Raw genomic sequence first — 144,179 nt, forward strand, 5'->3', positions numbered from 1 at the left:
CAGTGATAACCTGACATGCTTACAGCCTATAAAACCAGCATGCGATGAGTCAACCATGTGTCCAAGCCTGACACAAAACCACCACGTTTTTCAATAAAAGCCACTACGCTTACATGCCACCGTTCAGTGCCAAATCCAGGTGCGCACTGGATGAATGGCGCATTACTGCCTTTAAGAAACACATGAAGAGGGCGGAGCCGGGGAAAACCCCTCTGCAACAGGACATGAACAACAAACACTTCCCTAATTCGACAACAAAATGCCCTTTAAACCAGCCGAAGACGTGCAAAGCGCATTCGAAACGCGTTCATTTGCATCCCATTGTCAAGGGAAGGTGTTTGGGCGCTTACCTGCCGTCGCGGTCGGTGCTTCGGAGAATCTCTCCAGCAGCGTTGCGGGCTTGATAAACATTTACACCCCGCGTATTAGGATTCTGGAGACGTTCGCTGTCGGCGAGATACAAAACACGGGCCGGCTCGGTACAGACAGACCGACCGAGGCCAGGCAAAATCAGCGTAAAACACACACAAACATGCTCACAAGTTTAAACAACCCATAAAATGTTTTTGGAAACACTGTGTTCCAAAACAACAGCTCTTGGAGGTGCGTTTACGCACCGCATGCGTTCGCTACGCACTGGACCATGCGTCTAAACGTTTATTAAGTCGCGTGTATTTCTTAACTTTCGGTACTTACAGGTGCAGTCTGAACTGTTGTCAAGGGTTTCAACGGTCAGAGGTCTGTTTTTCCCCTCTCTCGCTCTATCTTCCCTCACTTTCTATTGCAGGAAACCGACAGGCCCACTGACGTCAACGGGGGTCCCGTCTCCGCCTCCTAACCGATGCAAACGCGCTCAGGGAGTGTCCTGACGGCCGATGGAGCACATTAAAAAAACGCGTTAAGCACCATCTGAGTGACTAATATTATAATCTTTCCTCATAAACATAGCACAAAAGCGAAATTAATGCGCTTTACCGAGGCGTATTTGCAAAAGCGCATTTTAAGAGTCATTTGTAAAGCGTCGCTTCTCGCGGGACCCCTCAGATAGGCCCCATGTGCGCATAGTTCAGGACTGACGGTGTTCCCGGAGGTTCCTTGTTTGTTAGGTCACGTTGTGCCCCTCAACCAGCGCTGGGCTTTCCCGCACAGATCCAGGCAAACAATGGAGAATGCAGCACAGAGTTTTATTGCAGTGTAATTATACGCAAAATCATATCGAAAATGTAAACGCTTCAACTGTAATGTTTCACAGTCATGTAAAACCGATAGCACTGAGTGTGCTCGTTTTATGACTGATGTTTCAAAGAAAAATATGGACTTATGTTACAGCCAGTGATAAGTTTTTGGATTTATGTGCATTTAAAATGAATAAAATAGAGTTATCCACTTTTAGGTTTTCTATAATTCCTTTAATAGTTCGTTGCAGTATGCGAAGGTACCGAGAAAGGAGGAGCTTAGGAGGAAATCAACTTTATTTTGACTGTTTAAACAGACAACCAGTGTAAGAGTTTTGGAAAACCATGGAGTTATGTAATGTTTAATGCATTTCAAAGAATGAATTATATTTTCTTTCAGCTTTTTTTATATTAATGTGGTACATTTAATGATAAGTTAAAAACAAGTTAGGTAATAAGTAATCTAAAAGTAATCTACAAAGCAGTCAGAATACATTACATAAACCTAGATTACGTAACTACAATTTTCGCCATGTGATCTGTAATTAGTAACAAACTACATATTGTAATCTACCCAGCAGTTTATACAACCGCCAATGACAAATCAGGACATTCAAGGTGATAAAAGGAAACGTCTTATAAAACTATCAATGTAATGTTATAGGAAGGATGGTTTATGCTTTCAAAAAAGAAAATCAACAAAGATTTTGTTGAATATATAAGATAGCTCTTTTCACAATACAGATCATTGCAGAGCAGCTTTACAGAATGCACGATGACCTACAGTGGTGACATCTAAACATAAGAATCGTATTTCAAAGAAAAAAAAAACTGAATTTCAGAAGACAGACCCAAATACAAGAAGTAATGTTTGCTTTGTCATTTATATTTGCAGTTAAGTCTGTCATGGCCATCTGATTGTCGGCGATGACCCTTAAGAGTGACAATCACAGCCCATGGCAAACCAACTAATCAATACATTTCCAAAACTGAACACATTCAAATACCAATCAGAATTGAATTAAAACCAGACTTTATCACAGTTATGGTGGTTAAAACTAAAACTGATTTACTGATGGATGTTTTGCTTGTTCTTACAATAATGATTCACTGATCATTATCAAATAATGATCATTATTTTCTTTGAATATGAAAACAATTGCCTCATGTTGCAGTAAGCAATGTGCATGAATGTTGACCTCAAGAGTCAGATGTGTGTGCAGAACCACAGGACACCACATATCCACCAGAAAACCATACTAAGCCACCCTGAGACATCACCAGATAGCACAAATAATGCTGCTCGGCTATTTTTAACCCACATCCAAAGCATCTCACAATATGTCCACGGGTGTTTGTGTTCAAAAATGACACATCGCTTAATGAGAAAGGTCAGAGTATTTCAGCCCTGTGAATATAAATAGCTCTTTAATGAAGGTGGAAGAGGTGACTTCTGTTCTATCCTTCCTCCAGCAACAAGCCCACAGGGACTCGTACATACGTGTGTTGGTGACGAAGAATAGGGGGCGAAAAGCGTCACGCTAGATATATGTGTTCTCCCCCTCTCTGCCTCTCTCTCTGTGTTCTATATTTAAATGCCCAAACAAGCACACACATACAGTGGGATCACTGGCACACTAAAAATCTGGGATTTTTCATCTAAGCCTGGGAATAAACAGAAAGTTAGGATTCTGCACTATTTCTAGTTCACTAATCTGGACTGCATTTCATTTCCCTTACATCATAGACCTATTGAAACCAATGGAGCTACAATCAAGCTAAGCTTACAATGCTGTTGGAACCCACAGCCCAGATTTGTAACACCGATCAAGTGACTCCAGATTTTCCAACTTCCATTTAAGTTCAAGATGTTGATCTTGGAGATCTTGATCATTCACTTTTTTTTAAAATATTTTACAATTAGTTCACATCTGTTAATGCAACAACTGACAATAACAATAAGCAATGCATTTGTTAAAGTATTTATTAATCTTTGTTAATAATAGTTCATTTTTGGTTCATGTTAACTCAGGTCCATTAAATATGGTTAAATAGGGTAAATAGTTGTTAAAATAATTTCACTGTTAGTTCTTAATATAATAGCAATATCTCAAGTCATTCTGAGTTGCATTTATTTTGATTTTGGAGAGTTTAGTTAGCAGTTTTGTTCATGTCAGGCTCCATTTCTGTTGTCATACAAGTCTAATATTCAAACATTTTAAAAATTATATTTATATATATATTTTCATAAAATTTTTCACTTAAATTTCCAACATTTGTAATTAAAAGCTGTATTAAATCAGAAATACAAACTGCATTTTCTGGATGTTTTTAATTACAGTTGGTGCATAAAACAAACCCCCCACAAACTGTTGTCCTAGAGCAGGAGCACGTCATATCACACGTAGTCTTGAGGTCCCTGTGCAGAGCACCCGTCTGAGTTTGAGGGGGTGATGATGTTCCATTCAGAGATGCCTCGGTGACAACCAGCCACCCGCACACTCTCCATATTCTGACACGGTGACTCACTCGCTTTCAGCCGCCACCGATTACAAAATGGCATCCTGCATTTTATGCCTCTGCTCTTCTTTCTTAAGTTTGTTTGAAAATGTTTAAAAAACTTTTGATAAATTATTCAAGCGATATTAGTTAGCTAAGCTGGTTAGTACTTGTTTCAGTCTATAGCTTTTGCATGAATCCTTAAAGGGTTAATTTACCCAAAAATTTAAATTAGGCTGCGTTTTACTCACCCCCAAGGCATCCTAGGTGTATATGACTTTCTTCTTTCAGATGAATCCAGTTGGAGTTATATTAAAAATTGCCTTTGATCTTTCAAGCTCTATCATTGCAGTCAGCGGGTGTTGCATTGCTTCAGTCCAAAAGAAGTTAAATAAAAAGCACCCTTCCATAAAAAAAAGTGTCTCACACAGCTCCGGGGGGTGAACAAAGGCCTTCTGTAGTGACTTGATGTTTTTTTGTAAGAAAAATATCCATATTCAAAACGTAATAATCACTTTAATCTAGCTTGCGCCAACAGTTGTACACAGAAGCAGTGCCAGGAGCATGACGTATGGAGGTCAGTGTTGTGCATGTGCCAGTGAGTCTCATGAAAACCAATGTTGTTTACAGAATCAAAAGAAGCAAAGATTCCTTACTTTAGCAAAGGAAAACCAGTCTCCTCTTGGCTTATATCGAAATCCTCTGACATTCTTCTTTACAAATCCTCGTTTTGTACTTCTAATTAGTGCCCATTGTTTTGTTTTGATCTCTCCCTGCATTTCCGAGTGCGTCACTTCTGAGCGGCGCATGCACAAAGCTGACCTCAAACGTAATTCCCCCGGAACTGTTTCCGTTTACAACAGTGAGCGCAAGCTAGATTCAAGTGATTATTATGTTTTGAATATGGATATTTTTCTTACAAAAATGCATCGATTCGCTACAGGAGGCCTTTGTTCACCCCCCGGAACTGTGTGAGACACTTTTTTTAATGGAAGGGCGCTTTTTATTTCAGGTCTTTTGGACTGAAGCAATGCAACACCCGCTGACTGCAATGATAGAGCTTGAAAGATCAAATAAATTTTTTAATATAACTCCAACTAGATTTGTCTATAAGAAGAAAGTCATATACACCAAGGATGCCACGGGGGTGAGTAAAACGCAGCCTAATTTTCATTTTTGGGTGAACTAACCCTTTAAAGCAAACATGACATTCCTATTTATAATGTTTTCATTTCATTTTTAATAGACACTCCTGCTTTTATTGTGAATGACTCATCAGTGCACATTATTCCTGAGAAAAGTGTTTGTTTTAATAATATTTGATCAAAATGCAATGAAATCACTTCTCTCTGAATAAATTCCCTCTGAATAAACTTAAATTTTCATGTAAAACTAATAAATATTAACCACTACCAAACTAGCTAAAGAGATAGTTCACTTAAAAGTAAAAAAAATGTCATTATTTACTCATCTTCATGACGTTCTAAACCTGTATGAATTTCTTTCCAGGAAAAAAAAAAAAGTGTTTTAAAGAATATTGGTAATTAAATGGTTTTGGTTCCCATTGACTTCCATTCTATTTTTCTCTGAAGTTAATGGGACCTGAAACCATCTGTTTAACAATACCACTTTCTTTTTTCATAATTGAAACTGTTTGGTTACCAACATATCTCTTTTATACCCATATGACTTTCTTTCCTCTGTGGAGCCCAAAAATATATATTTTGAAGAATTCTGGTAACCAAATGGTTTTGGTTCCCATTGACTTCCATTGTATATTTTGTCCATACTATGAAAGTCAAAGGGATCATTTGATTACCAACATTCTTCAAAATATATATTTTTTTTTTATACCCATATGACTTCCTTTCCTCTGTGGAACCCAAAAATATATATTTAGAAGAATGCTGGTAACCAAATGGGTTTGACCTCCTGTCACATCAACATATGGATTTCTGTAATTGTATGTAATTCTAGCTATAGTTTGTCAACATTCAATGAATGAGGCATGTTGCATCATCCCTTGAGCGATGCGAGAGACTTGTGCGCTGCCGCTTTCATGACATGCAGTCTGATCCTAAGTGCATTCTGGAGTCTGAACAGACGTCCTTTGGGGGCAATCGTGTTTCAGCCACGCCACATCAAAAATAATAAGCTATTTGCATACCCTAGCTAGCACTTCATCCAGTGCAGATAGAAATCAGTGTCATCTTACACTCCGTTGAAGCCTTCGAATGCTAACTGAACATATTATTGTATGTCAGCTTTGGACCTCCTTTACATTCACTCTCTAATTAGAGGCTATTTCAAGACAAACAAATTAGCTATTAGCATAAAAAGCTAGCAGGGCTACATTTTGTAACACTGTTATGTGTAGTTCATACATGTTAAGCCATCTATTAACTACAAGGTGCTGAAACTGATATAATTCCCATTAACAATTCCCAAATCACTGTAATATGTATTTATGCATGCAAAACTCCTTTCTACTGCCTTTTTTGTACTTAAAAAAAAAAAGTTAAAGGACCCTAAATTGAAAAAAATCTGGTGCACAAAGTAACTAATTTGTACTGGAAACCAGGACAAGCCCTTCTAAACATAACAGAAACACATCTAAATCTCCAAAATACCAGAACATTGAACAATAACAAGCCTTCTTGTTTCTAAACTGTCTTCAAAAAACACATAAAATAACACTTTATTTCAACATTTAGGCTACTCTCCCAATCCACTCCCATGCTGGGAAATAGAAATGCTTTGCCCAGTTTCAGCTTATGGTCAGAAAAGTATTAATTCAAGAATTGTTGCGCATAAGCTACTAAATTAAACAAGCAGAAGACATTTTGAAGAATTTTGGTAACTTAACAGTTCCAGGTCCCATTGACTTCCATTGTAATTTTTTTGTCCAAACAATGGAAACCATAACTGTTTGGTAGCCAACATTCTTCAAAATATCTTCTCTTCTCCCTATTGAAAAAACTGCACGTGCTGGTTAGGTATGTTTTGAAGCATGGCTGCTGATTTGAGCTGGTTTAAGCTGGTCAAGTGCTGGTCATGTGCTGGTCCTAAGCTGGTCCTGAGCAGGAGCTAGTTGCTTAGGACCAGCACATGACCAGCACTTGACCAGCTTAAACCAGCAGCCATGCTTTAAAACATACTTAACCAGCATATGTTTTTTTTTTTTTTCAACAGGGCCATTCCTCAGAAGGAAGAAAGTAAAAATATATTAAAAAATATCAAACAAAATCAATGTACTGTAGTTCATGGTGATTTTCCATTTTAAGTAATCTATCCCTTTAACCAGGGTTTACAATGACCTTAACCTAATAGGCCTAATAGTTATCACACAATACCAGTAAACAGAAGCAAGTCTGCTCTTCCACACTGGAAGCAAAGGGAATTTTTAGCTATTATTATCTTGGAGGGAGTTCAGAGCAGGACGACATCTGCCCGTCTCACTGTTAGGAACAATGAGCCACTTGTACAGCGGCCAGACCTGAGTTCATCTTCCTCAAATCACATGGATCATCCATCCATCCATCCATCTATCTATCTATCTATCTATCTATCTATCTATCTATCTATCTATCTATCTATCTATCTATCTATCTATCTATCTATCTATCTATCTATCTATCTATCTATCTATCTATCTATCATCACACTTTCACTTTATTTTACTGATTTTTTTTTTACATATTTAGCATATTTTCTTTTGATCTTTTTATACTTTCTTTTAAATCTTCCTTTTGAAATCTTCCTTCTTTTAAACTTTTCCTACTACTTTTCTCAGTGCCACTCTTTTCATTCCTTCAGATTTTCTTTCAATTATTTTCACATTTTTCTTTTGCCTTGCTTTCTCATATTCTTTCCTTCTTAAACTGCCAAAAATATATTTAAAAAGTAGCAAGAAACAGTTGCCGAAAAACCTCAAGAAAAAAAAAGATATATATATATTTTTATAAAAGGCTGAAAATGCTTTTTCCTATCCAATCAATGTCAATTATATCTGAATCATTTATCATTCTGTTATCAGCATTGAAACCATGTCAGTTTTCATATGCAGACTATTTTTAAAACTCTATTTTGAAATGGTCAATCAGCGCTGATAACGCAATCTGTAGTCAAGTGTTTAACTGTCCGCCGGGCTCTGCAGAACAGCTTTATGTAATGTGGATATGATGTGATGTGCTGTAATGGTTTTAAGTGGTGGAGGGCGGGGGAAGCGCAGTCTCTCATCATTGCACTCACTTCTTTGTTTATACACCACCATATGATGTTACATAACCGAGGCTGTTGCCAAGGCAACTGCCTGACTCCCATGCCCCGCCCCTCCTTCTCCTGCTTCAAATGTCCCTCTGCCCCACGCCACGTTCAAACAAAAGGGTTGACACTCAGTTGACCTGCATCTAAGAGATCTGAGCTCAATTTCAGGCTCTGGATATTGGTGATCCGTACTTCTAGAATGTGTTTTTCTTACATGATGGTAGAGTGATTGAACACTGTGATATTGTACACTGTAAAAAAAATAAAAAATTAAAATTCAAAGTTCTCAATGATTATTGGAGTACATTTTACAAAACAACACTATTTAATTTTTTTTACATTTTTTTAAATGATTTTAAATCAGTGTGTTACTTGCCCTTTCTTTGAAACTTTTTGATTAAATTTACTAGCAATTTTTTAAGTGACAATAGTTTGTACACCATTTCTTTCAGTGTAAGATTATATTCATGTTACCATGGTATTTACGTCAATGTACTTCAAAGAAAACCATGCTATTTATTGATTTTTTTCTTAATATTATTTATATTATTAAGAATTTATCATTTAATTCATATTTATTTATTCAATATGCACTACTTGATTATTATTTTATTTTATTTTAATTAAATGCATTTGTCAAAAGGTGCTGCTGTTTGTTATGCTGTTGCACATTTAAAAACTGCTGATTTCTGTATTACTGTAATATGGTACTGTTTAAAAACATGATAATACTATGGTAGACTGTCCGAAATAAATTAATAAAATACTGTGATACTTTATTTGTAAGGAATGTCAATTCAAAAACAAATCATAAATTGGCTTCTTTTCTCTTAACATTCTTTCTCAAGTTATTTATAGCAAAGGAAAGGTCAAAAAATGAATAAAAGCCCTCTATTGGCAAGCAAGACCACAATATTGCCATTATTTTCCTGCTGTTAAAATCTGCTTACATTTCAGTGCCGTGAAATCTATTCATGCAAACATGCCTGTGGGATCAACAAACAACACTTCCGTATTTTGGAAAACCTCGGAGTATCCCAAACTGTCCTAATGAGAAAAGCATGGTCGTTCTCGGTACACACACACACACGACACGAGTGATATCAATAGCAATACTGTGAATCTCTTAAAGCTTGTGGCTGTGTGATCCTCGTTTTATTACTGCACCAAGGTCATTTACTTTCCGGTTCCCTTCACTTTTCTGTCTTGTCCTCTCTGGGGTCCTTCCTCATCTGTCTTCGCTCTGTGATCTGACCTAAAGCAACAGTGCTAAGTGCTTTTTCAGACAGCAGTATTTCCTCCATACTTCATTCATCTGGCATTCGACCTCGGTTCCCAGCCATCTGCTAGACTGTTGCATTACGTGTTATTATTTCACTCTGGACATCAGTGCAGGTGTTCCTAATGCATGCTGCTTCCCGTATGGACTCAATCTATTAAGTTCCATTTAATCTGCCTCTCTTGATTTATTTCTTTCCCTTTTTTAAATGGTCTTGACTCCTCTCGCTTAACCTTTATGGATATCGTTCTGTGGTTTTTCATGTCTTTTGAGCGAACTTGTTTTATAGTGTGTTTGCAGAGGAAGCCCACAGGTGGCTCTGCCGATATGATTCAGGCAATGACTCATGGCCCACTGGTATGAGATGTTTGCAGTTCATAAATGTTCAGGTTGGAGATATATAAAATATAGGCCTAAATATATTTCCTGTATGTTTGTGATGAGAGAGTATTTAAAATGTACTCACATTTGGCTTTAAAATAAAGGCCTTAAAAACGCTAGTATTTTGACAAATATGTTTGAAATCATAAAATGATGTAAAAGATATTTTGTCTTCATAAAAGAGCTCAAATACTACCAGTGCCCCTCTGTCACAGAACTTATCAACTAGCAGTTTTGTCACTGCTTCCAATATGAAATGGGTAAAATATTTCAGTACAAGCATTTCAGTCAAATGCAATTTGTGCAATATATCAAACCTTTAACCAGCAAGGAAAAATCAACCCACAGAAACAGTTTAAAAGTAGCTCAATTCCACGGTGAAACCACGGATTTGGCAACCCAGAGTGACTTCATGATCTCCAAATCAGATGAATGTGACTGTGGCCACATTTTATTATGGTAGCTCATTTATATCATATCACGTTTATATTTTTCTATTTAGCAGACACCTTTACACAAAGAGACTTTGAGGAATATTCTAGTTCTTTCATCTATTGTGGAACTTTGGAAATTAAAGCTACAGTGTACGGTGCTAAAGGATAACACTTGATCGAGTTTAAAATGAACAAAACATACCCTCTATACTAAACCTAAAAGATAGATGGTCTATATGTAAATGCTTAACATATTGAGGGGAAAAAATAAACTTAGGCCAAGGAACAATGTCCAAAAATCTTCATTAATTCATATTCTGCCCATGAAGGCCTAATCATTATTTCTGTAAAGGTAATAAAAGTTGTTATAGAGTTGAAAGTGGAAGTGGAGTGGAAGAACAATTTAATATGATTTAAAGTTTAAACACAAAATGGACTTAATCTGCTGTCACTGTTAAAGTACTTAGGATCTGCGTTCCTATGGATACTAATGGAAATGTTGATCCAGAATGGCAGACTGAAAAATCTTTAGCCTAAATGTCCTGGCAAAAAAGAAATCTCACCAAACCAATCAGAGGACAAAAAAATTGATATTCTTTTCCATCTGTATGTGACTAGAATGTCATTAGAAGAAAGCTTATTTAAGATCAAAAAGTATTGAGAATGTGAACCAACCAACACTGAACCAACCTAGAGATGACCTCTACAGCCCTGAATTTCAGCAGAGACCAGGACAACTAGATGAGCCCCAGAGACTGTTGAAGTGAAGACCTTGTCTCCTAGACAGCCACCGGGACAAGACCACAGGAACCACTTGAGTCCTTGCTGCAGCCTGGAATTGACCTGCTGGTTTTGTCTGGCCAGACTGCCCCCCTGACTGAACCAGGTTTCTCCAAAGGTTTTTTCTCCATTCTGTCACCGATAGAGTTTTGGTTTCTTGACGCTGTCGCCTCTGACTTGCTTAGTTGGGGACACTTAATATCCAGCGATATCGTCGACTTGATTGCACAGATACTATTTAAACTGAACTGAGCTGGATTATGACATCACTGAATTCAATGATGAACTGCCTTTAACTGAAAATTTAGTGTTTACTATTATCATTTAGCATTATTGACACACTATTTTCCTATTTAATTAGTTAAAGTTGCTTTGACACAACTTGTATTGTTAAAAGTGCTATATAAATAAAGGTGACTTGACTTGACAATGAAGAATTAAAGTGTTTCTTTATGGTTCCAAATAAGGGCCATGACTTTTTCATATGTCCATTTTAAACAATGTTGTCCTTAAATACAGAACGCTGTCAAATTTTCCAGAAGAACCAGCAGGAAGATTGTTGGTCGGGGTTATGTCTCAGCGGAACGTGCTAAATAAAGACCTGTACAGATAACTCAGAGTGAGGAAAATATCAGCCTGAGCTTTTCCAGTCACTCCCAAATGAATACTGTATAAATCAAATCACTCCACATTTCAGTTTGATTCAGGTTTGTGGCTTGCAAAATTCCAGCCACAATCAAATGAATTGTTCCAAAACAAGTGTAACTCTGTGGACAGCATCTGTGGCCTAAGTTTGTAAAAACATGCAAAAGCATGTTTACAGTAATGCGCTTAAAAGAGAATTTGCTGAAAATGTACACACCCCCGAGTCATCCAAGACATAGATAAGATTGTTTTGTCATCAGAACAGGTTTGGAGAAATTTAGCATTGCATCACTTGCTCACCAATGGATCCTCTGCAGTGAATGGGTGCCATCAAAATAAGAGTCCAAATAGCTGATAAAAACATCGCAAAAATCAAGTCTGAATCTATTATTAAGACATTGGACTAATGCATATATGAGTGTTAAGCTCATATATTTGCTAAAATGATGTTAAATGTGTTACACTATGTCAATTTGAACATTTATTCCAGTGAAATGTCTTGCCCTAAGGTAAACTTCTACTACAATTACATTACTGTAAATGAGATTGTTGTTTTGCAAACTAAAGAAGGAGTTGACATGATTGTCTGTGGTAACTGGCAGCTTGCCTCTGATGCTGATGATAAAACCCACAGCATGTCTTTAAACGTAATCCAAGTCTTTCTTAAGCAAAACATCCTTAATATTGCTTCAATTCAGAGCAACCCATGAAGCAATCAGTTTAGCTATTATAAATGTAATTCTCTTAAATTATCCGAACAGATCTGGATTCATGCTGAAACCCTGGTAACCGAACATTACCCATCGTCGTCTTTAGTGGGTGAATCCTGTTGCTTGGGGAAGACTTCTGCTGGATCATACATCAGCTGATTTATGGTCCACACACCATGTCTAATAATCCTCCTCTAGCTCCTCAGCTCAAGGGACCAGAGCACTGCCAAATACCTCCAGAAAGGGCATCATCTCTGGGTAACTGTCTGTGAAACGCCCCCACTGGAAGCACAACACCAATCGATAAGGGTGCTTGACCGCTGAGCAGGAAAGTTCTGGAATCTCAAAAGCTAATGGGAGAGAGAAGAAAGGCAATTACATATCACTCACATTACATGAATATTCATGCTTTTCAGATTTATCCCTAACCTGCACTCATCTGCCCAGAAATTTGGGATTTAAAGCACTGGATTCTTTACATCATTTCCAAAAATCCTGAAAGCATCACTGTTAGTATTCATTTTAGTGAAATTTGGGTCAGTATTGTTTAAAATATTTGTGTAAAGCGTTATGTTCATATATTATTTGTATCTTAACTGCGTACCATAAATCAAAGTCAAAAAGTAGAATATTACATCTTGTAAACTGATATCTTGATTTTTTGATAAAACATTCACCTTGGCATGATAAGAAAAAGAAACCAAAGTCATCAGATAGTTATAAAACTGAAACTCCAAAACAGAAAACATCTCAGACCGTCATAAAATTGAAACTATGATTATTTGGTTTTGATCTAAAGTGAACTAGTTCACTTCAGATCAGAACCAAATAGGCTAATCATAGTTTCGATTTTGTTTTTTCATAGTTTCATAGTTTCATCTCCATCATATGGGTTGGTGACTGTCATAAAATTTAAAATATGATTATTTGGTCATTTAGTTTTGATCCGCAGTGAACAAGTTCATTTTTCTGTGGAACAGAAACATTTTCAAAAGGACCACGACTCTTCAAAAATAACACATTATATCATAAAATTATATTTTAAAAGCAGTCCATATGAATTGTTTGCTTCTTTTTAAGTCATGTGAATGTTTTGTGTGAAAAACAAACCCAAATATAACTGACTGCTCACTCATCTTCTTTTTTCGCTCTGAGATTCAACTTTTGTTGTTCAGAAAAGTTGTGAAGATTGCCTTTGTTCAATAAAAATAACAGCATTTATGTTGGAAACAAAATGAGAGCGAGTGAATTATGAGTATGACAGAACTGTCTTGACTCACTTCTCTACTAACGTTTCTTTATCTCCAGTCTGTGCTCTGGCGCCTCCTGTAGGCTGTAGGCAGAAAACGTTTGTGTTTATCCCACAAACTGAAGGGTCTGCTTGTGTAATATGAGATTACTGCCCTGTTTTAGATACTTGCATCATGTAGCTACATTAATGGTCTCTAAGGTCTATCTTTAAAGCAAAACAGTACAATAGTGAATAGCTTGAGCTATTCTTGCTTTTAATCCAAAGCACAAGGACAATTCCTATAATTACTCATTCCTTACCTTTTAATATTTCAATTAAATATTTATGTCAGCTTTATTCAACTGTTTAATTATTATTTTTATTAAATGAACCTGCAATAAAAATGTATCACAATTGCAAATTTGTATCTTGTCAATGAATTATTGGCTACCATTGAAATGTATTACAATTTAATAAAAATTTTGGCCACCATTTGATGCTCAGTGTAAAATGTGCATCTTGAAGTAAAGCCAGTCGAGAACCACTGATTTAATGCCGTGCAAAATCTGTTGTAGCTGAAATAAATACATTTTGGAAAGTTTGTTTGCAGACAGTGTCACCGAACTTGATTCTCTTTTGTTGATAACTGATGAGACGCAAGATTCATTCTTTATTGAGAACCTGTATATCAGACAAAACCTGGCAAAGAAATGAGATGAAAGTGCAGAGAAGAGAAGGTGTAATAACGGTTTTCAAAGTTTTTCGCTTGATTTAATTCAGTGTTGATGAATTAAACATGGCGTTGGCTGCCGCCCACTCCTGGAGTTAGGTAATACCAGTGGCGCGTAGAGAACATATGCTCCTGAGAGCGTGTGTATGTGTGTATTTTTACTCAGACTAGGGAGGGTATGCAGTGATGACTCACTCCCTTTCACAATTGTCTTCTTCTATGCTCTTTTTTTTTCTTACAGCTCAACTACACAGTAAAAGATAGATATAAAGACTTTTTTTTTTTTTTTTTTTATATATATATATATATATAGATAGATAGATAGATAGATAGATAGATAGATAGATATATTTTTTTTTTTGCCGAAGTTGTAATTAAAACAAAGATTATTGGAATACATTTTACAGGAAAATCTACTTTTACATTTTCTACTTGAAAATTTAATGCTCAAATCAATGTGTTCTTGACATTTCTTTGTAATTATTTGTGAAATTTATTTGCAATTTCTGGGTGACAATTGGAAATCCTACACCAAATTTTGTCCAGTGTACAGTTAGTTTAAGAAAATCTAGAGCAAGTTAGTTTGATTTTGGCTGAGCCACTTGCCTTATGTAATCTCAGTTATCCTGACCATTTGTCTTTAAGAAAACACTGCTAATCATGGCTTTCCAAGGGCTTGGCGTGGAAAAGGTCAGTGGAACTGCTCGGAATGTCTTGGATAAAAACAGCACCGAGCGAAGGGTGGCAGGGAGACGCCAAATCTGCAGAGAAACATTGCTGACGGCTCATTAGCACTGCCTGAATGCCTCTTCAAAATGTCAGGCCCAGGTCAGACCGGAAGGTGAGATCCACGAGCTGATGTCTGGGGAGGTCTGATAGAGTTGAAGCCATTGTGAAGGATTGGGGACCTGCACCTTGCACACCACTGTTGAGGCTGACACACACTTGGCATTTCACATGCTCACAGAGAACTAGAAAGTTTGCATAACTGATGGAGAAAATCTGGGAAAATTCAGGGCTGATTGCTGTTTTAAGAACTGATGAGGATGTGGAGATCACAACCAGTCTTTTAAGACAGAATATACACACACACATAGAAGGGTTTTAGTATTGATGTCAGAATATAAAAATATAACACCATCAGAAATTTAAAAAGTCTAGCAGAAAACTGAAACTTATCTTATTTCAGCGAGCTGCCAAGAAAAAAAAAATCTCATTATTGTTCAGTTTAAATATTGTTAAAATAACTAAAATAAAAACTGAAATATATATTTTTTAAAAAACAATGTAAATATTTAAATAAGTAAATAAGAAAAAATGACAAAACACAATACAAAACACTTAAAACTTAAAACTAAATTAATTAAAAAAGGACTATTTAAAAAAATTAAAATAAAACACATTAGTAAACTTTAGCTAAAAATAAAAATAAACATGGAAAATATAAAAATAAAAAACATCTGCTTGACCCCAGCTGCAAAGCATGTTTGGTAGCCAGCAATATCACACTGTAATATTTTCTTAAAGTTAAAATACATTAGGATTTTCCATTTGACAGTATCTGATTAAATGCATGAGCTGGAGACATGGCACACTGGTAAGCATGCAAGCAGTTTCAAGGCTGGCTTGCATCAAACATTTATGCATTTAGCAAAAGCTTTTATCCAAAGTAACAACACTGCACTGAAGGCACACTTCAGCTTATCAGTTCATGCATTCCCTGGGAACCAAACCTATGACCTTGGCATTTCTACACCGTGATCTACTGTATTAGCTACACAAATCCAGAATGGAAACATATCCCAAGTAATTTTATGCAGTTTTGTCAAATAATAAATTTCATAGGGCAGTCAGCAATTTTATGCTACCTTGTAAGACATCTAGTTCTGGCCAAATTTACAAGTATCCCAGAAGTCATTGCAATCAGTCAATCAAAATTTGGCTTACCTTACGAAAAAGAAGTTTATTCAAGTGTGCTATTAGTATACTTCTTTTAAACAAAAAATAGGAAAGTATGCTTTTAGTTTAGTTTTTATGTACTTCTCATAAATGGGCTTTATGTACTTCTCAGAAATATACTAAAATGACATTTAAGTATACTTGACTTATACTTACAAAAAGTCTAAATATACTTGAACTTTACTTAAGTATACTTAATAAAATAAACTTGAAGTATACTACTTTTTGGTAAGGGTTGCCCTACTAGTAGGCCTATACCCTATTTGTGTCTAAATGGTTATCCAACATTTTCCTTTTTTATTAAACAACACAGTCTCAATAACTGTGAGGGATCCAAACAAAAGGAGTCTGGTAATGATGTCTTCCTTCAGATCACCTAATGCTTGGCAGTAAACACGTGTGCCTGCATAGAAAGTGAGAGCCACAGACGCCACCTTGTGGTTATTGTTGGACAATTAAGACAGGTTTATTACAGTTAAATAAAAAAATAAATAAAAAAAAAACCTTAATTGAATTAAAATAAATATTAACAGAAATAAAATGAGAAATATAGAAAAACTTTATTTTAGTTAGCTGCCATTTTCATTTTCATTAACATTAACGATACATTAAAAATACCTAAACCTAAAGAAAAATTAATTAAAATTGCATAGAGATTGCATAAAAAGATGTCAAAACACAAAATGACCAAAACTTAAACTAAAATGAAAACAAAAACACATTTTAAAAAAATAAATAAATAAAAAGGGAGCACATTAAAAATAAATAAATAAAAATATTAGTTAAAAAATTAAATTAATAAAAATTACATAGACAAATAAAAAAAGTGTCAGAAACACAAAATGAGTAAAACTTTAACTAAAATAAAAATAAAAATGGAACATTTAAAAAATTAAATAAAAACTGTAATAATATCAGTAGTATTAAAATAACACTGAGCCACACTTTGTGATTAATGTTTGAACTTTGTGTAGTCACATCCATAAATAAAAAACAGCATCTTTTTTGAAAAGAGACTGATTATGCAACTGACATATCTGAGTCTAATAAAATTCTTAATGTCCTTGGATTTTCTGGAACAAAGAACAAATATGCAGGTAAAAGACAAAGGGAGTGATTTTTTTTTTAGTCAGTGACACGTGTCCGCGGCTCTCCTCTTAGGGGTCGGTGGCTGGCGCCGGGACAGCAGGTGACAGCTGGCCTGTCATCGCACGCGACCACCCGCTGTTGTCCCGACAAAGCCCTCCACCATTCACTCCCCCGAGGAGTGGAACAAAGGACAGACACCTTGTTCGGCGCCTGCCGAGGGGCGAGGATACGCCATTGTTTGCGTTTGGCTGCAAAGAGCACGCTATAAAACAATGGAGCTGAAGACCAAGTCCATTTTCTAGGCCCTGCTAAAAATAGTGTGATTCACTGACCATCATAAATCCCCAGAGCATTTCTGGGATCGGGAGGGTCAGAGCTCTGGAGGTCTGCGGACGCTTGCTTTCCAGCCCTGCTGGAGCGCATCATGGAGCTCAAAGCTTCCAGGGAGGGATTCATCATTGAAGATCCCTTTATGGGGTCAGGTTTGCTTGCAGACATTGTTTCCTCATTTTCCCCCCTCCAAGTTCAAGAATGCAGGGAGTTCTATAGTCTGGTTCTATAGTCTGGATGTGTTCTAGATACGAGAGCATGTCTTACCAATAAAACAGGCCAATCTGAGTGCTCATACATCAGATTTACAGAGTAGAACAACAATATTTGGAAGTCAGAAATTAAATCCATGGCTTAATTTACAATCACATAAATTAGTTTCTAGTTTAGGATTTCAGATATGAAAGCATTTGAAGAACTTCAGAAACAGTTAATAGTGGCAGTCAAATTATTAAAGACAAATTGTTTTCTAATAAATTAGTTAAAAATGATGAAACTGACCTTGAAATTAAGAATAAATACAAATGTTGTATCATCAGATTTATTTTATTGTGGTATTTAACTCAACACAATTAAACAATTTTTTAAATAAAAAAAATAATTTCTCTAAATGTACTACAAATAAAAATAATTTTAATTTTAAATAGCAATAAATAAAACAACCAAACAAATAATAACCAAATAATAAATAAATGGATGGATGGACAGATGGATGGATGAACAAAAAAAGAAATAAACTAATTAATAGACAAAGGTGTCCAGGTCTGGAAAGCAAGCATTTTTTTTTTTTACATTCTTAAAAAAAAAAAAAAAAAAAAATATATATATATATATATATATATATATATATATATATATATATATATATATATATATATATATATATATATATATATATATATTTGTATTTATTTATTTTTTTATTTTTTTTAAATGGATACACTGTAAAATATATGTAAGTCATGGCAACTTTTGTTCTTACATTAACTCATCAAAATAAGTAAATCAATTAAATCATTTTTTTGTACGTTTCTTTTTTTAGTTTAATGTCATTTAAGTGGAAATGACTTGGTACAATGGTACAACCAATGATTATACTTAAAAATTTAAGTTGGCAAACTGAACTTCAGGTTTTAAGTTATTTATTTATTTTTTTACACATTGTACACATACATAACAATTTGCCTTTTGTGCGGTGCACATATCATGAACTGTCTTGGATCTGACCAATGCCTGTGTGGTATATAAATAGAGAATTAATTATTTCAGAAACAATTACTGGCCATCCTTCAAAGTGTTTGAGTAATGTTCCTAAAAATATCTAGTGGGTTTTAATCTGAACAAATGCTTTTTTTGGAGACAGTGGACTTTATCTTACTTAGTCAACTGTCTCCAAAAAAACTCAGCTTTATATTTATTACACTGAAAGAATTTAAAATAAGTTGCTTGTTTATTATCTATTTCCATAGCTGGAATATGTAGTTGTTTTCTTTTTAAAGTGAAATGCTATCACTTGCAAACAAAAAGGCTGAACTGGTTTAAACTGGATAAAGTGAAATGTCCTCTGTGCCCTATCACTACACTGTATGTGTGACGAACCAGAACACACTGCTTCAGCAGTAAGAAGCAGTCCAGAGAAAGTCACTTCTTGTTTTTGTTTTGATATGAAATCATTCACTGTACTGTTGCCCCTTGATAATGAATCTGTTTTTCTGACCCAATGTTCAATTCTTTAAATTCCAGAAGGGTTGAAGGAAACGTCTTTTCTTAAGTGGATCACATTAAAGCAGTTTCCTGCTGTGTTCCCAACATTTCCAGGTCAAACACATTCACAATAAAAACGGGCCGCTGGTTCGGCCGAGGAGACGGGAATTTGACACAAACCAAAGGGACAAAACAGGATATTGATGACAAGGTGCTTTCCTATGTCACTGAATGATAATATCTGTGACAAATTAACTTACAATCAACTTCATTTCACCACAATAACACACTGAAGCACACAAACACATTCAGAAGAAAGAGACATCGCAAAAGTGCTCTCAATTGTTTCTCTTAGACATAAATTTGACTTGCAGAGGTTCACTTAAAACAGTGTTATTTTATTACTATTTACTATAGTACTTCATAATGTTTTTATTTTTAATATTTCTATTTAGCTTTAATTTCATATTTATTGCAGGTTTAGTTTTACTTAATACAACCTAAACTTATTTCGGTTAGTTGCCAAGGCATTTCTAATTTTTGTAAGTTTTTTTGTTTTTGTTTAATATTTATATTTAATTTTATTGCAACTTTATTGTGTCCCGGTAGTGTTTCAGCTTTGCTCAGCAAGTCTGGCAATCAAATCAGATAACTCAATATGTACTTATATTTCTCACAAGATTCTCACAAACTAAATGACACAATCTATGCACAATGCACATTAAAGCTATATATTCAACAATTTGTGACCATGGATAACAAAACCAGTCATAAGGGTCAGTTTTTTTGTTTGTTTTTTTTGTTTTTGAAACTGAGATTTATACCTCTTCTGAAATCTGAATAAATAAGCTTTTCACTTATGTGTGGTTTGTTAGGATATGACAATATTTGGCTGAGATACAACTATTTGAAAATCTGGAATCTGAGGGTGCAAAAAAAGTCAAAATATTGTGAAAATCGCCTTTAAAATTGTCCAAATTAAGTCCTTAGCAATGCATATTAGAAATCAAAAATTAAATTTTGATATATTTTGCTGTAGGAAATTCACAAAATATCTTCATGGAACATGATCTTTATATAATATCCTAATGATATTTTGGCATAAAAGAAAATCGATCATTTTGATCCATACAATGAATTATTGGCAATTGCTACAAATATACCCATGTGACATATGACTGATTTTGTGGTCCAGGGTCACATTTGTGACATTTTTTTTTAAAGATGTGACAATATATATATTTACTGTATATATAAAAGTGATGGATTTTCTTGCTACAAACAACAGCTTCTCACTTCACAAGTGGTTAGTTGATGGACTGGAGTGAGGTGAATAAATTGTGGATTATTGTGATGTTTTTATCATCTGTTTGGACTCTCATTCTGATGGCACTCATTCACTCCAGAGGATCCATTGGTGAGCAAGTGATGTAATGCTAAATTTGTCCAGATCTGTTCTGATTAAGATGAAACACTTCCTGTGCACATGGTAGAAATACTGTACCAACCCCCACTGAACTCAACTAGAAATGTTAAAACACACTTTACACAGGGCCAACTGAAGTACAGCACAATGCACACAATATCCTGGAAAAAAATAACACAATAACAAAACCGAGCGATAATCAGCAGGGAACTTTGACTCCCGGACCGGCTGATTAAATTCCTCTGCTGTGACTGTATTGTACCATCTTGTTGAACTTCCGCAGCTGTGCTGTTAAAGTAATGAGCATTGTGCTCACTTAAAAAGCTCTTCGGAGGTTTAAGCATCCAAATGGGGTTGAGGCATCAACACAGGATACTTTGCCTTTGGCCAATTCTAGTGGATATTCATTTTTGGGGCTTTGATGTGATTGTGCAGACAAAATAGGGAGTGATGTGGCTGACAGACGACACAATTGTTTTGGCATTAGGCTGACGTTTTGTTCCATATTTGAGTTTTGGAGATTGTTTTGGGAATGGTTATGATTGTTCAGAGCCATCGTTCAGTCCAAAACACAGTGAACTGACTACGTAGCATCTTATGACATTTGTTTCATCACACAACTTTACCAAAAGTTTACTGCAGAACTGTTTTAGGTTTTTGATTATTCTTATTGCATTCAAACATTAACATTGCAGGCTAACATGTAAAAAATAGAAACGATATACAGGATATACTGTATATTTGGGTCAAAGATGAAAAGGGCTTTTCAAGCTTCAAAAAATACAGCTTTAAATTTTGATTCCTATTTTTAGAATGGGTCCTGTTGTTTTAAAAGTCAACATCATCAACAATGACAATCATTTTACCATGATTTGCAGAAGACATCCACTTAAATGTTATTCAATGTAACAAAAGTTTGTATCAAAAAACCTAGTCAGACATTTCAAATATTATAATGTATATTAGTATGATAACTTTTTCTTTCTATTTTTAAACATTAAAGTAAACACTTAACTTACATTTAATATGCTTTCTGTCCATACAAAACCACTTTTGTAAATTGAATTTGATGAGGACACTAAAGCTGGAGGACTTGTCTGTTGCTCATATATATTTATGTTTCATATTATATATTTATATTTACATATAACAAGGACAGTGGTGGACATGGAAGATGGCAGACAAAGAGAAGGAAATGCTAATAAATATACTAAAATTAATTTCAATGAGAGATTTTGATAAAGTGAAGTAGTTTAGTCCGACCATATTACTCAGTATTGGTGCATTTCTTTCTTTATATTTTTTATATGCTTACTGTAATATTGCATCTTTGGCTTTGAATTCAGTGGCACAAAGTCACTTTGGATGTGTCTTGCAAACGTAAAAGTCTAATTGCAAACTCATTAAACTCATCAGTCTCTTGTGTACTATTTGTATGGCACTGATTTGCTTTCCATTGCTGCCTTAAAAGGTAGTTGCTTATTTGGAAACTAAAGGAGCTCGTTGATTTTGGAACAGAGCCTGAGTCGGGCCGTGTGGCACAACCGCACTTCCTATACTCTCTGGCAGCCCCCATACATCCGTCTCGTGTCTGTTTTAAAGGATTTCTAACATATTTAGTGCTCAGATTAAAACAGTGGCTCTGAAAATAGTACCATGGCGCCCTCGGAGTGTCTACATGAGGGTGTTAAGGGTGCACTGCTTCTGCACGTCCACGACAGCACCTTATTCTTGGTACACAGCGGAAACATGGCTGCGAGAGATGAAACGCCTCTGTAGAGGCTAAATAACCCATGAAGCAATGAACCAGCTTCTTGTCACATTATATTTCTGCAACCAGTGACTTATAAAAAGTAAACAAGTCAGTCTGACCTCTATTGTGATTTCTGGGTGGTTATACAATTCATGACATTGTACCATTCACCCTGCATTCAGCAAAAAGGAGCCAAAAAGATAAAATGTCAGCCAAGACTATATTAAAACCAGACTATGTCCAGACATTGAGTCAAGGGTTGATGACAGTCAGTAGCATTTATTCATAAGAAAATGCCAAATGCCCCCCCCCTCCTAATTTTATTCTTTCAACAATAAAATAAACATTAAAAATGACTACATTACATTTTTTATGTAAAATAAAAAATGACAAAATATTTATTAAAAATTATACACACTTCCATGAAAAGGTTTGGGGTCAGTAAGATTTGATTTTTGAAAGAAATGAATGCTTTTATTCAGCAAGGATACAGTAAACTGATGAAAAGTGACAGTAAAGACTATAATACATTAATACTGTTTTATAATTTAATTTTCTAATCATAGTATCCTGAAAAAAAAAAAAAACTGTTTTCGACATTGATGATAATCAGAAGTGTTTCCTTAGAATGATTTCTGAAGGATCATGTGACACTGAAGATTAACGAAGCTGAAAATTTGGCTTTTTCATTACATGAATAAATTATACTTTAACATATATGCAAATAGAAAATAGTTATTTTAAGCTGTAATATTTCACAAAATTACTGTGTTTATGGCATCTTTATTAAATAAATGCAGCCTTGGTAAGCTAAAATTTTTAAAAATATTAAAAAGTTTTACTGACCCCAAATGTGTATTATAGTGTATAAACGTCACGTATATATTTATACAAAACATTTTATATAATATAGAGAGAAAGGGAGAGAGAGTTGAAAAAGTTCATCACGGTAAGTGAGGACCACAAGGCAACTTTTACTGTAAAACATTTTTATTTCAACTGACCGCAGAGTGTTTTACAGAGGAGCATTTGTACATAAATAGAGGTGCTGGAAAGCACAGCTGTTTGCTCATACAAAATTAAAAAAGAACATATCATACACTATCTACACACGCCACTTCTTGCGGAGCGGCATTTAAACAAGGATTGTCAGAAATCCATTTGCACACTTTAAAGTCCGAGAGGAGTTGCATTTTTTGCATGCAATCACTGAGGTACAGACACGTGACAGGCAAACGTCTGACTGTGTTGAATGTTGTAGGTTAACAGATGAAACAGTTTCTGTCAGGGATGTGTCGTATCATGTCCCTCTCTGTATTGCAATATTCTCCATCTCAAGTTTTCCCAAGGCCTGAAGTATTACCAGCCGTTCACGGCACATCTTCAACTCAACATAAGACTTTTTCAGACATATGTCTTATTGATACCAACTGACCAATCAGCAGCTCTGAATATGATTGAGTCATAAACACGCCCACTTTATAGTCCAGCTGCTAAACCCTCAAAACTGTGCAAACAATAAAAAGCAAAACTTTCTATTACTTCAACAAAAATAAAGTGAGATAAAGAGAAATTAGCAGCTATAAAAGTATTTCAAAACAATTCTGCTCAGTCAAACTTTATCAAAACATCTGAATCAATCAAACCTCTAGGAAAGGGAAAACACTCCATCACAAAGAGTTACACAACTACACACACGGACTGCACACTAAACACATCTACAGCTTCACTCATAAACAGACACCTAAAGCTTGTGTTTCAGACGTCATGCTAATCATGTAAAACACGCAAAATATATGTTAAAATATGCCATTACGTTAGCCAATTATCTTTCATTTTCCCTACAATTTAAAGCAACTGTATGTAAGTTTTTTTAAAAACATTCTGATGGTACACTGACTTATTATAAGGTGAATGGCTTCTGTTTCTTTCCCGCGCTCCCCTCAAACGACTGCTTTATGGCAGTAACAAATGCACATGAACAGCTTTCCGCTGTAATTACTACAGTGATTTACACTTATTTAACTGTAGGGTGCTCCAAAGCAGGGGCGTCGGACTGGGGGTAAAACCAGTACTGATTACCAGGGCCCCAAAGGAAGAGAGGGCCCTTGAAAATTCTGGAATATATTTTATTTTACCTGGATATTTTCATGGGTACTGGCATGGGGGCCCATCAGGACTGCCTATGCATAGGGCCCGGGATCTTGTGCAACGCCCCTGCTCCAAAGTCACAAAAATGCATAAAACTAAATACAGTCGCTTTAACATTTTTCATTCTCTGCAAACATGGAATGAATAAATCCTAAATATACAGAGTTAAAATTAATTCAGTTGATATACTCAAATTCAAAACATTTTGTCAAAACAATATAAAACGTGTATGGCTGCGTTCAGAATGGAATACTATGCCTTTTATATACTATGCATTACGTGCTCAATGTAGACAGTATTTATTTTTGTTTTTGAGAACAATTTGAAATTGTATGCACGTAACAATTTTCAGATGTAGACACATGACATCAAGTTGCAAGTTTTTGATTTTTTATGCAATTTTGTGCTTATCATGAAGGTTACTGCAAAAATGATTTTCTTAAATCAAGATACATCAACTTGAGAATCAAAATTAAAAACAAAAATCCTGGAATAATAATAATAATCAATAAATAAAATAATAAAATAAGTACTTTTATGCTTAAAATAACAAATATCTGTCAATGGACTAAGAAAAATAAACTTGACTTATTTTCCCTTTGAATTTGAAAGTTTTTATTTTATTATTTATATTTATTTGTCTTGTTTTAAGCTTAATCTCACTTAATTTTGATACATTTTAATTTAACCTCTTAACTGTCACCCCCATTTTTGAACATTGACGTTAAAGTGCACTATCCAAACATAAATTCATGAACGAATAAATTTTTTATTTGATTTTGAAGTACCATTTCCATTGTAAGGCAATGTCTGATTTTAAAATGCTGAGGGGATGGGTGACAGTTAAGAAAACAAGTAAAAAATGCTTAAAAATAATCTGTTTTTGAAGTTTACACAAAAGTAGTATAAATAGCATGGTAATATGTCATTCTGAACAGTTTAGTACTGAATTGTTCAGTAAAGATTTTCCAAATGAATAAATTACAAAGCAAATACATGATATCAGTAATCAACAAAAAGTGATTCTTTTTCGACTGGCATTATGCATCATCAACACATTAAGACCTGCATAATTCTACAGATACAATCAGTTTCCTTTGACAGAAGGAGATTTCACACTCGTTGACAGTACACTGACGCCCTCTACAGTGCTGGTCTGGTACTGAAAGTGAACTTTTAGTTGCATAAGATCAGAAATAAGTAAGCCATTACATCCAACACCCTCATCAATAACGTCTGAAAGTCTTTCACAGTATCAATAAATGGAAAATCAGCCTTTTCAGCAGTAGCCTTGTTCAGACTTCATGAATCAGTGCTGAGAAATCTGACAAGCAAAAAACACATAGTATAAAAAAGTCATAAAAATCATATGCAATTAAAAAAGTCCTAAAGCTAAAGAGATAAGGAATACTTTGGCTTAAATAAACATTATGTCAATGACAACAGAACAATAAAGCAAAAGGAATCAATTCCCATGATCCTGTGTTTCAGTGGCTTCAGACGTCACTTGTTTCATTAAACCAACAATTATATTCTTCACTTTGACACAACAGCCGTACATGAATGAACTGTTGATAGACAAACAAGTATTAGGAATATGCTCTTTTGTAATACAGTAATAAACAGGTGGAATTTGGCATCAGTGTTAAAGAGATTGGATGGCTATTAAAAGGCGAAACACTGAAACGCCCGTTTGAGTTTTAGAAATGGCTCACATGCTCTGAAAAAAGTAAATAATACTTTAAAATAATAATTAAATCAGATGCATACCAAATGCAACTGAGTTTGTTTTGTTTGAAAAGTGAAGCCTATATATAATGCATTTTAAAGGTATTAGATTTTTTTAAAATATATATAATGCCTTAAAAATGCAGCTGGAATTGATTCCTAAATAATTTTAATACATTACAATGCTCCTATTTATGGTTATAGTTTTAAACATAAAGCAGCAACGTCATGTAATGCATTAAATTAAATTTTCAGTGGAAAACTGAATTAGCATTTAAAAGTTTATTATGAAGCTTTTTAACAAAAATTCAGTGCTACGGATATTTTTGCACCCATTTTTCCATACACTAGATTAAAAAAGATTCAAGTACACAATTTAATACTAGTTTGTTCAAATCCCTAACCATATTGATTTATACCAACAATAACAGTGATTCTTGCCTTGGTAACTGAGTATTCTGCATATTTATGAATACCTTCATGATGCATTATATATATAAAGCTTCACAGAAAGTGCCACCAAATAAAAGTATTTCAAAAATAAAAACAATTTAATTGTTTGCAAAAATTTACATTTGAATTTAAATCGAATTTTCAGCAAGTTGAATGGTCTTGAACTATTATGTTATTATTAGCATTAAAATTCATGGTGTTTATAAGAAGGAAATGGAAAAAGAAGGAAAGTTTTGCCAGTAATAAAGCTAGAGGCAGCAGTGAGGTATCGTAAACCACACCGCTGTCATCACATTCCATACTGTTCACCGTTCAAAACCTTTTCCAGTTTAAGGAATTGTTCCCCCCCCAAAATTAAAATGTACACACCTTCAGTCCATCCAAGATGTAGATGAGTTTGGTTCTTTATCATAAAAGATCTAGCCAGCCTCTCAAACTGGTTAGGACGAGTCCAGGACAAAATTGTCTCTCTTGTCTTTTAAGGCCTGAGGTTTAAGTCCCCATATTTGAGCAGGGAGAGTATTGCCACAGTAATGCTGGATAAAAAATGGATTATACATGAAGACGTTAAATACTGTGTACAAGGACAAGTTTTGAATGTTTCCATGATATAATCGCAGTTGGAGGTTTACATCACATGTTGACACAGACGTTGTAGGCCATAGTGACTTTTTGAATACTTGTCATCTTTGATTTAAAACTGACATTTGATTAAATACCACAGTTAAAATTCATATTAGTGTTCCATTATGTGTTACCATATTATAAGGCGTTTTTCCATTATGGATACATTTATATTGGTTAAAAGAGACCAGATTACACCTAAACCTCCTTGAATTAATGTCCATATTGCATCCCAGCATACCTTCTACAGATCTTACACCGTTTAGACAGTTTTCAAAATGCAAAAAGTGCAAAGTGGAAGAAGAAAACTGCTGGACCAGAGGGAAAATCTATAATAATACAAACAGGAATGTTTGGGGCCGTTCAGCAGAGCAGAATTAAAAAATGTTTGAGGACAGAGAGACATAGTGACAGTCAAATTATTGGAGGATGTTTTCCAATGCATCCATCTTGGCGTTACAGCCCAGCTACGGCTCCAAATCCACCCAAAGCTGAAGCGATCCATGTGCAAAAACAAAACAAATGTTTAACAAAGACAAACAGACATCCGAAGATTCATCTCAGTCCACCATCGTGGCAGTTGGCACATTGATTGAGTCATTGGCCTTTAATGCTGTTTTTGCTTCTTGAAATGGTAAAATCTCCATTCCAGAGGGTTTCATATAGTGGTCCATTGGTCATTAGTGACTCCTAAAGCTCATCGTTTTGTAGCGCAGGCCAAACCTCTGTGGTTTAACCCCACTCACCTCGACCCCGGCTCTTCTGCTGGCCGATTGGCTGTTTGGTGTGTCAGTCAATGATGCTTTCAGTCCGTTTAAAGAGTGGCTAAGATCCGTGAGAATGAGATGATGACAGTGAAAGCGGTCTGGCCCACCCCAAACACCAGAGCTTCAAGAGGAGCCATGTCCTTCCCTGCCAATCGGTACACACCTGCCACTGCTGCACCTGAGACAGGGGACATCAACATTCACATATGACTAGATAGCAAAGACTGTAGACAAACACTGATGTTGGCTTGAGAAACCCCAGTCTGAAATGTTAAACTTAAAGATAGACAGATAGGCAGTTAGATACATAGATAGTGTATCATGTTTATTTGTTCTGAGGATTTAAAAAGGAACATCTCAGGCAAAGTTAATAATTAAATGACACATAACCTCCAAGAGACCTTCGGGTCTACTGAGCCACGAAAAAGCAATATGTAAATGATAAAACCTTCCTCTGGGAAATCACATCTGAAACTGAAACAGAGATGTTTTTGTGACTGTGGCAAAGTCAACATCAGTTTTGCACCCTTAAGAGTTTAAAAGTTCAATTAAGACACCAAATATTTTCCACTAAATTTCTGCTTAAAATTTTTTTTAAAAAGGAAAATATCATGTAATATGCTTGTAAATATTAACTCTCAATCGAATTCAAAATTCAGCCTAGCAAAGAACAGCAGCAGAAACCAAACTAATTAGATTAGTCATAATTTAGCTTCTCATGATATTTTTTTTACCTTCTCTCTGACACTTACAATTACGCAGGCAAGTTGCTGAATACTGGAAAAAGGAGTTGATACATAAATGTGGGCAGTCATATAATATACAATAAAAGACTTACGCTAAAGATCTCTAGACTGGATAGCACTTTAGCCTGGCAAAGTCATTTATGTTCTCCGAGCAGACGTCTGACTGTTATTAAATGTTTAAGTGACATGATTCAGTGTGTTTGTCTAAAAGCCTGTGTGTAGGTTAATGTATATGTAACCTGCTGTGTGACAGGTGTGTGTGTGTGATGCGGCTCTCAGTTAATGTCTCTCTCTCTCTCTCTATCTATCTTTCTCTCTCTCTCTGCAAAATCCATATTCATAATAAAGCAGGCCACTGGGAATGGGCACTACAGTGTATGGCTATATATAAATGGAGTCAAACTCCATTTGTGTCTGACTTGAGAAAAGCTAACAGCTAGTTCACTGACACCCTGCCCATTGTCCTAAAAACATCTTTAACATATTGCATTATAAAGATGCACCAAAATTTTGGCAGTCAAAAAAAAAAAAAAATATCATTAAAAAATAAGTTTTCAGCTGGACAAAATAGTTCTGAATAACTGACTGAAACATTAACATTAAATTGAAATTAAAATCTAAAAAATCTTTTTTGACACATGGCAGTCGCTGTAGGTCCCTCAGCTTAATTGGAAAGTGAACCAATCACCTCTCCTTCTTTACTACTAATTACAGCACAAAATAAACATGAATGAACATCAGAATGTATGTTGAAGAAAATATTACAACATACTGAACTGATTCATGTATCATGTAATCGCTCAATCAGTGCTTCAACCGCAGAAATATGTCAATCACACATTATGTTTACCTCAGGAAAGCCAATAAATGTCCATAACCTCAACAGTCACACAAACACTATAATACATATTATATTTTTATTGCACCTATGGTCTTCATTACATAATGCATATTTGAATTAATCTGTCACGGAAGCAAGTTTTTTAAACGGTCATCATTTAAATGTTAATAATATATCATTAAAAAGTTGCATCCTATGTGCAATTTAAAATTTTATATACAAATCAGTTTTATTTGAGTGTTGATTATTATATAAACTTTATTTCCAGTTTTCGGCTGAATTAAAACTTTAATTTAGCTGTCAGTGATGCATTAAATAAATCAGTTTGGTGCATCACTAATTAAAAAGCATTTTATTAATCACATAAATAATTATTTACAAGATTTTTACTAAAAATCACTAAGGAATCCTTAGTAACTGTCTAGAAATCTCCCAGAACTCACTAGCATCATGCACAAGCAAACTCAACAACTCAGTTTTACTTCAGAAAATGTAAAATTGTAGTTGGATAAATATTTCCTAGCCACATTTTTCCAGCAGGAAAACTGTTTTTTTTTTTTTTTTTTTTTTAATTAAAAAAAAAAATGAAGAAATTTAACAAACAAGCTTTTAAAAACTATGCATTATTGATTCATGCACAAAACAACCAGTGACATTCAATATTATCGATGTCATATTGGGTTTAAGAACATGCACACTTATTTCTAAAGCTGCATAGACCACAAAAGCTGATAAGAAAAGCAGAAGTGAGCGAGTACTGACTAGTGATGACCCCGCCGGTGAGAGAGGCCAGGAATCCCACGCTGATGAGCACCACTGTGATGAGCCGTCCTCTCTTATGACGCTGCAGAGTCACACACATCAGCAGACCCACGGCACCGTGAACGAACAGAGACGAGAATAGACACCACAGGAAGACCCAGTACCACATTTCTGCAGACAAAACACACAGACACAGAAAGAGACAGAGAGAACAAACCGGTTAGAAAGTTAGCTGGTTTCTAAAAATGCAAATGAGAAGCATTTCTTTTAGAAAGCTTATGCATGAATATGTCAGCTGCATGTTTCATTCAGCAAGTGGCAGCCAGTTATGTCAGTTTTTTCAGAGCATTTTACTCTAATATTGTATAAAAAAGTTAATACTGATGATTCACACTGGAAATAGACGGTAAAGCACAGTAAACATACAGCACACTGCAATATATAGTATGGTAGAGTATAATTCTGAACCAAATCATGCATAGTTAGTATTTTCTGTGTCACTGTCACATCAACTAATAACAAAATACAAGACACATTCTGGTTCTTGTTTTTTCTTATTTCTTAAAAAAAAAAAAAAAAGGTTCTGCTTTCATGAGTGAAAAGGAACTGTTTTTTGAGGAACCGCTGTTAAAGGAACACTAATGGCTCATTTCCACCGAGCGGTAAGGGTCAGTACAGTACAGTACAGTATGGTTCGAATTGGGACCTGACACCCTGATCCAGCTTGCGTTTCCACCGCCAACAGTTCCCTTAGGCGTGGTGTATGCCGGAAAGTAGCGATCGACGATAAAGTGCAACAATCAGCACAACTCTGCCTCTTTTTGTTAAATGTCAGTTTTAATAAAAAATATAATAGCCATTATAAAAGTATAAGTACAAAGTATAAGAGGCTTATATAAAAGGGAATAAAGACAAAAGCAAACATTTCAGTCAAATGTATGCTACAGAGTCAGTGCTATACTACAGTGAAGTTCAACATACTGTATAAGTTAAACATAACTTTGATCATGTGATACTGAAGACTAGAATAATGGCTGGTGAAATTCAGCTTTGTCATCATAGGAATTAAAATATATTACATATACATACATATATGAACAGAAAATAGTTATTTTAAATTGTAATATTTCACAATAGTACTGTTTTTACTGTATTTATAATCAAATAATGAAGCCTTGGTGAGCATAAGAGACTTTCAAAAACATTAAAACATTTTACCGACCCCTATGTTTTGAACATTAGCAATGAAGGAATGAAAATTCAAGGCAAATCTCATCTGTGAACAATGTTTTATTGTGTGTCATTTTCAGTCAAGCTGTAATTTAGTCCAACTATGCAAAAAGCATGAAAATATATGTCATTGTGTATGTCTTGGAGACACAGAAAGCTGGAAATTAAATTAGCCTTGGCAAGACAAAAGTATCAGTCAATCCAAAAATGTATAAAATATAATTTCCGCCTCATAATTCTAAACAATTTCACATGTGGTGCACATGATATATGTTGGCTAAAAATGACAAAAATGACAGAATTCTGTATGGATCTCTTGGAACAAATAAAATAAAATAAATGAAAACTGTATTAAAGTCAACATATGCCTGTATTTGTAGAAGTACTTCTGAGTCTCAAGTCAGAACACATCGGAACAGAGCAGAACACCACGTACTTAAACCAGTGAAGCTCAATAAATACTCTCTCACTGCCTCCAACCTCACTTTCTCATAAACTGTCCATTCTACTTTCATTTACTCTCTCTTTCACACTCCATATACCTCTCTCCATCTACCATGAGCTTGGAGACTGTTATTATTTAAGTGTCTTGTCCACACAGCTCTGAGGGGAGTAAATGGGTAGTTTGGCTCCGCTGATAAGAAAGAGTCGGCTCTGGAGCCTTCCAGAAGATTCCAGGACATGGATGAGCATCGTAGCTCAACAACAAAACTGATTATCAAACTGCTGTTGTCATGAACTCTGGGTAATGCAGCTCCACATAAATGAGAAATGCTTGAGAAAACCACACGCTCAGGCAGAAATACTGCTGACAGCCGTAATTTAACATGTCAAAGCGAACGTGTCAAATAACAAACTGCATATTTGCACATGCAACGCTATACAGTGCTGATTATAGCTTTTGTTTACCCTGAAGCATGAAGAGATGTTATGTCATTAGATTACTGTATTTTACATCATATATATATATATGTATATGTAAGTATATATATATATATATATATATATATATATATATATATATATATATATATATATATATATATATATATATATATATATATATATATATATATGTAAGTCGCTTTGGATAAAAGCGTCTGCTAAATGATTAAATGTGTAAATGTGTAACTTTACTGTACATATACATTATCTAGGACATACATAACCATTGAAACATTTAGCACCAAATTTGACTGTTTTTACAGTAATTTTGATCAAATAAAAGCAACCTCAGTCACCTATGTATCACCTATGTCTGAGTAATCCAGACTAAACAAACACGATATATTGATTAAGCTATAAACTTCCAATCACATGATAAGTGAGACGTAACATCCAGACTGAGAGGTCTGTAAACCGTACATGCAGGCACACGCACACGCACACACACACACACAGACGCAAACACACACACACACACACACACACACACACACACACACACGCACGCACACACACACACATCACTATAAACAGAACAACAATAGCAACACAGAGAGTTGTCCATCAAACTGTGTTATCAGTAAACTTAGGCAGACGGACACAAAGCCTCAGAGCCATGCTGTGCCAGGAATGAGGTGGCACTGCCTACTGCTTCTGCCAAACAAAAAGCACAGATAACACACAAATACTGGACAACAGACACTTCAGCACTGAGATGCAGGAAGACAGACATTTTAGAACAAATTGACTACAAGAGATACTGAGAAGACTTTAGCACAGAGGAGTAAAACAAAAGCACAGAGATCCAGGAACATACTGTTGACAATGATGTTGATGGAAAGCATTCCTTCAATGTACTAATGACCCACATTACCAGGTACAGAGACACTTAGTCAATATTTCAACACTCACAGACTCACATTTTACTCACTAAAGGATAAAGGGTAAGGATATTGGGGCTAAAGGCACACCTTTACTACTCACATGGTGTATGACTGCAAAAATCTGGGTGTTTTTTAACATTGATTTTTAACATTGATTGAGCAATCACTTTGTTTAAAAATTGTGTAAATGACAGTCTTTGGAAAAATGCACCCAGTACTGATACAAATGCTATAGTAATAACACAGTCGCAGCTCTTGCATAATATAGTAGAGCTAAAGTAATATGTTTTGCATAATGTTTAAGTTAATACTTGTGCAAAACAATCACTTCAGCAAGGTTTCTACTATTTTCTTTTTATTTTCTGAGACAGACTAAATTCAGAAGAACTGGCATTGTCTCCAAGATGCTTCAAGAAACCCACCTCCTTGTTTGGAAATATAAACTGATATTTCCTGCTGACACACAACAACAAAAGATAGAAATGACTGACTTAAAACCATTTTTAGCTGGTGAAAATACTAGTATTCTAATCATATTTTATATAATATTCTAATAATGTAATATATATATATATATATATATATATATATATATATATATATATATATATATATATATGACATATTATTTGACATAAATAAAATTTGTCATTATTTTGTGGATTCTCATTCACTACAAAATTCTACACATTTTAAAAAACAATAAATATTAGAACTGATAAGTGCAGAATTAACTTCAAGGATCAGCCAAAGTTTTTCACAGTTATACAATGACATAGACCATCAGGATATATTTGCAAGGTCATATTGTTGCAAAGGAAAAAGATGGGTTTAATGTAAAGCTTTCAGCATTTGAAAGGCCTCTTTATACACCCTGGGCGCTGGTCGTGTCAACAAAGCAGTTTCCGAAGTGACAAAAAAATCTCTTTTGTCAGGCTGTCAACGGTCACAGTGAGAAACAATGTTTTCCAGCATCAGCATATAATGATGTACAGCACATACAAACAGCCAAACCTCTTATTCCAGTTAAGCAAACAAACATATAAACATCACAAAGCACTGTCTAACTCTGTCTTACCATGATTAACAGGACTGAATTTAAAAAATGAGATGCTAATTGAGATAATGATCACCAAATGAGAAGTAGCAACATCACAGATCTTTACCAATAATATACTGTAGTTAAAACTTTTTTTTTCATGACAGTTTAAACTTTCTAATGTACTTCTGTACAGGAAACTCATCCACTGATTATTGAGACATCCTATATTATTATTAGCAGTGTCTAGCAGATGACAAAACACCAATAAACCCACAGACTTACACAAGAGAAGAACTTGACAAAGAACCCATTTAAACACCCACAACCCTTTGTAATAGCAAGTCTTTCAAAGGAAAGCACAACTCAGATTTACATCAGAAATATATATTCTTGTAATATACACTACCATAAAATAAACACTTTTATTCATCAAGATTGCATTAAATGTATGAAAATGTGACAGTAAATGCATATCAAAATGTGACAGTAAATGCATTTATAATTTTACAAAATATTTATTTTTCGTATAAATACTGTTCTTCAGAACTTTCTATAATTCTGAAAAAGAGTACCATGGTCTCCACAAAAAATATGAAGCAGCATAACTGTTCTCAACACTGATAATAATAATAACAAAAAAAGTTTTTGTGGAGTGAATCACCATATTGGAATGATTTCTGAAGGATTATGTGACACTGAAGACAGGAGAAATGATGCTGAAAATTCAGCAAAAATAAATCACATTTTAACATATATTAAAACAGAAAAGTTATTTTAAATATTTCACAATATTACTGTTTTTACTGTATCAAATAAATGTAACAAACTTTTTTTTTACAGTATTTATTTAGTTTGAATACAACAACATCTTATTTGCTGCCTTATGATGTTTAGGCTTCATTAATTGTCGACCAGTTTGTAATGTTGTAAAGTCAAATTAATCTCCCATTTTTGACCCAGACAAACTAAAGTTTCTAAGAGTGCACTGTTCACCCGAAGGCACAAACAACTGCTAAGTAGGCAGAAGTCTGTCTCCTCCCTAAACAGCAGAAGGAAACAAAATGACTAAATAGGCTTGTTGCACTGACCAAAACAGGAAACGCCATTAACTTTCCTCCCAAGTGGGAGTTTGTCATAATCTCATGCATTCTCTGTGCTTCTGCACCTGTGCTGTTCCTTCACATCATCACAAAGAGAGATGTCTAATGCATCAGAGCCATCTGAACACAGCTGTGTCATTGTCTGTTCTGATGTGGGATGAAGCCACAGCTGATGTGCAACCTCATTCTATCATGTTCTTAAGCCAAAATTAATATTCTGCCATTGTTTACTCACCCTTTATGTCTTTCGAAACCCATATGCAGCTGCACAAATAGATGTGTGGTACTTTTTTGGTGCTTGACTGTCGTGGTCACTCTGAACTGGTTTTATTTAGAGAAGAGTTACAAAGAACTTCTTCAAAATTTATTTTTTGATGACACACACATAGCAAATACAAACAGCATATTGCTTTGGAATGATATGAGGGTAAGTAGTAATGACAGAGTGGTTCGGTGGGGAGGGGTGAATTTCTTCAACAGTCCTCACCTGCTACCTGTCCCGCAGTTCTCGCACAAGTTACATCATGTGTTGCGTCATGCCCAGATGTCCACGCGATTGCAGAAATTATAATCTGTCCGGATCTCGGAAGTGAAAGGGCGCGTCATGTGCCTCACACACCGTAAAACCGGCCTACACTTGTTAAATGCTTCATGCTGACTTCCACTCACTTGTGGTGTGGCTTTTATGCTATATCACATTGTTCACTGCAGTGTTTAGCCAGTATTTCAGTGGTTCTAAACTGGTTTTGACCCACCCAGATTTTAAATCATGTGACCCAACACAATACCAACATTTTTGTAAATACTATACTATACAAAACTACATCAAATATGTCATACTAAACATAATATTGCATATATTGAATTGTATGTGTTTGTGTGTGTGTATATATACACACACACATGGTACAGTACAGTGGATACAGTATATACTGAATATATAATTATTAGTATAACAAAAAGACGTACTTAATTCAATAATCTTTTTGTTTTATGTTGAACAGATTATTTTACAGAAATACATTTTTAAAAAGAGAGACAGATTTTATATATATATATATATATATATATATATATATATATATATATATATATATATATATATATATATATATATATATATATATATACATATATATGCATATATACATTATACTATGTCATATACGTAGAGAGAGAGCTTTTATATATATACTGTATGTGTGTGTGTATTATGTTACAGAGAGAGAGAGAGAGAGCAAGAGAGAGAGAGAGAGAGAGAGTATCCGATAAAAACAAATGTTTAAATCATTTAATAACATCCGTTTCATATATGCACCATTGATTGCAACACATTAAAAGAAAAGAAAATATTATTGCTGTAGTTGTTCATACAATTATGGGTGTAGCTACCTTATCTAGACCCTTAAAAAGGAAATGAACTAGTTTGGGCGCTAAACTGCCCTATATGGGGCAGTTTTTCCATAGCAGGTTACACCCTTGACACTGAATAGATGTTTTTACACACTACTGGTGTTGACTAACACAGCCTGCTCAAACTCAAATATGACTGTATGTGACCAGTACTGTGTAAAGATCAGAGCAAGCACACAATCTACAAGGCAAAAGACTGTATAATGCTGCACAAAAAAGCCCACGAGCACGGTATCATGTGGAGACCAATATGGTGACGGTAATTACTAACGATTACTCCACTACACAAGCAGAGAGCCACCAGAAACAATGCAATGACTCAAGATTAACTAAAGATTAATGAGAGGTACGATGCTTTTCAAAGGTTCGCATCAGACTGGCTGCAGGAATTAGAGCACTACGGTCTAGACAAGCACAGCTTTTACTTCAAAGTACACAAAAACCGACAGTTCACAGTCAGGTGGATGAGAAACTAAACTAAAAACATCAATACTATAGTATTCATTGAAATATACTTAACCTTTGGAGTACTATAAATATCACAGTATATGAGAATGATACACGATATGCATATCTTGATTCTGAATTATATTAATGTTATTTACAAAAACTGCCACCCTTATACAAGGTCCTTATTGCAGTACCATAGTATTACCATGTTTTCTGAATATATTCCAAGGTAAAATCCTGTTTTGTCCACATTTACTATGGTAATACTATGTAATTTACATTACTGTGATGCAATCGATGAATATAAAAATCATTCATTACTATAATAGGGTATATATCAAAGTGCCATGGTGCCACTTAAGAGATGTAGTTCGCTGGCAAAACACACTTAAAATAGCCTATAACATAACAGATATTAAGTAATGCATGCAATACTATAACTTAATACCAAATTATTACTATATTAATGTATGTTGTTTACAAAAACTGCCACCCTTACAAAAAGTACTCTGGCATGTTGCCATGTTTTATGAACATGTTTCAAAGTAAAATCATATTTTTCCCATGGTAATACTATATATTTTACAATACTATGATGTTAGTAGCACAACAGATGAATATGGTAGGGTAAGCTATATCAAAGTACCATGGTATTGCTATAATTTAAGGAACTGGCAATACACACTCAATATATAATATAATAAGTATTAAGTAATGCATGCAATAGTAAACACTCTGCATTTTTAATTTGCCATGTAAGCACATATAGTGTGATGTGAAGTGTGACCTTGTTCAGACGGGATGCTCGTGCGTCTGCCGGTGGAGAGGCGTGTGCGCGCGGCTGGATGAGACACATGAACCCGTTTCGCCGGGTCTTTCTCCTCGTGTGACGTACCTGTGAAGTGCTGTAGGGTCGGTACCGTGCCCTGGACCCACAGGCTGAGCACTTGCTGCACCGATAGATTAATGGAATAATCCTTATTCATGTTCGCGCTGGGCGGCTGGAGCGCGGCCCTCTTGCTTAGATATCTGACCGAGGATGGGGGACACATGGAGCCTCCTCACCGGTGCCGCTGCTCGCTGGAGGAGGATGGCGGAGCGGCGGTCCGTCTGATCAGCTGCAGCTCAGGGGCCATGATGGGTACGGCTGACACACATATACAAATACACACACTCTCTCTATCGCTCTCTCACTCACACACACACATACACGCACACACACACGCCAGCGCTTCTGCATGGCTCTTAAAGGCGCAGCGCACTTAAAGGGAGATGAACGTCACATTCACATTACGACCAAATACAGCAGTTTATGAATGAATACCATATATTGAATTTATTCTGTATTAAATTTAGAATTAGACAGAGAGAGTACAATTCTAAATTCAATTTATGCATGCTATAGGTTGTTAAACCAGATGCTATGAAAATATTAATTTATATTTGAATGTCAATGTATAATGTATATTATAATGTATAAATGTATATTTAAATGTCAATTACTTATTTAATATTAAATAAATACCACTACTAATGATAACTGTATTTTTAATTATGTGATATTAATTAAATTAAAAATATTAATAAATATATTGTTATTAATAGTATTAATAATAATGCTTTGATTGTGCACAGTTTAAGTTAAACCAGATTCTATACAAAATAATATGAATTTGTATATTTAAATAGCAATTCAATATTTATTATTATTATTAATTGTGGTTACTTATGTCATGTTGAATAATTTCATAATGTTAAAAATAAAACAATCATTTACGGTTATTAATATTGTTGATAATAATGTTTTTATTATGCATAGTTTAAATTTAACCAGAATATATATAAACTTTGAATTTGTATATTTAAATAGCAATTAAATAGTTCATACTAAATAATAATTAAACAATTGTAGAAATTTATGCGATATTAAATAATTTAATAATATGAATAATAAAACAATACACTTTTATTGTTATTAATATTATTGATAATAATTATGTTTAGATTATGCATGGTTTAAATTAATTCAGATTCTATATAAAATAATATGAATTCATATATTTAAATATCAATTAAATATTTAATATTAAATCATAATGATGATGATGATGATCTTAATAACATACCACATATCATTTAATCACAGAATGTCATTTAAATTGATCATCATAATTAAGTGGATTTTTTACAGTCACTGTTGAAACTGCACTAGAATATTTTCTGCTAGTCTCATCTCCTCTCGATGTTGCCCTGCTGAATGAGATAAAGTGTTGCTGCTCTGGAAAATTCCTGTGAAACAAAACAGATCCATTTTAGGACAGGGATCTGACAGGGTTTAAATTTAAATGTTGTCTAGGAATCGTAGACATTAAGTAATATTAATGTCTGAGCAGTTCCTAAAGAAACTGAAGAAACTTTCCTAAGCTCCTGCACTTTGTGGAAGAGATCATAAGCTTAAATATGTTCACATACATAATATTACATGAGCCAAAGCACTGAATGGAGCCAAAATGTGCGAACTATCAGAAAAGATGCAACCTCACATTAAATGTCTGTTAATTCATCTGTAATATTGGACATAAAAGTCAAAAGAGCCACCCTTTGATTTTTTTTCGGACAATGAAGCAGGTCCCCAGAACAGGTTTACTGGACTCTGTAAAAATCTGAGCATGAACTAATGGGATTTTCAATGGGACAGTGACATAAGCAGAGCAGCTTCTGTTCCTCAAACACACACCCGGATAATTTTTCCACTATTTATCAGCCTGACATTTAAGCCTACGCTTGTTGTATTACCTTACAAACCCAAACCTCTCAGCCTCTGCTTTCTCATTGTAAACGCTCAAACAATATCAAATAATGGCAGTACAGCAGGTCACGTGAGGACGCTACACCAAAGGACTGGATGAAATAGTCTGAAGGCAAACACCTGACTGACACTGGACCTTTTGTGAAGAAATCCCAGCTCCTCTAAAGGGCCAAAGGGTGTGTTTTTCTAAAGGCAGAGGAAATCATTCAGCTCCAAGAGCACTGTGGGACTGCATGTACACAAACTTAAAAGCGACAGAAATTAATTCAGGCATCACCGAGTAACGTGTATCAGTCACCCAGTTTTGTGCAAATAAAGATAATAAAGTAATACCATTCATTACTTGCATAATGTATTCATCATTTATCTTTAATTGCACAGTCAGTAATTTGGTCTTGGTCAGGTTAGGGGTACAAATTACCATAACAAACAACTATGTGATTTGCATATCACAAACACACCTCTCCCGTGTGGTTCCTTCAGCCTTGAATTTAATGAGGTATGCTGAAAGGCAAAATAAATAAACAACCATCATACATCACTGTGATATTCCATGTGTCTTTTCTGACACAATAAAAATTGCTCGTGGAAAATTCCACGTAGTAAATTAAGTTGTTCTTTTTCACTGTATCCAGCAGATGGCGCTGTGAACTTGCATTGTACTGATTGACCAGTTGTTTTCCAGTGGATAATCTGAGTACATTTACTAGACTTGAAGCATCGTAGGTCATACGATGGAATACACATACGCGCACACACACACACACACACACACACACACACACACACACACACACACACACACATATATATATATATATATATATATATATATATATATATATATAAAAATGTAATGTATATTCATAGAGTTATTCAAATGTAATGTTTCTATCAATCTATATGTATGTATATATATATATATATATATATATATATATATATATATATATATATATATATATATATATATAGATAGATAGATAGATATATAGATATAGATATATATTTATGTGGTGTTGCAACTGTTTTTTGTGCAGTATGTGAAATGTGAATATGCAAGCTCTCAGTCTGACTGTAAAAGCTCTCACCCTTTCATCAGAATGGCCTCAGGTGTGTAAATGTGAATGATTCTCGCAGGTGTTGCGTCTAAATCTTTATATGTGCATCGGTTGATGTTAGTGTGTAACTGAATCTAAGGGAGTGACATAGCTGGAAGCGTGCACTATCTATCTATTCATACTTTTTTTCTGGATCCTCACATTGTCTGTTTCTTGATCTCTTCAGGTGACTCACATTGTGTGCAGCTCATCTGAATATTACAGCTGTCAGAGTGACCCGATTCACTAGAACAATCAAGTCCCAGTCTGAGTCACAACCACAGACCTCAATGAAAAAATGCAACATGACACCCGGCCTATTCATCACCCTAAATTTCCCCTTTCATTGTACCTTTTTTCTCTCTCTCTTTTTTTTTTTTTTTTTTGTTTGGCTGGTGGTTCATTGTCATATACATTGGTTCAAAGGGCTTCAGAAAACTTCCAATTTAAAGTTGTAATTTAATTTTAAGTTAAGTAATTTTTTTAAAGGGGTCATATGACATTACTAAAAAGAACATTATTAAGTCTATTTGGTATAATGCAATGTATTTATGTGGTTTAAGGTAAAAAAAAAAATATATATTATTTTCTACATACTGTACATTATTGTTTCTCCTCTATGCCCCGCCTTTCTGAAACACATAAATTTTTACAAAGATCATCGTTCTGAAAAGCGAGGTGTGCGCTTATTGGCCAGCTATCCAGTGCGTTGTTATTGGCCAAATGCCTCAAGCATGTGATGGAAATGTTACGCCCCACTGTGATGCCGTGTGTCCCGGTGTGATGAGACAAAACCGAGCGACAACCTCGCGCTCTCTCGTGAAGCCAATAAGGAAGTGACCAAAACTGTAATTCATCGACTGGCCGCTTAAGGCTGGCTGCAAAAGGGAGTCAGTCCCATAGACTCCCCATGTTAAAATGCCCAACTTTACAGCAGAAAAAACGTTTACAGCCTGGTGAAAAAAATGATTTTAGTCTATATAGCTAATTTTGCCCTTCATGACAACTGTGAGGGGGGTGAATTTTTTTATAACTCATCCGTTTAAATTATATTAAGCCTTAAAGTTCTGCATAATTAAGGGCGTGGCCACGTGAGTGACAGGTGGATTGCCGCTACTGACAATGCCGTCAATAAGTGGGCGTGGCTTCAGCAACCAGCTCCCGCCTTTTTGCCCATTTTCGATTATCCGGGAGAGTTGCGCGGTGACGCGCTGCCAAGATGGCGACGGCCCGCTCTGCACACTTTGAGCTTCAAAACTGCTCTTGAGGAGTCTATGGGTGACGTCACGGACACTACGTCCATGTTTTTATACAGTCTATGGACAAAACCAATAAAACCCACTACAAACGAGGCATTTGTTGCATCCAGTGTGGACATAATTACTGATTATAATGACTTATACTGTCTTTTTACGCGTTGCATTGCGTTGCGTTGCGTTGTGTTGCGTTGCGTATTGTGCATCACACATCGCGCTGCGTAAACATAAAACCATGTCTGCATTTGTGATCGGAGAAATGACAAACAACAAGCTCTAACAGTTACTCTACACTGCTCAAAACTCGCATTTGAATCATCAGTGGCAAATTCTATAAATATGAAAACGTACTTACAGGGTGTGAGTCAGAGGTGCCAGACTTTCCTTGCAAAGTTGGAATTGCCCCAGCATTGTAGGCTACTCTCCCAGGAAACAGTCCTTGCAAAATGCGCTGCACACATCTGAATATTTGGGTTGAACTGTTCCGGAACAGTGTTGAAATACAACTTAACCACTGATTTCTAGTTGTGTCCTCTTTTGGAAGACAAAACAAAGTAGTTTTGCTTTCACAACGAAACACACAGCGACTCCATAACATGGCAGCGGCTGCAACAGAGAGAATAAAAGTTACGCCTTCTTTCTTTGCGTGAACATCTGGGCGGTGTTATGCAAATCTTCCCACATAGTGATGTAGACATGTGGGGGCGTGTTAGAACGAGTCGTTTTAGGAGGGCATGGATCGCATCATATGACCCCTTTAATTAGATTTGAAAATAATATTTAAATGATATTTTAAAGCATACATAAATTGAATTAATTAAGAATGCTAAAAACATACAAAATCAAGTTTGTTTGTTTATTTTTATTTATTTATAAACAGTTCCTGTAATTTCTGGAATCACAAAGTAAATTGTATATATATATATATATATATATATATATATATATATATATATATATATATATATATATATATATATATATATATATATATATATACATATATATATACATACATACACACACAAATTAATGATATATTGAAAACAAACAGCTTAGTAGTATATTTGCACTCTGATTCTAAAAATGAAGACAAAAATATCTAATTGCTGTAGCTTACTATTGTGTAAATTTGAAAAAAATAATAATATTTGATAATTATAATAAATGAGCCACATACTTCACTCTACTAAACTACTCTACTATTATATATGTGCAGTGCATTAGTTATTAAGTTGCAGCCTTTAATATTTGGACTAAGCTAAATTGTGATTATTGTGTTGCCCCATTTATTTATTTATTTTTATTTTACATTCAATATAATTAATTAAATTAATTCAATATAATCAGTTTTTCATTAGCTTACAGGGAAATACTGTAGACTATAGGAGGCCTTTGAGTCAAAAATGTTAAGGCCTTTGAGCCTTATTCTTCAAAAACTCACCTGTTTCCATCAGGGAAACATCAAAGCAATCACTCTCTCTGCCAAAGACAGAAGGGAAGGATTCAAAAGTTCATTCAGAAAAGTTCAAACAGAAAACGTCTGGCTTTGTTATTCACTGATAGGCGGCATTCACGCGAGTCTCTCCTGAGGTTGTTTAACAAATAACAGGCTGAAAACGCTACTGATGTGGGACTTTAAAGCTTTAACCTTGTTTGACCTGTTAGCTTATCAGTTGTAAGATCATTCCAGATGAAATTGGTTGTAGTACAGACACCTGTGGGAGACTTGCCCATACCTGCCTGAGACTAAAACACAGCCCTAAGGCTACGGAAACCAAACCCTCCGACTTTCAGCCTGATTTTTCACAGATTACTCTTTTACACTTAAACCTGCTCTGATCTTAATGAAGGGAATTTCTCTTCTGATGTTGCAAGACATATCAAATCACACACTTAATAGAAAGCATCCTTTATATAACTTTTTCCAAGGAACTTGTTGTACATTCACTTTTGGTTTCAAAATAAGCAAGAACCGCTTATCGCTTGCGGTCTGTTATTCCTTCAGAAAGATGCTTACAATTAAAATCATGTACCATTCAAAAGATTTTTGAATGGTAGATTTTTTGGTAGAATTCAGTTAAAACATTGTGTGTGTGTGTGTGTGTGTGTGTGTGTGTGTGTGTGTGTGTGTGTGTGTGTGTGTGTGTGTGTGTGTGTGTGTGTGTGTGTGTGTGTGTTTGTATTTGTATTTTTTAAGAAAGAAGAAATCAATGCTTTAAAAAAAACATACTGACCCCAAACTGCCTTAATTATAGTTCACTGTTATGGAATCTCATAATTACACACCTCATAAAGAGAACTGAATGACTACAGTGTCTTTGTTAGCCTGTGTTTCTTCGACAATGATCTGTCCATTTGACAAAGTGTCCATGACATCAAACAGACCCTCCTGTCAATCAAAATCAGTCTCCATAGGAAGTGGTGGTCTAGAATTCACTCCAGGCAACCTAGAGTTAAAAAAAGACATTTTTTCCTGGTTCCGAGAATATCGCATTAATTAGAATGATACATAGCGTTTGAGCAAGGCCTATCATATTCTTGTCACAACGTGAAGGTGTAAGTCCTCCTGGCTTTTAAGAACGGCCCCTAAGGGGGTGGATTTTCGAATGCAGAATTCCCCTCATTCAATCAGACATGACTAAGATCCACTCGCGATAGATGTCATCATCGAGGGACGACGCAGACATCCAGTTTTAAATTTAAAATCACAATTATGTCTGATCTTATATGTTATGACAACTTATCCAGAATTACTAGCAGGAGGGAAGGAAATGATCTGCACATATGACGTTAATCTCAAAGATCTATACTAAACATTAAAGCTCTATCTGAGGCGCCTCTGTCTTTGATGCATTTACCAACACAATTTAATGATTAAATTCAGACATCTCCTATAATCTCAGCTAAAACACGCATCTAAAACTTTTACTAGTTTTAAGATGGTTGTTAGGGTGTTGTGTGTGGTTGTTTGAGAATTACTAGCTTGTTGCTAGGGTGTTTTGGGTTGTTACCAGGCTGTTAGTGGTTGCTAAATGTTCTGAGTGTTTGTTATTGCATGAGTATACAATTAGTATTGTACTTCGATTGGTTAAGGCATTGCTAGGTGGTTGCTAAAATGTTTTGAGTTGTTACTACTGTAGGTGGTAAGTGGTTGCTAGACATTCAGAGTATTTGTTTAGTATGTTGCTATGCAATTACTATTGTGCTCAGATTGGTTAAGGCATTGCTAGGTGGTTGCTAGGGTGTTTTGGGTTGTTACTAGACTGTTGGTTGTTGCTAAACATTCTGAGTGTTTGTTATTGCATTGCTATGCAATTAGTATTGTACTCTGATTGGTTAAGGGATTGTTAGGCGGTTGCTATAGTGTTTTGGGTTGTGACTAGGTTGTTGGTGGTTGCTAGATGTTCTGAGTGATTTTATTGTGTTGCTATGCAATTAATATTGTGCTTAGATTGGTTAAGGCATTGCTAGGTGGTTGCTAAGGTGTTTTGGGTTGTTACTAGGCTATTTGTGGTTGCCAGACGTTCTCAGTGTTTGTTACAAGCTGCTGGTATTACTAGGAATTACTAGGTAGTTGCTAAGGTGTTGTGTGTGGCTACTTGGGAATTACTAGCTGGTTGCTAGGGTGTTTTGGGTTGTTTCTAGGCTGTTTGTGATTGCTAGAAATTCTGAGTGTTTGTTAATGCGTCGCTATGCAATTAGTGTTGTGTTCTGATTGGTTGTTAGGGCATTGCTTGCTGGTTGCTAGGGTGTTTTGGGTTGTTACTAGATTGTTGATGGTTGCTAGACGTTCTGAGTGTCCATTAATGTGTTGCTATGCAACCAGTATTGTGCTCCAATTGGTTAAGTCATTGCTAGATGGTTGCTAGATGTTCTGAGTGTTTGTTAGTGTGTTGCTATGCAAGCAGTATTGTGCTCTGATTGGTTAAGGCATTGCTAGCTGGTTGCTAGGGTTGTTACTAAGCTGTTTGAGTGGTTTTTAATACACTGCTATGTTGATGCTGAGGTGTTTTGAGTGGTTATTAAGACATTCCCATGAAGTCGCTAAGGTGTTTTAAATGTTTTTTAGCATGTCACTATAAGATGGCTATGTCATTCTGTGTTTCATAAGGTGTTTACAATAGTATTTAGCATATTACTATGCAGTTGTTAGGGTATTTTTAAGTTGCTTATAAAAGTAACACATTATTTTTGTCTGAGGCATAAAATGTTTATGATGATTTACACATCAGAGTTTAATACTTAGGGTAAGGTGTTTGTTTAAATCGCTAACAGTGAGTCTGAGCAGTAACAGTGATGCTTGATTTACCAAACACAGACCGTGTCCTTCAGAAGGAGGTTCTCCAGTTAGCAGCTGTGATGATCATACAGAAACACAAACACGGCTGACTGAAATATCATCAGCTCAGGTTCCTCTCATCTCAGCTCAGATAAAGAGTGAAGAATTACAAAGGCAGGTTTCAAAGACATTCATGCAAACAGAGTTCATCTGATTCTGTCAACTGGAGGGTGAAATTGGGGTGTGTTCATTTCATATAGTATAACAGAACCTGTTCGTCCTCAGAATAAGGACAGATGTCCTGCCAGAATCACACATCGGCAGGTCATTTAACATGTTTGTTTCAAGGGTTTCACGTGTTCTGGCTTCATGAGATCTGAACATGGTTTTGCTGAAATTTAGTAAACCACAGATGATTTGAGCCACAAAAGAGGCTGTGAAACTTTCCACAAGAGCAACATGCAAAGTCCCACATCACACTGGAGGAATTTTTAGTCATGTTTCATTTAATGATCTTCGTCATAATCAACATATCACACTGAGATCTCTGAACTATGATTTCAGTTATCTTGGAATATTTAAGAACAGTTTGAGATAATGTCGAGAACTCTTCTGAAACAGAAGTGAGATTACTGGCGTCTGTTTCTCAGGAGAAACATCTAAAGGAGACACCAAACATCTCCAGTTACTCTCATTGCAGCTCATTGTTGTCTAGGAGAAACAACTGAGACATTAAAGAGATATTAAACATCTCACTTGTTTATATTAAACATTGCATTTATGTTTCTTTTCAGGTGCCCCTGAAAATAAAATAATAAAAAAGAAAATAAATAAATAGGACATAAAGAAGTGCCTAAATAAATAAAAAGCACATAAATAAATACATTTATTAATTAATACATAAATAAATAAATAGCAAATACAATGCAAACAAAAAACAAACAAATAAATAGCAAAAAAATACAAAATAAATAAAAAGTACAACAATTTAACAAATAAATAACAAATAAACAAATAGCAAACAATTACAAAAATAAATAAATAGTACAAATTAAAAGCGCATAATCTAAAAAGCAAATAAATACATAAGTAAATTACAAACAAATAAATAAACAAATAAATTACAAACAAACAAATAGATTGCAAAGCAAATTAATAAATAAATAAGCACAAATTATTAAGCAAATAAATAACTTAATAATTTCCTCTTTGAGGTATCACATGGTGTCAGTGGTCATCCACAATGCAGAAGGGCTTTTACATGCTGTTTGTTTGTGGTAGTTACTTGCCGGGTTGAATACACAAGTTCATCGGTACTATCTAGTGGCTCAAGCGCTGTAATGATGTCATGAATGTTGTGTGTTTGATCCCAGATCACACTTCTCTTGTGATCTTAAACAAAACCCTTAACTTAACAAGAAGTTCCAGTGTAGTGTGCGTTCCTCACATGGGTAAGGATAAATAAATAAACCACAAAGAAATGACTCTCATACTGAGATCACATTTAGGTTCATGACAGAATGATCTGCTCATGATGATTCACTCACTACCATGCTATTCTCACACATACTGATTTTTTGGCTTTTATTTTGCTTTGTATTGCATCATTGCCTAAGTTAATGGAACTGATGCAACTTCTAGGGAAATTATTACGAAAACGGAAATAACAATTTTAGAGCAATCACTCTACAACTATAATTATTTATTATAGCCTAATGTTGTACTGTGTTTATTCTTAATCTCAGACACTACAATGCATAAATAATGGCAAGAGGTCACTTGGTGTTTTGCAAGCTGCAACATTTAGCACGTCTGAGGAAGAGCTAATCAATGGGTTAATCATTGAAGACACTGAATCTATGGAAGATACTGAGATGAAACTATTAGCAAATAAACAACGATCTCTCAGTACATCAGTCACAAATGATTTTAAAGCACCTACTGATTATGCTGCATTAGAAATTGCTGCAAACCCAGCAATGTCAATAATCGCAAGGACACAGAGGGAAAAGGTGCTAGAGTTTGCAAAAGTGATGCTCTGTCATGTGATCAAAAGTTGCTAAATTTTCATTGACCAATGATTTTGTTTGTGCCCTCTTTATGTTTTATTGCTATATTGAATTCCCCCCAAAAGCCAGAGATAAAAAGTAAAGTCAAGTAAAGTAAAGTAGAATAAAATAATGGAACGACCATCCCAAAAGTTCTAATAAAATAGTTAGAATATTAGAATAGTTACTTTCAAAAGTTGTGGTCAGCAAGATTTTTTTTTTTTTTTTTTTTTTTTTTAGTTTTTTGGTTTATTCAAACCAAGGCTGTGTTTATTTGATAAAAGAAACAGTAACTACAGAATTATTATAAAATATTATTACAATTTAAAATGGCTGTTTTCAAATGTATTATATTTTAAAATGTAATTTATTCCAGTGATGCAACGCTGAATTTTCAGCATCTTTACTCCAGTCTTCAGTGTCACATGATCATTTATCATACTGTATACTCTTTTTTCAGTATTGTTTCATTAATAGAATGAACAGAAATGAATAACATAACTATTTAGTCATATATATATATACATATACTGACCCCAAACCTTTATCTTTAACCTTAAATTTGTATTAAAATAAAAATACTATGTGTACATGAACCTCACATGTTTGTTCATTGAATAATACATCGCAAATCACCATTTCAGTCAAGCGGTTCGTCTCAGACAGTGTAAAAAGGTGTAACACACCTCTGCCAGGACACAAACAAGGTCAGTCGGGATTGTGCTGTCTGGATTTCCTTATCAGCCTGTGTCTCTCACCCCTGCTGTGCTTATGGCTTGATGACTTCCTCGCAACTCTCTCCATCAGACAATGGCCAGTCTAGTGCTTCTATCTGAGATTCTTATCAGCACACGGGACAAACCCGACCATTTCCTGTAAATAAACCCTGGCAGAAGAGACGATCCCTCAGTCTGCACCCAGTGCAGTCTACCTGTTTGAACCAAAGTGTTTATCTTGTTTTCTAGATCACTATATATTTGAATTTCAGCAGCATGATGTCACGTTGAGTAAACACGTCTGCTCATGCTCGTGTGCGGGTTTCCCTCGGCAAACAAACATACTATGACAGCACACTTCAGCTCAATGAACATATTGAGACTTCTCATAGACATAACTAACTCTAACCTGTCTTAAATAACTAAACTGTTTTTCTATGATGGCTGATATGGGCGTTTATTTGATGAGAATAAATACATTTTCAGTCTGTTCCTCATATAAAACTATCATATGGCTTCAGATGACTTGAAATATTGTATGGACTACTTTCATGGTTTCTATATTTCTATAATAAGCCTAAATTACATAGAAAATAGGCATGTTTATGCTAAAGAAAAAAACGATTTAATTGAATTGCTCATACTGCTGGGCTATTCCAGCTCATTTTGAGGTTGCTTAAACTAGATTGCAAGACTTTGAAGTTCTGCTACACTGTTTAGTAAATTTGCCTTGGAAGTTTATGTGAATTATTCATTTATAAAGAACACAGCCATTTCGTTTACTGCATCTATGAAATGCAACTCTGTTTTATAGATATTACTGTAAGCCGTGATACACCCCCAGCCTGCCTGCTGACTCTTTGAAACAGTCATTATTGGATATAAAGCTCAATCTGCATTGAGCTTGTATCGTTTTCATCTGTTTGTTTATTAGCTCAGCAAACTAAAGACACTCCTCAGCACCTGGATACCGTACACAATGCTTCTATTCATGCACAATGAATACAGGGATGCCCCCCTCTTCACGTCCAATACAATGGTTAGAAGAAAAGCACTCATTTTTCGAGATAGTTTTGCTATATGGTTAGGTTACTGAGGAGTTTGGAGTACTTATTGTGTTGCTATACTTTTCATTAATTAATACTAAGGTATTCTGGGTGGCCACATTCTGTAATGCAGTTGAGATTTGATGCACAAACAATTAATAATAAACACAAATATATATATATATATATATATATATATATATATATATATATATATATATATATATATATATATATATATATATATATAATAAATGTGCATTTTTTTTAATGTGATGTTTCTGTTTTAATGTGATGATTTTTTTTTCTTGGGGTCAGTAATATTTCATTAAAAAATAAGAATTAATACATGTCATTCATGAATGAAGCATTAAATCGATCAAAAGTGACAGCAAAATAATCTATAATGTTACAAAAGATTTCTATTTCAAATAAATGAACTTTATTTATCAAAGAAGAATCTGTACGTTTCAATGTTTCCACAAAAATATGAAGCAGTGCATCTACTTTTTAACATCAACAATAATATGATATGAAATATCACTTCAGCAGTAAATCAGCATATTAGAATGATTTCTGAAGGATCATGTGACACTAGACACTTCAAGACAATTCAGCTTTGATTTTTAAATAAAACCAAATGGAAATCAGTTCTTTTAAATTGTAAGAATATTATAAAATATTAATGTTTTTACTGTATTTTTATAGAATAAATGCAGCTTTGGTGATCATCAGAGAATTTTTAAGAACAAAAAAATTAATCATTCCAAATGTTTGACCATTATGTGTTATAATTAATTCTATACATATTTACATTTACATTTATACATTTAGCAGACGCTTTTATCCAAAGCAACTTACAATGCATTCAGGCTAACATTTTTTACCTAACATATATATATATATATATATATATATATATATATATATATATATACATAGTTCTTAATTTTCTGAACCGCAAAACGAACGGTCTCATTGCTGTGAGTGTGTGCATGTGTGTGTTTGTACCAGTTTCTCATTTGGCTATTCAACGTCTTGTCTACGGCTAATGTAACAATCCATCTGTGCCACATGCTAAATGTTCCGGTAAACACAATTATTCCACGCCTGAGAAAAACAAGGCTCAGTCTGGGCACTCAAGCTGACGTCACCGGCCAGAAAAGGCGCTCCAGTATCTGCATGGCTGCAAATTACAGGCTGCAGCAACCAACACTCAAGCTGGCAGGGCCTAAAGCCTCCTAAATGAAGCTCTTTTGTGGCAGGGTTTGGCATGACGGATGAGGGCAAGATTCCTCTTTTCCCTTTGTGCTCCAGAAGTGTGAGCCAGGAATAAAACCTTTTGCGAGGCGTCCAACATAAAGGTGCACAGAAGCATGCTATATTAGTGCACGACAGTCATGCTGGAGTCTCAGCAGGCAGCTCAAACAATCCGTATCTGATGTCATCATTAAAATATGAATGATTTTCTCTAATGAGACGTGTCCAAACGTAGACTGTGCTGCTGTTTTATTTTATTTGAAGACTGGGAATAGTTTTCTGTTAATCTACTGTGCATAGCACTTTTCACAAAGTATTCTTTCAAATGAACCAAACTTGATATGATGGTCATCTTGAAGTCTTAAAGGCACAGTAGCATATGGACGCTTACTAAAAAGGTAATTGCGATTTTTACCCTCAGATTTGACATTTATTTCAGAATTCTGTGTTTACATCTTGCAATTCTTTTTTCTGTTTCTGTCAGGGAAAAAAGGAAAGGGCAATTACAGCTTTATGCAATTTCACAATTCATACTTATTTTAGATTTATGAGTTTATTTCTCACAATTTTGACTTTTCCTAAGAATTGCAAGTTATAAACTCACAATTGCAAATTTACATATCATAATTCTGACTTTTTTTTCTCTCAGAATTCTGAATTCACATCTGAATTCACAATTCTGTTTCTGCCACAGAATAAAATAAAATAAAATGTAATTGCTAATTTATCTCTCAATTATGACTCTTTTTTTTACCTCAGAATTGCAGGTTTATCTCACAATTCAGATTTTTTTCCCCTCAGAATTCTGAGTTCTCATTTTGTGATTCTGTTTTTCTGTTTCTGCCACAAAATAAAAAATGTAAAAAGATAATTGCGTAATTTATCTCACAATTCAGATTTTTTTCCCTCAGAATTCTGAGTTCTCATTTCGTGATTCTGTTTTTATGTTTCTGCCACAAAATAAAACAAGTAAAAAATTAATTGTGTAATTCACTTTTTTACCTCACAATTGCAGGTTTATATGTCACAATTACATATTTTTTTCTGAATTGTGACTTTAAATTTTTTCCCCCTCAGAATTCACATCTTGCAATTTTGATTTTTATTCAGAATTCTGAGTTTACATTGTTCAATTATTTTCTGCAGAACAGCAAGTTATATACTCGTAATTGCAAATTTTATCTCACTATTCTGTTTTTTTCTGAATTCAATCTCAGAAAATAAAAGTCTGAATTGTAAACTGCCAATAACGAAAAGAAAAAAGAATTGCCAGATTAAACATTGCAGTTACCTTTTTTATTTTTTGGCGGAAAGAAGCTTCCATAGAAGCAAAAACAGGCTGTTTAATTTCTGAATGTCAAAAAGGGGGGAAATGATTCTGTTCAATGGGCCTGCAGTGGCAAACTCCCTTCTGAAATGTTATTCTCCTCACCTGCTGTCTTTGTCCTCTCACCCTGGGCTCTCTTTGCATTCAGAACAAGGTCCGATGTGCTGCTTAAAATAACCTCACAGTCTCACATCTTCAGCAGGAGGGCATCCCAGGGGTCTGGAGTCATGGTTCTGTCGAATGTTCTCTCCCTTTCTCTCTTTGCCTCTGTTTGTCCTTGTGGTGTTCGATTGCATCCTGAAGAATAAGGATAAAAAGCACAGGGCAGAGTTGCAGAGATTACTGGATCAACTGATACTTCACATGATCTATAAATAAATAATCAACATTTATTCATTTAGCAGACACTTTTTATTTAATGTGAATATGTGTAAAGTGATTTCAGGCAAAGTTTTAAGCATATACTGTGGCTCCAAAACAGTATTTGGACACATATGTCATGCTTAGAAATATTCCACATTTTTACAACCACAAAGTGTCACAAATCTTTGTAAGTTTTTAAGTAACTTGGTTTTAAATTTCGTGACTACTATTCAAAAGTTAGGTGTAAATATATATATATATATATATATATAATATATTATATATATATATATATATATATATATATATATATATATATATATATATATATATATATAATATATTAAGAATTTAATAGTTCTATTTAGCAAGGATGCATTAAATTGATCAAAAGCCACAGTTAATATTATACTTCAAATAAATGCTGTTCTTTCTATTCATCCAAAAAAAAAGTGGGGGAAAAAAAGCTATACAGTTTAAGCAGAACTACAACAAAACAATTATTTTAATAATATTTCACAATATTACTGTTTTTATTGTATTTTTAATCAAATAAATGCAGCCTTGGAGAGCATAAGAGACTTATAAAAAAGCACACTTGCTGACCACAAATTTTGAATAAAAGTGTAACAATGATATTCATGCATTTTTATTTGTGTACAAATGTTTTCAAAGTACAAAATCCTTTCCAAATTCCAATCCTACAGTTTTTGTACTTAGAAACATTGCACATTGCGAAGATCGTCTAAGATGGATGTTCATACCAGGTGTAAAAGGGGATTAATCAGCAAAGCCTCAAATGTACAGTCCTGGAACACTGAAACAGAACTGCACTGTGTGTGTGTTGGAAAAAGTCATGGTGTACGCTTTGGAACAGTAGCTCTCATTCTGGGCTGATTGATTTTACAGGAGTCCTCAGCTCACAGCTCCAAACTGCTGCTCCGCATATAAAGAAAGATCCACTGCTAGATTTAAAGCAATAGCTCACCAAAAATTAACTTCTGTCACTGTCACCATTTAATCACCATCATATATTTTGCATGAAGTCCAAGCTGATCTTTGCTACAGAATGAAAGTGAATGGGTGCTATCAATCTGCAAAAAAAAAAAAAAAAAAAAAAAAAACCACACACACAATAAAATTACTCCACACAGTCCATATAGAGCAAAAGGTTAGAGGTCAGAAAGATTACTATTATTGAAAGAAATTATCTTTTATTTAGAAAGAATGCATTAATTTGATCAGAAGTGACAGTGAAAACATTTATAAAGTTCACAGTTTCCACAAAAAAATAAGTAAAATATTAAGCAGCACAACTATTTTGAACATTGCTAATAATATAAGAAATGTTTCTTGGGCAGCAAATCAGCATATTAGACTGATTACTGAAGGGCCATGTGACACTGAAAGCTGGAGTAATGCATTGCATCACAGGAATAAATTGCATAAACATGCAATAAAACATGCCATCATGGACGTCAAAGATGGCACTTGCATTCAAGTGTGCATAAGACTTAAAGGGGAGGATTTTTAGAGACTTATGGAAAAACGCATTTTCATACTTTTAAGATGCTTCAGCATCGACTTCCAAGTAAGTAACAAAGCTGTCAGATATCAATCACACACACTAAACTCTTAAACTCTTGGGCATGTGTGTTGGATGGTGTGGCTGTTCCTCACTGGCATCTAAAACAAGTCGAGCAGCCCAATGACTCAGCCAGTGAAATATGAAGGCTTTCAGCAGCCCGCCACAGAGGATCACTTACACTCAACTATGTCTCATTTTTGGGAGTTCAGTATGTATTTAGTCATCCTGTAAAAAAGGGAGCTGAGCAGCGGTGAATGTGATTAAAAGAGAGTTTTTGCCATGTCAATTTGGCTAGGTCAAAGAACGCAACATCGTAAGGTCATTCATCACCTACAGAAAAACAATTCTAGACACATTTCGCCAATCCACCGGAGAGGAACTCAAAGTACTATTTGTGGCCTTTTACAAGCCATCTTTGGATTTAGCTGTTCCGGAACAATCCGTGCGGTGAGGAAGAGGAGGGCCAACAAGCCCTTCTCAAAGCAGAATCATCTGGACTTGGACTGTTTGGGTCTAACCAAACTCTTTCAAGTGGGGTTCTCTGGTCGCTCCACACCACTGCCAGAGGACCAAATGTGCTCCTTTCAAACGGCTGGAGAAAGTAAACACATCAGAACCAAATCAAAACCCATGGTAGACAAGAATTTGCTTTAGTTGTTTAGAAGGCGTCTGCAGTTTGATGAGCTATTGTTTCACAGCTTGACAGATGAACCTCACCTGACAGAGACGGATGAGGTGGTTGTTTTATTGGTTTAGCAGCAGGGGCAAAAGCAGAGACTTGAATGAAAAAGATCATTTAAAAACAGAATAAGGAGTGAATAATGTGCTGACAAGTCCTTGGTTGATTGTTAATTACAGATGCTCATTGAGAGCATTGATTACACCACACAATAATGAGACTTACAAAGATGCTCACATACACAGACGCACACATCCACCACACCAGATGTTCACGTCAAATGTACAAGAAACTGTATTTTTCTTAGGATGTGAAACATCCTAACAACAGTCCCAATATATGAACAATGGACATAAATTAAATAATAAAAATAATAAGCAAATTGTTCCGCATATAGCAACTTACATGACAAACATGCACATTTTTATTAATAATACTATTATTATATTTTATAACTTATTTAATGAATATATATAAGTGCTGTCAAATTATTAACTGCATCCAAAATAAGTTTTTGTTTACATAATGTGTGTGTGTGTTTATATGTGTATATTTATTATGTACATATAAATACACACACATACAGATTTACATGTATATATTATATTCATATAATTTATATCATATATAAATATATTTAATGTATAAATGTAACATATTTTTCTTAAATGTATACATGCATATGTGTGTGTATTTTTATATACATAATATATATACACAGTACACACATATTATGCAAACAAAAACTTTTATTTTGGATTCGATTAATTGTGATTAATCATTTGACAACAACAATTAATCATTTTTTTAATATATATATATATATATATATTAAAAAACATGCATCCACAATTCAGTATCCAATATTAGCCAAAAACACTTTTATATCGAATTTTTATTTTGTTAAAGATAATTGGAGTATGTTTTACAAGAACACACTATTTCAGTTTTGTACCTCAAAATTTAGTGTTATGTTTATTTTTAATCAACTGTGAAATTAACCAATTTTTGAGTGAAATTCATTTCTATAACAATTTCTTTTCAGAGGGTACTAATTAAAAAAATTATAAATTTTTACTAATTAAAAAACACCAATATCAGCTGATAAACAATAATTTGGTGCTTTCCTTTTTAAAAATAATTTAAATTATTTTAAATAATGTTTAACAAAAACATTTTTTATATTTAATTACTGTATTGTTATTTATTGTAATACTTTAAACAAACAAACATTATTTTATAAGTAAAATAAAAATATTGACCGTATATTGAAGATTGAAATATTAAAGATCACTAATATCAGCCAATAACCAATAAGATCCCATTACAGTGCATTCTTAATAAGTTCCAAATAGAAATATATTATTTAAATATCAAATATTATTTTTGTTACTGTACTATTATTGTAATAATAATAATAATGATAAATTAATTAAATAATAATAATCATCATTGTTATTATTATTATTATTATGAAGAAGAAGAAGATCTTGATAAAAAGATAATTGAAATGAAAGAAATAATAATCCAAAACATATGAGACCTAGACAAACTACAAGCACATATACAGCACGCAAACACACACACACACACACACACACACACACACACACACACACACACACACACTCAATAATGAGCGGATTAGACAGGATCAGGTGGTCTTTGTAATAAGTGTGAGATTAATTAGCATTTGTTCAGCAGCTATAGTAATTGGTGATTCTTTTCTCATTATTTGAGCTTAAACTCATTCCAAAAACAAACAAAACTAAATATTTGTAAAGCTATATTTCCACATTAATACTACGGCATCTTCTCCAGGTCATTTTGCTCAAGGGAACTGTGGAAAATCTTTCACAAAAGCAGCAGCTCCAGTGAGTCTAAGCTAGTGCTGGTTTTGCTTACAGGTCATAAGCTGCAAATGTAGAGAAACAGAAATTCAAATTCCTGAAACACATCAGACAGTACTCCAACCCAGGAAACATCCAGTGACAGTAGTTTAGTTTATCTGTCTGGGATTGTACACATTACTTATTGTAAAGGCCATATGCTCACATGCATATACTGACAAATACACACAAATGCATGTGCAGTATATACTATATCCTGCTAGTCATCCAAAGTTATATCATTGTTACTTTACTGCGGAGGAGAACCGGTGGTCATATTTCACAAGACATCAGCAGCGTTTGGGAGTTGCTGATTGGAAATAAACTGCAGTAAAAGAAAATGGAAAATAGTAGGACATTTGTGGCAGTTAATTTAACTTTTCCATTCCTCACCATCTCTGATGAATGAAGATCTGGCACTTGCATTTTTGGTAGCACCTGCAACGACATCATCATTCAGAACTTCACGGCGCAATAAATCATTTTGACACAAACCAGCAGGACTTTCCCTGAACGTCTCAAGATCACACAAACCTTTCCAATAAGATGTGGTGTCACTCATCCTGTCTCTCAATTCCTTCAGGGTGATCTAGAAGTAAATCCAGGCCTCTTGTGCATGTGTTTGTTGAGTACAGGGCAAGGTGGAGCCCGGCATTCTGCACTGCAGTGTGAGTTTCACAGAACGGCATAACATACGGATCTAAACTCACTTTCCAAAACTCAAACCTGCCCTTGAGCTCATTGGAAAGCTCACAGAGAGGCTCCTCACGCACACTAGAGCAACAAAGGTGTCTTGTGTCACCTGTTTCCACAGTCCCAGAGGCCTTATGAACCCTCGCGAATCTAGGATAGAGCCCACATTGTAGAATATTCTGGTTAAGAACAACCCACTGAAACAAGTCCCTCTGTACCTCTGCAAGATGACACACTACACAAAACGTGACAAACGCATTCACACGCTGACCACATTATCACACCGAATGTGTTTGCACAAGTACTCACAGTTGAGATGTTGTTATACTTTCACATTTTCTATCCCACATCGGTTAAAGATCTGGCTGTGTAGGTGAAAGGTTAAAGCTTTAACCAAGATTCAATCTTGAAAATCAGCCATGATGCTTAACAAGGTGCATGCAGTCAACAGGGAGTTAAAATGGACCCAGTTTTCCGTTTTACAGTTTTCAGATGTGATAGGCTACATCAATTTAATATTTAAATCATTTAATATTTAATTTAATTCAATATTGAATTTTATTTAATATTTCATTTGATATAATAGTTTAAAAATATTTTAAATATTATTAAAAATTTAAATAAATTACATTTATTTAAATTTAAACGTAATTAAATTAAAAAATATATATTATTTTTAAATAATTGTAAAATTAAATTTTAAATGATTTTAAAATGAAATGAAATTAAACTAACTTTAAATTAAATTAAATTAAATTAAGTAAAAAAATAATTAATACATAATTGCCATTATGTATATTTTTTTCTTTGTTAACTTGTTAAAATAATTACACAGTATAAATGCAACAAATTGATATTCTTATCATTTCACCTCACAATTATCTCCTCTTTCAGAGGTCAGAGAAATTCTTCCATTCTACACATTAAACTAGGTAAAGCTGAGCACTTTTCATTATGGAACACGGTGTGTAAAAATAGTATAAGCACTGTGGTAGTATATCACTCAGAATTTATCAGTGGTAATCTTCTTGTGCATTAGATAGCGAAGACTAAGGCCACTGATCCAGAAAAGAAAGAAAAAAAGTTTTCCTTCCACATCCTGATAGATTAGATTACAAAAACAGTATTATCTGATGGTCAGGACTCTATTGTCAGATGATTTACAGTGTAACTGCACATAAATTATATTTTCTATAAATCATGATTTCACAGGAAGCCACACCAAAAGGACGCAGAGGTCACGAGTGCCACCACACAGCTGATGGGGAAAATACTTCATTACATCAGCAACAGAAGTGAAAGAGCTAAAATTACAGCTGTGATTACACACGGCCAGTGAAGTCACTCAAATCACGTGGAATGGGAATTTGATGAGGGAAATGAAAGAGATCTGATTTAACAAGACTGATTTGTGTAATGCAGATGGATTGCGGTTAAAGTCTGGTCATGTTTTTTAGCTCAAGTTGTTAGATATAATTGGTTTTATATTATCAGATTTTTGTGGTGTTATTTTTTAGATCTTAAAATGTTTCCCTCATCTGGAACATGAAGATAAACTATATTTTCTGGCCTACATATACCAAAAAAAAATCCAATATAAAATTTTTTTGGGACTCAGGGCCAGCTACACCTGGTGCTTCTATCATCTCAGCTGATCTGACAATGTTATATATGTCTTTGGGCTGGCTGGTCTTTGTGTGCATTAGAGTGTGAGTACGTGATCAAGTTTTCATTTGATCTAATGGCATGAGCAGATATCCTGGGCCTGTATAGACATTATTACACATGATGACCAAAATGCATTCGCACTCATGCTGCTCGGGCCTCACATGCCATATTTACTACAGTAAGCAATCTTTTCTTTACAGTTGGAATTCACATCTTGCATTGACCAAACTATGAAAACTTGTTAGTGGATAACAATAATATAGAATGAAACCACTATTTATGAAAAGTATTTCTGAAAAATAAAATGTGACATTAAAAGAGTAGTTCACCCAAAAATAAAAAGGCATTGAAAATGTCCAAGATGTAGATGAGTTTGTTTCTTCATCTGATCAGTTTTGGAGACATTTATCATTCCATCACTTGCTCACCAGTGGATCCTCTGCAGTGAATGGGTGCCGTCAGAATGAGAGTCCAAATTCATACTTATGATTCATAACTAACTCCAGACCACCAATTAATGTTTTGTTAACTGAAAAGCTGCATATTTTTAAGAAACTAACCCATCAAGATGCTTTAAACCATTGCTTCCGGCTAAAATATGAATCCTCTATCCATAATAGCTTTCTCCAGTGCAAAGTCATCTTGTCTGAATCGGTAGAGAAATATGCACAGCTCAAACATTGTTCTAAACAAATATATCAGTGGATTTTTATGTGGGATGACAACTGGGGATGGACTTTTCTCACTTGAGGAAGCATTATAATGAATTATGGTCAAATAGATTTTTGCTTTACAGGATGAGCTGGAGTCATGTTTGTGGATTATTGTGATGTTTTTAATCAGCTGTTTGGACTCTCATTCTGATGGCACCCATTCACTGCAGAGGATTGTGAGCAAGTGACATAATGCTTAATGTCTCTGAAACTCTTCAGATGAAGAAACAAACTCATCTAGATCTTAGAAGATCTTAGATCTTACTCATCTAGATCTTAAAAGTAAATATAAAAAAGTACCATGGCACTGCCACATGCTGACACATATTCAATTTGTTATCATTTCAAAGATAATTAAAATAGAAAAGTTTAGAAAAGTAGAAAAGTGCCATCAAAGTGCCTTTTTTTCAATAGATTCGAACACTCTTTGTTTTTTATGCCTGTAACTGGGATTTCTTGAACTAATCAGTGTTATATGTTTGTAGACAAAACTTCATTGTGTCAGATGGCATGAGTTCTCCTGGTGTATGGAAGACTGAAAAAAAGCACCTGGCATGGGCCACATTGTACGCTTGATTATCGGCAGGAAGTCTTGAAGTAAAGCACAATAGGGTGTTTTTGTTTCTCTTTCAACTTTCCTCCCTCCTTTTCCTCCTCCTCCTTTTTTCTATCCAAACAAAGCTGAACATGGCTGTTTAAAAGTATTCAGTGATTCACCACCTGTGTGAATGTGTAGATGCAGGTCACATATTTAAAGGGCTTTAAAAACAACAAAAAAGTGGAGTTTTTCTGCTGGCAAGACGTCAGCGGCTGTCAGTTTCCAGAAGAGAGGCATATTTTTGGTTTGGAGTTAAACAAAGCGGAGTACACAGTGTCACTCTGCCACACGGATGTGAAATTCCAGCTGTCTGTCAAACTTTAGCTGCAGTTTCTGCAAGTAACTTCGCATCTCAATGTTCTACACAGTCAGAAAATTAAAAATAAATTAAATGGAAAGAGTTGAGCAGAAATTGGTGGATTCACATGCCATTGTGCATTGTATGATATAACATTCGCCTTGAATGCAAAAAAAACATCCAACCTGACTGTTTAGACTTTTTTTTTTTTAAATAAACCCAAAGCTGAAAACAAAACAATATCTGTTTTCAGATATTATGCAATAAATGCTAGCTAAAAAGTCATTCTATTCTTCTGTGTTTACGATTAACAAAAGGCAGGAGTCAGAAAATACAACTCAGCTCAGATAAAGGATAGGCTACACCTGTGGTGTCATGTTGCGTTTAGGTCATTTCAAGGATTAAATTCAGCAGTTTTCAGTTTTCCATTCACTAATCTTTAACTGAACGATTAGTTTACTCAGTTTGCAAGTTTTCACCTAGCAACCACCCACAACACCCTAGAAACAACCAAGCAACTCCTAGCAACCACCTAGAGCACCATGCAAAAAGTTTGAGGTTGGTAATGTTTCTGAAAGAAGTCTCTGTATTTATTTGATCAAATATTGTATTATATATTTTAAAATATGATTTATTCCTGTGATGCAAGGCTGAATTTTCAGCATCATTACTCCAGTCTTCAGTGTCACATGATCCTTCAGAAATCATTCTAATATGCTAATTTGCTGTTCAAGAAACATATCTTATTATTGTCAATGTTGAAAACAATTTATTTTATAAAAGGCCACTTTTGATCAATTTAATGCATCCTCACTCTTTTTTTCTGATCCAAAATCTAACCTCACATGATAAAAATCAATCCTCTTGCAGACTATTGATTTTCAAGGTCAGATTACAACCACTTTCCATATTTTTTTGGAAGCCAGATCATCTTACATCATTCCACATGATTATACTATACATGTTTTACCAAGCAACTTAAATGTGTTGACAAAATAACTCTTGATAAGGCAGACAGAACATTAGATAAAAGTTTTTGTACCCAGTTTTTAACAACACTCATCTCAACTGGTTGAATAAAGCAATAACAAGATCATAGATCTGATTCCCAGACAACATGCCATTTTTAAACAGATATGTCTAGCTTTTATTAAGAAAAAAACAGATTACATTATGTGGTACTTGTGATGTTTTGTCCGTGATCCAGTCCCTTATACGAGGCACGCAATGCACGTTTTCCCTGGAAGTTAAAACTCATTGTGAAATTCCTGAGGAGTTCTGTATTTTCCCCACAACACAAAATATGTCTGACAAACAGCCATCAACTATATATGGATTATTCCCATGGTTTGGGGAGAGTAAAATATTCCCAATTCAAGGTCCTGAGGTTTGGCAATGTGACGTGTCCTGTTGAACTAAACTAAGCGGGACAAAGTGTGGAAACACACTGTTCATAAAATAGGAAATCATTTGTGACGTCTGATAGGTGGCGATTGGTCTTGAGCAAATCTCGGCTGTTTTCTTAGAGAAAAGGGATTCAATTCAAAGCGAGTTTGTCTGCCAGACGGAACAAGCTGAAAGACCGGAGAGTGTCCGTCACCAGGGAAACCGCAGAACTGATCGAACTCACAGCGAGGGGCGAAGTCAACATGGCCAGTCTGACCCAGATTTCACGTTCCTCACAGACAGTTCCTTGGTTTCTTACTTTTTTTGATCTGTTCGATGAGGGGTGCAGATCCAGACATTAAGGCAGCTTTACACATATGTTTTGTCTATGCTTAATCCTCTATAGGCCTGGAGGAATATCTCAAAAGCAGTCTATTGGGTTATAAACACACACACACACACACACACACACACAGAAAATAGTCTGAAATGATCTCTGCATGCTGCTTCCTATGTAATAGAGGAAGCAAAGCAACTTCTTTTGTTCCTGTTGTTTCCTCATGTGTCTGTCAATTTAAATTCATAACATAATGGAGTTGAGAACTAAACAACAGCCTCTACATTCTATTAATCAACAAATATGGCCATACAAAAGATTGGAGTTGTAAATATATTTTGAATGTTTTTGTAATAAGTTTCTTATGTTCATCATGGCTGCATTTATTTGATCAAAAATACAGTAAAAATATTTGTATTGTGAGATATTATTCAAATTAATAATAACTGTTTTCTATGTTAATACATTTTAAAATGTAATTTACTCCTGTGATGCAAGGCTGAATTTTCAGCATCATTATTCCAGTCTTCAGTGCCACATGATCCTTCAGAAATCATTCTAATATGCTGATTTACTCAGACCTTTAGGCATGTTTTTCAGGATTATTAGAGAAAGAGTAGCATTTATTTAAAACAATTTACTGTCACTTTTGATCAATTTAATCCATCCTTGCATAATAAAAGTATAGTATAAAAAGTTAATTAGAGTTAGTTAAACCTAACCAGTCTTTTTAATAATCTGTTCCTTTGAGAGTTTTATTAACCATATAGCTAATGCAAAATTCATTACAGGATGGAATTGAGCCAGTCAAGATCATTTAGAAATTGAAATCAGAATGTCAAGATTAACTATATTTTTCCTGGCTGCTAGTTTATTAATAAAAGACATTTGGCTCTATATCTAAGGACAATATTGTAGCACTTTGTTTTGGGACTGACTTCATCTGATGCGTAAACACCTGCACAATGAATCACCGCTGTCCCACTGTTATAAATATTAGTGATTACATCACTGGTCCTGAAACAGTTCTGAAAGAGATTTCATAGTGACTGGGCCATACTTATGCTACAGGAAAGTGAATGAAGAAAATACAAGATCCACCGTGAGTGTTCAATTTGTGTATGCCTGCTACATCAAAATAGCAATTGTCTTTGTCAATAGTGTTAGCAGATTTGGCAGAGGAACGAGAATAGCTACTTTCACTGGTGGTGAGAATCTTGTCATGTCTGTGCATTAATGGATGCATTGCTGGGTTTGTGTGTGTGATAATCAGCATGTCCTGCATAACAAAGGAATTAGTTCTGCTCTGTCTTTCTAAATCTTAGCTGTTAGTGTGTTACATGGGGAATTCAGTGTGATTCAGACATTTTCTCCCATTATATATTTCAAAAGGCAGACTTGCTTTGTTCAAAGACTCCAGGTGCAGATATATCCATCTGTGAGTGACCTAATTCTGGGCATCACAAGAGGCCGCAATCATAAAAGCACATACAAGCAAAACTGCACAAACCCAGTATAAACACAATACGGCATACAACTAATCTTTTTTTGTGTGTGTTTTTATGCTAATGTACTTTTATGATTACTGTCTTTTTTGAGTGCTCAGGTTTCTTATATAATACATGGACATTTAAGCAGGTTTTATAAATTACATGATTTTATTTCTATTTACAATTTACATAAATGTAATAAACGTTATTTTATAAATATTCACATACTTACAATACATGTATATAAGTAAATTAAAAAAAATTTATTAATTAAAAATTAAATAAAAAATAAATTGTCTAATACAGGTTTCTAGTTGCTCAACTGTCTTAGGTCTACTTTGTCGCATCTTCCTCTTTATGATGCGCCAAATGTTTTCTATGGGTGAAAGATCTGGACTGCAGGCTGGCCATTTCAGTACCCGGATCCTTCTTCTACGCAGCCATGATGTTGTAATTGATGCAGTATGTGGTCTGGCATTGTCATGTTGCAAAATGCAAGATCTTCCCTGAAAGAGACAATGTCTGGATGGGAGCATATGTTGTTCTAGAACTTGGATATAACTTTCAGCATTGATGGTGCCTTTCCAGATGTGTAAGCTGCCCATGCCACACGCACTCATGCAACCCCATACCATCAGAGATGCAGGCTTCTGAACTGAGCGCTGATAACAACTTGGGTTGTCCTTGTCCTCTTTAGTCCGGATGACATGGCGTCCCAGTTTTCCAAAAAGAACTTCAAATTTTGATTTGTCTGACCACAGAACAGTTTTCCACTTTGCCACAGTCTATTTTAAACGCCTGCGCTTCTGGATCATGTTTAGATATGGCTTCTTTTTTGCCCTATAGAGTTTTAGCCGGCAACGGCAAATGGCACGGTGGATTGTGTTCACTGACAATGTTTTCTGGAAGTATTCCTGAGCCCATGTTGTGATTTCCATTACAGCAGCATTCCTGTATGTGATGCAGTGCCATCTAAGGGCCCGAAGATCACGGGCATCCAGTATGGTTTTCCTTCCTTGACCCTTACGCACAGAGATTGTTCCAGATTCTCTGAATCTTTGATTGATATTATACACTGTAGATGATGATAACTTCAAACTCTTTGCAATTTTTTTCTGAGAAACTCCTTTCTGATATTGCTCCACTATTTTTCGGCGCAGCATTGGGGGAATTGGTGATCCTCTGCCCATCTTGACTTCTGAGAGACTCTTTTTATACCCAATCATGTTGCCAATTGACCTAATAAGTTGCAAATTGGTCCTCCAGCTGTTCCTTATATGTACATTTAACTTTTCCGGCCTCTTATTGCTACCTGTCCCAACTTTTTTGGAATGTGTAGCTCTCATGAAATCTAAAATGAGCCAATATTAGGCATGACATTTCAAAATGTCTCACTTTCAACATTTGATATGTTATCTATATTCTACTGTGAATAAAATATAAGTTTATGAGATTTTTAAATTATTCCATTCCTTTTTTACTCACAAGTTTATATTATATTGTATTATTTCATATGTGTACATTTCTATTTACATATTAATATATACTACATATATTTATATTTATTCATTATATGTAAATTGTAAAATAGCAAATTCTATATATTTATATCTAGTTTCTAAAACATTTATTAAAACTTTAAAAAATATATTAAAAATGTAATACTATATAAAATAAACGGTATATTAAAAATAGTACTAGTAATAATTTTTTTTATTCGAAAAATTACAGTATTTGTCCAGCAATACTAATTTATTTTACAATCATGTGTTCTTTGTAACTGTAAATATTTTGTCATGACTGTAACTACTGTTTCTCCCAAGCTGAGGTTAGAGTGAGTACAGCAGAGACTTAACTGACACCCCTGACCTGTTTAGATGACCACTTAATCTGTCTAGACACTCTCCAGCGTTACATAAATATATTTCATTCTCAGACAGCTCTATTTTTCTGTTCTTCCTTGCAAACGATGTCCAGACTACAACAGACAACACAGCAGCAAACACTATAAACAAACAGAGCAGGAATTCACGATGAGCCGAAGCACTACATTACGTCCAATCCAACTTTACCCTGGAGACCAAATATGGATGAGCGTCTGTATCTCCCCCTTGGCAGACATGAATGAACAATGAAATGCGGTTTTATAAATCCACAGTGTTCCTCTGAGAATTTCCATCTGCTGCAGGCGAGCAACATACAGACACAAGCTTCTATTGCTGTGAGATGTGCTATTTCAGTTTGAGGGTTATAGTGGAATACACAAATGGCATAATATATCTACATACTGACCGGGAAACTGGGTGTCCTTGCAGGCAGGTGAAGGGGGCACTGGAGCACAGAAGCTCAAACAAGCCGCAAGCAGAGAGCATTCTGGGAGTTTGTATTTGGGTAGTGGGGTAAATGTGGCTCAGATCCCACTGCAGATTTGCAAGCGTCTGTTCTGCTTTTGTCTGAGCTGTGCTGATGGAAAACTCCTCAGTAAACTAATAAGAAATAATAGCTGTGAAGTCATTTTGTAGAAGCAAAAATGTGTTTTATTTCCTTAATTTGACATTTTGCTTCGATTGAGTTGATTTAAATATTCATAAAATTCAATTATGAAGTTAAAGTTTAAAAAATGCCATCTGCGTATTTCATTTGATATAAAAGGTAATGAAAACAAAAGAAATGTAGTACATTTCATCACTGACGTCAACAGATCAATTGAATAGCAACATCATGTCTTAACTACAGTGCAACAGCTTTCCAATGTCAATTAATATGTCTGTCCTCACTGACTATTGTCTCGTGTAGGCAGACTTTTAACGGCTTAAGTTCTAGCCTTCAGTGAAACTTAAACTGTCAAGCAACACCTACGTAAGAGACTGTCTGACCAACATGTAAAAACAAGAATTTAACTGCTTTTTTATTTATCTGACAGAATACAACACTATAAAAGATCTACAGTACTTGCTACTAAGTGTCTCCAACAAAATTGAGTATACTTCAAAGTCAAAGACTTCCTGCCACAGTCCCACTAACCTGGAAATCCGGCCATGTAAAGTATAGCTGCATAAGAAATAATGGAATTCAACTTCAGATGCCTTTGTACTGTTTTTATGCTCCCTAAACTTGAATTGTACATATGCATTGCAAGAATTGCATGGGTACGTCACCATACTAGTAAGATAGCTGTGAATCCTTGAGCAACTGAGCATCACACTAGTAATATAGTGAAATATTTTTATGAATTAAAAGAACTGTTTTCTATTTGAATATATGTTATAATGTAATTTATTCCTGTGATATTAAAGCTGAGTTTAAAGGCATCATTACAGTCTTCATTCATTCAGAAATCATGTTTTTAATTATTATCAGTTATTACTGGAACTCATTTATTAATAATGATTTTAATTATTTTCAGTGTGGTACACAGTTTTTTATTTTTTTGTGGAAATCATGTTACAGTACAGCATAAAAATAATTTATTTCCATAAAAATAAGCAGCAAAAACTGCTTTCTACATTATTAATAATAAGAATTTTTTCTTGAGCAGCAAGAACTATAAACATAACAGAAGGATCTGAAGAATCATGTGATTGAAGACCAAAGTAATGGCTACTTCCTTCAAATTGTAATAATATTTCAAAATATTACTTTTTTTCTGTATTTTTTGATCAAATAAATGCCACCTTGGCAAGCATAAGTGACTTCTTTCGATAACATTAAAAAATCCAAATTATTCCAAACATTAGAAGTGTATTTGAAGTGGGTGGAGCTATGCATACTACAATAGAAACCAAACAATAGTCAAAAAGTCACTTTATCGTGGATTGGATATGGCGTACATGCAGACAGTAGGAGCACAGTACTTACAGTACTATCTATTGTCACTGCAGCCATATTGTTAAAACAGACATAAAAATAAAATTATCTGGCTTTGGCACAGTGTTCTAGAATGTGGTGATAATGGCACAAGCATTAATGAAAAAGGAACAGATGGGGAATTATTCCACTGCCAAACCAAAATCATGCACACATACTATGAATATGTTTCCCTACTGTCCACATACATTCAATAAAACACAGGATTTGGATGACAAAGGCAGATCTGAATTCCAGAGATGATGATTTTTTCATCTGCGGAAAGGTTTTGTATAGTTCTCCTCTCCTATTGGAAACGCTAAGACAGCTGAGTTATGTTTCAGACTGAATCTTGTCTGGGGATTTGTTTTTGTACTTATTTTTAAATGTGGATTTCTATGAATGAATGCTTGTTGAGACAGTCCCATGCTGCCATGAGTGAGAAATAATGGATGATTGTACCGTTCCACTGATGAACAGGGTCGAAGGAGAGCGTTTGAGAGGTTTTTATAAGTATGGAGCGCAGGTCAGGGTTGATTTGTTTGCTCAGATGGTTTCAGATGGCAGTCTGGAGAGGGAAAACTGATCAGCAGGTGTGATAGATCAGGTGGTCATATTTAACTATACCTGTACTTCAGTTAAAAACTAAAGTCACTATGACTTGTTAATCATATAATTTTTTTTACAGTGTCCATTAAAGATACTTTACTGAATAATGAATAATGGAACATAACAGAAACTGAATATTTTCCAAATAATGTTTTTCACATTTATAATATACATTTTCACAGTATAAATTGGGTATAATAGCTATATACAATAATAGCTGCCTTTTAAATTTTAAGATGGGGTCCCTCACATGAGGATGATCCTGTTTGGGAGTCTGTGGCATCTAAAAGACTGAACACCCTAGCTCTAAATAACTCAAGTGCTACATTTCAGTTTTTTTGAAGTCATATTTTGGTAAAAAGCTCATTTCAAACATTTGCACAGCAAACATATTGTCACAAGAACATACATTTGTAAGGTGGTTAATCCAACTATTTGTTTTGGGAAATAGTTTTTCCGTACAACATGTGCTTTGAAAAGGAGACAAAATAGATTTAGTGTTATCATTTTATGGCCTTCAGATTTACAAAACAGAAAGACAGACAGCATGTACTGTCTGTTTCTCAAGCCAGAGTTCGGACTGAGAGCAACTGGAGAGAAAAAGACATAGATTCCAGTGTAGCCCTGATCTGTGTGTGTGTGTGTGTGTGTGTGTGTGTGTGTGTGTACTGGGAGGTCACTAGTGAGTGGAAATGTTGAGGTCACCTATTTGTTTCCAGAGTGTTGATACAGCATTGTGTGTGTGTGTGTTTCCAGGCAGCAGGAGTGTCATTACAGTGTCCCACCCAACAACTGAAATATTCTGAACTCAGACGAGAGGTCTTCAACTTATCTGAGCATGTACAATGACGTTCACCTCCCTGATACGCAACTAAAATGTGTCTCTCCCTCAAATCAACGAAAAAACTCCAGGCCTTTTGACCTGGGCCAGTAGTCTTTGCTGCTTGAGCGACGAACTGTTTCTAATTTAGAGAACTGGCTCATCTAGTTCACTAAAAAGAACATGTTTAATAGAATGTGTTTGCAAACTGGATACTGTTTGCCTGAGGCTATGGATTACAGGAAATAATGTAGTAAATAATGTTCAGTTTCTTGCACAGACTGATCGTTTCACTTCATAAGACCTCAGTATATGGTCAGGAGCCCCAGGTATTAATTTGGTATTCCCTGATATACTTCTTTTTTTTTTGACTCTCAAAGTGATGGTAGCCACTGAATTGCATTTTATTAATCACTAAGAACCACGGTTTCAGCGAATAATCTTCTTTGATGTTCAGCTGAAATGTAACCTACATCTTGGACGGCCTAAGGGTGGGTAAACTGACAGCAGCTTTTTATCTTTGGGTGATCTATCTCATTAAAACTTGCATACTTGCCATTCAAAACTGATTTTCAAAGCTGTCATGAGCTCTTTTTGCTCATTTTTAAACATCAACTCCGGCCCTTCAGAGTGTTTCATGGGACACATTGTGTTGCTGTTTTCGATGGGACTTTACTTTGTGTTGAGGCCATATTGAATATCCACTACCCCAGAAAGGGGTAATAACTTCAACCATGTACACAGCTGGTGCCAAAGAGCCAAAAGTAGGTCAATGAACAAGCCACAGCACAACCCACCACAGCATTATGTTTGTCTTCAAATAATAAGGGGGCCTAATGAAAGAAAAGACATTTTCAGTGGTAAGGAACTGTTTTGTGATAGTGTATACGGCACAAATTCAGTATCATTAGAAGTATGTAATTACATGTAGGGTTTGGTTCAGGACTTTCAGTGTCCTGTAAATTCAGTGTATACAATATGCATGTTGTTCATCCTAACACACACTGAAATATCCACAATGCATTGCTGTCTTTCTTTAAAATGCCACAAAGTACACCATACCCAAAGTACACCACAACCAGAACCTCTCCATGAATAACCAGACCAAAACCACACTTCTCCATCTCAGGCCTAACATCTCTGTACTAGACATTTCCCTCAGAAATCCTCAGCTCTGTCCACAAGTTCTGCTCACAAATGGGAAAAGCAGACTAGATGCAGAGCAAAACTGAAAATCTGTGTTTGGCTTCTACTAAAGGGGTCAAATCATGAGGAATCATATGTTCTTTGATGTTTTGAGATAAAATAGCTGCACTTTGTACACTTTCCCAACTTCCTCATAGGCACTAGGAATCTATTTTAAAACGAGCTGCAAAAATGACTCATTAAAAACTTCCGCAAACTTCTGACATAAACAACTGACTGTTCATGTTTACACGTTAACCGTGACACCAGCTGATGTTCAGAAACTCAACCAAGCAGTGAATTAAGAAAGAACCAGGATAGATATATTATTCATAAAGACCAAAAAACCCTGACAATTATGGTTAAATAAGTAAAAGTTGGACAAACCTTGAGTGGGTGATGCCTGCCTCTCTGAATAGACTTCTGAAGGATCCCAACATTGGAAATTCATAAATAAAATAAAATAAAATAAAATAGATTTACTGCAGGGAGAAAAAACAAACAAACCATAAACAAGACATTTTAAAATAAATACCAGAATGACATCTACATCTGTATCCAGGTGGAATCTGAAGACTCTTTTCAATGTTTTCTGCAGAAAATGGGAAATCTGCAGAATTCTACATTATTTAAATGGCAAAATGTGTTGAAAATACTTTGAAATCATAATAAATTACCAAAATTATTAAGAGATAAACATGTGAAATAAAACATTATAAAAGACAAAAATGAAATTCTATGAAAATTTTTCTGGTTCTGTGGGCACAAATTCAGTATGTGCCTCTCCATATTCAACTTTTTCTTAACAAAAGCTACAGTATCTGAATGCAAAATTCATTTTTGATTTGTTGATGCATCAGTCTGACAGTTTTCAGGGCACTGAACAAACGTGGTGTTTTTGCTATGGGGAGAGGAACAAAGTGACAAGTACTAGCAAGGCTTTTAAAAAAGAACCAAATAGAAAGAGATCAAATCGGCTCAGTGCTCATTGTAGAAGAGGTGTAGTGATGAAAGAAAGCCTGAAGAACAGAGTGCAAAAGAAGATGGGGAAGAGCTGTGTGTGTGCAACCACTATTCCAGACATGTAGGGTGTCTCGCACTGGAAATGGAACTGTCAACACCCCACCACACATCATCACTCACATCACACACACACACACACACACACACACACACACACACACACACACACACACACACACACACACACACACACACACACACACACACACAGTGTTGTCCTCGTTGCATTACAATTAAACTTCTAGAGAAAAAAATAGGGACAGAGAGGGGGATGTGCGGCATTGTGTCCAACCGAATCTAATTTTGCTCTCCAAACATTTATTGTTCTGTTTTTGATTTTATCCATTGGGGATTGATTGGATCATAAAAACTGGGCAGGTGTAGAAGGGCTGAAAGTGACATAAGCTGAAAATTCAAGTTGTTACATTAATAAAAGAAAATAAACAAGGTCAATTTTCATTTCATGTCGACTTCAAAGGTTCTGTCTGGTACAGCATTTGATCCAGTTGTAGCTCTCAGAGGAAGACAGGGGTAGAAATTATTTCTTATGAATTAAGAGGTATAGAAAATGGGGTCAAACCAACCCAGCAGTCACAAACAACAACAGGCATTCACTGTGTTGTGAGAAATGTTTGTCTTGACACAAAATGCACAGGAAGTGGGTGATATACAGGTAGATGTCAAAGCCCATCAATGACCATTTTCATCCTTTCGACTATAACTATTCAGAATCACGCAGACTTTCACATGACAAAAACCATCATTCAAAAGAGAGAAGGAGATTTATGTTAAGGTTTTGAAGACTACTTCTGGGCAAGTCCATCACCTTTAATAACAAAATAACACTACATAAAGAGATAACACTACATAAAGAGAAACTAATTGATTTGTTTTCACACCAGACCTTTTAACTAGATTATCCAGCTGTTCTAAACAGGTATGTTCTACATGTTAAACACATAAACATTAAATTTAGTACCTGGTTAGGTGGCTACATGTAATATTGACAATTTTTATAATGCATTTATCACACTCAACTATCTGCACAAAAATTATTATTGTTTTTGACCAAAAAAAAAATGTAATTAAATAAAAACAAATTATAATTAATTAAATTATATTTTTTTAATTAAAAAACAAACAAATTAACTGTATATAATATAGGCACTTTTTATAATGCATTTATCACACTCAAGGAACTGCACAGAATGTTGTTACCAAAATAAAAAAAAATAATAATAAAAAATTTAATTAAATATTAAATATAATAAAATATTAATTATTAAATATACAGACAGACCGACCTCAGGGGGAAAGAAACAAACATTATTATTGGTACCATTATGATTCATTTATCACACTCAAGGAACTGCATAAAAAGCTTAAAGAAGATTAAAATGGGTGAAATGGTGTAATTGTTTGCTGTATTTAAAAAACATTTTCTTTCCTTTATGCATTCATATAAAATATAACCTAAAGTCTGTACAGTTATAATAGCTGTCAATTCTGTGTATAATAAATACATAAATAGTTTGATCAGAAATCTAATCGCATAAGAGAAGCAAATGACCTATTCATCCGTAAAATCCAAGGAAACAAGTGACGTTTTACGCACTGCAGGGTGTCCCATACATGTCCATATTATCTAAAGGTATGATCTTCAAAGACGACATGCTGATTTTTTAGTGGGTCTAAAAAGGGTTTTACCCTGTTTTTTTATGCAGAAGTGATAACTCTTAAGAAAAGCACCTCCATCTCTGAACAGCAAAGGTTTCGTAGCTCTTTATTTCATTCCCTTGGCCTTCACATGCCCTGGATTCTGACACAATGCTCCACAGCTACAGGGTCACCAAAGGTCAGTGTGATTATAAAGGACCTGGAGAGACATACAGAGAGAGAATGAGAGGGGCTGTCAAGACTTTGCTGATGCCACAGGAAGCTCTGCTGATTACTGGTGTTGATGGATTAAATGGGCGGAACCTTCAAAGTATCCTGAAGGACCTGGGATACTAACACAATACCTTCAGGTTCAATCTCAAGTAGAAAAGTTACTGAGAACCAAGTTAAATCATCATTGTGCCCTTGAACAAAGCAGTTAGCCTAGATTTACCCCTGATGAAAATGTCCCCAATTAAAATTCCAATTAAAACATGACAAACTAAATCATAACAATAAATAGAGTTTTTATCACCTTTAGATCAAATAAAATAAAATAAAATAAAGTATGTGCATACATGCTTTTGTTGACTATCATATTTGATATATCAGGCTTTTATGGCTCATATTCCTCAAAATCCTGATCAATCATACAGTATGTGATACCTACATTTTAACATGATTTTTCTAAAAAAAAAAAGAAAAAAAAAAAAGTCAGATTGTTAAACTAACAATCTGACGAAAGAAGGCATGGAGTAGATTGAGTACAACAGGTTTTTGAGTAAAGTTTTGATCATATAGAGGCCTTAGAAATTTGTGTATCAAAATGATACAGTAGATTTTATCAAAGAGAAACCAATGAGATACTGAAGAGCTCTCTTTTGTGGCTCTTCTTTCCTAAAGCTATAGTTCACCAGCTGGTCTGCATGAAATACTTCTACATTTCGTCCAAACTTCCTATCTAAAATATTAACACACACACACAAACACACACACACACACACACACACACACACACACACACACACACACACACACACACACACACACACACACACACACACACACGCACACACAACACAGAAGGCCATGCTTTTACATTAAAGTGCACCAAGTTGTTTTGTGATTGTTTTCTCAGATCACGAGAATCAGCCCAAAAACTCCCTTAACACAAATTTCTCTCTCGGTTCATCTCACAAGACCAAGTGCAGTTCACTGACAGACTCCTCATGGTAGAGGATACATTTGTTACTCACATGGTGGTGCCTCTAGAGTCAAACAGAATGATCCCATTATACCAAACCATGTGTATTGTGAGTTTTTATTGTCGAGCCCAGCTGTTAATCACAAAAATAGTTCAAGCATCACCCGCCATTAGTACAGAACAACCACAAATCTCTCGCCCTTTGAAACCAATATTATGGCAATAGCTGTTATAGAACATCGTGCAGCTCAGAGTTTGCAAAAACATATAACTTTCTTTTCCTGTTATTTCATATCTTGACTGAAACTGCAAACTAATGACTTTTGTTATACAACCCTAGAAAAAGAGTGTTGATCTCATCTGGTACATTTTCTAACAACCAAGGGAGAAGTTAAAGTTCCCATCAAAAGAAGAATTAAAGTTCCCATCAAAACATGCAAATTACAGTTTTAACAGCGACGTGTCACAATTAAGGTTTTATATTTACTAACATTGTTTATATAAGACAAAAATGTGTGGCATTTGCCTAAATGCAACTTCCACTATAACACAATGTGTTCCAAGGCTTTCTATAAACTTTACAAAATAATTGTAATTTTAATAATAAAAGACTGTTAAAATGGTTAACTGTGAGTTGAAAAACTGTAATGTGACATTTCATGCAGTTTTACAGTGAAATACTATGTACAGTTTCTAATGCGATGGTCAATGTATGGTCAAGTGGTATTATTTGGTATATTAACACAACTTCAGTTAATAAAATATATATTTTTTTACTGTTACTTTAACTTAAATACTTGACAAAAACTTAAATTTTTTCTACCATATTTTTATGGTAAAGCTCTGGCAACCTTTTTTTTAACCCTAAATTTCACTTCGATATTTAATACAGTGTATTATTTTCAAACTGTTATTAACTAAAGTTTATAGTTATATAGTTATATATATAGTTAATTATAAATAGTTATATAAGTTGAATACTTTGGATATAGTTATAATGTAGTTACAGTGCTTACATATAACACTAATTAACCAAATGATTCCTAAAATAATTAAAGAAAAAATCTCTGTGGCGTTCTAGCTCAGCCTTGTTATAGTGAGAAAAATGAGGAAGTCATTTAAAGGATGTTTGTGAAGGAAACAGGTGCACAAAAACACTGCATGTCTCAGAAAGCTCCTTCTAACCCAGCTGCCACTAATGTATGACAAATGATTGTTTTGAGATGTATGATTGCAGATAATATGATTGTGGTCCTGGAACAAAGAGCGGGGCTCTGAGTCTGCAGGAACTACTCATGAGACCTGTAGAAATGGGAGAGGCAGGCAAACAGGAGGGCTGTGCTTGGAATAGCATGCTACTATTCTGGCAGAATATACATGTAGTATGTATGCATATGCTAATGTTCGGCGTGCATGGAATACCCAGATAATCAACTACATTTGTCAAAATGTGCAATAACTATTGTATATTTCCATAATGTAATAATCTACCAGCAGGGGCTAACAAGGCTATGCTTACCAACTAAACATTACTGGGTGACCTATATTACTAGGGTGACCATACGTCCTTTTTTCCCTGGACATGTACTAGTCGCGCTTTGGCTTCGTTTTCCTGTGTTGACATGCTTTCTAAGATCTCACCTTCTCACACGTCACAGCTGATCAATTTTGCACAATGCCTGAATGCTTCAAACTACTTTTCAGCTTTACTTCAGGAAGTAAGAAAACAATAGGAAAATTAAGCCAAATTCCAGACATTTTAGGCAACTAAGAAATCCTGGCCAAGACAAGTCCAGGAAGAAAAGATGTATAGTCACCCTATACTGCTACGCTTACCAAATATCTACAGTACACTCAAAATGCAATGCAAAATTCTCTAAATGCAATGCAGCTTAAACTGAAAATAATGCTAGCTGCTATTTTAATATCTCATGTTCAACTCATGTTCAAACTAAATTAGATTGTTTTCCATGCAAAACTACTTTTTTATTTCCAAACTGGATGCAACTTGCCCAAATGAACATGCAACATGAGGCCATATGACAGTACCTGATGTGTTCACAAGCTTTCAGTAAATTAACTGAAATTGAAAGTGGAATAAAAGAGAAATTGGTTGTGCATTTGTAGTAAAGCTTCAGTGAAGTATTCAACGTTCTGCATAAACTGACAGGCCCTTATGTTCTGCATGTTTTTTAAGCCAGTAATCATAACTGCACTGCTTCAAAGCATGTGCATGCATACACTGCAAGCTCAAACTCACATAAACAGGCAGTCACACCCCGGCCTACTGCTAGATCAGGCCATCCAGGGCGTTTCCTCTCCTTTGCTATCATCTTTTCTTTACTGTCAAGAGCTCTCTTAAACACACTGACACTCAGCCTACTGGTGAGTACATTACTTCTTTTATACCTGTTTTGTGTATAAGGTTGTGTGAGGTCTGTAGTGAATCTTTCTGGAAGCAGAGCATCTTTCATACATTTGATTTCAGATGCACATAAACCAAAAACAGCACATTTCATTTAAGGAATCTGAACTCAGACATCTCCTAGTTGTTTTAATTATTACAGATAGCAAACTTTGTTTTAAATTTAAGATTGATATGAAACATGTACAGTGAGACCTTAAATATATTTACATCTTATATTAGATGTTTGAAATATATACTGGTGACTTATCTTCTGACAAATGAGCAAGCAAACAAGCTACACTGTTCATGGCTTATGATCAACCTCAATGCGAATTTCACAACAGGAAACCACAATATGAATGTAGTTCATAGTTTTTTTTTTTGTCTCTTAAATGACATGACAAATTAAAAAGCAGCAAAAACAAAACGTTCTTTAGTGAGTATTTAAACAATCCAGGAAATAAAAGGTTAACTGGAACCATGTTAGTATTTAGGATTGTGTTTAAATTCAAGAATGACTGGAAGAAATAAACCAAAATCCTTCTCGCATCGGTCCCAGCCACATCCACATTTAAATCATCATCTTGGAGCTTATGTAAGACTAGTCTCATTATTCTAGTGCCTGTGGTCATGGTTGGTACAGTCACCACTCATGTAATGCCTGCCTACAGTGATGCAGAAAAAGGGATGACTTAAAGTTTGACAAATAGACCAATTAAAGCTGTTTGACATCAAGGGCTAAAAGATCTTGATCAAAATCCCCAGGCAATAAACTTGTATCCATGACTTCAGATCAAGCATTTTTTTTTTTTTTATGAATACCATCTATAATCCAAATCAAATCAATCAACAGTACTCCTACAGTCATGAAAACCTGGAAATAATAGGAAATGAAACGTTTAAAAAAGTTTATGATTAAAAAATGCATACATTTATATAAAAAAGAACTAAAAATAAAAAATAATCGACCATATAGCCTGCTTTTCTTGGTATCTTGTTCATCTCTGATATAGGCCTATTTCATGAATCTATTTTTAACAATCTTCAATTGTATATAAAACGTAAATCATGTATATAAAACGTATGGATACCTTGATTCTAGGGGTCTGGAGTAAAGTCATTTACCAGGTGGTGTACAGAAGAGTTTATCAAAGTTGTTTACAAACTGAAAAACAAAAGCCAATATGCGTTTCGGTCAAAGTGTACGCGTGTCTAGTTATCATTTAATATACCCCTTCCTTAATATCTAGGACAGTGAGCTCATACTATAATCTGTGATTAACTGCGCTGTGTTATTTCCTAGGAAATGTCGAAGCCGCCTTTTATGGCTTATAAAAAGTTTTCACTCTTTGAATTCCGCAGCGTCTGGTCCGCTGACTGCGGTGACATCACAATCCACGAGTGGAGCGTCCTCGCAACCGCTGACCAATGAGTGCGCGCTATGCAAATGAGCTCGCGCAGGTTAGCAGAGTAGTGCGCGCTCCTCCCGCTCGCGCTCAGATTAATTTACAGACCCTCAAGCCCGTAGCGCATTTACCGTTATCACTCCGTTCCTGCGATACACAGTGAAAATGGGCCAGATAGGCGTCTAGTCTCGTTTAAACGCTCAAAGAAGAGTTTCTTCTGACCTTGAACACGGATTTTGTTTCTTACTGGAGTTACTAAAGAGCGGAGGACGCGTAAAAATGAAGTACAAAGTAAGTGACTCTCCATTCATGCGCGCTATTTCCGTAAACTACGTTTGAACTCATCTGTTTACTAGAGTAAACCGTGTAGAATTTACATGTTCATCAAACTTAGAAGGGATTTCTATGACTTTTTTAAATGAAAGTGCAGCTGTTCTTTAACTGTGATAGATAGATAGATAGATAGATAGATAGATAGATAGATAGATAGATAGATAGATAGATAGATAGACAGACAGACAATATAGAAAGAGGTATAAATTATACATTGTGCATTATACTACCTTTATTTATATGTGCCATTGTTGTGTGAATGTTTATTATACAGGGGCAAATTATGTAAATTCAATGGAGGATGTGCTGAAGCATCCTTCCCTTTTAGAACCAATGCTATTTCTCTAGTTAAGTACTCCTTAACTTGACAACCAGCTCTGAACAGCAGTAATTTGTGTGCGTAACCAACCATTAATTTATTGCATGGCTGGTATGATCCAAAAGCGAAGTGCAAATCACATCATTTATTACAACCATGACACAAAAGCTCTCTTTGAGCTCTATTGTAGCAAGACTTGTAATAAATGATGTGATTTACACTCTGCATTTTCAACTCACGTTACTCAGAGCCACTTGAGGATATATGGGGCCATTCATTAGCCCAGGCTCCAGCCCCTTTTCCAATTTGAGCCTCACTGCGATTGTGCAATGTGTTGTTTTAAAGCAAACAGCATGCATTTTGTTCAGAGTAACAGGGCTGCTGTTATACTGAGTGTTTCTGGTGGGGACAGAAAATAAAACCACTCCAGGATTTTATGTGCATGTCCATGTTTGATTTGTGCATAGATTGCCCTTTACACTGGGACTGTTTTCTGAGAGTGGTTTCATAGACATCATTCAAAAATGATGAATAGACTCATTAATGAACTCTATATCTTTATACCTGTGCTTATTTGATTGTTCTTAACATCCAGTACTAAAAGAATCGTTCAACTAGAAATTAAGCTTTTGCTACTAAAATTTGATTTGATAGTTCTTTGTGTGACATACAGGCTGAATATATGACTTTAAAACACTTGGAATATAGTGCACAAGTTTTATCACTTTAATGATACTTTTATGGTGCTTGTTTAATAATTTTATAGCTAGACAGCCTCAGACCCCATTCACTTTCATTATATATAAAAATGACTTTTTAAGCAAAATGACCTTTTGCATAACAGACATCGACTTTAGCTCCGTCATCCTTTCGAAAGTTTTCCCAGCTGATTTTGGGGCACTCAAAAGTATGCCTAAACTTTGGCCAAATCTGTACTTCCAATCCAAGTGCACATTGCATTGGGGCAGATTTTCATTCAGGAGAAACTTGGCCCTTGTGTGTGATTCCCTCCCCATTTGCATAGTCTTTGAGGCTTTCGGCCCTTTGGGAAGATTTGCTTCCTACTTTGGTAGGAGGATCGAGCGGCTCTTCCTGAATGGAATGCTTTTGTCTGCTTCACACTATCTGGGGAATGTGGAGTTCTTGGCAAGACACGGACTGTAAGCACATATCAGACTGTTTGGATTCCTCTACAGTATGGCAATGAGCCTCTATTGCGATCTCTCTCAAATATGCTAAACAAAGCTGCATTTATTTGATTTATTTTCAAGAATAATTTAATAATGTGAAATATAAATAAAAAAGAAATCATTAAAAAAATTTCAGAAGCCATAGTCTTAGGTGTCACATGATGCTTTAGGAATCATTCAATGGTTATTTGGTGCTCATGAAACACGTCAGTGTTAAAAACAGTTATACTGCTTAATTTTGTGGATATTTGCAGATTCTTTTTTTGAAAATTCAAAAAAACTATTTATTTTGAAAAAAAAATATATTTTGTACACATTTTTTAGAGTGTAACATTATAAATGCCTAAAATTTAATTTTAAAGAAAATATTCTTATTGACTAATCTATATAAAACGTTTTTTTTTTATTCATTATTATAATATATTTTACCTTTTTAATGTATATAAATAAAAAATAAGCACATAAATGCATTATTAATAAATAAAAAATATTTATTAAAAATGCATGCTAATATAAAGTCATTTTAGAAAAATATTATGCATTTATTCCCTTTGATTTTGGAGTGAAATGTGACCTTTATTTTTCTTGCCAGTTTTTGTGAGTTTCACCCCATAACTTCAGAGGAAGTTACATCAAAACAGATCCAATTTCCTTTTATCTCCGGTTGACACAGAGAGCTCCTTTGTTTTGCTGGCATTTCTGAAACTTTTAAAGCATCTTTGCCTCAGAGACTGGTTTACTTTGTGGAGGACTTTTACCTCAGGGATTTAGAGGGTCAGGGCCGCAGGGGCGAACTGGTCACGCTGTTGTTGTTTCTGACGCAGAACAACTGATGTACATCACCCTGAGTGACACACAGGCTGTTTTCGGTTCACGGTCTGATAACTAATCTGCCAAACCCAACAGAGTGGACAGACAGCTGACGGAATAACTAAGGCCATACTTCCTCAGTTTAACCTGTTTTCGTCCACAAGCGCTCTTAAAAGGTTTCTCAACTGGTTCTTTTGGGGTATCAAGGAAGTCCCTCACACAGTCCATGAGGTGAAGTACTGTTGTTAGTTAAACATGAAGTTCTCACCAGAGCCAGTTTTCCACCTTTGGAGCAATGAAGACACTAAACAGACCTCATCTTTCAGTCACGTGGTCCACATCTTGACGTCAAGCATCACAAATGTCAGTGAGAACACAGGCCTATGTTTTCCAGCAGGTGCGCAGGTGTGAGAAGATACATAAGACACAAATTATCCTCAAACAAGCAGACCTGTATGGCCTCTTATTAGATTTCAGAGCTCAGCCTGTTTTAACAGACACGGGTATCTGAGAACAGTTTGAGACTGTTACGCCATAGATTTTCCTTCAGGAGCACATCGAAATGAGAGCCGACCCCTCCTTCTAAACACCCAGCCACACTCAAACGTCTGTACCCTGCTTTCCTGCTTTCTTTTCACTCTTATGTAACTGTGGCACAAATAGCCTGACAGGCACAAAGAACTGATTAGGTGAAGTAAACGTTCTGGGACTTTTTTTATTTTTTTCTCTTTCTCTCTAGGCTGTAATCCAAGTCGAGGATTTTGTTTGGAAATGTACATTGTTCTCAATGTGTCTGAGGGGAAAAAATAGGGGGTTGCCCCACTGAAATGAAAAGAAATGGGAAATACAAGACAGAGAAAGGGTAAACGGTGATTTTGTGTGTTAGAAAGAGAAAATTGTAGTTACCATTAATCATTCCTATAGGACAGCAAAATCAAAGATCTCTCTCCATCCTAGATTAAATGGAGACCACAAGAATTTTTTTTTTTTAAATTACCTTAGCAATCATACATGGTAACTTAATTTCCAATATGGAATAAAAAAAAAAAAATAAAAAAAGGTAATTGCAACTATTTATCTCTCAATGTTTTTAATTTTTCTCTCACAATTGAAAGCTTATATCTCACAAATGAGAATATTTTGTTCTACACTTACAATTTTAAGTTAAAATGACATCATTCAGATTTTTTTTATGATTCTGTACATATTAGAATTTATACCTTGCAATTCTGAGTTTATATCTCAAAATTCTGACATTTTTCCTCACAATTGTGAGTTAATATATCATAATTCTGTTTTTTTTTTCAATATGTTTATATCTCACTTTTTTTTTCTCAAAATTTGCAAGAAAACAATCAGAATTGTGAGATATAAACTTGCAATTGTGAGTGAACTTGCAATTTATTTATTTATTTTTTATTCCAATGGCGGAAATAAGCTTTCATATGTATCACATCTAGTGTTTCGGAAACATTTGCCAAAATATCAAAAGTGAGAGTTCTTTTATATGAACTCGATATGAAACATTTCTCATCAGATTTGTCCTAATTATACAGAAGACATAATTATATAGATAACCTAATTATCTTAACCATGCAATCCATATTAATTTTATAGCCTACCTCTTTAATCTTACTATCAACAAAAATCTCATTTGCATTATTTCTCTAAAATTTTAGCCAACGATGAGACGATAATGTAGCTGAGAACTCAAACTAAATGAAGAGCAATAACGTTTATCTTTAGGTGTGTGGGAAGTTATTAAATGTAAAGGAACTCACTGAAAGGTCTTTCAATTTAAAATCACTTCTCCTTTCCATCTATTGGAGAACATTGGAGTATGAAGACTTTTGTGTGAGTGAATGTGCGTGTGTTTATATATTCATGTGTTAGGTCTGTGTGTGTGTGTAGGCCACATCGGGGTGGTATTGTGGATAAAGAACACTTCTCAGCAGGCATTCCACATTCCCCAGGGTAAGAACAAGGGCTATTCAGAGAGCAGGTCTCAACCAGCGCTCCACAGCACAGCTCTGCCCTGTTTGAAAGGCACGGAATAAAGAAAAGAGATGATTCTGAAGGAGCCAAGAACCCTCCTGCATATACAGACATGGGGGGTTGCAAAGATGCATCAAATAAGAAACTGTGAACCTTTCAGAACCGTAACCATCATAGATGTTAAAGAGCACACATCCCCCAATATTCAGATTAGTGCTTGACCCATATGGGAGATTCAAAAGTTTATTCATCAAGCCTGGATTTTGTGGTTATATTGACACACAAATCTTCAGAATTCAGATCATTATTCTTCCAAAATTGCAGACAAACTAAGAAAACCAAGAGTTTGTTTGCCTCTAATGAAAGGTAAACTAGATTAGATTGATCTGTTTGAAATACGAAGGAGGATAGTTTGCCTTTTGTGGTGATTTAGAGCGATTATCTACAGTCAAAAGGTGGGATGACAAACTGTCAGATAAGAGGAACTTTGACAGCTGCAAACGAGGGAAGCAAATAAGGTTGACGTGATAGTGTGGGACTGTTTCCCTTGAACTTTGTGACTTCTCTTTACTTGTAGTCATCACTATTTAAAGACTGACCTTATTCTTTTGGAAAATATTTGAACGGATTTGTCATTCATTGTTAATTTTCAGTGTTCAATTTAGTTAGTTTTTTATTTGCCAAAATATATTTATGTATTTTTATTTATTAAATTTTTTATTATTTATTTATTTGTATTTAAAAATGGCTGGAAAATAAGAAAAAATATATATTTTTAGTCTTTTTATATATTTTCATAAGATCTTTTGTCATCTTTTGTCCTCGTCTATATATATATATATATATATATATATATATATATATATATATATATATATACAAATAAAAATAAACAAACACACAACTAAAAAATACTACATTTCTCTTTTAAAACACTTTTAAGATGTCAATTTTTTTAGCTTTGTGGGTTCACTGAATAAATAACAGGTGCTGTTTTCTAGTGTTAGTCTTGTGACACACAGCAGTTTCTGAGGACATATGTTTTTCTGCTTCATTTAGACATGTCAGAGCGAAACAGGCTTGCCCTATTGACCCAAAATCCTTTGAAAGTAATTTACAGCAAGCTCATGCACTGCTTATCTGTGCCAGACCACTACAGACTTTCACGAGAAGTGTGAAATTGAGATGACATTTCCCGCTCTTGTCCCTGCTGTGACATCATAAATCTATCCCGCATCCAAGTCGCTAGCTGGTTTGGGGGGGATTATGTCTTATACTATCTCCCACAGAATAAATGAACCCCATTACCTCTCTGTTCATTTACACCGCCTCCTTCAGTATTTGGAGGCCTGCTGGTGTAAAATATACGCTGTTCTTGCACATTAAGCAAACACTGCTTACAAATGCAGCATCATGCAATTTTTACTGCCAGCAGCTACCTAATGATTAAGTAACATTTCAACCAGTGTCATTGAGATACTGGGATAGTTTTTATTAATTTGTTACGTTAGTTTTCATTTTTACATGTTCACTTTCATTTTTTTTTATTTAAAGTTTTAGTGATATTGGTGTGTTTTTGTCTTTTTTGAGATAGTACTATAGTTTTTATTAATAGATGGTGAAATTACTTTATATAAATTTTTTTATTTTAGTAAATTTTTTGTAATTTTGTTGCATGTAATATTTTCTTTAATGTCAATGTAGTTTTGAATAATTTATTTTAGTACACTAAGTTAAACTAAATGAAAATGAGAAATGTTTTGTTGGGAATAATCTGAAATAAAATTAAATACTGTAATCCTGTTATCAACGAGGTCAAGTCAAGAGCTATAGCAGTGTATTTCTCTTATATAGCTATCTGCTGTATGTTTTAAAACTTTTTTTAAAATGTTTTATATTTATTTACGTTTTCACATTATTTATTCATTTATTTATATATTAATTTTAATTGATTTTTTTTTTTTTTTTTTTTTGAGATGCCAAGCTGAAGACAAGCTTCAAGCTGAAGGTAGAAAACTTTCTAGTTACAACAAGGCTTGTAATGATAGAATAAAACAGCCAAATAACTTAAGACTGCCTGTGGTTTCTTTAATTATAAGTGTAAATGTCATTACGTAAAAGCGTAAATGTCATTACGCCCCACCTACAACAATCTGGGTTTTGTTTTCAGTAATGATGCTGAAAGGTTGCCAGTTTTTGGCCACCACCACAAGTCTTATTTTGTCCATGTCTACAGCATTTGAACACCAAAACTAACCGTAGATTTGTGCAAATGCTCAGAAACGCTAGTGTGGTTTAAAGGTGTTAAAGGAAAAATCTGCGCTGTATGATTAGAGTCTTTGAGGTTGCCATGTTGGCTGGGCTGTGTTTGTTAGGTGGTTGGTGGGCGGGGGGTTTTTTGCTGGTGTTGTAAGTAGTGTTGTCGGGTTTAGTGTGGGCGATCACTGATTCACAGTGCTGGGGAAAAGGGAGGGATAACTAATACTAACATCACACCACCACTGAAATGAGACAACAATTTATTTGTGTCTCCTTCCACCCTTTTATTGATTGGTCAAATGCAAAGAGAAACATGGCACAACCACTCTAACATAGTCAAAATATGTGTCACTATGAAGTCAGCCCCCCTAGTGGGAGTTTCCAGAGTGTCAGCGTTCAAACCACCAGATTTAAAGCTGATTTTACTCTCATGCACATGCATGCAGATCAATCTGTTGCACTTGTTTTATACTCTGTCACTGCATTGTCATTAGCTGCTGTTTGCAGCAGTCTAACTGAAGTTTCAGTATTTTTGTGCCAGAATCTATACATCTTTTGTTTATTGTCAGTAGAATCTCACAAAACCAGTCAAGAACATGTCCAGGTCATATTCACCCCAAAATTATAAGAAATAAATTAGAAATTATGTTTTGCTTAATGAAAATTAAGTCTGTTAAGTGTTTATATTAAGATGTCTTTGTATTATTTTCATAACAATTAAGCACATTTCCCCTCAATTCTCACTAACATAATCAAATATTTATACATCACTGTAAAAAATTTAGTAATGAAATCACCATTAATAATAATGATAAAAATACCTGCATCATGCTAATGAAAATTTGGAGATGAAATGTTCTTAATTATATTATTATGTCATTTTACAAAAAAAGTTACTGGTCCAAAAATAGTTTTGAATGTAAATTCATAAAAATTTTGAATGTAAATTCATATTTTATTATGATATTTTATTTTATTTTATTGTTCAGGATGAAATGTGACCTGTTTCGTTAAAATTCACCATGTCAGTATTTGCTGACACTGAATTCAATGTTTTGCTCCAGGGATATTAGCTACATGCTATATGACAAATGAAAAATGACTTTAATTCACAATGTGTTACATCAAATTTTCTGAAAAGATCCCCATTCTCTTTGATGCATGTTCTAGCTTCTATTTGTTCATATGTAACTTACTGTACGTTAGAGAGCATTGATCGAGCACTCCATTGTGTTTTGGCTTAGGGCATGAAATTATCGATCACGTTTTGCTGCTATTATTGTCATCATCTGTTTGCTAAAGGCAGTTTAATTGCAAGTAAACTCACATGCAACTATCTTTTCTGCCAAAGCATGACGTACTGCATTAAGGTGTCAAGACAGACGAACTAGCTCAAGAATTATCTAAAGTAAACATAACCCTTCCTAGCCAGTCCCTCGAACGTCCTGTTCATTCGACAGAGCCAAACTCTCATTCATTCAGTGCAACTGCCAAGTTGAGTCATCAGGTCTGTATTAGAGTCATTATGGTAATTATCTTCTATATTTACTCGAGTGAAATGAGGGTAAAAGGTCCTGGTTCACCAGTCCTACCCACACCACCCTCCAGGGGAACGTTAAAGTGAGCTGGCCTTAATTCTCACACCACTCCATTTCACTGGAGGAACACACGACTTTTCGCAAGGTAGGGGGTTTGCTTATTGGCCGAGACCATTTAATGATCTTTGTTTGCACAGTGCTTTTTTGCACCCTGAGGGTTTAGATTTCTGCAGTGTTTTGGTGACTTTGGCAGCATTGTTGGGGGAATTGTGATTTGATGTGCTCATTTACTTACTTACATAATCAGGCTTGATGATTTTACTGGGGCAAAGCCAAAAACCACCCAATGAGAGTGTACTTAAGAAGTAGGGAGGCTCTACTGTACGTTAGTAATTTTTGTTGCGCAATGGTTTCAAGTTCTGTGCTAGTTAGCACGTATTCGTCAACATACAGGGTTTACTATACAAACACAAACTGTCTAGCCACAAAAAAAAAAAAAAAAAAAAACCTTTCCAAAAAAAATAACATTTTTGTTTAGGACTGGATGAGCCATGATTTTCCAGAAAATCTTTAAACATAGAGATGATGTAAAGGCGTTGCTCCAGGTGTGGATACCAGAAGCTTAAACTTGGCCAAATGAAATTCAACTTGTATTTCATCCAATTTATAATGTAAGCATTCAGTGGTTTATGATGTAAATGTAAATAATGATGAAATTTAAGAATATGTATTTATTAAATGGGTATGCTGGTATCAAATTTTCATGTTGTGATTAATTGATAATGCTTTTATCACGGTATACGGTATTATCACAATATTGAAATTTAGTTGCAAAAAAGTGTTGTCATAATACAGTACAACAGGTTTAATAACTTTTTTCTTATAACAAAAATAACTTGAACATTTAAACACAATAAAGCAATATACAAAAAATTTATAAAGTTAAAAGTTTTACACAGATTAAAGTGCAATAGAATTATAAAGACCAATAGGTATCACTTTACAATAAGATCTCATTAGTTAACCTTATAGTTAATGCATTAACATTAATAATGAGCAATAGCTACATTTGCTTCAGAAGTTATTAATGTTTGTTAAAAAATAAAATACAACTCTTAGTTCATGTTAGCTCATTAAATAACACAGTTGCAACTTCAGATTTTAACAGTGGTATATACACAAATCTAAATGGCTATTTAAATAATTTAAACACATTTCAGAAACAGACAGCTGTTTTGTTTCCGGGGTAACAGCTGCATTATGTTCAGCGCCATCTGCTGTCATCTTGCTCACTGAATAGTATCATTGGTAGATTTGAATTTAATTTCAGTTTGATCATTTAAATTGAACAAGTTTGAATTTCTTTATCCTGAATCAATGTTGTTTAGTATCATTGTAATACTATTATAGTTGAATGATTTTATTTTTAATTATTCGGTTTTAATTTTTAATTTTAGTTTTTGTTGTTAATTATAATAACCCTTTCCTAAATTTGTGGTCTAGATTGTGAATTTGAAGTGTTGCACCAATTGGCACCACCTAGTCAACTACGGCGAGAACCATTTGCTGGGCAAACCTGGACACATCTGGTTCTTTCCATTTAAAACACCAGTTTTATAAGATGGCCAAACCGTTCATGAGTCAATGAAATACCCTACATCACGTAGCTTTACAGCTCAATTACAGACCACTTTCAGGAAGTTGTTTGAACATTGAAGTGTTGGGGCTTCCCAGACCATCAGGGTAGGTAATGTCTAACACTTGTGTGTAGTGGGAAAACAATAAACAACTGATTAGGCCAATTTATGATGCTCTGCATCCAAAAAGGCTAACATTATCATTAGCATGACATCCAGATACACCTGTGGTTTTTATGCATGCACTGAACAAATGTTTGAAAAACTTAAACCTTAAAAAAATCAAATCAAAGTTACCGGTACGGCATTGTTTTATCTCTGTTTGTTTAAGTCTGTTGCCATCCAGTGTAATTACAGATTGAGCTATCACAATAAAGAACTGGAATTTTAATTTTGGATGTAGATAACATTTTCTGTCACAGTCAACTCTAAAGTGGAAGGTAGTTGATGGCTATGTTTGGTCTTACAGATCAGGGTTCATTGTAAGATGCATGTCAAATGTTTGTGAAATGTAGTACTTCTTCTAAAAGTGTTGCACTGTAGTTGTAGTGAAGTTAATTTCTTCTTTTTGACCGGAAACTTTGCACAAGAGGAAACATGTTGCCGTGATAGTGAATGCTTTGAATGGAATATTTCCAGATCAGTTCTGCTAACAGACTTCACTTTGCGTGTGTGTGTGTGTGTGTAGAGGTGAGAATGCCAAAAATGGCTTGAATTATTATTTTGCTGTATCTACACACCATCACATACATTTTTGACACTTTGCTTCTACTTAGTATTAATCTTCTGAGTAAAAACTACTTATTGATGTTTGCTAAGGCTGTTGAGAATACCTTGGCTGATAAATAAGCATTAGGCTTTTTCAAAGTGTTATTAAGTGTTATTCGTTTCATGACATTCAACGAAGCACCAGTTTAAAGTTTGGACACTCTACAACTAAATTTGGAAATAAAATGAAGTGGTTATTAAGTGATTCAACTTAAGATTTTCTCATTCCTTGTTTGATTCTCTGCTTTGTTTTCTTTTCAGTGAATTCTTTTTGTAATATTTTTGAGCAAATAAGCCCTAAATAGGCTGAATGCTCAGAGTTGAACACAAAACGCTCCTATTAGACAATGGTGACCCTAAAGGTCATGTTCTTAAGCTCACTGTATTAGCGTGTCGTGGTTTTCTCGGCGGGGGTTGTTGTCATGCCCTAATGCGGGTGACCGAGGCCATGAATGTGAGACAATAGCCATGCGACCAGACGCCCAATCACAGATAGTGATGCTGCTCAAACAGGAAGGTTCACGTGGGAACCGGTTTACTTAGCATTGTGGGAAAGCAGACGAAGGCAAACAATGTCAGCTAAGACAGAACTCAAGGAAAAGCTGACAGACACACTGTTCAAAGTGAAGATAATGTTTGTAGGACCGTTTGTGTTTGGCTCATGGGAGCATTAGTGATAGACTGATATGCTGGCCAAGATAAAGCCATATCAGTCAACCACTAAATTACAAAAAAACAGAAGCATCAAATATTTAAAATAAAAATTAGAATATTATATATAAATATATATATATATATATTCTAATAATATTTTTTTATTTAATATAAATGTGTGTGTGTGTGTGTGTGTGTGTGTGTGTGGTGTGTGTGTGTGTGTGTGTGTGTGTGTGTGTGTGTGTGTGTGTGTGTGTATATATATATATATATATATATATATATATATATATATATATATATATATATATATATATGATTTATTTATTTATTTATATTTTAAAATATTTTTCTTTCCTGATTTGCAGGTAGTTAGGTAGCTTTTAGGTAAAGTATAATTCAAATACACTAGACTTATGGAATATTTTTTTCTAAAAGTTTAAACTCCAGTTTTACAAGAGAGAATTTGATATGAAATATCCTGTGGACTGGCACAATATGAACTATGTCCTGCCAGCACTGTTCTGTTTTTTTTTTTTTCTTCCTCAAAGTGGTTTCTAAATGATTGACAGAAAAACAATTTTCCAGCATAGCCCCTCAGAGAAATATGTTTTGGCTATGGAGTTGGCAAGCAGATTTTATGATTATTTTCCTAGTCCAATGTGGGTCAACTCGGCCAGACGTTCAGTTTGAGTTTGAGTTATTATTGAGACGCAGTAGATGAAACGGCTTCTTTTGAAGGGAACTCCCAGCACGCCACCGAACTACACAGATAGAGTTACACGGATGTTTTTTAGACATCTAATTGTGATATTACAAGGAACTGTTTTATATTGCAGCCCACAAGAACCCACTGAATAAGTCCAAAAATCACTGCTTGTAATCATATAATATGCCTAGATCATGCCTCAATGATTGTGATAATACTGAACATGAATATGATACTTGAGCCGGCTAGCGGTTAGGGTGAGTGTTTTCTTATGTAAAATCTGGAATGTTAAGTGCCTTAATGAGTGTATCAGTATAATAAATTATTGTAACTTCATTCTTTACAGAATCTAATGGCTAAAGCCCTTTACGATAATGTCCCAGAATCTCCAGAAGAGCTGGCTTTCCGGAAAGGCGACATCCTGACCGTCATCGAGCAGAACACTGGCGGTCTGGAGGGATGGTGGCTCTGTTCGCTCCACGGCCGTCAGGGCATCGCACCCGGCAACCGCCTCAAACTGCTTATCGGACCAATGTTTGAAGGACAGATGCCTGCATCCCCCTCCCCTCCACAGGGTCACTCTCTCCAGCCGAGAGAGTCACACCTCACACCTCAGGGTGTGTACCAGGTGCCGCCTTCCCACCAGAGTCCGCAGGGACAGGGCATCTACCAGATCCCTCCATCTAAAGATGTGTACCAGGTTCCACAGAGAAGCGCACAGAAAGCTGATGGGACTCCCAGCAAGGTAAACTGAACTACAGCAAAGATGTTCACCTCATGCTTTATGATAACACTTGTGGTGAACGTGTGGCAAGTGTCAAGTTCAAACATTCATCTAGTGTGGTGTTTGATTGTGCAACATGCTTTTGCTGTTGCATTTTTTACTCTTACAAAGAAGTACTGTGGTAACGTATTGGAAATACCATGGCGTTTTTAAATGAATCACTGGTCAAAAATTTGGACACAACTACTTTTTCTACTCATTTTCCACATTTTAGAACACTTAAAGTCATCAAAATTATGAAATAACTCAAATGTACGTATGGGGATTCCAGCTTTACACTCTTTGGAGATTAAATCAACTTACGGAAGTGCATCTTGGGATGCTTTTTAAAGGTTAAACTCAAATATTACTTTGCATTATTATTTAAAATCCTTTGAAGTACCACAACTATGAACATGATAATCACAAATAACCATGTTCTATACATTACCATCTAAATGTGTGGAGACACATCACTCAGTTTGTTTCTTATGATCTCAAAAAAATTTTTGTTTATGCCTAAATATTTTTAGACAAGTACAGTACACATTGTGCATTTTATGTATTTCTTAAGCTATTGCCATTATGAAAAGCCATGCAAAAACTAAGGTACTTTTTTACTTACTAGTTTTAGTTGTGTTTGAAAGGTAACAGGTGAGTAGTGTATAATAATGATAAAAGAATAAATAATAAAATGAATAATAAATAAATGTAAAAAAATATATATTATATTATATTATGCATTCTACCATTTTAAATTTAATCTCATATATTATATAAGAAATAATAATACTAGCTATTTACAGTGGCTGGTTAACCCATAAGCCTGTTTTATAGTCCAGATTAAAAGCGTCTCCATGTCCAGCCAAAAACCAGTTTGGATCGAAGTTGTGTGCACACCCTGCCCTGCCCTGCCCTCCACCGCAGCGATGAGGCTTTATGTTTAAGGGCTTTATAATGTCCTGTCGATGCATCGGGCTGCACCGGTGCACTGTGAATAGGAAAACCACAGCATGGATGGAAAAATAAATAGAGGAGATCAGGCTCCTGAACATGCTGAGAAAGCATACAAAATGAAGTGTATGTCAGCAGGAGAAAAGGGATTTCTGTGTCATTCTTAAAAGCTCTCCGCTTATTTTCATGCAAAACTTAAAGTTGCATTTCTTTCTATGGCTGCATGATGGTCCAAAAACAAGTCGTATTTGAGAAATACTGTGATATGATCAACATTTAAAATTTCATATTGTAACTGAAATTAAACTATATATATTTTATATTATATTATATTATGTTATATTATATTATATTATATTATATTATATTATATTATATTATATTATATTAATTTTTTATTGTTTTTTTAGTTTTATTTACTAATATTTATGTAAATTAAAAAAAAATATTTTATTATTTATTTCATACTATATAACGCTGTTTAAAATATTAAGTTTTATTTAAATATTAAATATTTAATTTAAAGAACTTTAGTAAGATAAACATGTAACATTTCATATTGGATGATAATTAAAGATGAATATTATTCAGATTCAGCTGTTTTTCCAATTTGCCACTTAGATACAGACACTGTAGACATATGTTTGTTCATAAACACTAGATGAAAACATCACTCAGGCAAACTCATAACACTGAGGTCATGTCTGAGATTGTCGCTTTAAAGTAGAGGTTCTGCTTCTGAAATTAAGTGTTTAGAGAGTGACTAGTCTCTGAGATCAGGAGTGTTGATGTTAAGGTTCGGTCCGTCCACCTCAAATGATCTAGAGATGGATGATCATGGATATAGGGCTGTCTTGTCTTCAGCTAGGTTTACCTAGCTGTTTTGTTTGGTGGTGTTCGGAGTGATGGTACACCTTGTTTGTTGTTTTCCTGAGGTTGGCATAACAGTTGGCCGGCTAGGTAAGAGGGTGTTCCTAGATCTGTAAATGCAATGTTCAGTTGACGTATTTCTGACTTAAAGTTTGGCATTCAAAGGTGTGGCATAGAGTAAAGTGCAACAAAAATAACCGTTTCCTTCCTGCTCTCGCTTCCTGTGCTGAAAAATAAAAGTGATCCTCTTTTTAGATCTATCGCTGAAAATGGTGATCATATTAGTGTGCAGTTTAGATTTTCCATGGTGATTGTTCTTCATTGCTGCATCTGTGTGCATGCTTGCAGTGTGGTGATGCTCATCCTGAACTTCACAGCTTGGCCAAATCAAATGTTGGAAGTGCAAAAACTTGTAGAAGTTCAAGAACAAACAAAGCTTGTCATGTGACCATGCAACCAATTATGTTTAATCAACATTGTGTCTACAAGTTTAAGACTAGTAAATCAATCAGTCTTACACCAATATCTTTAAATTTATTGTTGTGACTGACTATGTTAAAAATATCAACGGTTTCACTAGTTAGGTCAATACATACAGTATTCCTGTTTAAAATGACATTTTATTAACTTCAGTAAATATTTAATGAGCACATGTACAGATAAAATAGCCCTTGTGCTGAAAACCCTTGATTTTGATTATATACCCGATCAAAAATGAGCTTTTAAAGGTTGCATGTAAATCTCTAATTAGCACAGGTTTTGTATTTCTTCATTGATTTGAGCTTAAGCACTTCAGTTTATGAGTGAGTAAAAAAACAAACAAACAAAAAAAACTTATTTTTGTGTATAATTTTGGCATTACTCATTTAAAAATTGAGGTGCATAAGTTCAGATCAATGAGGCCTATTATCAATCAGTTCCAAAAGAAATACAAAACCTGTGATAAATGACAGAAAACAAGATTGAATTCATTATTTTATAACAAGGAATTTATAAGCAGTGTTTTGCAGGCTGGTCAATTTGTCCCTGGAAGTGTGGTGGGAAAAATGAAATATTAAATGTTTATCATATTACAGTTCTTTAAAATTCTATATTTCATATTTAAATAAAATTATATATTTTAAACAATGTTATATAGTATGAAATGAAAAATAATAACATAAATATAAATATATATCATTTTTTTAATTAAATATTTACCAAAATGATCCAAAATATGAGCAAAGTCAGTAGGTTTTAGTCCAGTGCAACATAATTAACTAGCATTGTCCGAAAAAATAAAATGTTTTTTCCTGTCATCAACAAAAAGTTGCACATGGATCCATTTTGGCTTTTTTAAACTTGCCAAACAACTAATGTCTGGACCTGAACTGCTCTGTGTTGTCATCTTGTAATTATGGTCGTTCTGAAACGACATGAACACAGTGTTTCTTACTATGCCTAATTCTAGAACATAAAGTTCTCGAATGTTTAATTTGATTCCAGAAAGTGTCTATTTGTGCTGTAGTGCAGTTATGCTCCTGGATGATGTGTTTGTTGCTGGCACAGAGCAGGATTTGGGCACATAATGACACACTGTAAGGTTTGGTTGCTGGAGTCTGGCTCTGTCGAGGAGGGCGGCTCTGTCCCTGCCTGACCTGAAGAGTACAGTGATCTAAAGCTGCTCACAGCTGCACTATTCATGCCAGCCAGAGCCTGGCTCGAGAGAGGGACGTTTCTGAGATTTGCACAACCACACAATGTCCTTCACAGAGCCGGGACTTATGGGTAGAGATGAGATCTCTCGTCCCATTGGTGTCTGCGTCGAGTTGACACCACAAATTGACACTGTTTGTGAAGTAAAGCAGTTTTTACGACGTCGTACACACCTTTCCAGAAAATTCTGAGCTTTGACATTTCCAGACTTGAGAGCAATGTTTGTTTTTAAGCATTTTTAGGATTAACGTTTCTTCATGAGATACATTATAAATCATAATTTTCTTCCCACTCTATGGGCCGAGGCTGACTGTTATCGCCACTAACCAGGTTTTGTTCTCCTCCTTCCGTCTTGTTTGAGACGGCTAAGCCAGATGTTTTTGTTTGTAGGCCTACACCTCAGTCTCCAGGAGATATTGTAAAGATTTGTTGGAAGCGTAGGCAGGTCACATGCCACCGCACCCTTCTGTGGAAAAGTTAGAAAAGTAGTAGAGCATTATTTGTGTGACTCATACTTGTTAGTTTATTAGCAACTAGATTTGACGTCTACTATGCATTATCTATTTAAAAATATTAATACATTTATAATTGTATAATATTTAATACAAAATATAAACAGTTTTTGTATACAAATAAAAAATAATTATATTAATAAAAATAGAAAACTAATATATATTTAAAAATGAATTGCATTGGTTCAAATATAATATAATTTTTTTATTTAATAATAATGTAATTGTAAATTGTATGTGCACACACAGATATAAACTTATATTTTATTTAATACATTTTATATTTGATTGTATTTAAATATAAATATTCATGCATAAATATACACTTATATTTTATTTAGAAAATAATTTAAATAATGAACTAAAATTAATATATGTAATATTTTATATGCATATATATATATATATATATATATATATATATATATATATATATATATATATATATTGTGTTTAAAAATGAATATATTCACACATATACACTTATAATTAATTTGAAAAATGAATTTAAATAATAATGAACTAAAATGAATAAATGTAATATTTAAATATGCATATTATATAATTTTGTATATATTAATAATAATGTAATTTTATATATATATAGAGAGAGAGAGAGAGAGAGAGAGAGAGAGAGAAATTTTAAAAAATTATATTTAATTTTTAAAAGTAAATATTTGTGTTATTTTTAAATGAATTAAAAATAACAATTAAAAATAAATGTAATATATATTTTTTAAATTTATGTAATTGGTTTTTATACATTTGTACAAAAACATTATATTATTTTATATTACTAAAAATAAATAATATAATATTAAAAATGCATTATGTCATTTTAGATATAGATTAGGTGTAAACTTGTTCCGCATGTTTTTAGTTTGGATGTGTCACAAGCCCCTGTGATCTGACCCAGAAGAGATGTCATGACCCCTTTAGTGTGGGACACATGCCTGTGTTTTCCCTCCTGCAGAGATAACAGGAAATGCTCAACGGAGAGGTAACTTATTTCCCTATGCCCTCTGGACTCTTTCAGCACAATTTATTCCAATTTCCTCGTCTTCCTTATTTCAAGTCAGTAATACTGTTTTTGCTGCCACCCACTTGATATTAATCAAATACAAACTGTTGAAATCAGGGTCACTGCATAATTTATGCATCTCATTTAAATAATCACCCCAACCCCGTCGTCTCAATGCACATCTATAAATCAAGGGGTGTGTTTGAATGTTTCCATGTGATGTAAAATTAATTATTGCTCCTTGCATTAGGTTAATACTCTGAAATTAGGAGGAAGTCTTTGTGCTTTTCAACGTTTTATGGCCGTCATGTTGGAGATCCCTGAGGGTTTGACATTTAATTGCCTTCGTTGATGAGTTCGACTTATTAATAGAAGTGAGCTTTTTCTGTCACAGGAACAGAACAGATATAAAGGGACTGGAGAGAGAGACATAGCAGATCAAGATGGAAGATTCCAGATGATTCTAGAGATTTGTTTTTTTATTCTTTTTATCCAGATGATCAACAAAATGATTTTCCAGCTCTATTTACTTGTCAAACTTGACTGAGAGCTGCTCAGTGAAGTTACTGTTTACTCAAACAGCTTTCGCCTAAATGCTGCATACCAAAAACTGAGGCTGGTGAGAAAAACACGCTTATGTCATGCTGCTTTTTCAGCGCTGTTATTCTCCAAGGACAAAAAAGAGGCTCCCGCAGCAATTAGGTCGTTCTCAGGTTCAAATTTGATCCGGTCTTAGTCACGCACAGCCAGCCAGGGTGTAACGGAACCCAGGGAAGGAGTCACTTGAGCGGGAAAGAATGTTTGCCTAGAGGTCACAGTTCACACCTCACACTGCCACACATTTACTAATTTCTGATTAGACGCTCCAGGTGGCAAAGAAGTGATTTGGGTAATATAGGATGGATTTATATCTTATCATATTTGCGTAAAATTAATAGAGCATATAATATTAAAATGTAATATAATACATTAAATAAATTTTAATATAATATAATAATCTACTATATATATATAAATGCAGACTGATATATATCAAAATATATCAAGTTTATAAACATAAAATTAAATGATTAAAAAATAAACTAAAATTATATATATATATATATAAACTATAGTATAATAAAATAAAAAATATAAAATAAATAATAGGTCTATATATAGGTATATAGTTTTATACTATAAGATTTAATTACATTTTTTATTATAATTTATATCAAGATTATAATATAGATTTTTTTATCCCTAAATACTGCAATTAGGTAAGGGGGGATATCCTTAACATGCAAGTGTGAGATTGATCAGACCACTGACGTGTCCCATTCTCCATTTATTCCCACTTCATTTTCCCAGGATTTCTGGGATTTTATGACTGGTGATTTATGACTGATGGGAATAAGCCGGGAGATCTGGGTAATTGGTGAACTATGCTGAACCTGGAGTTCCAGAATGCTGATTTATGAACAGGAATGTCATTGATGTGCACCTAAACTCACAGAGTAAAAATAAGAGTGTGACGGTCCCGCTTATGAAAACCATCTGGACGTTCCCATCTCTGGAACTCCGTGTGTCTGGAGGGGGTGCTTTATATGAGTGTGAGTTGTCAAAGAAAGACATTTTTCCAGTTTAACACAGCTTGGATAAATAGATAGTGGACTTAGGAGTTCCCAACCTCACTTATGAAGATACCGCTGTTCATACCTCCTACATGCCACAATTATTTCGAGAGAGAGAACTAGAATAGAGAATTCTATTCCAAATCAATCACTTATGAGGTTTCAGTTCGGTTGGAAGGCAGCTGTCTTTGTAGGTGGTAGACAGCAAGGCAGCCCACTAGGTTTTGGAACAGATCTATAGTCTCTCAGGCAGGAAGCAGTATGGTTCCCATTTTCGAGACCTATCAGTGACCCGTGAGTGTTCTCGTGTGGTGACAGTGGTGTGTGGTGTATTAGCGGAGCGTTTGGGATGAAGAGGGGGGCAGATTTTAGAGAAGAACAAATGGAGACCAAGTACATTCCAATGATGCTTTTGTCTGTCTGAAGCAGAAGACGGCCGTGGAGCAAAAAAGATGGAAAGAAAACTGGTAGACTATAGAGAGAACTGATAGATTAAAAATGTACAAGATGACACAAATATTATTTGGAACCAAGGAGGCATGTAAGACAGATCACCCCATTAGCATCTCTGTTTGCAGTTGCATTAATCTAGTCACGTACACAATGCACCATATTTTCACTGTAGCCATTTTGCATGTTGCCTGTTGTGGCTGAACAACAACAGCTTTTTGTGATTTAAAAGTGAGTTATAAGGCATAATTATTCACTATAACAGAAATGCTTATAATATGAATAAAAAAAAAGAGAGAAAAATAAATAAATAAATAAATAATAAAATAAATAAATTAAAAAAAAAAAAAAAAAAAAATATATATATATATATATATATATAATGTAAATGAAAAACACAGATTTAAATATATTTCTTATATATAATTTTAATATAATAATATAATGTAGTAATATACAAAATATTTATAATTATTATTTATTAAATAAATATTCCATTACTTATTATAAATTCCATTATTTATATTATGCATTATCTAATATATAATTTTAAATAAATAATACAAATCTACATATACTGTGTATGTATATATATTGTATGTACAAAGTATATATTTTATTAAGAAAACATTAGAATATACTTTTTATTCTTACTACTACTGTTCATACTCAATGTTAAGAATTTGAACAAATTATGGTTGTGAAAACGTTTTTTGTAGGGTGTTCTCAGCCTTAATTTCTCCTTCATGTCAAGAGACACTCAACTAATGGCACTTTTTATGACATATTTCATCTATGAAAACAATTTTTTGGCTCTAACTTTAACATATGTATTCTTGTGTCAGGTGGTGACCCCAATCCGCGTAGGGCAAACATACGCTTACAGTCCTGTGGCAGATTCATCTCATGACCTCTACGATGTTCCTCCAATTCGTCAACAGGGGGTAAGTGTCACTATCAATAACACTTACTCATGTAGATGTCTGCATATATGTATTTATATTTTAAACACCCATACAGGTGTACGATATTCCGGCGAGTAAACAAACTGGACAGCACGGCATCCCCAGAGCCCAGGGCCTCTACGACACCCCCCCTTCCCAGGACCTGCGATCAAAAGGACTGTATGACATACCGCCAACATCACAAGGGGTATGAAATCCTTCAGTGCATAGTATTCATTATGATGTCATGATAATTAGTACATGCAAATTAGGATTTATATATATATATATATATATATAATTAGCTTTAATTTTGTTTTCTATGTAGTATATTTATTTCTATTTCTATGTATTTGTCTATATAGTTTAATTTTTAGTTCAGTTTTATTTATTTTAGTACTGTTGGAACAGTTTAGTCTTAGCTAATGTAGTTATGAGAAATATTGCATTTGCAACTAGCTTAAAAAGTATGTTTATTTTATTTAAATTCATTAAACGTTTATTTTACTTTATTTTACTTGCAGCCCTTGTTCTTTGTCTTGTAACCGAATGCTATTATTTCCCAGAAATCTTACAAAGAAATAAATACTCAGGTTTTTATTACTTTCCCCTGGTTAGCAAATTAAAGCCTAGCTTGCCAGTAATGTCGGAGTCAAACTCAGAGTAGTGCTCTTAACTGTGCAAAGAGGTCAAAACAGAAATAATTGTGCTGAAGCCCTGCTTATGTTTCACCGCTGATTCTGGCGTAATGTGGCGCATCTCATCGAGTTTGTTTGAAATAAATTGGATGTATGTGGAAGCTTATTATTAGAGTCATATTTAATTAGGGTTATCTTTGAAAGATAGATTCTACGCTTGACAGAAATCACTTACAGGCCGCTGCATTTATTTATTGACCAATGTCCTGTTGGCACACCCCATGTACTCCCATTACGCTGTCAGATCAATGCCAGGTTTTATCCTTTAGCTGGATGGCAGGCTTTTCCATGTACTATTCAGAACTTCCATGAAATGCAGAACTAGACTTATTAGACTGTCAGTGGCTCAAACTTGGTGCTTATTAGTGTTGTCAAGATATTGGGATTTCCACTTTTGATACACGACTTAAAAAATATTAATATGCAATACTATTTTCAATACCACGGGGAAAAGTTACACAATATTAAGGGCATAAAATAAACAGTATCTAAGTTAATTTACTACTGACCATAGAAATAAAAATTGTAATAATGATTAGAACATCGTAATTGTGGCAAAATCCATCAGTTGTGAAATGATTCAAATTTAGCTGTAAAGCAGCATAAAAGGCAATAGTGTCACTATTCAGCTCAGTTTAGTTGATTCAATTTTTATTTAACAACAGTGCTGATGTTGTAAAGTTTATCAGTTACTGATAGTGTCGATTCAGCTGTAAAGCAGCTTTACAGAAGACTAGTGTGTTGTTCAGTTCAAGTCTCTGTTGTTACAATTCAGTTCAATAAGTGTCAATGCTAATCAATTATGAAACAATTCCAAAAGCAGCTCTACAGAAGATAGTGTTATTATCCAACTCAATTAGGTTCAAGCTTTTGTTCTCATATGATAGTCAGTGAAGTCAATCAAAACATTTTATGAATATCAACTGTCTTTTAGATGAGATGGCATAATAAAACCGAGCAATGGCATAGTCAAATTTACCCCAACTGAGCAGCCAAAGGCAACAGTGGCAAGAAACAAAAAATGTATTGCCAGTATAGGTGTATCAATACTGCAGAAAATGAGTGCTTAATCCATTTCAAATATTCAGTATTGATATGCAATTGATTTTTTTGGGCAAAACTAGTTCTTATAAGGACATGTACTTCATGTTTAACCGAACTCTCTCTTCCACAGGTGTACTCCACGCCACCTAGCAAGAATAACATTGCACAAGAAGAAGGGAGTTACGACTTTCCACAGCCTTCGAAGCACAAGCAAGAAGGTATATATGACGTTCCACCACCGTCACTCTCCAAAGGTTCCCCATGCTCCAACTATGACTTCCCGCCCAGCTCTGAGCCAATGTCCCGCAAGGGCATGAACAACAGCGCTGGCATCTACGACGTTCCCGCCAGCCAACTAGCCACAGGTGGATCTCAGGACTTGTATGATATTCCACGTGGAATGCCGCAGAATCGACACACTTCTTCTGAAAGAGACAGAAATAAATCAGTTTACGATATTCCTCCAGGAGACACTCGCTTACTCGGTGACGTGACCGAAGGTGTCAACCGCTTGTCGTTTTCCAGCACGGGAAGCACTCGCAGTAGCATGTCGACCTCCTCTTCTTCCGCCGGATCGCCCGCCGAGGGCCGGCTAACATTGGATCTAGACTCTGCGGTCCAGAGATTGAGTCGTCTTCAGCAAGGTCTGGAGTCTTCAGTTTGTGCGCTGCAAACTCTTGCGTCATCGCCTCACTGGCGAACGTACAGCTTCATGGAGCGTCACACCAACGAGGTCCGCGTTTCATTGGAGCGCGTCAAGTGTGCGCTCTCAGATTTTCTCGTATTTGGCCGTGGAGCGGCTGCGAATGGCACCACGTTGTCCGATCCAGGATTGCACTCCAAGTTGCGACGCCAGTTGCAACGTCTAGAAGATTCCCATCAGATTCTTCAACAAACACACCAAACTTTAGAAAACAATTGTTGGGCCCTTAATATCCTAGTAATGGGTGCCAAACATCAGAACAAGAGTGACGAACTGGAACGTTTTGTAATGGTGTCACGGACAGTGCCTGATGATGCCAAGCAGCTGGCTTCAACAATAGGGGGCAGTGCTGAGCTGCTTTTCCGAAGAGCACCAATAGAAGGCATCGTTCACCCCTTTACTTGCACCCCAACGGAGGATGACAGCTACGGAGCCAAGACCAAACCTTTCCCCGTATCTCATGACAAAGCAAACATGAACAGAGAGAAGTGCGTTAAAAGCTGGATGGAAGATTATGACTACGTCCATCTACAGGTGAGAATCACATCTATCTATCTATCTATCTATCTGTCTGTCTGTCTGTCTATCTATCTATCTATCTATCTATCTATTTATCTATCTATTTACATACTTAAATGCAGATTGTCTTTGAAAAGAAATTAACAGGTATTTAACAGGGATGTATGCTTATTTTTGGGAGTTAGCACTAAAAAAACGAATTAGCGCAATATACTAGCACACGGAAAAGAATAGTAAAACTGTTTTTATTATAGAAAAACTTTCTGTTCATAATTGAAGTTATTAATTCACCCTCATTTACAACTCACAGATTTATCAGCATTAATAAATTTCAGTTAAATAATAATACAATTTTATTTTACATTTTATTTTAAGAGTAAATACATGCAAAACTACTGAATTGCTCAACTATTTAATGTGATATTAGCATTGTTTGCCAAGTCAATATTCAGTTTTGCTATCGTTTATGCTTTTTTATGATGTTTGCATAGCAGACGACACAACAAACGAAAATAAAATGAATGTAAAAACAAAAATGAATGCTACAAAATATGGCCTGCAGCAGAAAACTGTAACTGAAAAACAGCCCATCCGCTTCGTTCTATCATCTGTAAATCCTGGATGCAGAGATTAGGAATAAGATCCCTTACATTTGAGCATGCAGAAAGTGACATGCTGTTGGGATTCAAATCTAAGCATGTACTTCACATGCCTAAGCCTACATGCAAAAGGCTAAAAGAGGACAGTTTAGATGCAGCCAGAACAGGGTTTTGAAGAAAACAAAAAGAGAAGATTGCTTATTCAAATTCAGTTCACAAGACAAATAAAGACAGACTTTCTCATTTAAATTAAAACGGGATTAGTTTAATACCACAGTGGCCTTTGGCTGCTCACTGGGGCATTGAGATGCTAGTTTCTGCTTTGAAACAAATTGTTTCAACTTGCTGACTGACCTTTTGTTATTTTTGCAGGGAAAAGATGAATTTGAACGTCAACAGAAGGAACTTTTAGAGAAGGAGAACATCACCAAACAAAGCAAAGTCCAACTCGGACAAGAACAGGTAAACAACACATGCACATAAACATCATCAGCTTGTGCGTCAGTCATCAATAAACAGGGAAGTAGCTTATGATTAATATGGAAATACAGAGTGACAGATGCTTTATCAACCTCAGAATGGATAAGAATAGAAACGCCAGATTAGGTGAAAGAACAGGGTGGTGAAACCATTTGTTCTTGTTGCATATAAACTTAAGCCTAGAGAGCTGCCCATATAAACTAGAAGATATTTACAGGTTCTTCTTGTTTCAAAACTGTAAATGTCAAAATCAGGGAAAAAAAGTTTTTTTTTTTTTTGGGCAAAGATTAGTTTGCATGATTTTGAGATGGACACAAACTATATGAGATATCTTCAATACATCTTTGGTATTTTGTTTTGTATATAAACACTACCAGTAAAAAGTTTGGGATCAGTAAGACTTGTAATGTTTTTTAAAGAAGTCTCTTATGCTCATCAAGGCTGCATTTATTTGATCAAAAATACAGAAAAAAAACAGTAATCTTGCAAAATGTTATTACAAAATAAAATAATGGTTTCTATTTTAATATCCTTTAAAATATAACTTATTTCTGTGATGCAAAGCTGAATTTCCATCAGTCATTACTCCAGTATAAAGTGTCACATGATCCTTCAGAAATCATTCTAATATTCTGATTTATTATTAGAATTATCAATGCTGGCAACAGTTGTGCTGCCAATTTTTTTTTATTTTTTTTTTTGGAAACTGCGATACTTTTTTCAGGATTCTTTGATGAATAAAAAGTTAAAAAGAACAGCATTTATTCAAAATATAAATCTATTCTAACAATATAAATCTTGGAGCGATTACAATCATAGTTATGTATATCGGGTTGAATTTATGTTTAGGTCGTATATTTTTGTACAACCCAATTAGAATAAAAATTTACTGACCCCACACTTTTGAACTGTAGTTTACAGAAAATATTTATAAAATAAATAAATTCTAAACAAATCATCTTCTTATTAACCTAATATTCATCAAACAAAACCAAAAAAACCAAAAAAATATCCAAAAGAAATAAAAATCATCACATTAGTTTCCAGCACTGATAATAAATCAGCATATTAGAATGATTTCTGAAGGATCGTGTGACACTGAAAATTCAGCCTTGCATCACAGGAATAAATTACATTTTAACGTATATTAAAATAGAAAAACTTTATTTTACATCATAATAATATGTCACAATATAATTTTTTTTCCTGTATTTTTGATCAAATAAATGCAGCCTTGGTGAGCATGAAACTTCTGTAAAAAACATAAAAAATCGTTCTGATTCTGATTTTTCCTGTTATTTTCATTTCATTATTTAAAAAGGTCCACCAGAAAAGACATGCACTATTTTCCTGCATTTTTTTTATGATAATGATCATTTTAAACAGTTCTAACTCAGAATTTCTTTCTCTCACATAACAGCTGAACCAGTTCAAACAGCTCGAACAGGAAGTGATCAAACCTGTAGAGAACGACATCACCAAATGGATCTCCCACCAACATTCAACAGGCTCCTCCTCCTCATCTTCAGACTCCTCCTCTAATTTCTCCATGGGAGGCGGAGCTCCGATGTGTTTGCGTGATCGCCAACTGTTGGGCTTCTACGCGGACCAATGCGAACAGCACTTTGTGACACTGTTGAATGCAGTAGATGCTTTTTTCGGCTGCGTAAAGGCTGGGCAACCTCCACGATTCTTCGTTGCGCATGGCAAATTCGTCATTCTGAGTGCCCACAAACTTGTGTTTATCGGGGACACTCTGTCGAGACAAGCCTCGGCGGCTGAAGTGGCGAATCGCGTCATGAACTTAAGCAACATGCTGTGCGAGATGTTAAAGACAGTCGTGGGCGCCACCAAAATAGCGGCCCTTCACTATCCCAACACGGCTGCTGTACAGGAAATGGTAGATCGCGTGACGGACCTCTCGCACTTGGCACAACAATTTAAAGTGCAGCTCTCGCAGATGGCGGGATTGTGATGTCATCAGCATGATGTCAATTACTTCTGAACAAAGACTGTCAGTTTAACATATATATTTATACTTCAATAGATGCATCACTGAAAGTTGTCTTTTGTAAATAGTCCTGCTTTCTGTAAATATTTGGCTCTATATTTTGTGTAGATTTGTTTTATATAATAATAATGATAATAATATTAACTGAATGAATAGAAATGATTGAGACTTGCATTTGTAGAGTGACTGATAACATTCCTGATCGTTTTGTGTATTAGGCACCTTACAAGTTGTCCTTAACTGCTAATTATTGTTTATTGCTGAACGCCAGAACCTAAAAAAAAGGAAATAGTTTGTTTTGAAAATGTGCTGTATTGTGTGACCAGAGAACAAAGTAAAACATTTCTCTGTCTTTGTTATAAAAATTGTTTCACTTGTTTTTGTTTGAATATTCTGGTAAGGGAATCTCACAAAAAAAAATGTTCCAGGTCATATTTTACCCCAAAATCAAAAAGAAATCACATTTAGTTGATGCTTACTTTAGAATCATTAATATTTTCTGCATTGTGGCATTTTTTTTTTTACAATGAAACACTGTTTGTATTACTGTACTGTAGAAAAAAAATGCATTTCATTACTGTATTATGACAAAAATAAATGTACATATACAAATATATACAACACATATAAAGTATTTTAACATCATGGCAGTATTTGTTTTACTACTTTTATGCTTATTTAAAAATTACTGAATAACAGTATTTTATTACAGTAAAAAAAAATATATATATATTTGTGTTTTTATTAAAATGTCACAATGCAATAATTAAAAAAATCTCAATGCAGCCAAAAATCATTTTTCTTCACATAAAATGTTTCTTTTCGTGGTGAAATGTGACCCAAACATGTTTCCGTGAGATTCATTCTGCTATCGCAGCATAGCTAACCAGGTAAACCATGTTAAACGAACGTGAAATCTGGCAGAAGCGAGGAAGATGTTTTCCCAAGAGCTTTCACCCCTCCATTAACATAACTCAATGTCCCACCGATCCATAATTCCCAAAGTATTATCAGATGATCCAATTGGACAGATATAATCTGATAAAAAAAGACCTTATGGATGCAAGCGTCCCAAACCATCTCTTTGGACCTTAGTGACTAATACTTTCCATTCCAGGCTGTAATGAAATGAGCATGTATCATGGCTCATGTGGGTTAGCGATGATGAGAGGCCATGCAAAGGGGACTGAAGAGTAAGACGAGCACAGTCTGAACAGAGTGCCACACCATATTATCATTAACATTAACCTGCTGGAACATTCGGAGCACCACATGTCTGCCCAATCTAATTTGGTAGGTTTTTTTTTTTGCCATCATACGAGTAATTCGGCCTTTTCCTCATCTAACAATGTTTTTAACAGATGCACATGATGATTTAGCATGTGGCCTGCGGTGAGATGAAGGACATTAGCTCATGCAGCAGGTGCTCTATACAACTGTGCACCAGTTTCACCAAACATTACCAGTGGCTAATGGGCAAATTTTTTGATGGATCATTCCCTGCACACTGCAGGCACATAATAGAGACATTTGTTACATACAGCAGCATTATATTGTTTTTTTTGTTGTTGTTTTTTATGTAACAAAGGAATAATCCAGATTGTGTACAACATACTATGGTTTGCATCTGTTGCATGTTGTTGATTACCACTAACAATAATCCCAATTTGTCCCATAATTCATTCAACTAGGTTTATATTAAATGCTCTTACAAATGAACAAATTGCTGTAATTGTCCATTTAAACCACACTCAGAACTAAAAGACACTGAGAAGAACTGCAAACTGTGTCTTCAAACACCACATAAATCATCTTGAAATGAAATTTCACGTGCCATTGGTCATTCTTTTGTGCTTCTAGAACTTTCTCCCTCTTTTAGGCTTGGTAGCGAATGCTAAGAATGGCTGGGAACCAAGGAATCTCCGTAGAAGCATCAGCATCCACTGACTGGCATTTACACGTAATTAACGATTTAAACATTTTCCGCATTCAGGACTAAGTTCTCCTCGGGGAAAAAAAGAGAAAGCCTTTTGAAAAAAAAATGTTCATTAAACATGGCGAGAGAGCGGTAAATTCTTACCATCGCTCTCTCCAGACCCTTTCCTAGTGATTTATCTCACCCTTGTAATGGCATCAGGGGGAGTTCTGCGGTCTTGGATGTGTCTCGAGTTGGATCTGCACTGAATTAAAGAGCCTGAGGAGGGAGGGATGAGTTATCCAATCACTGCTTCACAGCTCACACTAAATAAGTCAACCAACTAGATTCACCTCTTCAAGTGAGCTTAGGCTAATAGAAACAACATATTTCATCTAGTATTCAGGAAGCTCAAAAAGCACAAACATCATTTGCAACTTGCATAATCCAAAATGTGACAACCGTAAAACAAAATAGTATATTTTGAGTTCATATTGACTTTAAAATCCTCCTGCTGTGTCAATTTGACCCAGACTCACTTTTCAATGCTTAAAACACTGGTTAACTATTTATTTCTTAAATATGTCTCTTTGAGGGTCATGAATGTGCATGCAAAGTTGACACATGGAACAGCTTTACAAGCTAAAAATTTTTGTGTTGGTTTTCATGCAATTTGCTAAAAGTTAACACTTTGAAAAGCATGAAAGAGTCATACAAAAACAACTTGTCAAACAATAAAATATGAAAGACTCAATGTTTACTCCACATTGAGACTCCTCTTCTGAATCACCCATGAAAAAAATCAGTTTCTTTATCTAAATGAGTTTCATATCTGTCAAAGGTTTTTGTTTTTTAGCTCAATTACTAGACTGTTGCAGCACTGAAAAGAAGTGTGAAAACCCCATTTAACCCTTCCAAGTGTTGAAGAACCAGACAGAATAAAAAGGCATAGGAAGTACAAATAGCAATAAATACTACTAATACTACAAAAAAAAAAATAACCTAAATACATAAATACATACTTAAAACAAATAATAAAAGTCAGAACAATTCATTTTAAACATATGTAAGTCAGATTAAGCCCTAACATGAATATGTGCACTTTGAAGGATTCATTCCAAATGCATCCCAAAACTGTGAATGATGTTGACATGCAACAGCAGAAAGGTTTGTTGGATGATGTTGCAACCCTGACGCAGAAAAGTGAGACTACAGTGGAGGGGGAAAAAGAGAATGGGAAGGTCTGACCTGTGAATACAGTGGTGACCAGAGCAGCGCTGGCGATGTCATTTCCGTGGCTGACCACAGCCATTTCCTGTGAAGTATTCTAAGGCCTCAAAATTACAGCTTCTGTGCATAGCAAAGCCTCTCTTACCTCTTTCATTTCGTAAATGCTGCATATATTTCAATAGATTTTAAAATGTTGTGTATACCCCAGAAATGACAGTTATAACATCTAATAACGATACATAATGTTAGTCTTAAAATAGGAAAATTATTATTTAGACTCAACCTCAGAGGCAGCTCCTGGGCCTCTGAGCCCCACCTTTTTCATAAGCGGATGCAAGTGCACAAAAGGTAATAAGAGTGCTGCTGCATTTCTTAATAACATTTAATGAATGTGACATTCAATTATTTTATTAACAAAATCTATCTATCTATCTATCTATCTATCTATCAATCTATCTATCTATCTATCAACACGCCTTCAGTTTCTAGTGTTATTTTATTCACATTTACTGCCATCTGGTGGACTTTTTTTGCAGTGCAGCAAAAGTAAACTTTTCATGTTTATATTTACTGAAGCAAGTGCACAATAATTTAATTAAAGTCATACTGCAAACTCTAAAAGTGTCATTCATTTTAAGTTCTAATTTAGAAGCATTATTGTTGTTGTTATTAGAGTAGTTTAAAAAGTTCACACCTTTGAGGCCCTGCTGTTATTTTACTCGCCTTTTACTGCCACCTTGTGGACATTTTCAGTAGTGCAGCAAAGTTTGCTGACGCGGAAAAGGTGATCGGAGTGCTTTTGCATTTGTTAATAAATAATAATAATAATACTATTGAATTCAAAGGAATGCATTATGGTAATAAATTATGGCGCACATAATTAAACGACAAAAGCAGGCCTTTCTAATACTATAATAGGGTTTAAATGTCAGCAAACCTACTTATATGTTAATATATGCAGCATATATTCTTTCTATTTTCTCTCTCTCTCTCTCTCTCTCTTAAAGACTGATCAAAGCCAATCAGTTGAAATTTTAAACTAGAAGCCAAGTAAATTTTTTCGGAGACAATTACATTTTTTTGAAAACTTCAGGCTTTACAGTGGCATTTTACTGCCATCCAGTGGATATTTTTTGTACTACAGCACAATCCCTACAGTCGTACCAGGTAAATTCATGCGGCCACCAAACTGATTATAAAATACACACCCAGGTGTTTTATGAGTAAGTACTGATTACTGAAGTACAAAACAATACCTGAGAAACGAACAGTCTTTTAAATTACAGCAATAAGCCTCCTGAGACTGTCAGAGTTAAGTTTTAAAAGTATAATTAAAATATGCATTAAAAATGTGCACTGAAGTCAGAGTTCACATAAACAACATTTTATGAAATATATTTATTATGAAGGGAAACATCTACTGTCATAAAAGGGACCAAAAAAAGAAAGAAATAGTACATGTGACCATCTACAGCGTTTAACAACGATAACAGCGTTTCTTCAGAATCTGACCTGTGGACAGTTTGACACTTGAGGTCAGCGCAGCATTTCTAGCTCTAATGCTTCTCTAAAGCTGGGAACAGCAGGAGTATCTGAGATCCATCCACTCAAACAGGACAACTTCAACCCAAGCCAGAGGCACAAGGATGTGCAGCGGAGGGGACTGATGGCAGCCATCATAAAGCACTATGCTGTGTTGGAAGCGAAGGAATTTTTACAAAAACATCATCCTAATGTGCCTATTCTTAACATTGTTAGGGTGTGCTGTCCTGTCTACATGTTTGTTTACTTTGTGACAAATAAAGAAGCTTTCATTGCACTTGTTGGACAAATTTGTATGGAAGCCTGTTTCGGTCACAAAAAAAAAATTAATTCAAAGGTAATTGCGACTTTAACTTCTTCACAATTTTTTTTTTCTCAAAAAATAAACTGTTCTAAAAAAAAAAAATCTGGAAAAAAAATGTTTTCACGCAACAGTAAATTTACAATTTTGCCTTTTTGTTTCTGCCATGGAATAAAAAAAAGAAAAGGGTAATACAATACTGCGATATATACTCACAATTATGAAATAAAAATTAATTGTAAGAAAAAAGTCAGAATTATGAGAAAAAAAGTCAGAATTATGAGGGAAAAAAAGTGTGAATTGTTAAATATAAATTCAGAATTGTTAGATATAAACTCACAATTACAAGGAAAAATGTCAGAATTGTGAGATAAAGAGACGCATTTTTATGTAAACTCAGTATCCAGAGAGAAAAAAGTCAGAATTGTGTGAGATGTTTATATCTCTCAGTTCTGTTTTTCCATCAGAATTGTGAAAAAAAAAGTCGTAATTACCTTTCTGTGGTGGAAACAGCTTCCAAACATTGTGAACAGTAGTGCTGCTAGCTCACAGAAACACTGGACGTTTGGTCATCAGCCTGTTTTTTTTGTGAGCTTGAGTCATTAACAGATCGGTTAAACAGTAACAAATACATATCAATACGCTCTCATGTAAATATGCTATACGTCCGGAGTGGAGGGTAGCAGCGTGTTAGTCGGGACATGAACCTGTGGCTCAGCAGGTTCATACAAAAACCGTCCCTTCAGACCGACTGTAACCATGATGAGTGGATGTGAAGGGGAGCACAGTGACTGATGCAGGTCCGGGACACAAATGACCTCAGGCTGAGGAGATCTGGCTCAGGGCTCTATGTAGTGCTGTCAGGAGGGACGATCCTTTGGCGAGCGCTTTTGGGTCGGTGGCGTGGCGTCGGGGGCGAGCTGCGTTCACTCTCAGACTCAGACGGCTCGGTTTCAGTCTGCGGAGAACCGGTGTCTCCCACCAACTCCCGCAGGAACTTAAACTTAGACAGGAAGAGCTGCCACACCACGTACCACCCTACAAACAGGACACAAACACACTTTCATTGTCTGGCTGTCAGGAGTACACTGGAACGAGAAGTGAGATGATATGCCTTTGCATTTCTATCTCCAATCTGACTCTGGTTCAGACTGAAGCATTTGCATTGACTGCATGATAGAGCACAGATTCTGCTGGTATTTGCAAAATTAAGCAAACTAATGCACTTCAGATGCCTGACCAATTTGATTTCCCTTTCATTTCACTGAGAAATGTTTAGCCATTTGTAGACAGCAGTTAACAGCAGTTAAAAGTGTTTGTGTTAATCCAGACAAGCTTAATGTTACAAACTATGTAATGTGCAAATTCCTCACAAAAAAATGCTAAAATGTAAACTCTGTAACATAAAACTAATGAGAATCATAATAAGAATCAAATGTAAATTATTTGAATGCATTATGGTAATAAGAATTTAGTTGGAAAATGTCAAACTTTTCTCAATATTAATTTTATACAAAATACACTTTCCCTTTATTATTGGCTAAAATATGAAAAGTACAGTAATTATTCAAATGAGAATAAAATAGAATCAAATGTAAAGCATATGGAACATTATGGTAATAAGACTTTACAAGAAAAATGTAAATAATAATAATAATGTACATTCAAAATATCCTAAAAAATCTTGACATTACTGTTTTTTTTTTACTTTGGGAAGAAATATGAATTCATAAAAAAAAAATCTGGATGCATTATGTTAATGAGAAGTTGGTGGGAAAATATCAGACTTTTCTCAATATTTTATTTATGCAAAACAATTTATTTTTTCCTCTTTTATTAATGGGTACAATATGAAAAGCAAAATAATTCAAGTGAAAATAAAAATAGAATCAAATGTAAAATATATGGAACATTATGTTAATAAGACTTACTAGGAAAATGTAAATAATAATAATAATAATGTCAATGGAAAATATGCAAAAAATCTTAACATTACAATTATTATTATTTTTTTTTTTTTACTTTCAGAAGAAATATGAATTCATAATAAGAATAAAATGTAAAATATTTGAATGCATTATGGTAATGAGAATTTAGTGAGAAACTGTCATGCAAATAACATCAGAATGTAAAACAGTAATTTCCTTTATGCAAAAGAAAATGATCAAATTGTCTTTTGATTTTGGGATACAATATGAAATGATTAAAATCTGAAATTGTAAATTTAAACATTTACAAAAGCATTTTTAAAATCAAAATTTTTTACCCTTAGTTAATGCATTATGTACTAACATTATTAAGCAATGAACAATTCTCTTTTTATAAACTAATATTAAGAAAGATTAACAAATGCAACAGAAAAAAAAAAACTTGCTCGTTGTTTAGCTTTTGCATTAATTTTATTGGTAAAATATAACCTAGGCTCATTCTTGGTAGACTTTTTTACTTGAATTCATAACATATTCTGACCCAGAAAAAGCGTCTTCCTCATAACTAGCAATACACATGTACATGTTCAGTTCAGTGACCTACATGGATCTGACCCAAGCCTGCGTCTGACATGATGACACAACTTCTCAAGTGACATACTGGACATTGCACACTCATGAAACAGCTGAGAGGTCTCTACAGTACAGAAAGCCATTTTACTGCTCCTGTATCAGAGAAACCTCGACTGAAGTCAACACTCAACTCTCAGTGAACTCTGGAAATGAGACGTCCGTGTTACTGACAGTCAGCAGATCTGCTCTATTTTTGTGGTGCTTGACTAAACCGGCCACATTCTCACACATGAGCCCATAATTCAAGGCTGCGAAGTCACTGCAGAGAAATCCTGGAACTGAAGGTGTGGCTTTTTCCTCAGAAACGTGACAAGGTTCATGACCATCAGATCACAGAGTAAGCAACCACAGAATCATGCAATTCCCCGAATGTCTAGTTTAAGATAATCGAGTCAGACTTAAAAAAGGCATTGCATTCGATGAAGGACTGGGGGTTCTTTTCTCAGGCTGTTTGGCAGCTACTTACCGAAGAGCATGAAGAGGAGGACACATATCAGCGTGGCCACAATCACCAACACGGTCAAACCAACACTCTGCCACATCCTCCTCTTCTTTCCTAACAAACAAAACACAGCTTCACATCTGCATGTGCTCTAGAAGCTCACCATGTTCTCAATTTAATATCACAATTCCTGTAGAACCCGCATGACTTATGTCTGATATCAGCATACATGATTTGCATGCCTAATATAATACATCTGATAAAGATTTCAAATATCATGTATGTAAAAAAAAAAAAAGTATCTGATGAGAATTCAGAATATGCAACCTATTGATATGAATGTATTGTGAATTATTGTAAATATTGTAAATCATGAAAGTAAAAAAAATAAATACAACAAAAAATTAACAGGGCTATAAATATTATTTTTTTTAATTCAGCATTAACTAAAATATTTACAGATATATTGATAAGTTATTAAATTACAGTTTTGCTTTCTTTTTGTGCAATAATCATTATTTTGCAAGGTGCATGTAAAATGCATATCATACACACACATATAAATACATATTAGACAAATACATCATACGTTATTATGTCATACTTCACAAAGCTACAATGGAACAGTGCAATCCATGTACTATGGTATTACTATGTTTTAGGCAGTACCACTATGGTAATACCATCTATACTTATTACAGCTGTGGTATTCAATGGTAATACTTTGCTACTTTGAACTATACCATGATAGTTAAAAGTGTAGAAATACCAGATATTATGATCTTTTGAAATCATATAATAAATCTCTCTTTGCATGTGTGACATCAGTATAAAATGACTGTACTAATACGCGGAATAGTATGTGTCTAATATGTCATGCAGATGAAAGTGTTTGTTTATGATCTGATTACTGATCAGACTTACAGACGTTCAGGCCTCAGTCTTCACGCTGAATCCCGCGGGGACGGAGGCCGGTAGCGCGTGTCATGGACAGTCTCAAATGTTCTCCTTATCTACATCATTGCGCCATTTACAGAGAAAGGAGAAGAGCGAGAATACAGCGGACTCGAGGCTCAGCAACTCGCTCAATCTCAGGATGACCCGGAAGCGCTCATGCTTACCATTCCGCCGCGTGGTCTTGTGGGAATTGTAGTGTCGTGTACTGCTTTGATTTAATGGTGGTTGCCAAACCAACTCTTTTTGTGTGTGTGTGTGTTTGCCATCGACTAGACTGGAGTGTGAAGCAGCATTAATAAGAAATTAATAAGGAAGAGAAAAAAATCATGCAATGTAATAATACATGTTCAGTGTCTCTTCTTTACCTTCTTTACTCTTCTTGTTTTTTTGTTTGTTTGTTTGTTTGTAGATGTGTCTGCCCTTACCAAAAAGTAGTATACTTCAAGTTTATTTTATTAAGTATACTTAAGTAAAGTTCAAGTATATTTTGAGTTTTTGTAAGTATAAGTCAAGTATACTTAATTGTCATTATAAATATATATCTTAGAAGTACATAAAGCCCATTTCTGAGAAGTACATAAAAAGTAAACTAAAAGTATACTTTCCTATTTTTAGTTTAAAATAAGTATACTAAAAGCACACTTGAATAAACTTATTTTTCGTAAGGGTGGTCTTTGTTTCCCTTTCCCACATTTTTTTATATTTATGAATTCATTCATTTGTCCTTTTATCTCTGCTTTTCCTTCAGTTTAAGTGTCTATATATTTTCATTGCCTGTTTGGCCCGATTGTCCAGTTTTTCATTGCCTTGTACTCCCACATGTGCATTAGAGGTACCCAGAAATGTCAGATCCATCATTATATTCTTGATATAAGTATCTTGATTTATGTAAACTGCCCATAGAGTCTGAACAAATAACTGCCCTGGATAGCTAAACTTATGTACATAATTGGTTGATACATGGTTTGAACCTCTGAATATATACAGCTGATTTATTTTAATGTAAACTTTTTACAGAGCATTTAATGTTGTCAGGTGTCAGGTGAGAGAAAATATGGCAAATATTTATGAAACACTGGAAAAAATATTTGAGCATAACATTTTTACATGATGTGTAATGATCAGTGGGCTTAAATTATTACCTTCATTGTGTAGGCATGGGCATATATGGATAGAGTTTTCAGTGAAAGACTGACCGGCGTAAAAGTAGAAACGAGAGCCAGACTCCACATTATAAAAGGACACCAGACCCTCCTCATAATCCACAAACACAGCGACCTGCTGTGGCGTCACCGTACTCATATACAGACGCAGACACAAATCAGAACCCATTCCTCAGAGCCACAGTCTAGTATCCATTTTTAGGACACAGTGTATTCTTTCCCTTCCTGTCAATGGATTCTCTGACCACTCCTAAAGTCCAGTCAGTCATTCCTTTTACCTGCACCTCAAAATAAAATCTCCATCCTTTCCCAGGACATGTACACATCTGTCAGAGCTCTTCAAATGTTTCCATCTCACTTGTTTTCTATCATCAGACAGGAGCATGAGCTGTACCAGGATCCAGAGTCACATCCACTAAGAAAACAGAATATTAATCACAACTCCACCCTACAAAGATTTTGTGATGATGTTTTAATATTTAACTTTAAGATGAATGTAATCTAGTGTAGTTCAGACAGCACACTGTACCTGCATATTACTGCATCCACTTTAGCTCTGTAGAGACACGACAATAAAACATCATGAAATGTATTGAAATTTGAAATTAATTCCAGCACCACTAAGCCCTTTTGAAGACAGAAATTTCAGACACAAAAATTCTAATGAAGAACATGATTGTGTCACCTATCAGTTTGATTTAACTTTAATGAATGCGAACAGCATATGCCATATATATTTGCCATCAGGCACTGACAACTAAGAAATATACCACAATCATGTGGTTGTTAAAATAGCAAATAAAAAATATATCCTGTAACAAGCTTTTGACTAGTCCTACAAATGTGTTGCTGAATATATTGAGTACAGGTGCATCTAAAAAAAAAAAAGAATATTGTGAAATTTTAATATCATATTTTTTTTGTAACATTTCAAAAAGTGAAACTTTCATATATTCTAAATTCATTACATGTAAAGTAAAACATTTCAAGTTTTTTGTTTTAATTTTGCTGTTTAGAGCTTACAGCTCATGAAAGTCAAAAATCCAGTATCTCAAAATATTAGAATATTTACATTTGAGTTTCATTAAATGACTATCCCTACAATATAAATTCCGGGTATCTCTTGTTCTTTGAAACTTCCCCTATAATGGGGAAGACTGCTGACTTGGCAATGGTCCAGAAGACAATCATTGACACCCTCCACAAAGAGGGTAAGTCACAGAAGGTCTTTACTGAAAGGGGTTGCTGTTCACAGAGTGCTGTATCAAAGCATATTAAATGCAAAGTTCACTGGAAGGAAGAAATTGGGTAGGAAAAGGTGCACAAGCAACAGGGATGAATACTGTCAAGCAAAGCGGATTCAAACACTTGGGAGAGCTTCACAAGGAGTGGACTGAAGCTGGAGTCAGTGCATCAAGAGTCACCACACTCAGACATCTTCAGGAAAAGGGCTACCAAGCCACTTCTGAAACAGAAACAACGCCAGAAGCATCTTACCTGGGCTAAGAAGAAAAAGCACTAGACTGTTGCTCAGTGGTCAAAAGTCTTCTTTTCAGATAAAAGTAAATTTTGCATTTTATTTGGAAATCAAGGTCTGGAGTCTGGAGGACGACTGGAGAGGCACAGAATCCAAGTTGATTGAAGTCCAGTGTGAAGTTTCTGAAGTCAGTGATGATCTGGGGTGCTGTGACTTCTGCTGGTGTTGGTTCTTTGTGTTTTATCAAGTCTAAAGTCAATGCAGCCGTCTACCAGGAGATTTTGGAGCACTTTTTGCTTCCATCTGCTGACAAGCTTTATGGAGATGTTGATTTCCTTTTCCAGCAGGACTTAGAAACTGCTCACAGTGACAAAACCACTTCTAGCTGACCATGATATTACTGTACTTGATTGTCCAGCCAACATGCCTGACCTGAACCCCATATGGAATCTATGGGATATTTTCACGAGAAAGATGAGAAACAGTCGATCCAACAACACAGACGAGCTGAAGGGGCTACAGTGCTTCAGCAGTGCCACAGCCTGATCGCTGCCATGCCACACCTCACTGATGATGGAGTTTGTGCTTAAGGAGCCCCGACCATGTATTGAGTGTATAAATTAACATACTTTAAAGAACTTGAGCTTTTCTCTTTTGCAAATAATTTTTTTTTTTTTTGGATTGATCTTAGAAAATATTCTAATATTTTGAGATACTGGATTTTTACTTTCATGAGCTGTAAGATCTTATCATCAAAATAAAAAAAAAAATAAAAAATTAAAAAACCTTTTAAATGTTTTAGGCTCTTTACATGTAATGAATCTAGAATATATGAAAGTTTCACTGTTTGAAATAAGTTGATGCACCTGTATATTACACATATTTTGACCACATGCTTGATGATCTAATTATATATGACTATTTTCTAACTAACTGGTAGTTAGAGCTCTGCAGACACGACTTCAGGGCTTGAAGCTTTCTTTCCTCACAGAAATTACACAGACCTTCAGGTTTTTCCTCAAGACTTTTCTTTATGTGATCTACGATCTCTCGGAGTGTGGTATTAATCTTGAGATCAGGTCTTTGCTTGAATGTTTCTTTACAATATAGACAGCTGCAGGCTGTTGTCCCAGTGTTTATTCAGACAGGTCTAGCAGAAGTTGTGTCCACATGGAGCTAGCGCTTTAAACAATACAGATTGTGTCAAAGCAACTGTACAGCATTAAATAGGAAAATAGTGTGTCAATAATGCAAAAAGTCAGTTCATCACTGAATTCAGTTATGTCATCATTCAGCTCAGTTCAGTTTAAATAGTATCACTGAACTACAGTGATGCCAGAGCTCCTCAGGGCTAGTTTTTCTAGATACCAGTAGCCTAGACTTTCTGTTGGGGAAACATAGTTGGACATACCCAAACTACAGGTAGGTAGAACCTCAAACTGGCATAACACAGCCATGCTATTTTCCATAATTATATGTAAACTACTGCTAAACGGAAATGTCTCAATGGAGATCTCCATCTATTCATTCTCGCATCACATAAAGGGATGAGAAGCATTTCCAAACGTCTCCAGTAGAGGCCGCCGTTCTTTCACAATGACTGTTCTTATCGGATGTGATGCCACACCTGCTCTTGTGATTGTCTTGGATTCTTGAAAGTTGCTTTTAAGAACATGACGTATGGTTATTGTTGTTTACTCTAGCACCAGAACTGGATTGGTAATCGGGCATAGCACACAGGGGGTTGGCCAGATATATTACTGAGATCTAATTGAATTTGGATGTTGAGTATCCATTAAAGTGAATTTCTTTGTTATTTAAGTGGCAGGTGAATAATAAAGCAACCCTCTGATTTACATCAAAGAGATAAGCCTAACATTGTTCACAATTCCACCCTTTGATAAAAGCAACATGTATATTACAATGTTCTTCACACAACTCTATACAGGCTATTTTATTTGTCACATTATTTTATCCAAATTAAACAGTAGGCCCAAAATATTAATAGGCTAATATATATTTGACATGACAGCATGTGGTAGCCTATCTGTTCGTGTTGACAAAACTTGAGTAAAAAACACATTTTTTGTTAAACATAAAATTAATCCAAATTAACTATATTCCTCACAGCCTCCTTTTCATTCCTGTCAAATATTAAATTGTGCTACCTTATAGGATGTATATCACATTTGTTGCTTCAGGGTTAATCCATCAAAGTCACTTATATCTAGCTACAGATAAGAATCACAAATCTGAGCTTCTGACAGAATCGTTCACGTCTCTGTGCACTTGAGAAGGCCTGAATGACTCTTATTATTATCTTATCTATGGCTGTATACGTTTATTTACTCTATTTTGCAGCAGATTTTAATGACAATCAAGTACAAGATAAAATCTAAAAGCCACAAAAATGGCAGTGTTGTTTTCTAAAGATACGTGATCCTATCGTCTGTTTGTTCTGCGCTGAGGCGAGCTCAGACTTGCATCCGTGTGCAGAAAATAAAGTCATGAGTCAATATTTGAGTCACATCAGACCATTCTGAAGCCCAGTACAGCACAGGCAGGGCAGATCCACGTCTAATGCTTGTGGTGATCTGCAGATAAATACCCTCTTTCACACAACTAGTTGATGACACACACACAATCGTTCCAGGATAGTGAGAGCGAAAACACACACACTCATGTTAGGTGTCTGTGACTTGTGGGGCCTTTTCATACACTTCTATTACTTTTATACTGACCAAATGATATATTCTATCCCCTAACCCTAAATTTACCCCTTACAGAAAACCTGTTTGTATTGTTACACTCATCATTTACTATTTAACTTTTTTTTTTTTTTCCGGGCTGGTCCCCACAATGTCAAAAATTCAGGGTTTACTATCCTTGTGGGGACATTTGGTAATGTAGCATAAACAAGTACACACACACAAGGCTATGAGTAATACTGTACGTAATAGTGATGCTTGAATTTTTTTCTTTGGTTTTGCCTTTGACTATTGCAAAATTCCATCCTGTGAATGTCAGAGACAGAAATGAAATAGTGGAAACCGTTTTTAAAAAATTCTGTCCACCACAACATTTTTGATTACAGAAAATTACTATGATTAGGATCAAAATGGTCTTCAGAGGAAATTTCAGTACATCCCCTTCATAGTGAGCGCAGGGAGATAAGCTTGCTGTTTCATAACAATGATGTCTGATAAGACACACACGTGTTACTGCCTCTGACTGCATATTGTTTTGCAATTAAAAAGGAAAAATACATACACACACACATGTTGGTACATGTGGTTTACAGAGATTCTCCATAGTCATAATGGTGTAAACTGTATTGCATTTTCTATCCCCTTACCCTTAATCTATCCCTCACACAAAACCTGCATTTTTTGATTTTCAACACACACATTTATAGATAGATAGATAGATAGATAGATAGATAGATAGATAGATAGATAGATAGATAGATAGATAGATAGATATAGAAGTTATGTAATTGGTTTTATCAATAAAATAAAATAGCACGAGTGCAAGGTCTAAAAATCATGCATAAAAGTTATAATTAATATACATTTAAAAATGTTGTTTTCTACCATTTGTTTTATCAATTAACTTTTAAAGAAATAATAGTTCTGAATAAAAAGGTACATCTAAGTACTTAACCAACCAATTTAATGAATAATTAAACTAGTATTAGCAAGGTCTAAAAATCATACAAATCAAAATAAATAAATAATATAAATATTTCAAAAAGACATTTATGTCATGTCTTCGGTTTTATCAATTAAGCCTAATTAAAAAATAAATCTGATTTAAGAGGTTTATCAAACTGTAAGTACTTAACTAGCTGAATATACAAGTAACTAAAAAAGCTGACATTTGGTTCAAAAGTTCTCCAGTATAATTTTCACAAGACACCAGTTGAGACTTGTATAGGCCAGTTAAAGTTTGGGACATTTTGTAACGCACAAACCAGAGGAAGTGAAACAGTATAGAGTGTTCTACACCGTGGTATTTTCACTGCATTTTAGAGTTCCATCTTTCTTTCCATGACCCTAATAGCAGGCAAAAAAAAAGTAAGATTTCAGATGAATTTCACAGTTTTGGGGAAATCCACTGACCATGCACACTAGAGGCATGATGTGAACCACAGAAAGATGCTGTATCAGATGTCACCACATGACGGCTGTTACTCCTGAAAGTAGATTTGTCACATATAATATTAATAAAAAGCATACTAAATTTAGTCAGGAAAATAACTCGCATGCTGTTTTCCCTCTCATAAAACCTTTAGTTCCTCTGAAATCCTCGCCCCCACAGACCACTTCCTCTGATAAAATCTATCTATTAAGGAAATCTACAATGCTTCCTGTAGACTGTCTTTTCTGACGCCTGTGCTGCTGGGTGGTGTGATTTGTATTTTTCCATTTGAAATGAAAAATGTAAAACCAAATACTCAAGAAATCCCATAGAAAAGGCATAATTCTGTAATCTAACATGTTAAATAATGCATTGTTTTTCTAATTGGCCATTTCCCCCTGAATTTGTTATATTACTTGTATGACATAAACAGTGTAATTCTATTCTATTTTATATATATATATATATATATATATATATATATATATATATATATATATATATATATATATATATATATATATATATATATATATATTTATAGCATTCGTTAATTTTAATTTAAATTTTCAATATGAGTGCATGGTTTAACAAGTACGCAAAAAAGTTTTAAATAATATAAATATTTTAAAAAGAACAAAAGCCAAGTCCTAAATAACAAAACTATTTCAAAAAAGATCTGTATTTTATGTTATTGTTTTTTTTATTGTTTTTTTTTTACTTTTAGAGCTTTTATTTTGAGAATATCACTACAACTATCCCTTGAGTTGTGAGGTAAAATGAACAAAAGTGAGGTTGTCCTGTATGACTACTACTGCCAATAATATGATAATAAATACCATTAGCTTTTCCAGGAGAAGAAAGATTTGCCCTTTCAATATGGAATCTCATTCCATGCAAGGTAAAGGTTTCAGAAAACTCAAGACATTCAAATGTTGGTGGATCAGATGTCTATTAGGCTGATTATCATTGAGTCAAAATGCCTGTCATTAGGTTTCTGTGGTTAGGTGGATTGAAACCTGTCTGCGGTAAATGTAAGCATATACATTAGGTGTTCTCTAGAAGGGAACAGTGATTTTTGTGGAATGTATCTTTCAAAAATGAGGCCGCTGCCTGCAGCATTAAAGCTTCTAAAGGTCAAGTCTGCTCATGTATGTCAGAGGAACATCACAAGCAAGTCAAATAAAAGTCAAATAATGGTATGTGTATTTAAATATGGCATTTTATTTTCATAATATGAGATACAGCATAAAAAGCAAAGACATATTTAAATGGGCAAAGAACATACAGCTAAATAAACAAAAGGCAAAAAATTGCCTACTTAGTATTGCCGACTCACTTTTTGAACTCTAAACAGCTTTAATACAAACTAACAGAGTCACCAAAAGTTCCACAACTTTTCCATGCTTTTGGCAATTACCTTTGAGAACTTTGAGAACTTTTGTCAAGATACACTGGTGATGCTTGCGTTCTTGAGGATATTTTATAAGTTATGGAAAAAATACACCAAAGGGTGTGTACTCTTCTACCGTTGTGGTAGTTCTGCTTAACAAATGTCAGTTACGGCACACGGTGCCAACTCATTCAACATACACAGTACTGCATCTCGTGCAGAACCACAAATGTGACCCTGGACCACAAAACCAGTCTTAAGTGTCAATTTTTTCTGAATTGTTTTATACATCATAAATAAGCTTTCCATTGATGTATGGTTTATTAGGATTGGACAATATTTGTCTGAGATACAACTATTTAAAAATCTGGAAGCGGAGGGTGCAAAAAAAACAAAATCTAAATACTGAGAAAATCTCCTTTGAAGCTGTCCAAATGAATTCTTAGCTATGCATATTACTAATCAAAAATGAAGCTTTGATACATTTACAGTAGGAAATTAACAAAATATCTTCATGGAACATGATCTTTACTTAATATCCTAATGATTTCTGCCATAAAATAAAAATCTATAATTTTGACCCATACAATGTTAGTTTGGCTATTGCTAAAAATATACCCAGCGACTTAAGACTGGTTTTGTGGTCCAGGGTCACAAATAATAACGCTTAAAACACAAAAAATGTTTTTCCACAAATAAATCTGAGAATTTGCCATTCCATTATCAAATATGATTGCATATTTTTTTTAAACAATGAAACAAAACTGATATTATAATCTTGAGAACCACAGCAAGATAATAATTATATAATACAACCAATAGTGATTTCACCTTAGTTAGAGGTCAAATAACAATATTAAAAATACAACAGAAATAAAATCTAATTAATGGCTTGAATTGAGTCCATTTCGTCACAAAAATTAAACATCTACTAAACTATAACTGTATTTTTAAAACTGTGTAGACATTAATATGTCTATTTTCAAATCTTATTTCAAAATGTGTCCTGATTAGGAATTGCAAATTTTACTGATAGTCAAGTCGTTTTTCTGGCCTTGCTAAAAGCGAAACGCTGTATGTCTTGACAAGAACAGCCAATCAGAACATAAAATCTGATGTGAAGCGGAACAGTGGACCAATGAGATTCTACTGTGGGTGGAGCTTCACCACTGACTTGACACAAATAGCCAATCAGAGTATATCTGACGTATAGCAGGACTGTAGACCAATGAGATTCACGGTAGTTGAAGCTACACTGCATTATGTGATAGACTCCAACGAAAATTATTTTTGTGTTCTCGCTAAAAGAAAAACGCTGCACAACAAAAACAGCGGGATTGTAGACCAATGAGATTTCACTGTGGGCGGAGCTACACTGAATTACATAACAAACTCCAGTCAAATCACTTCTTTTGGTTGCGGCTGAGAACTTATTGTAACACTTTGGTGCCAGAATCTTTGTCTTGTCATCCAGTCCTTCAACAAAGATAAACTAAAAAGCCCCATCCTGAGACTGAAGGGTCAAAATCTCTGCGGCCAGTCTTTGTGGGTCCAGGAGATATGGGAACATGTCCATGGCTCTGTCCACCAAACGTGCGTTGAAAATTGCAAGCAATTTCTTCCTCACCTGCTCCCGTTCAGACCACTGAGGATTGTGACTGGAGGGCGACCAGTGTCCATGTCCTCTCTCTGGCTGCATGGCATTGTGGGATGCTGGAGGATAGCCACCATAATGGTCAGACCAGTAGCCCTGTTGGGGAGGAGGCCCTCTGCTGTGTGGAAATGAATACTGGGACATGTTAACAGGTGGGTAAACTGGACCTCCTCCATAGGAGTGATACCGGGGTTGACTGTAACCTGGGTTTGGTGAGCTGGGCAGGCCCATGCTATGGTGCTGACCGGCTCCACCGGTGCTGAGGGATTGGTAGGAACAGCAACTGCAGGGTTGGCTATTGGCCGGAATGTAGCGATGCCGCCCACTGTTGGATGGTTTGGACTTCCTGTGGTCGCAGTAGCGATCACAATGGCAAGCTTCAGGAGAATGGCATTCGTAGGAACCCAAGCCAGAATCCAAACGCTCCTGAGATCCATTGGGAAAGGAATCTAGACTTGTTGGCGAATGCCGACGTTCTTTTTTCAAAGGAAGCTTCCTTTGAGTTGGCTGGGGGGCTGCTTTAATGACAAGGACATTTTCACTGGCGTGACTCTTCTTAAGAGATCCAGTATCCAGGGAGAGTTTCTGTTCCATTACTTCCTCCAGAGGTGGACTCCGACTGGAAACAGGCTGAGGTTTGTGCAGTGTGGATGAAATTTTGGCTTTGTCTCGGAGCTCATCGGCCAGGGCACGCTGGGATTGCTTGGTTCGCTCCGGATGATGGAACTTGCACTTGATTCCATAAGTGCACTTCTTTCCTGTATTGAAAATAGGAGATTTTAATTCTTGTTCACATAATACATGCTATGCTTGTGTGGACAGATAAGACATGGTATATGCTACATTCAAAAGTTTGGGTGTCTACCATTTAAAAGTTTCACTGTCAATCCATCTGTGTAAGGCCTTCCCCTGGCCACGGGGTCTTGGGGCAAAAATGCCCCTGCACAAACAAATTATATCGACTGCGGCATTAAATAAAGATTTGCTCATGTTGCACCATATTTCATTTTAATGCGTTTTTACAATCTGTTGAGCTTAGGAATGCAATGGCCATTCAGAGACGTTCAGGCCAATATAATTTTCCATTTCTAAAGTTTTAATTAAATTGTAATCACAATAAATGCAAATTCAGTCCCATTAAACATTTTATAAGCCTACGTGACATGTCTGGTTCTTGCCTAAAAAGACAGATTTATGATGTTTGTAGTTAATAGATTTGGCTGCTTTTAGCCTAACCCTGGAGTTGATTCACCCTCTGCCTATGTCCTTATATCTGGGTTATACTTTTTATGTGGGCCATGGCAAATAAAAATGTCAAGCCACACCTTGATAATTACACCAACATGTGACTGCAAGACTGCATAAACTCACTAGAAAAAGTACAATGTCAATCATTAATGAAAGTTGGAAAAAAAAATTGATTCTTACCATAAGGACAGGGCTGTTTCTTAGGTATGCGTGGAGTTTTCCTCAAAAAGTTGTCTAGGGTGGGTCCATGTCTTCCCAAAGGGTCATCTGGAGGCATAAACCTACACAAAAGCAATGTGAACTTAATCAAATTGGGCTATCAAACAACTTGACGTATGTTGCGAAGACCAAAATGCAATGGCACTTACTTGTCATTGACGAACGAATACATCAGAAGCCTCCCCTCTATAAAACGCTTCCACTCAGGACGTTCTCCTTGCAGATCTCGGTAAGTGTCATTGGAAACAATGATGCCGTCTGATTCATATGCCAGCTTTACGATAAAACGGTCATCATAGCAAACCACTCGTTTTCCTGCCACCCTTCTGGAAGGTGTGAATACCAAGAGCTTCCTCCGCTCTAATTCACGCAGAATGTGCTGATCTGAGAAAAACATTCATGAAATGTCAACTCTGTTGGCATTTTACAACTGTTGCTTTTATTTGTCAATTATTAAAAATCTGTACAATAATTAAATTAACATATTTAGTCACTTAACACTTAAATGCATGTTTGCACTTGTAGAATTAAATGCCTAGTGACTAGTTTTTCATACTAATTTAACCTTGATTAAAAATTCAATATGCAATATGCTAAAACAAAACATTGAGCTATGCAACGGTTAAAGATGGCTGTGAATAAATATCTCTATATATTTTTAGTGCAAACCTTGGACAGATTGAAAATCTAGAGATGCATGAGGTTTATGTTCATGATAAGAAAATAAAACAAGCAATATACTAATATTTACTAGCACTTTTTGCAATTTTAAATTAAATGTTTTTGTCTGCCACAATTATGTAATGTCCTTAAACGTATTTTCTAAGCAAATATTGATGTAATTAACAGTATAACGTGCAATTAATTTGACATTACCATTGATTGGCAGATCTTGTTGGAACACTGTGTCTATTTTGTTGAAACTAAACATGGTCTTCTTGGTATATAGTTACCCTTTGTACCAGCCGGAACAAACAGCCCAAGGGAAAAAAGATTCTTGCCATTTTAATTTGCTTGTGATTTTCATTGGACAAGTGCCCATTTACACATAAACAGTTTAGCAGGAATTCAAACATTCTTACACAGGTTTGCATAGTTAATATAATGTCAACCGTCAAGACGGATCAACATCACAACTGTTTTTTGGGTGCACAGAATAATCACTAACCACGGGGTTGCATTATTTCCCTCTAGCTAGGTCAAACTTAGGATGATTTGGCAAACAATGCAGATCAAACAGGCTGGTACATCTTACCCGGCAAAAGCAGCGGTTGTATTATTCCACTGTGGCCTTCTTTATGTTATAAGGAAGTTACGAAGGTTTTAAAAACCCCAGGTACTTGCCAACATATCTTATGACATACTTCATTCAAACAGCTACACAAATAAAATCAATTTGGGGTTTTCCCATACTTCCAGTTCTATTATTTGAGACCTGACGTTGAAGACCAGACATAAAATCTAAAACTGTATTTCCTGTATTCCAAGTGTAATTTAGTTAGACATTCATACATCAATAAAAAAAGTGAATTTCTTGACACACTATACAACCACTAACTATTCCACACAATCATTATATGAATTTCTTGATATGCTATATTACTGCTAAGTATTGGATTCAATCTTTTTATCAACATGTTTCCTTTCAATAAGCAGTTTTTGTATTTCTTTTTGGAACTAACTGATAGTAGGCCTCTTTCAACTGAGCTTATGCACATTAGTTTATGAATGAACATTGCCAGAATCTTCCACAAATAATATTTTTTACCCAAAAACTGAGGTGTATAACCTCAGATCAACGATTTGGAACAGAATTGGGTGTTTGAAAACTGTCTGTTCTGGGAGGTAATTAAAAACGTCTGATTTATAGGAACAAAATAGCAAAGGTGGGCAGAGTTATCCAATCAGAAGCTGTGTTGCAATGCTGTTGGGCCTGTTCTGTTACACAGCGTTCTTTTCACAGACATTCTCCTTCAGGATAGTAAGAGAGGGAAGGGAGGGGACGGGAAACGACGCTGATTTGCATATAAGACTATTTGCATACTGGAGTGATGACCAACACAGGAGCCTGCAGGAGCAAATCTGGACTCCACTTGCAAATGCAGGTGAAATACAAAGGGAGGGTTTTTAAAAGATCATTAAACACGTAGGCACTGTTAAATAAGTCCTCTCTCACACACAAAAAAACCTGTCTATCAATATAATTTTTTCTGGCAACATATGATCTAACTTCTCCAAATAACTTCCTGATGTTCTGGTCTGACATTTAGAATGAATTACTCAGCAAATCCTATGCTGAAGCATTTGAGGAGAAAAATAATATTGTGCAATGTGTAAAAAGTGTTTAAGTGTATACTATAAATAATAAAATAATAAAAAGGGAGTGTTAAAATACTATCCAGTCTGTCCAATGAATAGCAAATAACGTTCATCCATAACACGAAAACCAGATATTCAGTCAAGTTGTACACCTTTACATAAACACAAATCCACCTCTGTTGTCAGGAAAAAAAGAAGAAGGAAACACAATTACTGAAGGCTGAAGGTAAAAGGTTTAATTTTTGGCAAAGCTATTCCTTAAAAATAGAAAGTCTTATGTAACAACAACCAACCTAATTTTTATACATTTTCAAACATCATTTATTCATGTGATATCAAAGCTGACTTTTCAGCAGCATAAGAGACTTCTTTCAAAACCATTAAATCCAAATTATTCCAAATTTAAAGTTTATGTTCAGTTATACTTTTACAAAAAAAAAAAGTGCTATCTTGTGATATTTCAAATTTAAATGTCCCGTTAAACATCTGACACACAGTAAAAGGTCAACATCAACATAACATCACCTTTAAATTGACTGTAAACAACTACAATAGCAAAGTGGTGGGAGAGAGACTTAAATGTCACTGTAAACACTTCTTAAAAAATCTTAGCACATGCCATGTTTACAGTAAACTTACCTCATGGCTACATTAGACCCATCAATGACTATTGGTCTGAGTGCGTCCTCATCTTCTACCAGCTCTTCTGGAGCATTAATGACGACTGCTGGAGCATTATGACAGTGATTTTGGGCACTTTGGACTTTACTGGAAGCATCCCCACGTGAAACCAGCACCGGGGAGGCTGTAGGTTCCTCTCTCTCCTCTGATTCCCCAGCAGACTGTATCAGCTCACCCAAAACCCTGTTGGTGTCTGCGTTGAGGCCGAGTTTCAGGAAAGCGGCACGGACCTGCGTTTGGGAAAACCCCAGCTTGAGGAACAGGTCGAGCTGGGCCTGAAACTCAGAGCCCAGTTCTGAGGATTCATCTGGAGTTGGGCTGGACTGGGCCGGGTCCATTCTAATGCTGCTGGAAACGGGAGGGCTGTACAAAGATCTGGCTGCTGTTACCCATGCGTTGGTGGTGTTAATGTCAGAACTGTGGGATCCTACGCTGGAAGACCAAAAGGAATCCAAATACAATTGTAACGTGGGGATGGTGCTGATTTCAGCACTCATCTCTTCATCCGGAAAAACGTCTTTGTCAGTCACACCTGTTTAGAGAATGTGTAATTATAGATATAATAAACAAAGCATTCATAGCTACTTACGATTTTTATTTATAGCCTCAGATAACACTACAATGCACCTAATTATCTTTTTATATTAGATATTATACATCTCATAACAATGAAGTTATGTATTGTGACAATCTGGTAAATATTTCAAACATTTCTGAATTTAATTATGAATCTTAAACTACTATTCAATAGATTTTTTTCAATAGACAATATTTGATTAAAATATATTAAAGCTATAAAAATAAATAACTTAAACATGAAAGAGTTTGCATTTATATTAAAACGTATTAAATAACACGTAATCATAAAAAAAAATTGTACTAAAGTCTATAAACAAACAAGCTATACAATCAATAAATCTAAGTCTGCTAATGCACAGGAAATATAATTTTCATACGTGAAACTTTAGGCTTCACTGCCTAACTTTAAAACGAACAGGTCCCATTACTCATTTTGTCTTTTTAGATTATGAAATAGTGAGTTATAACAGCGACATCACATTATTTCATTGTTTCCATATTCTTTATTTGCGGCGCGTTCCCGCATTCCAGCACATGGACGCGCGCTGTCCCCTTCTTGAACCTCACCACTTTGTTTACCAATATTTTTAAAGTTAATTTCTACATAAAATCACAATATAAGTAGACATTAAACAGTTTACGATCAGGTTACTATATAAATGTCTATGTCAACTATCAGAAACGTCAATATACCTAAACTATCGCTTTAGTGTACGTATATGTACAAACAGTTGGAAAAGTTACAAACAAAATAAAAGTTGTACGTACCTTTACTTGAACCGTTCTCTTTGTGTTTCGAGCTGCTGTCTTCTTGTAATAATGTTGATAAGATCGTAAGTTTCGCTCCCGTTGAATCCAAAGCAGCAAAATACCGGAGAGAGAGTCGGCACACCTTTAAGTTTCAAACGCAAAACCAGGAAGCGATGACGTCACAGAGGCCTTTGTTTTTCAAAGGAAAAGGCTATTTAAAAATAATTCACTTTAAAAATAAGGAAGTTGTAAAATGTTGTAGCTACTATTTGTAGACAAGTTAGCGTTTTTATTTAACTTTTTATTTCTATAAAAATATTTGTTTTTAGTCGTAAGGTACCCACTAGCTGCATATGTAAATTGTAATATAATGCTGTTGATACTACAGTACCTGTTTTTGCCTTCTTAACTCGTTTAAAAATAGAAGTTTCCATTCGAATCAAGTGTTTCACACATCACATGATAACTGATGTCATATGAGAACATTAACTTTTATTTCCTGGAAAACCCATCACCCATAAGCCCATACTTGATCTAAAGAAACTATAGCCTACAAAACTATTTTAATTTTAATAATAGTTTTATTCATGCAATTTAACATTTTATTATTTTTAACATGTGTGTGTTATACTGTTGAATTCTTAAAAGCATAATAATAACAACAATAACAACATTAACTTATTTATTGCTTTTAAACAATACAAGAAATTGTTCCAAGAATTAGTTTCTTCAATTAAACTGAAACAGGCAAAAAGTTAGAGCAAACATTAATTCACATGTTCTACATTTGTACATTTCACTTCCCCTATCTATATACAGCATAAGACAGTGAGGGGGTTGGGGGTGGGGGGGGGGGGGGGGGGGGGCGTACTCTTGGTGCTTTTTTTAAATTCTCACTATTACTCCGGGTAAGTAGTTCCTCAGCAACAGCCACATATTTTCACACTATCACATTTGGTTGATGTTATCTTTGGTATCAAGAAACACAAATGCCAAGAAAACAACAATTACAGAATCATGAACATTTTGGTATGTGTTAAAAGTAATTTCTTTTGTGGTTTGCAAAAAAGGGAAACCCCTAAGTGAACACTGACTCAGACCACAGTTAGCTGCATAGATTGCAACTAGTCTCCTCTCACCTGACTTCTTGCACTTGACATGCAAATAATGAATGATGTCTTGTATGTTTGTATATTTTATTTGACTGACAGGATGTGTTTGAGTGCTGCTTATACATATGTTGTAGTTCAAAACTGTAACTGTTCAATATTTAAGTGGTAATTGTTTATTCTATAAAGAGACTCCACTAAGAATCATTCCACTAATAATGTTTAAAGTAAAGGAGATGGTTGGGGTCTTGCATGAACTTTGTGGCAATTTCTCTTAATCTTTTTTCTGGGATGTTGGCCACCTTGGGCATGATGTCCCTCACCCAAAGAGTGAGATTCTTGTTCTTGTGCTGAAGTTTCTCCACCTTTTGCATGACGTTCCTTGTCTGAGGATTGAGATTCTTCTTGTGCTGAAGTTTCTCCAACTTCTGCATGATGTTCCTCTCCTGTGGGGAGAGAGGAAAAGAAAAATAAATAATTCTCAGTCCGGTTCCTGGACACACCGCTGCTTGGTCCTCAACCAGCTGAGAGGCTCTCACCAGCGGGGCCATGCGATGGTACTGGACATCTTTGGTGGATGGTCCAATGCTCCACCTCCTGGCAGACAGCGATGGCTCCTCCCCTCGAGGGCAGACGGCAGTGAGTCCCCAGTTTCCTGCTCCTCCCCAGTCACGGCGGACAGCAGCAGGCTCCGGCCTCCAGGCGAATGGCGCCGACTCCTCCGCTCCCTCTTGGATGGAAGCCACCCCTCCTCGACCCAGGAGCACTGCAGTGAGCCCTCCGTCCCACCTTGTCTTCCATTGTTCCAGCACCACCGCCTCAGGCAGCCACTGGTGGTCTCTCCGCTTCTTCCTGCTGCCCGATCTCCTCAGCACTGCGACCCCCTTGAGGGCTCTCCGACAGCATATCCCTCCTTCCTCCCAGATTTTGGCACCAATGTAACAAAGTTCATAGAATGGGAAGGAGACAGGAACCAGCAAGCATTCAAACACTTGAATAAAATAAACAAACACAAAATTAAAGTAAAGTGGCAGCCCCTCACAGACGACTGCCACACACAAAACACAAAATAAAGTCCAGGCCTGGTCCTCTCTTGTCTTTCTTTTTGTCTTTCAACTTGTTTATGCAGCGTCTTTGTGCTTTGCAGTGTATGTGAGCATCATCTCCTGCTCACACTTTTGTGAAGCTAACTTGATATTTTCTCTCATTTGTGTTTCTATTGTATCCATGTCTGCATTCAATTCTGTGATATGAGCAGGAAGTTCTAATTCTAATGTTTAACTCTGAATCAAGACTATCTTGCCTCTCACCTGACTCAGAGATTGAATCTCTTTGTCTGTCCACACATGCCAACAATTCATCATGTCTTAACAAATTTGTGACTTGAGCGACAGCACCCTCATCTGGAGTTACTCCAAGCAACAGTCTCTTTCTTCTGTTTTACAAGGAAGGTCAACATAGTTTTTAAAAAAATAAATAAGGGTCTCTGATTCCTGGACGTTTCCAGTCTTATCGTATACTTGATGCTGTTAGAGGACACGTGCAAGTCAAAAAATGCATGCCTGCATCCAGTTGGTTGTGCAATCCCCAAGCTTGGAACATTGGTGTGGAGGTATCTGTTTGCTTTGGTGTTTTCCAGGTATTGATATAGCCGATAGAAGTGTGCTATTTTCTATTTTCTTCATCCATTTGTGACTGACTTGTAACTGAGAGTTTCAGAGATGCTGATTTGTTTTTTACCTTCACACGTAAAGATAGCCGAAAAATAATATTTTCAATATATGGAAATATAATGGAACTCATATACTTTACTCTCAAAATCAATCAGTCTAAATGCTTTTATGTTTGCCATATTCTTCTTACTTATTACAATGCTACTTTCACTATAAACACAGAAACGGACTGAAGTTTTTCCATTATTTTTTATTTCCTTCTGCAACAGTACTATAGTTGATATAGATGAGAAGAGTTAATTCTTTATAAAGGATATAATCTTATGATACACATGAAAAGAGTTAATTATGTATAAAGCTTATAATAATAGGCTGTGATTTGATCTTGAGTCTCTGAATATTTCAAAAGAGCTAAAATCACTGGTAACTTTATTGAACATTGCTATTGCAAAATAGTAAATATCACCTGCAATATCTTGGGAAGTCCAGACTTCAACAGTTCCACATGTTTGCAGTACAAGAGTTCCCTGTAAAAGCAACCATGCCAAAATAAACACACTAAAGTCAAAGTCAAAGAAAATGGTGACGTTTGCAGTCTTTCCTTTTGCCATATACTTTACATATTTAACTGAGGCAGTTATACAGCATTTGACTACATTTGCCTAAACAGTCAATGTAAAATGAGCCCTGAAATAGTTTGCATTCATTCACGGTGTATAGACAGCATATGAAAATCCTCAAATTCATCTGTCAGTTATAAAGTTTTTTAAGATCAATAAGCATTTTAGTGCCTTTAAAAATCATGGCAAGGCATTGTATAGGCCTACTATGTGAGGAAGGAAGATATTAATTAACTGGGTACACTGTGTTTTCAGCAGCAGGATATTTTTAAATGTCAGTTTGGGGCAAGTTGTCACACATTTTAAATATTATACATTTATTTAAAAAAAAGTTAGCTAAAAATTTGATTTGAAATGTTTGAATGTTAGTCTTTTACAGTTAGCCCTATGTTGTTTCATGACTTGGAAAAATGGAAATAAATACATTAAAATATCAGTAAATTTTATTTTTTTTACTAGTAAAAAGTATGAAAATTACACCTGCTGTCTTCAAAATTAATTAACAGATTATTAACTGAATGAAAGAACAATATTTTGAATGAATGAATAATACAACAGAATGTAAGGGAGAGCAGGGTGAGTTGAGCCAGTTTTTACTACGGTGTGTTTAAAGTGAGCACATGACCATAACTTAGGTACAACTTAAATATATACATAACTTTCAGGATGTGATGCATCTTTGGGAATAATCACTTTATATCTAAAATAAACAGCTTTCAAATTATGGCTTTCCAAAAAAAAAAAAATAATAATAATGAAAATAAAAGTGGTCTCTTGGCTCAACTTGCCCCAGTGAGGGGTAAACTGAGCCTAGGGAGAGGCTCAAGGTTATACTGTGCCACTGATTATAGTGAAGTACAACTGAACACTTTCAGCTCATGCTATATCAAAAGAAGAGAAATTCAATAAAAATGGCTTCTTAAAATCTATTTGTGAGCCTTGTGATGGACTGGAGCCTTGTGCAGGGAAATACAATTTCAAAAACAACATCTATTTAAATTTGTCAGGGGAAAAAAAATCTAATTCAAAACAAAGAACGGAATCAAAAATGTTTGGTCTAAAATAAATGAAATATAAGATAGAAATACAGTAAAATAATCCTTCATAAGGGGTGATCCACTGGCTCAACTTAACCCACTCCTACCATTTTAACAAACTTGTGTCATCCAGCAGTTAAGGGCTAACATCACGCTAACAGTATAGCCTCATATTATAACTTCCTAAAGCACAAACACACGTGATTTTATTTTATTTATTTATTTTTCAGATTTGTCTGTAATTGTTCAGCCACAAGAAGCATGAGTCCTTGAACATTAAAATTACTTTGAACAGCAAAAAAGATGGTTTTGAAACCTAAATGTAGTTACCAATTACTTCATGGGCCTCTCTCAATTACGAGGTGAGTAAATGGACAACACCCAGAGGTGTAGCTATAGTGCAGGCAAGGCAGCCAATTGCCTGGGGCCCCACATTTTGAGGGGGCCCCTGACAGAAAATGTATATATTTATACCACTTCATATAGTTAATCAATTTCACATGAAGAGTCCAAAAATGAGCATGATTGCAATATATATATATATATATATATATATATATATATATATATATATATATATATATATATATAAAATTTTTCTTTTTTCTTTTTTTTTTTTACAACAGTTCAATAAACTAGAAGTTAATTAAGAGACACATATTGCCTGTTTTTGCACTATTTCGACAACATAAATAATTCCAAACAAAGCCACAGCCACTGATCTGTAATAGAGATCAGTGGTCACAGGGCTATTTTGCATCTGATCAACGTGACGGTGTTTCGTTCCTGAATGAATCAAACATTTAAATGATTCAGTTCAATCGCAATGACTCACTTATTAAGAGTGACTTGCTGCCGCCTACTGGCAATTTTAATTTCACATTTAAAGTATTTTTTTATTTACTTAAATAATTTAAAATATCAGTATTCAACGTTTTATGTTTAATATATCCAAACATTATTTATGCATTTGTTAAAATAGGCCTTTGTAAAGGTAAATAAAAATATGCAGATTTGAGTATGAACACTGATGAAAATATTGCTTCAGAATAAATTGTTACTGTAAATATGAAGATTTTACTGTATCTTCAAGATTGTATTGTATAGTATTTTAACTTCTGCCATAAAGATGAAGATAAAAAGTTTATTAAAGTTTATTAAAAAAATAAACAATTTATGTTCTATTATATGTGTTTTAACTACTACTTTTTGTATGTTGTTGTGTGTGTATAAACAAAATAATCTTTTAGAAGGGCCTCAACTTTTAATTTTGCCTGGGGCCCCCACTTCATCTTGGTCCGCCTCTGACAACACCTGATATAATTGTGGGCATATCAAAAAATTTGTATAAGGTTGCCTGGTTGCTCAACTTCCCCACTCTCTCACAATTCATCCACCGCGCGCGCCTGTAATGACAGGTGTGTGAGCGCGAGTGCGCAGGAGCAGCGGGTCAGCGTGGCATTACGTGACGTCATAATGCCCGCTAGAAGCGGTGTATGCCAGAAGAGAATGAACTTGATACAAAAAATAAATAAAAAATACATAAAACCGCGCAGCGCCAATTGCAGTACCTTGTTCCTGTGGTTTAGAAGCGAGCCGCTGATAAAACCGTACAATAACTCTTTTCATCATGTCTCAGAGAACTCTTCCTTTGCTCATCATAAACCTTGGCGGAGAAATGATCTACATTCTGGATCAGCGCCTCCGAGCGCAGGATGACAACGATGATAAAACTCAGAGAGGTAACGATAATAGATATAATAGCTGCATATCTGAATTCTGCTTTAGCAAGCTGCCAATAACTAGTCCAACATTCACGCGTTTTTGTCAGTTTTACGAATGTATTATGAAAATAAAAACAAAAACAGGCTATAGACAAAAAAAAAACGAGTTATATGAATTAATGTGATTCTCAAATGCTGCAAAAAGGGAAAAACCAGGCTACTCGTTAAATGCAAACAATAAAATAAAAGCAAATAATGAAACTGACATAATCAGCACCAAGAAGCAATATCCATAATTGTTGTCCCATTGATTGTCAGCCCTCTTATTCCCATTATGTCATGTCAATCATCGTGCATATTTACCTTATGAAAATCTTGGGAATATTTAGTAAGTTACTTTAAAAAGGTAGCCTAATCTATCTATCTATCTATCTATCTATCTATCTATCTATCTATCTATCTACATATACATCCATCAAACAATCTACAAATCAAACCATCTAACTAAAAATCCATCAAAATATAATTCAAATGTATTTATAATGCAAATATAATGAAAATTTTAGAACTATATCATTCACATGCATGATTTGACGTTATCTCAGCTGCTGTCTGAAGATACTTTGCATAACTGACAGATTCATGTACCATGTCTAATTTTCAATTGCACTAAACTATGCCCTGTGGTAAGACTGAGTGAAGGAGAAGTGCTTGCTCAAATGTAACAGAAATTTGGCCTTAACACAGGTTAAATGCTCTCTTGCAGGTCGTTGGACAGATGATGACAGAAAAAGAGGTACGTTATTTTTTTTTTTCATTACCTTCCTTCCCATTTAGTTTGTTCCAAATATTTGATGTATGTTACATGCAGCTTAAACAGAAAAAGCATGTGTGGAGGAATCAATAAATGTTGTGAAATTCTAAAGGGGTTTCTTTAAGAAATAAATAAATATACAAGTCACCCTCACAGAGCACATGTACCAAAAGCAAACAATAATCAGAAAAAGTCATATCATACTACATTTTATTATCCAAAATTAAGGTTAATAATGTCTGTATTTCATAACCAAACCCATAATTAACTAATGTACAAAAAACTTTTTCCTAATGCAAAATTTAACAGATTCTTTCCATTTCTTTCTATGGGATATTTAAGATTTGACTCCTGCCTCAGTGTTTCTCTTTTTCTTACTCATTTTTCTCATACTCTCTCTCTAGTTATGAATGATATAGTGGCCACTATGTTCAATAAGGCTTTTCTAGAGGAGCTCTTGCGGCCGCAGGATCTGTACTCCCACCGAGCCCTGCGGACAGTTTTGACACGGCTAGCACACGCCTCTATAATGCGTCTAAACCAGGCCAGCATGGATAAGGTATGAACGTCTCGGTTACGTACGTAACCCTCGTTCCCTGATGGAGGGAACGGAGACGTTATGTCGAACGACATATGGGGTCTCACTTGGGAGGCCAATCATCTCTGAGTTTAAGAGAAAACGCCAATGAAAATTGGCTAGTGGATTTAACATACCTGAGCCACTCCCCGTGCCTACGGGTATAAAATAGGCGACAGGTGCATCCACTCATTCAGGTTTTACGCTGAGGAGCCGAGAACGTGTCCCGGCAACAGCGAATGGTTCAAGGTTGTGGCATGGGGACATAACGTCTCCGTTCCCTCCATCAGGGAACGAGGGTTACGTACGTAACCTAGACGTTCCCTATCTGTCGGTCACTACGAGTTATGTCGAACGACATATGGGGTCCTATGGAAAACGCCACAACCTGAACACCGTCACAACCCTGTGGCGCTGCAATTGTCGACAAGCCGCAGCGTGTCACCAAAAGCTACGCTTAAGGTCGTGACCTTCCCAAAGCCCCAGCGCAAATTCACTGACCTTGGTACCGAAGGGGGACCAAAAGGGTGAGTACATCGCTGCTGGAGAAGGCCATGCTGCTGTTCCGTCCACAAAAAGTTTTTGGAAGGGATTTCAACCTTCAGTGAAAGATTGCTTCAAATCTTCCCTATTTGTTCTTTCAGCTTGGCAGAACGATGGGGAAAGCGAGCCTTAGGGAAAAGGTCGCTACGGAGACCACATCCTACCTGTAGGGAGGTGACATGTGGAGATACTAATATGGACTGACCCAGGGGGCAGTACTACATATGGAATGATTACCTGAGGCAGGTCCTACCTTGGAGTAGGGATGGAACAGCTGCCAGAAGAGACTGACAGAGCGGGTCTGTCAAGGGAAGACACGGGTTTACTAAGAGGGAAACCTTACCGTGGAAGAATACACATATGGGATTACCCATAGGGAATCAAGCCATATGGACACCTAGCCCAGTACAGGGGCTGACCGGAACTCCGGGCATGCTAACACCAGTACTGGGCCTGGCGCCAGACTGCTCCGCCAAGTCTGACCGCCGAGGGTGCTGGAGGATGCTCGACCAGGGTACACCAACCGGGGAACTCTACTGGGAGAAGAAAGGCGCTCGCATCCCCGTGTTAGGGGGAATGGCGCAGCAAGCGTGACACCGAGCCAGTCCTTCCCGCCAATTACCTGTTACCCAACACACGGGAAGAAAACTGGGTCTACACGAAGGTTGTAAAACCTCACAAAGGTGTTAGGTGTCGCCCAGCCCGCAGCTCGACAGATGTCTGCCAGAGAGGCACCGTGCGCCAGCCCATACAAGGAGGCCACACTCCGTGTGGAGTGAGCCCTCACTCCCAGGAGGCACGGTTCGCCTTGGGAATGGTACGCCAAGGCAATGGCATCCACTATCCAGTGGGCCAACCTCTGCTTGGAGCCTTCCCACTTCTGCTGACTTCTAAAGCAGACCTGGAGCTGCTCAGAGCTTCTGAAGCTCTGGGTGCGGTCCACGTATATGCGAAGCGCTCTTACGGGACACAGCAACGCCAAGGCTGGATCTGCCTCCTCCAGGGGCAGCGCTTGCAGGTTCACCACCTGGTCTCGGAAGGGAGTGGTGGGAACCTTGGGCACGTATCCACGCCGGGGTCTCAGGACAACGTGAGAGTAGGCCGGCCCGAACACAAGGCACTCTTCACTTACCGAAAATGCTTGGAGGTCCCCGACCCTCTTGATGGAAGTGAGCGCGACCAGGAGCGCTGTCTTGAGAGACAGGAACTTAAGCTCGACTGAATCCAGCGGCTCAAAGGGGACCCCCCTGAAGTCCAGCCAGAACAATAGAGAGGTCCCAGGAGGGAATCAGGGGTGTCCTAGGAGGATTTAACCTTCTGGCACCCCTCAGGAACCTAACGATCAGGTCATGCCTCCCCAGGGACCGGCCGTCCACTGCATCGTGATGGGCTGCAATGGCAGCCACATACACTTTCAAGGTGGAGGGTGACAGCCTACGCTCCAACCTTCCTTGCAGGAAAGAAAGCACGACTCTGACCGAGCATCTCCGGGGGTCTTCTCGGTGAGAAGAACACCAATTCGTGAACAGACTCCACTTCAGAGCATAGGCCTGCCTCGTAGAGGGGGCTCTAGCCTGAGTGATAGTGTCTACCACCGCCGGTGGCAGATCACTTAGGTCTGCCGCGTCCCATCCAGAAGCCACACGTGGAGGTTCCAGAGATCTGGACGCGGGTGCCAAATGGTGCCCAGCCCCTGAGAGAGGAGGTCCCTCCTCAGGGGGATGCGCCAGGGAGGGGCTGTCACGAGGAGCATGAGTTCCGAAAACCAGGTCCGGGTGGGCCAGTAAGGCGCAACCAACAGGACCTGTTCCTCGTCCTCCCTGACCTTGCACAGTGTCTGTGCGAGCAGGCTCACTGGGGGAAACGCATACTTGCGTAGAGCCCGAGGCCAGCTGTGTGCCAGTGCATCCGTGCCCAGGGGGGCCTGGGACAGGGAATAGTACAGCTGGCAGTGGGAGGACTCGTGGGAAGCAAACAGATCTACCTGGGCTTCCCCGAATCGACTCCAGATCAGCTGGACCGTCTGGGGATGGAGTCGCCATTCCCCAGGGAAAGTGAGCTGTCGTGAGAGCGCATCGGCTGCACGATTGAGCTCCCCTGGGATGTGGATAGCGCGCAGCGACTTGAGCCGCGTCTGACTCCAGAGGAGGAGATGGCGGGCGAGTTGAGACATGCGACGTGATCGTAGACCGCCCTGTCGGTTGATGTACGAAACAGCCGCAGTGTTGTCCGTGCGGACCAACACGTGCTTGTCCAGCAACAGCGGCCGAAACCGCCGTAAAGCTAGATGCACTGCCAGCAACTCCAGACAGTTGATGTGCCAAAGCAGTCGAGGTCCTGTCCAGGACCCTGAAGCTGCCTGCCCGTTGCATGTCGCGCCCCCAGCCCGTTTTGGAGGCATCTGTTGTGACAACAACATGCCGGGACACTTGTTCTAAGGGCACGCCGGCCCGTAGAAAGGCAAGGTCTGACCAGGGGCTGAATTGGCGGCGACACATCGGTGTGATGGTGACACGATGTGTACCGCGGCGCCATGCCCATCTCGGGACTCGGGAGTGCAACCAGTGCTGAAGTGGCCTCATATGAAGCAACCCGAGCGGCGTGACTGCGGCTGCGGATGCCATATGCCCCAGGAGCCTCTGAAAGTGTTTCAGTGGTACCACTGTCCTGCCTCTGAAGGAACTCAGGCAGTTCAGCACTGACTGGGCACGCTCGCTGGTGAGACGTGCCGTCATACTCACCGAGTCTAACTCCATACCGAGATAAGAGATTCTCTGTGCAGGGGAGAGCTTGCTCTTCTCTCGGTTGACCTGAAGCCCCAACTGACTGAGGTGCCGGAGCACGAAGTCCCCTGTGATCGCACAACTCCTCTCGGGACCGGGCCATAATGAGCCAGTCGTCGAGATAGTTGAGGATCCTGATGCCCACCTTCCCAAAGTGGGGCAAGGGCGCCCTCCGCGACCTTCGTGAAGACACGGGGAGACAGGGAGAGCCCGAAGGGGAGGACCTTGTACTGCCATGCCTGACCCTCGAATGCAAACCGCAGAAACGGTCTGTGACGAGGGAGGATCGAGACATGAAAGTACGCGTCTTTCAGGTCGATCGCTGCAAACCAGTCCTGGGGCTGAACGCATTTGATAATGCGTTTCTGCGTCAACATCTTGAACGGGAGCTTGTGCAGGGCCCCGATTCAAGACTCGCAGATCCAGGATAGGTCGAAGGCCACCGCTTTTCTTGGGTACGATGAAGTAAGGGCTGTAAAAACCCCGTCCTCATCTCGGCTGGAGGGACCGGCTCGATTGCATCCTTCGCCAGGAGGACAGCAATCTCCTCGCGCAAGACAGAGGCGTCCCGGACTGCCACCGAAGTCTCGAGCACGCCATTGAACTTGGGAGGTCGCCGGGCGAACTGAATCGCGTAACCGAGTCGGACCGTCCGAATGAGCCAGCGTGACGGGTTGGGCAGCGCAAGCCACGCTCCCAAACTCCGTACAAGTGGCACCAAAGGGACAGTCGACATACCCGCAGTGGTGCAGCGATGGGGAGCTGTGTCGGATGGCCCAGAAAGCATCGCGTTCCGAATCATCACAGCCACACTCCCCGTGTTCCCGGAGGAACTGGCCAGAGACGCGCGTGGAGAGGCGTTGCGTCTCCGAACCGCGACCTCTTGACCGCTGGCGCGAAGGGGGGCGTCGTGGGTGAGAATGAGGAGGCAGTGCGTCGCTCATCGTCAACCCACGAGCCTTGCAACTCGGAGGAAAGGGAAATTGCTCTTTTATTGAAAAAAGTGGGTGCCGCCGGCCGTTGGACCAGCGGCGGAACAGAAAGAAACGTAAACTGAAGATTCTCCACCCGGCCCTCCTCCGGGGAAGGAGGAGTGGCGCTGTTTCCGCCAACTCCTGAAGAGCAGTCTCCCACATCTCCGAGTTGCCCGTGTCAGGGCCGCTTAGTCGTCTTCCTCGAGGACTTCGCAGCCGGGAGTGACACGGGGGGCGCCGCTCTCCTGCGCGGGGCTCGACGCGCCGGCCTCGAAGAACTCTCAGCACGGGGGCGGAGCTGGTGTGTGAGGACGCAGGGGGGCGCCCACGGCGACGAGCAGGCTGAGGCGCTGCCCGCGACGGAATGGTGGCAACCGGAGGATCACGTCGGGGCAAGATGTGTTGGATGGCCTCAGTCTGCTTTTGCACTGCTGAGAACTGCTGGGCAAAGTCCTCGACAGTGTCGCCGAACAGGCCTGCCTGGGAGATGGGAGCATCAAGAAAGCGAGCTTTGTCGACGTCTCTCATCTCGGCCAGGTTTAGCCAGAGATGGCGCTCCTGGACCACTAACGTGGACATCGCCTTCCCGAGGGACCGCGCCGTGACTTTCGTCGCCCGTAAGGCGAAGTCAGTCGCCGTGCGCAGCTCCTGCATCAACCTCGGGTCGGTACCACCCTCGTGCATTTCTTTTAGCGCCTTGGCTTGATGTACCTGCAGGATAGCCATGGCATGCAGGGCAGAGGCAGCCTGGCCCGCAGCACTGTAAGCCTTGGCAGCCAGAGCCGCCGACAGCTTACAGGCCTTGGACGGGAGACGCGCGACGATTCCTCCAAGTGGCGGCGTTTTGTGGGCACAGGTGCACCGCAACCGCTCTCTCCACCTGGGGAATGTCCACGTACCCCCTGGCTGCCCCGCCATCGAGGGTGGTGAGGATGGAAGAGGGAGACGAGCGGCTTCTGGCCGTAAAAGGGGCCCGTCCACGGACTTCGTCACCTCTTCATGCACCTCCGGGAAGAAAGGAACCGGAGCAGAACGCAGTTGTGAGCCGCGCTCCGCGCCGAGAGAAACCAATCATCCAGCCGCGAGCGCTCAGGGTTGGGCGGTTTGTAGTCACCTCCAGCCCGATGCTCACGGCTGCCCGGGCAAGCATGGCTGACAACTCTAAGTCAGATTCGGCAGTGGCGACAACACCCGAGGGGGGCAGCCCCCGCCGAATCCTCATCCTCAGAAGCCGATAGCCCATCCCCCGATGCTGCAATCGACATCTGATCCTCGGGCGGTGCACCGAAAGACACGCTGGGGCCGCCGTGAGACGGCTCAGCAGAATCAATCGGGCAGCCGCACTGGACATGCGCTGCGGGAGGAGTGAGAGGTCCGTGGGGCGTGGCCCGGCGGAGAAGCTCTCACTGTCACCCCTCAGATCTCCCAGAGCGCCAG

The 144,179-nt window shown here is 35.9% G+C and overlaps 5 protein-coding genes across 10 annotated transcripts in view; 1 reads left to right on the forward strand and 4 right to left on the reverse strand.

The window, feature by feature from the left end:
* LOC109111989 (zinc finger protein 40-like) overlaps positions 1-834 on the reverse strand; it is a 54,672-nt gene extending 53,838 nt beyond the window's left edge. Inside the window, exons 1-2 of one of the 4 annotated variants that reach the window (XM_042744967.1) lie at positions 697-816; positions 351-446 (exon numbers count right to left, since the gene is read on the reverse strand). The gene's annotated coding sequence lies outside the window, so the exon portion shown is untranslated. Of the gene's footprint in view, positions 1-350 lie in introns of all 4 variants that reach the window. The other 3 variants (XM_042744968.1, XM_042744966.1, XM_042744969.1) reach the window with 3 other exon arrangements.
* A 24,367-nt stretch (positions 835-25,201) lies between these two features.
* LOC109072598 (transmembrane protein 170B-like) lies at positions 25,202-38,750 on the reverse strand. Of its 2 annotated transcripts, none has more exons than XM_019088827.2 (3): positions 38,423-38,750; positions 30,464-30,634; positions 25,202-28,292 (listed from the first exon to the last, which is right to left on the reverse strand). In XM_019088827.2, exons 1-3 carry the CDS (start codon positions 38,577-38,579, stop codon positions 28,162-28,164), a joined length of 459 nt encoding a protein of 152 aa, XP_018944372.1. In that variant the 5' UTR covers positions 38,580-38,750; the 3' UTR covers positions 25,202-28,161. The 2 variants fall into 2 exon arrangements, with proteins under 2 accessions (XP_018944372.1, XP_042601433.1); XM_042745499.1 differs by having other exon boundaries at positions 38,315-38,750.
* Positions 38,751-77,766: 39,016 nt separating this feature from the next.
* On the forward strand, positions 77,767-108,141 carry LOC109067967 (enhancer of filamentation 1-like). 2 transcript variants are annotated; one of them, XM_042745913.1, is made up of 7 exons: positions 77,767-77,801; positions 91,788-92,186; positions 100,165-100,263; positions 100,340-100,471; positions 102,136-103,242; positions 104,199-104,288; positions 105,727-108,141. In XM_042745913.1, exons 2-7 carry the CDS (start codon positions 91,794-91,796, stop codon positions 106,279-106,281), a joined length of 2,376 nt encoding a protein of 791 aa, XP_042601847.1. In that variant the 5' UTR covers positions 77,767-77,801; positions 91,788-91,793; the 3' UTR covers positions 106,282-108,141. The 2 variants fall into 2 exon arrangements, with proteins under 2 accessions (XP_042601847.1, XP_042601846.1); XM_042745912.1 differs by lacking the exon at positions 77,767-77,801 and adding an exon at positions 79,296-79,520.
* Positions 108,142-110,830: 2,689 nt separating this feature from the next.
* LOC109067970 (small integral membrane protein 13-like) lies at positions 110,831-115,431 on the reverse strand. The gene is made up of 3 exons (XM_019084842.2): positions 115,233-115,431; positions 114,333-114,422; positions 110,831-112,343 (listed from the first exon to the last, which is right to left on the reverse strand). The coding sequence occupies exons 2-3, from the start codon at positions 114,406-114,408 to the stop codon at positions 112,153-112,155; spliced, it is 267 nt and encodes an 88-aa protein (XP_018940387.1). The 5' UTR covers positions 114,409-114,422; positions 115,233-115,431; the 3' UTR covers positions 110,831-112,152.
* Positions 115,432-124,013: 8,582 nt separating this feature from the next.
* Positions 124,014-131,088, reverse strand: LOC109067969 (ribonuclease ZC3H12A-like). Its single transcript, XM_042745992.1, has 5 exons — positions 130,907-131,088; positions 129,518-130,091; positions 126,709-126,954; positions 126,521-126,621; positions 124,014-125,850 (listed from the first exon to the last, which is right to left on the reverse strand). Exons 2-5 carry the CDS (start codon positions 130,054-130,056, stop codon positions 124,931-124,933), a joined length of 1,806 nt encoding a protein of 601 aa, XP_042601926.1. The 5' UTR covers positions 130,057-130,091; positions 130,907-131,088; the 3' UTR covers positions 124,014-124,930.
* Between the last annotated feature and the right edge of the window lie 13,091 nt (positions 131,089-144,179).

Source organism: Cyprinus carpio, chromosome B19 (genome assembly GCF_018340385.1).
Source record: "Cyprinus carpio isolate SPL01 chromosome B19, ASM1834038v1, whole genome shotgun sequence".
NCBI classification, from domain to species: Eukaryota; Metazoa; Chordata; class Actinopteri; order Cypriniformes; family Cyprinidae; genus Cyprinus; species Cyprinus carpio.

Coding starts and splice junctions, on each gene's coding strand:
- LOC109072598 (XM_042745499.1), bottom strand. CDS start 38,579: ATGTGTCCCCCATCCTCGGTCAGATATCTAAGCAAGAGGGCCGCGCTC. Junction 30,635..38,314: donor GAGCATCCCGTCTGAACAAG/GTCACACTTCAC, acceptor TTTTGTCTGCAG/AAATGTGGTACTGGGTCTTC. Junction 28,293..30,463: donor CACCGGCGGGGTCATCACTA/GTCAGTACTCGC, acceptor CCCCTGTCTCAG/GTGCAGCAGTGGCAGGTGTG.
- LOC109067967 (XM_042745912.1), top strand. Junction 100,264..100,339: donor CTCCAATTCGTCAACAGGGG/GTAAGTGTCACT, acceptor ACACCCATACAG/GTGTACGATATTCCGGCGAG. Junction 100,472..102,135: donor TACCGCCAACATCACAAGGG/GTATGAAATCCT, acceptor TCTCTTCCACAG/GTGTACTCCACGCCACCTAG.
- LOC109067970 (XM_019084842.2), bottom strand. CDS start 114,408: ATGTGGCAGAGTGTTGGTTTGACCGTGTTGGTGATTGTGGCCACGCTG. Junction 112,344..114,332: donor CCTCCTCTTCATGCTCTTCG/GTAAGTAGCTGC, acceptor TCCTGTTTGTAG/GGTGGTACGTGGTGTGGCAG.
- LOC109067969 (XM_042745992.1), bottom strand. CDS start 130,056: ATGAGTGCTGAAATCAGCACCATCCCCACGTTACAATTGTATTTGGAT. Junction 126,955..129,517: donor GGGTCTAATGTAGCCATGAG/GTAAGTTTACTG, acceptor CATTTCATGAAT/GTTTTTCTCAGATCAGCACA. Junction 125,851..126,520: donor GAAACAGCCCTGTCCTTATG/GTAAGAATCAAT, acceptor TTTTCAATACAG/GAAAGAAGTGCACTTATGGA.